The following is a 121,896-nucleotide window of genomic DNA, read 5'->3' as shown; positions in this document are numbered from 1 at the left end:
AGCACCCTCAGGTCACGAAATCGGTCGAAGTAGGTCATGTTGCATATCATTCGATTCGACAGGTCTTCCTAAGTCCATTGGTGGCTTTCCCGACTCGCTAGCTTAATTTGATCGGGAGTTATTGACGAAAAACTAATATGGCCCTAATGACGTCATAAATGGCGTCACGCAAGGTCAACATTGCCAAAAGACGCATTTAACCTTGCAAGGAGTGCAACAAATCACGATTCTGTGTGCCCGAGATAGTTGGAGATCGTTCCCGGCGCCAGAATAGCAGTTGTCATTTTTCCCCATTGACTTGATGGTGAGGTCACGAAAATGACCTGACCTCATATGACCTTTAGGAAAAATCCGAGATATACAAGCTGTGAGACTAGTACCTAATGTATATTAGATCCTGCAAGTTTCATTTCCCTGTGAAAGCTCCTCTGGCAGTGAGGGCGTTGCGAAGTTGCGACATCTGAAGACCGTGCAGAGGTCCACTTATGACGTCATAGGTCAGTGACCTGACCTGACTGGAAAATGCGGTTGGTGTCAAAAGATCGGGCTTGAATCAAAGATTAGGTATGCCAAGTTTCAGCGCTCTATCTCCAGGGTGTTTGGAGCTATCGCGAACAAACCCTATGGGGGGGGGGGCGGCACCCGCCCCCCTCCCTCCCTCGGCCGGCGAGTAAGAGAGGTAAACATGAACATACCACTGCATGCATTTCTTAGTCCTCTTTTGACAAATAATAGGTAGCCTTGTCAACAGTTGGGATTTCGGATTTTACTGTTTTCATTTCAGCCAGCCGTTTACATAGTTTTTCGTGTTCACCAGTGCCTACATTTCCGTGGGAGAAGGCTTCTCGAGACAGTTAGGTCGATGAGGATATAGAAAATGCTCGCCGTAGCATGCTGGTGGCCTGTGCAGCAAATGTCTCAGCTGTTTGATGTAACTGGGTTGGGTAGTTCTGGCACAGTTGCAAGATTTGGGATCGTAATTATCACTGCAACCCAGGCTGTAGAAATAAATCAAATGATAATTCTTGAGGAGCGGCTACGTTTTAACCATCTGTGTGATGTGGTGCTCTGCAATTTCCTTTCCTCTCCTCTACCCTCATCGACTCATTCCCTCCTCCTCACCCGGAAATTTCCCTGCGGCCACGATGTGATTTCTCGACGATGCGGCTGATGCTATCTTTCAATGTGAAAAGATGGCTCACTTCTCTCAGCAAACTCGGCAAATGCTGTAAACAGGGTGAATGCGAAGCACTTTTCTAAGCAAACTGCAGAAATGTTACAAACAGTGCTTCACAGAGACGGCCACTCATGTCAAATTGATAGCCGCCCAACAGTCATACACAACGCTTTTACGCTGCTCCGCTGTAGCTCAGTGAACTGAATACAAAGTACGAATATGCTGAAAAAATGCGTGCAGAAATATTCAGAGGCAATAGTTGTGAAAGAAAAGGGAATGGGAGGTAAGGATGAGCATATTAGTTCATCCTCACGGGTCACGGTGATGTTTTTCTTCCCCCCCCCCTCCCCGACGAATACTTGCGATAGCTCCCGAACACCCAAAGATAGGTATGATCGTGAAACTCATCACCTTTTAACCCTCGCCGGCACAGGCCATTTTAAGTCCTTCGACGGCACAAGGGGGGGGGGGTACGATCCCCCCTCGTGTTTGGCCCCTGATGGAGCTAGAGCTTCGAGGAAAAAACGAGCGTGTTGCCCGTCACGAGAGGAAGCCAATGATACCCAATTATAAGGTCCTAAGTCATCGGTTGACCTTCCAGATCAGGTCAATGACCCAAAAATTGGTAATATCGGGACCTGTTAGAAAGTCGTAAAGTGTGGCTTCTAACCCTATTCCGGGCGGGGGAGCCTTTAATGCCACCCTTCAGGTTTTTCTTGTGCCATTGCCAAACGCCGCAAGACTGAAAGCCAATACTCGGTGACTTTTCCTAAACATACATTGCGCACATTTTGACAAAAAAAAGTTGCCGGGTCAGGTCAGGTCAGGTCACCAGAGGTGGTTTAGTGACCCCACCTCAGAAACGTTTGCAATCACGCCAGAGGTAGAGTTTTTGATGGATCAATTTCTTCTCTTCAGGTTTTAGTTAGGGTACCAGTATGTACAATTTGTATATCTCAGAATTTTTATATCTGTGACCTGAGGTCAGGCCAGACTCGTGACCTTTACATTGCAAGCCTATGGTAAAATATTGAAACGCTTCCTGTTTCGTGTAAACGAGTCAAACCTACTCAATTCTTTCAGTATGATGGAAGATTATCTCATCTGTGATGATCCTGGTGCCGCTAATTGACAGGGGCACCGGGAAAGGTCATCTGAGGTCATGTGACGTCATAAATCGTTTTTATGTCAATAAATCACGACACGATGGTGCTAAAGACTTGTACGTGGTACCAAACTGCTCGCCTGGTCAAGGTGCGTCGTTTGTTATACAGCATGACCATACCCCACAATCTCATTGATGAATGACCTGACCTTGACCTGGGGTCAAATTTCCAAATGACCTATGAAGGTCATCGCATACTTATTTCGCATCGCCTTGACGAGAGCAACAAAAATGTATTAATTTTATGTCTCTATTTTTCTTAGTTTAAAAGAAATATAGGTAACTAATTCCAAAACATTTTATCGTTGATGACCTCTGGTGACCTCAATATTGACCTGACCTGAAAATGTTTTTTTGTAAAAGTTGTAGATCTTTAAACGACATATCATACGCCGTTTGCCGATTGTCGCTACGATATGTACTTTTGGAGATCTGAGGGGGTCCGAAAAGGCCCCCCCCCCCGCCCAGAGTCGAACCTTTCAGAGCCCACCCGGAATAGGGCTAAGGGGTTTTCCGGGGTGCTGATCACGAATATCGTGTTAGTTTTGATCACAGATGATGTCGTTAAGCGTTTAGACCAGGTCGGGTCAGGTCAGGTCAGGTCAGGTCAACCGGTAGGGGTCGTGACGGGTATTTGTAGTACCTGTCATCCGCCTCTGACAGCTTCCTAACATGTTACGAAGGCACCATAAAGTACTTCGTAAATGTTCAAATGGTTGCTAAATTCGAATTCAGCTCCAAAAACTAGCCTAGAAACATGTAAAACTCGAAAAAGTGAACCGAGGTCACCAAAGGTGAATGACCTGACCTGACCTTCAGGTGACCTTGACACCCACCCTAATGCATGGGAGCAACATCAAATCACATGTTTGAACGTTTGAAACCACGAAAAGCTTGCAAACGCGCGGCTAATGCGAGCCGACATACGCCGAATCGCGATTCCGGCCAACCATGGTCTCGGAAAAGAGGTCACAGGTCAAAGGTCATTTGGGTCAGGGTCATGAAATTTTCAGGGTAGGTGTAAAATTAATCAATGCGAGGGTACTGAAAGCTTCGTCGCGATCAGCCGCTTTTTACGTGAGTTATTCGCGAAAAACCTTAGGGGGGTTGCATCAACGCCCCCCCCCCCTGTGACGGCGAGGGAAAGCCATTTGCATAAATACTCTTGCATGAACTTGACGCCTGGGCAGCCTCAAATTGTTACATGAACCACAAATTGCGACCTAATAATTCTGAAAATACTTCACAACATTCTTGAATTTGGTAAATAAAATAAACAAAAGTGCAAAGTTTAAGGTCAGTTTTGAACGTGATCTTGTCATTGAGCACATTATCGGACTCCTCAGAACGTCTTCTTTGGTTTTCAATCAGTTTTACTCGATTTTGTGCATCCTGCCATTCTCTGGAACACATAGTTTGAGATTATTTCGTATGTCCCGGTTTTACCTTTGACCTTAACCTCTGACCTTGTAAATTAACCTGAGGTCAAAAACTGCAGATGTTGTAGAATTTTCTCTTTGAGACCTTTCTTTTGGTACCACTTTTATTTTCGTAAATTCTCTATTTGCGGAATGAGACGATGGCGAAAAACACCCCCGGCCCACGTACTGTGGTTGGGATTGCTTTCCCGGACGCAGCCGGGTTAATAAATGCGATGATACCCATCCCTTCACCCGTCATTGAACATAAGCATTAGTGGACGAGGAAGGACCGCCTACCGGGCAACGATACACTCGATATATTTTTTCGTTGTAGAGTTCGTTAAGCCCTGAGCTAAATGTTCGCCTGGCAACTTGATGGTGAACTGAAACAAATGATGAGCTCCTCCATTGAGCATCTCGGTGCGTAAAAAAATCCTGATTTTTACAAATCGCTGTTACTTTCTGGTTTCCCTAATCCTGAATGGAATCGAATTCGAAATTAAAACAGTTCTTAGCACATTTTAGCCATTCAGGCAGGTAGCAAGGACTTGTTCTTTCCACCTGGCAGATCTAAAAAGGCGGTCTTGGACGCTGCGGGATGCATACCCCAACAAGTATTCTCCAAATTCCAAAAACTCCTCGGATTTCGATTCTTTACGAATTTTAAACACTTTTGTGCAGTTTAAAACAGACGTCACCTGATAAAAGATGTTTTGTTTTCTTTTTCTAAGAAAAAACGTGAAATTTCGTCAATTTCGGGCGCCGCGGGGCGGGGTAGGTATTTCCCCTAAATGCCCCCCCCCCCCTCTGGATCCGCCAGTGGTTCTATCAGAATGATATTGACATGTTTTCTCGTCGCCGATACCATGTCGGATAGCACTACGAAGATGGGTAATGGGTACAGAGCTAGTTCGTTTAGGAAGCTCTGATCGATTAAGAGAGTTAAGTATGTATACTGGGTTTCCGTGACTTGGCTCCGAGCCAGCCAAGTGATATCACTATAGATCAGCTCTGTCCCTAGAGCCAATCTCGCCGCCAATCTCGTCCGTCCCCTTCCATTGACACGTTTCTGTTCGGACATCGTGCGATGGCTCATTATGTTGATGGGAACATTTTACAGATACCTATCATTTCAAAAATAATTTGCAAACTGTGCTGACATAATTATCGATTTAGTGTTGTTTCTTGGTGCAAATGATAAAGCGATTAGCAAACATAGGCAATACCTTGAACATATTTGTTTAATAAAAAAGCAAGAGACTTAGTTCGTGTGTCCGGATATACACATTGCGTATAGATAATCATTTTCTTAAGAAGGAGGCAGGACAATGGACATGGATTGTGGAGTCGTATTCTTTTCACTTTAGCCATGTCCTGCTTTTCTGTATCCACTTACAAAAAGAAAATGTTTTATTGGTGCTGGCTACCACATATAACTAAATTAGGATTTTTCCTTATCCTGCCTGCATCATTTTTCCTTATCCTGCCTACATCATTTTTTCTCCTCTGCTCTCTCTCTCTCCCTCTCTCTCTCTCTCTCTCCCCTCTCTCTATCTCTGTCTCTCCCTCTCTCTCTCTCTCTCTCTCTCTCTCTCTCTCTCTCTCTCCTCTGTACGTTATATGAGAGGGACACGCCTCTGGTTCCCACTCTCTCCCCCGTCGGCCGGCCGGCCGGTCGGCGGCGGGCCGGACCGGACCGGCGCGGCGGACGGGCCGCTAAATTTGGCCCCCGGACCGCCGAGACCGGGAACAATGAGCACCGCTGTGCCAAGCGCACCGCCTGACAATAGCTATAGTGGCCGCACCGCGCCGGTGTGGTGGAGGTGGCACACTCGGAGCCAAGGCCGGTCTGACCCCTCCGTCCACCTGTGTCCCCTCCCCTCCCCCTCTCCACAGTGCCCCGTCGAAGGTGGACGACTGTCAGTGCCGCCGCCGCCGCCGCCTGAACTGCTAGGCTGAACCGCAGCGCACTAAGCGTCCGCCTGGACTGGTATACTGTGCCGGAGCGCAGTAGGTTCTGCTCTGGCCGGCCGCCTGATGTGCCTGGGACAGTGGTTGGAAATTAAAATTAAACGATTAAATCAATACGAACAATAAGATAATAGGGCTTTACTCATACATAGATAGATCTGCTAAAAACACTCCACATTTTATCATTTCTTCCTCAGGTTGTTTCTGTTCCACACGCATTCATCCCCTTCATATAGACGCGTCATGATGCCACAATTATGGAACGTATATTCTAACTGAAAATCAAAATGTGGGTAATGGGTATGGACTAAACCTAGAAGTTTTTATAACGATTGTCACATACCTAATATTCCGTCCGTGGGCATTCCGTAAGTCTCCAATGACCGATGTCCTTCAATTTTCGGCCTCTGGCACAGTACCAAGAAAGTATACGGCACATGATATCTAAAAATGGTGAGCTATAGTTAGAGATGAAACAATGCATTTGGGCGTCGTATTGTATAAGAGCGGTGGCCATTCACTGTCAGTTGTGTCTTTCGCTAATTTCAGTTCAGTTCTTCGCTAAAACTTGTAGCTACATATAACTATCGTAGGTTTATTTCTATATTTAACTCTATAACGAAACGGATTATAATACTTTTAGTGCTTTGAAATAAAGTTTGCATTAAGCACCACTACAATACCGAATTGGATGTGGTATTGTGACAACCATTCTCCTAAAGGGCGCTTGGTGTCGAACATTACTGTCATCGGGTACATACACGAGCTGACGTTTCGTAAAGGCAGCATAAAGTTATCATGACATCTCTGACCTAGACCACTATAATCTTTCGATTTTGTTTATTTCTGAACGCTGCACTTTCAAGAACGCAGCTGTGAGGAGGTGCAATGTTACTCGGTCACCTTGACACACAATGCGTGGTTGTGTGCGTGTGTCAGCTCGCGCGGGCGCATTCCCAACCCAGAGGCCCTGTTTGTGCCGCTCTCGAAGCATCGGCGCGGCGGCATCGCGGGCGTAGCATGAATTCCCCGGGCGCGCTCTGTGCCAAGTGACAATGGCGGCGCGTTTGGCGCGGTCGCGGCGCGGCCGCCGGCCGCTGACAGTCACCGGCGTGACGAGGTTGCATACCGGGCCCGAATCTGATCCGGTAATGACGGGCCGATCATCGGCGCCGCCACCGCTCGCCGGAGGACAGCGAGGTCGGCCCCGCCCCGCGCCCATCGCTCAGCAGCAGCGGGCCGCCCGTGACGGAGCACTGCCACGCTGATGGGGAGGCGGATCTGCGCCGCTCCCACCCAGACCAGAGGGAGACGGACTCCAGCCGACCCATCAGGGGATGACCTGCAGCGAGCGTCAGTCGGTGAGCCAGCCCGGCCGGAGGGGCGGATGGCTGTCACTGTCAGGCCCGTCACAATGCCCGCCGCTGGGTCTGAGAGGGAGCGCTGTCACCGCGACCGGGGCAGTGCCAGCGGCCAGCCCGCCGAGCGGCCGTCGGTCGGCAACCAGCAGGCCGGGGGCGGCCGCCAAATGGCCGCTCCCCGGCCGACTCGGGGCGACACGAGGCCCATCTCCGGCGACAGGCGCGTCCCATCCGGCCGGCGCGCCGCCCACGTCGCAGTCGGGGTGCTCTACGGCCGCTGTCACCAGCGCGTCGGACGGCTGGCCGGTCGGCCGGCGCGCGCGGCGCCCGCCCCACCCCCGGGCGCCGGCCGCGGTCAGGTGAGCCGGCGGGGACGGTGGCCCTGGGTGCGGTCCCCCGGCTGGCACCGTCTCCTGGCCGGTCGGCGGCCGCCGCAGACGACTGGTCCCTGAGCGCGGGGACAGGCTGCCGAGTCCGGTGCCAGGTCACTGAGGCGTCATCTCGTGTGTCAGCTCACAGGGCGTCTCCGGACCGGTGACCTTGGCGGGCGCGCCTATAATGGTCACCTCGCAGAACTCGAGGGAGGCATTACGGAGGAGGGTGGCAGCATAAAACTCCGCTCAGATGTTTAAATTATGACACCGTCAAGGAAAATAGTTCAAAACGGTTTACTGTTTGCTGAATGCAAGGCATTTAAATCGTTTAATTGTTTTTGAATGACCTCCTTACAAAAGTATACTTTTCATTCATGTACTTTTTGTTTTAGATTAATTTTCGGCCACGGGCCATGATCACATCAAAGCGTTTCGAAACAAACACAAATTTGATTGTGTTGTAGAGTGATGCATTAAGTGCTACCTTAGGCTAAGCAAAAGCTAATTAATAACTCGCATGAAGTAAAAACCCGTCTTCGCTGCGTGCATCTAGAGATCAGAAATTTGGAAGCCCAGCATCCTCACCGCTTCACTAACTTCGTGGCACTATTTTTAGCCGAGGCGGTTTCCTTTGGTCGTTATCCATCCGAAGAAGTTGGTCATCAAACGAGAAGAGCCACTTCTCTCAAATGTCGAGCACCAGGTCCAGGTCAGTCTCCGACAACTTGCCTCCTCTCTTCTCTGGCGCGTCAGATCTACAAAGTCACCGGTGCCGCCACTTCAGAACTCTTCGAGGAATCGCTTTGGCTGGCGGGCCGACGCCGGTGCCGATTGAGGTAGGCAGGGGTGGCTTGATGTCAGAAAAGGAGCCACACCCCAGCACACCCCTTTAAAATGTATCTTTCTGAGAATCTTACTTTGGTATGACTGATGACACCACAGGTTATCCTTACTCCTTACTTATAATATCCTTACTCCTTAGCAAAATGATGCAGGGTCTTCTTAGGTAATTTGCACTTTACCGATATAACGCCTCATATGATTTGTCAGTAGCAGAACGGTTGTACATACCGGGTGGCCCAATAAAAACGTTCCGAACTTTAAAGCCGTACCATTTTATCGAAAATACATCACATTCCGATTTTCGAAATATTGCAGCCCGTTGCCAGTGCCCAGTACCACTATTATTCCTTAGTAGACAGTTGCATGATCAATCTATCATCCTGCATATGTTTGGCCCCCCTGCTTTCACTTGAGCACGTTTCCCTTCTGTAAGTCACTTGCCAGAATTCAGATCTCGTTTACTGATTTAGGTACCTCATTTTTGCATAGTCGAACTCGGATTTAAAAATCTAAATATTATCAGCATATGCAAAACTGATGATGGGTGGTTATTACAAACTGGTTATGACAACTCTGCATTACATTTTTGACATAAGGTGTCAAGAAAGCCCACCCATTTCGTCATGAAGAGTAGAGAGTCATTACTTAGCGCAGTAATAGTCAACATGCCTAATAATGTCTTAGTTCAATCATCAATAAAGAACTACCGGTGTTTGAAACATTTAGATAAGTATATAACTACAGTACCTAAAAAGCTTAACCATTATGAGGTATATGTAAATGTTGTACAGAACTAGCAATCGTCACAAGTCTTCTAAAAGCAGTACTTATATTTCATATATTTTCTTGGACGGTCATGCTCGCATGACCGTATAAAGGAACTTGAAATGTGTGAATAAAACTCTGAATTGTCGCAATGTAATGCTTAGAATACTTTACCAAGAGCCCCAGTTAATTTACAGCGGACGTTTGTCGCCATCATGCAGATCAAACGGTGCGGCGCGGGGAACTGCCGCCGGTATCCCTCTGGCGTGACGGGGCCTGGCAGCCGGCTGCGCTCCTGAACTCGCTCCTGAGCCCGCACTGCCGTGACGTTCGGCTCACTGAACGCGATCCGCCGGCCGCCGCGTGTCACATAGGCGGTGTATACTCGTATATACTCGTAATGCCGAACGTGCATCGTTGGCTCTAACCAGGCTCTAAACTGCATGGAGACTTCGGCACCCATCGGGGGGGGGGGAGTATCACAGGCCTTGGTTATCACTTTAATTGGGTCACGACGTGCCGCATGGTAATTGAGACTGCTGAAGACCATGCTCGAATTAACGAAGTACTGCAACACACATGGCTTATGACAGTACCCAGAGACATCAAATGCAATCAACCATATGCAGATAATCAGAAATGTTTGCGCGGATAACAAAATGAGCAATGAGCACACACACAATGCATTGGACTGGTTTATCAAATACATGGTAATTTCTCTCTTGTTCTTATAGATGTATAGGAATACTTTTTTGTTCACCCCACCAGCCATTGTCCTTCACGGCCGAAATAAGCCTAATCAAGCGTATTTGCTTATCTAGGGCCAGGCTTTCACACGGTGGATTCCTGCTGTGACACGGAGCAGGACAAACCGAGGGAGTGTGCGCGACGGAGCGGCTGGCGGCCACTCGCCGAGAGGAAAAAACGACAATAACCGACACGAACCACGGTCACCGAGACCTTGCTTTTGGTCATGCTACACAATTCATTGGTGCAGAACAAAGTTTATCTGGTAGGTCTTTTGAAGTGCAACGGTGAACAATGTCTCTATGAGTACCGTTTCCGCAGCATTAGTTGGAAGTCTCCACGGCCGTGTGACAAGTTTGTGTCGATTTTTCTACCCTCTGGCAGCGGCGCGGCCGAGGCGGGCGCGCGGCATGGCACACTGGCCTCGGCCGGCGGCCGGCCGTGCCAAGAGCGGACGGCCGTCGCCGCGCAGCTATTTCTGCCCGAGCCACAAGTGGGCCAGTGCGTCAGGCAATTGTCGCCGCCGCCCGCCGGCCGGTCGGTGTCATCTGCCCCTCGGCCGGACCGCGCCGCCGAGACGGAGCACTGCCGACACCGCCCCTCCCCCCCCCCCTGCGAGTGCCCCGGCGCCATGATCGGCACAAAAAGTCCACCGAATCTAATAGCAAGAAAAAGTTACCCTGTAATAATATATGTCCGTGGTCACCGCTCATCGTAACCAGAGCATCTGAGTTCCGACATCGGGTTATTCCTATTTTCATTTCGCATAGCAGCTGCTTTTACTTTTAGACAGGTTAGGTACCTACAAGGTACCTACACTTAGATGCTTGCGAGAAAAACATTTTGTTTATCACCATTATCATCATTTTCGGCATTGTCTGATCAAAACAAGGTGCACAAAGGCCGCAATGTTGCCTTTTTATCTCGAAGAACCATGAATAACTTTGGTACACCAACCTCGCCCAAACACATGCGTTTTTCGCGAAAAGCAGTAAGTATCGTTCACTAGACACTGCTTCCAGGTACATCATAATGTCATTAAACCGACAAACTACGCCATAGTTTTCTAAAAGGCTACACAGATTTCGAAAAAGAAAAGGTAAGGTAAAGCGATTATCTAACGCCTAATAGATGCTGTGCCGCATTACATTGAACGCAAAATAAGCAGGTATATCATAGTCTTACCGCTGGATGTTAGCGATATCTAGCGCCTGAAACAAGCTGTGCCGCAATACAAGTGGTGCAAGACCACGCAGTTTTTAGCCTTGCCGCTAGATGGCAGAGAATCTAGCGCCTGATGCATGCTGTGCCGCAATGCATCACAAAGCCGAGTAGTTCATAAGCTTGCCGCTAGATGGCAGACATCTAACGCCTGATGCATGCTGTGCCGCAATACACCACAGAACCAGGTAGCTCATAGCCTTGCCGCTAGATGGCAGAGACATCTAACACCCGATGCATACTGTGCCGCAATACATTTGGCGCATACAAGACTACCTTATTAATAGGTGCATAGACCATAGTTTGGCCTATTTAAAAGCGTACCTGATTCTCGGTACTAGCGAGCGCTTCATCATTGTTTGATACCGTACCATGATCAGAATGCTGAGTAGTTACGCACGATTTGCCGTTTTTTGTTCTTGACTCATTCAATTATTCAGTTTGAGGGCTTACTCGCCGATGTAGCTGCCAAGCCCATGAGCCACTATGTGAGACCTGTTCCACAGAGGTGACTGCTCTCACAATCTCTATGAAAGCGTACGAATCAGCACGGTTGGTCCGACCGACTATGGCACTGGATGACGAAAATGCTGCGGCTGAACAATGCACATGGTCATTATTCGAGCTCACCCAGCCGATTAGCTAGGTTAACGCTTCTGGAAACAGCAGAAAAGCACTCGATATTAAAGTGGGTGGGGAGATCCCAGACCAAATATGACTGAACGCAGTCATGTCAAACGAAGGATGGTGTTGATGTGTGCGACGATGATACTGCGTATATTCGCGTTATGAGTGTCATGCATCCACTTCAGATACTCTCATCAAAACAAACCCAAGGAAAGATTAGCAGATCCAACGCACATGTATTTAGTCTATTTAGTGGTCCCGAGTTTCCATGAAACGTCAGTGAATGCGACATACGAGACATGTTCGTTCAAATTCATGGAATGACATATCGGTCATGGAAACAGCTATATACACGATAATGAACGTTAAGTGGAGACAGAAGCGAAGCAAGAAAACAATCGCAATGAAACTATTCTAAATGGGTGAGGAAGAAAGATGAAGGAAGACATTGATTCACCATCACCTAACCGCAATTTTCATGCTGAAATATTAAAACAGTGAAATGTTCCAACAGTCATGACACGATTAAAATTATGCCGTCACGAAACGAGCATTATGTTGACTGCCGAGAATCTCACATAGCGATTAACACTTTTCGTGGGCACATGTTCGCTCAGTGTCGCGACACGTTACGATATTCATACAGATTACGCTCGACCGAGAGCGTCCTCTGTCACCCGGTTGAGCCGAAGCCCGGCCGTGGCTACAGCCTGGCTTCGAAAGTCAGCTGTTGCAATCAGATGAACTTTTGAGCCCAACTCCGGATGCCATCAGTTATCTCGATATGCTGCAGTCTAACTGGGCACAATATTAGATACCCCCAGGCACCAGTGACAAATGGCCAGCCGGCTGGTCAGGACAGACGGCGCGCAAAGACAGACGGGGTGACGGACGGTGACGCCGAGCTACTCCTTCCTTCCGTCCACCTCACAGAGCTTATCCTCGGCCAGTTTGAGTCGCTCCTCCATCAGCAGCACGGTCTGTGTGACCAGCTCCATTTGCTGCATCAGACCGGAGACCATGGACCTGATCTCTGCCATCTCACCACCACCACTGGCACCGCCAGCACCGGCGCCGGCGCTGGGGCGTCCGCCGCGCGCCGCCGGCGGGCCCGTCGTGTCGCTCTCCGACTCGGCAGGCAGCTCCTCGTCGCGTCGCTCATCGGCCAGCTGCGAGCAGTCGACGTCCGGCCGGCGACTCTCGGTGCCCGTCTCCAGCTTGGGGATCACGTTCCCGCTGCTGGAGGCCGTCATCTGACCGGAGGAGTGACCGGTCACAACTGGGCCGGCGTGACTGACGAGGGGTACTCAAAGCCGGCCATGACCGGGCCGGATATCAGGTCCCAAGTGACAGAACCACGATAATATTGTAATATTTTGAGGAAAAATTATACACGAAGGCTGATTGTAAACGAGGTTAAGCTATCACACTAAAACGTGACGCAAATAATTCATGTAAAAATCCCAAGTCCGTGCTCTTATCGCTCCCATTACAAATATGTAAAATTAATGTCTAGGGACACATCAGCCCCGTCCTCGGCCGGTGGCCCTCCGTTCCCTGTGACCTCACCTCTCGGTCGAAGTTGGTGCGCCACACAAACAGCTGCTCGTCTGTTCCTCCCGAGGCAAAGTGGTGTCCGTCTCGCGCGAACGCGGCGGCCGTCACCGGCCCGCGGTGGCCGTGTAGAGTGTAGTACGGCCGGCCCTCGAGCAGATCAAACACACGCAGAGTGCCGTCGTGCGAGGCAGACAGCAGGAAGTTTCCAGACGGGTGGAAGGAGACCTGCGAGAAGGTGGGACGCTCGGCTCAGTAGGGCTGGTACAGGTTCCAGCAGGGATAGTGCTGAGTTGATGAGAACAGAAAGGGAGAACGAGGAGGAAGAGTTCGGCTTGGGATGCAGCTCAGCGACAATTTGCAGCTTGCAATATATGTAGTAACTAGTAATACACTGTTAGGTGCGTACTTCTCTAATATTTTTTACGTAAAATAATGGTTGATAATCTAAAAATAACGTGTAATGCGATTAAAAGGAAAAGCTGCGTGCAATCGTCACTCCCAAAAGATGTACAATTTAGTAAATGAAAATATATTGCAGTAGAATCGATAAAATAAAGTATTGATCGGAATCCAACAAAATGAAAAAGGCAAGAAAAAGCAAGGCCGTATCTGGGCCGTATAACGCCTAACGCCTAAACTGCCTAACTGCGCCGGCCTCGAGAGTTAATTATCAGTGCACCTGTATGGAGAAACAGGTATCATGATACCTCATTTGCTTGTCTCTTTAACGGTTGGGGGACTGCACTGTGAGTGTATCATGAGGCAATCTACAAACTCGACAGATTTTAACCTGCCCGGGCAGCTCTGTGGGAGTGTCTGTCTTGTGGCCCGACCGGCGACCGGTCGCGGCGGTGAGAGACTGTTTCTAACAGACTTCGGCGCTCGCTCTCTGCTCCTGACAGAAATATGGCCTGCGGTCAGTGACAGCGATCGTTTTACAGCCAAGATGAAGTCTGTGTGAGGGTTGGAACAGGTCCGGCAAAAGTTTTCTGAGAAATAGGGCCGCTTTTATTACTTTTACCTGATCAAACGGATGTGTTCAATCGCCATAATACGAAAAATATATCGACTATGAGCTATTGGCCGTTTTGTTTGCACTCGTCAAGCTCGTTAAGCTTATGAAATCCGCCGTCGGATATTTTCGTCCTTAGCTGGTAACTCACGAATTTCATCTTTAGGGACTTCCTTATCGAACTTTGCGAATAGTGATCTAATGCTGAGTTAGAGTTTCTGCTGCTCATCTCTCTATCTCAATCTTCGAGATAATCGAAGTGGCCATTCCACATCACCATGCTAAAGTGATCAGTGATCAGTGATCCGCCCAATTTTGTTGTGTACACGGAATCCACAATCGGGTGCGAGGTAAGAGCCTGCGCAACAAGCTCTGCCTTGGATATAAGATTAGAACATAGCAAATTAAGAACAATCGAGCGTAATTTGAATGGAGCAAATTTAGAACATTTGAACGTAATTTAACAACAAAAATATAACCCCGTTCACCGTACGGGCTCCGACCTTACTCTTTTCCATCAGCACCGCTACCCTTCAGTCACATCCATCGTGATACTGGATCTGTTCGGTTGATTATTCGCTCGATCGATTACGACCACTAACCTTATTCACAGTTGCCGGTAGTGCTACAGCTGACTGCGATAGCCGACCTTATTCACGGGACGTGCCGAGTGCATGGCATAGTGCTGCAGCATTCTGCGATAACTAACCTTACTGACGGGCGCCGGTAGCGCAGACTGCGATAACTAACCTTATTGACTGGCGCCGAGTGCATGGCGTAGTGCTGCAGCAGGCTGCGCGAGCGCACGTCGTACACCTTGACGGCGTTGTCGGAGCCGGCGGCGGCCACGCACATGCCATCCGGGTGGAAGGCCACGTGGTGCGAAAAGCCCTTGGCCTCGTGGAACGTGTGCACGCAGCACTGAGTGCGCGTGTCCCAGACGCGCACGGTGCGGTCGTCAGAGGCGGAGGCCAGCAGCCGGCCGTCCGGCGAAAACCTGCCAGGGAGCGACAGCGGGGATTGTCAGAGGAGAGAATATCACGGTGGAATGACACGGGGAACGCTGAAGAAATATGACCGTAAACCAACCATTGACCTATAATAAGTACTATTATACTTATTATAGGTCAATGAAACCGACACAATCGTCGGAGGAATGAGAGCAAGGACTGAGGCTCTCAACCACTGTATTTAATGTTATGCCGCTGCTAAGTGTTACACAAATGTCGGATGTATAGTCGCTGATTAGGTCGCAAATGTTGTGAGACAAAACCGTTTCCTCACTCCTAAACAATTATTTCCTTGTATGCAGAGAAAACATTCTTCAAATACTTGCACGAAGACAGGCCGGAGAAACACTCACCGGACGCAGCGGACCCAGTTCTTGTGTTCGGTGAGCGAGAACTGAAACTTGTGCCGGTTCACCACCCACAGTTTGATGGCCTTGTCGTCGGAGCCGGTCACCAGCTGCTGGCCGTCCGGAGAGAAGTGCACGCTCCGCACGGTGCCCATGTGCGCCTTGAACGTCTCAGACTCACCCTGCCGGCGGCCGCGGATCGGTTGGCGGACGGTGGCATCATTTTATATCCAGATGCGAACGGGAAACGTGACTGACAGAGGCGGACGAGTACCGCGGTAAAGTAGCGAGTACGGACGGGCAGCAGGACACATTCAGAGACAGCTGGGCGTTACAGCGCAGGAATGCGCAGGAGCGGTAATCAAAACATTAGAAATGGTTATAATGTCAGGGCAGTGCACAGTGGCACATGTCCAGACGAATGCATGGGACCGGTAATTGGAACATGAGAGATGCCACAGTAGAGGGCAGCACATAGGCACCACATAGGCAGCAAAATTATCACAACAGGGAAGGGAGACGATCACGACCTGCGTGACACGTCCCAGCGAGCGGGTCCTCACTAGAGGTGGCAAAATGTGGACCCGAGGACCCGGTCCGAAGAACCAGTCTGGACCCATATGGGTCCAGACCGGTTCCTGGAAATTTTCTGACGGGCCCAACCGGGTCTTACCACAAACTATACATATTGCACACTACACATTATTGCAAAATATGAAGTGAATGTTTCTTTGCACACATTATCTCATGAGTATTCCCAGCGGGAAATGAGCTGTTTTGTTTTAACTGGTTCCAGAAATGTCCAGCCGGGTCTGGTTCGAGTCTGGTTCCCAAAATTTTCATCTTTTGCCACCTCTAGTCCTCACCTTAATGGCCGGCACCCACAGACGGATGGTGCGGTCTCGGGAACCGGAGGCGATCAGCTGTCCCGACGGCGAGAACTGCACGTCGAGCACCGGCTCCTTGTGACCCATCAGCCTGGTGGAAAGGTCGATGTTAGTGAAAACATAGGAGACATATCCAAGACAATGAAAGTCAGAAGAACATACAGGACTAGTTCAGGACTAGTCAATGTAAAATTGAATAGCATAGATCAGATAGGCTTTGGAATACAAAATAATTTTAATTGAAGTATAAAAATGAGGCAAGCATCAAATGAATGTTGAAGACCGTCAAAGCTCAGCTTCAAGCACAGTGCTGTCATCCTGACCTGAACGCCCTCTGCTGCTGCTCATAGTTCCATAGCATTATCGAGGCATCCAGGCTGGAGGAGACCACCTGACATGTGCTCGGATGGAAGTCCACCGCTGTCACTGTGTCTCTGTGGCCATGGAAGTTCCTCTCCAGGACTGGGTCCTCTTCCACACATGTATTACTCATTTTGGCAATCTGTAAGATAAACATGCAAATGAGTCCGTCATGACACACCAATATCCCCTTCACATTGGCATAACTCAGTTTGGCTTCAGGTTAGAAGAGCACCTGAACTGAAGGAACACCTAAAGGAAGCAGGGCTGCAGAGGGATGGATTTTATGGTGAGTCCGACGCCGACTCCGGCTTCAAAAATCGACTCCGAATCCGACTCCGGACGATTCTATTAAAATCCATATCATGATATTGGAGTTCATAGGTAATGACTCATGGAGATGTTTTATCTTAGCTGAAACGATCCCTCGTGCGTTCCAAGGCTTTGCGTTGCAAATATGCATTAAAAATAGAATGTAGAATTAAAAAGCAGGTTCTGGGTAAACCACCGTCTCCTGCTTCATTCGGCATTCGCTGAAAACGTTCGTCAGCAAAATGGCCCTTTTTCGACAAAATCTAATTTCGAGCGCACTTTCGTCAATCAAACAGGTGCAGTGCATGACGTTGAGCTATGCAGCGTTAACTCCGACTCCGGAGTCAGAGTCGGTGATATTTTGGCAACTCCGACTCCGACTCTGGGCAGAACTGTCGACTCCGACCGACTCCAACTCCGACTCCGACTCCGCAGCCCTGCTTTTTTCGACAAATTTAGTTTTGAGCGTGGTATCGTCAATCAAACAGATGCAGTGCATGACGCTGAGCCATGCAGCGTTAACTCCGACTCCGGAGTCGGAGTCGGTACGATTTTGGCGACTCCGATTCCGACTCCGGGCAGAACTGTCGACTCTGACCGACTCCAACTCCGACTCCGCAGCCCTGGAAGGAAGAACCTCACAGGCTGGAACCTCAGTCCAAGTCACTCCAGGTTCAGAGTCAGGTTCCTGATGTACAGCCCTCGTCTGTGTGATAGGTAGGTACGCCTTGGTAGGTACTATTTTTCGACAAAACTGGACCTGGTAGTACCTCAGCCCTTGAGACTAAATTGTTGGTCAGTGTCCAGTGATCACTCAGATGTCACAACACCAAGACATGCGACTTGCGAGGCCACAACCCTAAAATTAGGCTCATCATCATATACTCTTTCCACCCAATTAACCCGCGCCCCACTGGGGGGGGGGGCTATTTATAGCCCCCCCTCCCGTTTTTCTGCAATAACTTCCAAACCACTTGACGGATCGACGCCAAACTTTCAGTACCTTCGGCTGCATCAATTTGACACCTTGTGTCAAAATTTGAACTTCGTAGCTACCATAGGTCGGCCGGAAATGACGTCAGAGTGACGTCATGTTCGTCCGATTTCGACGCAAAACATTGAACCACGGCAATCGCTCCCAAGAGCTCAGTTTTTAAGCTAGATCCAATTTCTTTGCATGAAAGAACTCAGAATTGACCGCGCTATCAAACTGCTATCTCGGATTTTCAAAATTTTGAAAATTTCGAAAATTTTATATAATAATATTCAAAATTTGTATTTTTATATTTTTTTCAAAAAGTTTTTGACTTTTCGAAAAAACCAGAATATATGTGACAGAACGCATGATTATGACTAACTCTAGCAAGTTTTAGCTAAATATCTTCAAAAATGGCCAAGTTATACGCATTATTGCAAAAAATTCACAATTATTAATTTTTCAAATCAATTTTTCAGTACGTATTTGGCATCGTACACCAATATAAATGGCACCATCGTGTTCCTGAGCTCAAACTGCATCCAATAGACACCTTTTTTGTTGAAAAATTTCAACTTCAAAATTTGACCTTCTTTGACCTGAAAGTGACCTGACCTAAGCTAAATTCGACTCAAAATGACCTCGAATGACATAGACGACATCAAATTCGAAATCTATGGCCTAAATGGACCATAAAACATGTGTCACGTGACCGACGCATGATATAATATTTTCGTGACCTGTGATGACCTGACCCTGACCTGAAAATCAAAGTACAAGTTTGGTACCCTCAAGGTATCTAGAGCATCTGTTCACGAGTGTGGAAACCAAAAATGAGCCTGATCTGACTTGTAAGACGGCGGCCAGAGCCCAAAATGTGAACAAGCCAAAGTGCTAATAATTTTTACTTTGACCTGACCTGTGACGTCATCGGTGACCTCGAGGTCAATGAAATTAGGTTTCGCTCGACAGTTTTTCCGGGGCTATCAGACGCCGTTTGAATTTTGACGATCGGCCCAGTAGTTTCGGAGTTAGGAGGGGGGGCTATGAATAGCCCCCCCCCCCCCAGTAGGGCGTGTTATACACAGACCCCAGTGGGGCGCGGGTTAAGTGGCAATTCAAAAATTACTTGCACCTGAAACAAACTTTCTCAGTTTGCTGCCACACTGGAGGGCTATTCACGGGCCCTGTGTGCGGTACGATCGCACACAGGCTCTAAGCTCTGCCCACTGCACCCTACGTCATCCTTCCGTTACCGCATACAGCGTGAATTAAATTAAAATGAGTGAATTAAATGAGAATTAAATGAGTCGGTCGGAACCGGCCACAGGGGACCGTCCACCGCACACAGCTGTGATGTTATAACCGCCTACCCATCCCCTACCGGCCCTACCCCCACGCCGGCTGCGCAGACCGCACTCTGCAGTTTGCGGTGCCCGTGAAAAGCCTTGGGTGTATAATGATTTGTTTAATAATATGCCAGACCAAAGAGTGGAGCATCACAAGTCTGCTGGTTGAGTCCAGATCAACTGGTACCATAGCCCTGGAGTTATTCTTAATTTTGAAAAAATAGCCACCACACAGCAACACGAAGGCTGTATATTAATAATTGGTGAGAGCAGTCGTAGGAATGGCCGGGTGTTGTGGGTAGCCAAAACTCAATCCTCAAAAAATATCCTAAAAAGCATGTTAATAGAAAGGACCACAGCATTAATGATGAGTGTATCTGCAACGGTTCTTGAAAATGATGTGCTTTTCGTGCACCCGAATTTGAATGATAATAACAAAATAAGGCAGCAGAGATGCTTACTATTTTATGCTACCCAGCAGTAACAAAGAGATTCGTATTATGAGCCACTTTACCCTTTGAAATTAAAATAATCAACAAAAAAATCACCCACAGCGACAAGAAACTGCGCCAAAAAGCATCCGTGTTGTTTGTAATGAGCGGGCTTCAAGACCGATCAAGTGGCAAGTTCCAGTTGGATAATGATATGACGTCATTAATTTTTCAGAATTTCAACAAGAAATTACACAAAATAACATTCTTGTTTTATTTTTAAAATTCTTACTTAAAAAAGCAGTTTACTGTGAACTTTTGGAGTATTTTCTGAAGAGTATCAGTGAATTAAACGAGTAAAACAAATGAAAATGATAGGTTTATATGGCTTTTTGATGACGTCAAATGAAGGTTATCAGTTATATTCTATTATCGTTCGTTAAAGTTTAGCAGTGTTTGGTTTCAAAAGCATTAGCGGCATTAGCATATTTACGGAAATACCAGTGCATATGAGGAAATCTATGTTTCCATATTTCAAAATGTTGCTTATATTCTCATGAAGAAATCAAAACAAATCATCAATCGCCTTCATCACTGAATATTCATCTCCCTGTTCATAGATGCTTCCGTTCCCTTGTTCCCATCCTGACTGAATGCGGCTTCAATTAAAAACGCAAAAAACGTTCTCAGACAGTATTACCAAATCATCTCCCCATGCACATCACGTCTCACGACCTCACAAAACACAAAGCCAGCCATCCTCAGAAACAGAGTGTATTCCGCGTCCGTGAGGCGCGCCCTCCACCGAGGCCGGCACCCCATAACGAATTTCGTTACACTTGGTTCGTAGCCCCGCCACCGATTACGAGGCGGCGCCGAGCTGGGTGGCCATCTCCAGCTGGGCGGTGACCACGGACTGCATGCTCTCGCGGGTGGCGGCCACGTTGGTCTTCCAGGCGGTGAGCACGTCTCGCAGCTGCTGCCACTGGCGGCGGTCGAACGTGCGGTGCATCGTGGACGAGATGTGCACCTTGCGCGCCGCCTGGTCCATCCGGCCGCGCACCAGACGCGTCCGCAGCACTGAAACACGGCAGACCGGTGCACGACGTCAGTTGTGTAGGACCATGGGTGATGGTAACAATGACCTGACAACGACAGCGGTAACGGTGCCCTTCAACATGGATGAAATGCGAACGTTTATGACGTTTTAGCTGTCAGAAATTTCTCCACAACTTCGAGGCGACTAAAGTGTACTTGCCACACGGCTTTCCACAAGCTTTTCTAGATGTGGTTACTTTGGTAGTAGTTAGCAATTTAGCAATAAAATATAAAGATGGATCAGCTGATCAGTATAAGGTCATCGCAATAAGATAATTCACGGTACAATTTCACCGCACTATGCGGTAGTGAGTCGACTGCGTCGCGCGCCGTGTGACTGGCAACGGCTCTAGGCCACGAGCCGGACCCACCTTCGATGATGAACTCCTCGACGTCCTCCTCAGGAATCCAGAGCTCCTTCTGGATCATGGCGAACGACATGTCCGGGTGCGCCTGGGCCAGCTGCGTGAACGTCAGCTGCCGCATCTTGTTCTCGTTGGCCTGGTGGCTCAGTCCTGGACGGAACAGGGCGTAGCACCATGTCAAAAGCGAACGCACAAAGAAGAAAAAGTAGGAATAAATCATCAGGAATGAAACACTACTAATCAACCACAAATCAAATCCCCTATTCTGCGTTAAAAGTATCCCATAACCAAAAGCGCACTAGTTATATCCTACACAGTACTCATAAAAGTCGGGCAACAATTTCACACACCGGAAGAATGCATGACAGACCTCTAACAGCAATATACTGCGACCGCTTCCATTCGCTGGGTTCGACCCCACACTCACCCCAGGACTCCACCAGGTCCTTGTGCTTGGCGTAGAACGCCTGGTACTCGGCGAACCCCTGGCTGATGAAGATGTTTAGCAGCTCGTAGACGGGCGTGCCCTCCAGCGACCTGACCGGCGTCAGGCTGAGCAGGTGATCCAGCAGAAAGGTGTCCGGGTCGGCCAGGGCGGCCAGCACGCAGCGCTGCGCCTCCTCGCGCGCCTCGGACGCCGTCTCCTCCGAGTAGGTACGCAGGAGGTCGATCATCACCACAGCCGCAGCGTCACTGGGGACAGGGGAGGGTGCGGCGCGTTAGCGGCAGAGCAAGATTCCAGAGAGGGACACGGGCGTCAGCAATTAAGGCCAAGATAAAGATCAAGCTTAACATCTTTAACAAGATCATGAAGGTCGAGAGCATTGATATGGAGTGTATACATCAGGTCAGGAGGACCGAGGTAGAATACCAGGGGCCTGTTCAATAGAGGAAACACTGGTCAGCGGCAGGTCCCGAGGACGTATCACTAGTACCGGGTGTCACCAGGTCAAGGCAGAGCGTGGGATGTCAGTTGGCGATTTGCGGACAAAAGAACGAATCGCAAAAGTACGTAGAACGAAAATACGCATGCAAATGCCCGTATTGTCAAGTAAGCATGTAGGCGCAACCAGTAAAACGCCTTTTGGGCGACCAACGGAGCGAGCGAGAGGATGGGCCTTGCACGTGCGAAATTGCGAGGGGATACCTCCAACTAACTTGTGCACTGCACCCTACTAACCGGTCTTTAGCGATGTGCCAAATTTCAGCGCAATCGGCCTAGCCGTTCTCGAGATCTGGAAGCGGCACACTGCACGTGCGCACGTGCAAGCGGGGTCCAAACTGACTTTTGCACGGCACCCTACTAATTGGTCCCCAACCGTGTACCAAATTTGAGCGCAATCGGCCCAGCCGTTCTCGAGATCTGGGAGCGCCCCCTGCACGTGCGCACGTGCTGTAGCACCCCAACCTTAACACATGCAGATGAATTATCTGATGGAGACCTAACTGTGTACCGAGTTTCAATTCAATCGGCCCAACCGTTGTGCCGTTATTGAGGTTGCAATTTTGGGGGTTCTTAAAAAAATGTCCAACTTTACCACGCGCCACGTGCGGTGGTTGGCAAGAACGCATGGTGGCCATCACACCACAGAACTTTTACGTCCAAGTGACATTCAGTAAAGAAGACCGCTTGTCAATCGGATGTCCCGTTCCTAAGATATTAGCTTTTGAAGAGCGTCCCCACGGCCGGCCGGCCGGCCGGCCGGCCGCTCATACTCGGGATTTTCCCTTAATTCAGTATGAGACTCCGCTCGCTTCGCTCGCTCCGTAATAAAGCCGGTAAGGACAAAAGTATGTCTTGAGTACAAATGCATTGCGTTCTTTTGTCCTACGTTCTTTCCCTGACGTAGGTACACAATATGCCAAACGAACAGTTGTTAAACGTATTTTTGTCCGCAACCCGTCAGTGGTAGGCCAGAATGGGGACATCGGGCGTCAGCAGCATATCAAGAGAGCTGAGGATACGATGTCTCAGCAGTGGGTTGGGTAAACGGCCACAGCAGTAGGTTCTGTGCGCGACTTCTAACACGGCTGTACCCCTGGCCGGATATTCGCCAACCCTCACCGCCATTGCAGTGGAGCAGGCAGTGATCTGCCCGACCGTCTGTCTGTCAGACTGACGGTTCGGGACTTAACTGCTGAGCAGCAGCTCACCTGCTTGCTGTTGAGCAGGTCGCCTGTGTTTGTTGTTGGGCAGCTCGCCTGTGTTTGTTGTTGGGCAACTCGCCTGTGTTTGTTGTTGGGCAGCTCACCTGTGTTTGTTGTTGAGCAGCTCACGTGTTTGATGTTGAGCACTCAGCAATTCACCTGTGGTTATTGTTGAGCAGCTTGCCTGTGCCTGTTGTCGGGCTGCTCGTTGTTAATCAGCTCACCTATGTTTGTTGTTGAGCACTGAGCAGCTCACCTATGTTTGTTGTTGAACACCTCACCTGTGTTTGTTGTTGAGCAGCTCACGGAAGATGAGCCGCAGCAGCTTCTGTTTCTGGCTGGTGGTGAGACTGGAGCCCAGCGCCGCCTCCATGGCCGGGATCGTCGTGAACACGCTGTCCAGCTGTCGGGTAATCAACGTCACAGGTTCAGGACCGTCACAGACGCTCCATGGTCGGGTACAATTAACGCACAGCATCTCTTCGAGGGAGGGGCGCCACCTGTCTCAGTCGCGGCGCAGCGGAAAAGTTTGAGTCGCCAGGCTGATGCTTGACAAACGGTCAAATGTAGCGGGTGAGGGAGAGTTCAAGGAGAGGAAAGAAAGGCAGTCACAGTCCGGACGTAGCTTGCGATGGCGTTACTCCCGTGGTCAAGAGAAGCCGTCCGACGCGCCGAACGATCCATAATGGCGCGACTCGCCTAGATTTTGGGATAGCCCAAGAGCCCGTGAACGAATACGGACCCAATACCATTTGCACCCGTCAACGAAATGCATTAGTGACTGCACTTGCGCCCGTAAGGCGTGAACGAATACAAAATTCGAAAAGCTCCTTAGCCTTCTGGTCTTTTGTTTGAGCTTTTTTATACCCAAAGGTGAACGACGAATGGGGTGAGACAATATTCACAGATCAGCAGTTTAATATGAGATGCCTGGACTGGATGCTGAATTACCCCCTCCATCCCCCCTTCTGCCGACCTCATCGTCACACCCTTCCGCTGTAACGTTACGGCGGCATTGTGCTTTGTTGCCACTTCACTAGACGTGTTCCGCACACTGAGTTGACAGTGATTGGCGCTTTCTAAGGCAGCCACCGCCCCATGAGCAGCCGGCCGGCGAGCCCAAGCGGCGCCGGTATTCACGGGCGGTGGTGAATCGGGTCGAGAACAGTGACTCTGGCCAAGCTTACCTCTGAATTGGTCGTCCTAAAACATTTCACTGGGTTCATAAACTTATCCTACTGTGAGCATGAAATCAGTAAAGAAACAAAGACCCACCTGGTCAACTTTCCCAGCCAGGGAGACAAGGCTGTAGTAGACATCATACTTCACTGGTGATGATGTTTTGAGACTGTTGAACAACAGGTTAAGAACTTTGAGGCACACTTCCTGGAATGCTGTTGCTGTTGACATCTTCTCACAAAACTCTATGATGAGCTTGTTGTTGTCATTTACAGTTTCCTGAAACACAGGGGTAAATAATGATTAGTGAAGATCCCTGGTGAAAATAGAAAACATGAGTTAAAAATGCATCAAAGTTCCAGTATGCCCTCCTTTTGCTATTATTAGCACTAAAAGTTTTGTCATAGATCAATTTAGATAGAGCATTGGTTGATTTATGAACATACTTATTCCAACATGTGATAATGGAAGGCATATAACTAATTTGCATGAGCCTTCTCTTATAAAATATAGGTAATCATGACTGATACCAATGATGTAATGCAGTAGTGTGCCTAGTTTTTCAAAAAACTCACCAGAATAATCATAGAAACAATGCTATTCAGGACGGCCTCAACATCGGCTGCAGCAGAGGAGGCAAAGCACACATCGCAGGCCTTGATGATGAGTGACAGGTCCTGGTGCAGGTCACCCGATGATTCTGCGGCTATGTCTGCACCCTTCGACTTGAGGTACTGCTGCAGCTCCAATGCCTGAAATGGGATGGCGATGATGATGATTTGGTGCTATAGGGCACACCAGCAATGAGGCTATATTGTGCCAACATCTTAACTTTCTTTCTTGAGATGGGATGGGATGGGATGGGATGGGATGGGATGGGATGGGATGGGATGGGATGGGATGGAAAGGGATGGGATGGAAAGGGATGGGATGGAAAGGGATGGGATGAAAAGGGATGGGATGGAAAGGGATGGGATGGGATGGAAAGGGATGGGATCGATGGGATGTAGGATAGATGAAATGCCTTGAAATGGGATGGGTTGAAATATTTAATAAGGAACTAGTCTCTGTCTAAATGGGCAGAACAATATTGGAATTGGAACGGCATTGGACAGCTGCAAAAGGAAGCTAGGAACCAGGGCTGCGGAGTCGATGGATTTTCGGCGACTCCGACTCCGACTCCGACTCCGGCTTTCTAAAACCAGCTCCGACTCCGACTCCGACTCCGGGCAAAATTGTCGACTCCGATCGACTCCAACTCCCGACTCCGACTCCGCAGACCTAGCAGGGCTGCGGAGTCGACAGATTTTCGGTGACTCCGACTCCGACTCCGGCTCGGGTTTCTAAAATCGACTCCGACTCCGACTCCGACTCCGGTCACAGCTGTCGACTCCGACCGACTCCGACTCCGACTCCGACTCCGCAGCCCTGCTAGGAACTAAGTAGCAGGAGGGGTGTTCACGGGTACCGCACACTGCTGCGTGCGGTGTGTGCGGTGCGTCCAGCAGGCGTGGGGGTAGGGGATGGGTAGGCGGCTCTGACGGCATGGCTGCGTGTGGTGGACGGTCCGCTGTGGTCAGTCCCGACCGGCCACAGCGGTCCCTGTGTGCGGTGACGGAAGGCTGACGTAGGGACGCAGTGGGCGGAGCTTGGAGGCTGTGTGCGGTCCGACCGCACACAGGGCCCGTGAACAGCCCTAGGGAAAATGACTCAGTTTATTTTACTGTACAGTGTACAGTTGATATCATTGGACTCTGACAACTCATTTTTTTCTGTCCCAAATCTGAACTTAACAAGACAACAACATGATAACATGCTGTACATTGGGCTCCTCTTCAGACTTTCAAGGTGCCCCTCTCACAACTTAGGAAGCAGGCAACATAAATTAATTTTTAGAGCTACAGTAACTTTCCATTTATGACATCTACACGAGCATATGGTAGGTATACAAGCACCTTCTACTTTCAAGCAATTATACTTTGTCTCCAACAAAAATAGTTTGAATGCAAAATGTGTCATTATCAATCTAAGCCAAGGCAAACTTCACAAATCAGTGCATTGCTGTTGCATCAGGAAAACCACAATGATTTGATGTCTGTAATTGCAGCTTTAATTGTCCATACCCATTGCAAAGGCACTTTAGTTTAACAGCTAATTCAAATTACTCAACTCAGCCATGAATTTCAAGTTGTGTGCATTGCATTCACAATGACAGTAGTTAGACGAATACTGTATGCCATGGCTGTGTTCTGAGATGGACAACTGGCACGCCATATCAATTGCACGGTTCCTCCCGTCCATCCATCCTGATCCATCAAGCCTAGTTTTCCTTGCCGACCGATGGTTAGAAAGAATCCAGCAAGGTGAATTGACAAGGTGAGTTGACATAGGACAGTCAACATACAAACCCCGCTAATAACCATTACAATTATATTATCAAATTGAAATATTACCTGATCCGTGAGTTCAATCTTGATGAAGGCGAGAAGCTGGTTGGTTTCCACGTTTGTGGCCGCCATCATGCGCTTGACGTTTAAACAACGTAAGTCAAAGTGATACTGTATGGACTGTGAATCAACCGTACCAATAAATAAAACATTTAATAGAGGATAACACCTATAACTATCACACAAATCCACACACGAACAGCCGCCCCACGCGACGAAAGGCCGATTTTGTCAAGGTTACGAATATTTTAGACCATAAACATGGGGCCTCAGCCTTTCAAATTAAAAACTATGACGTCATTGATTGTACCAATCAGAAAGTAGCTGCGAAGCGAAACACCCGGTATCGTTGCATTTGCAAGTTACATGTTTTGCAACTCTAATTTTTACTCCATATACACTTCCGCATCTTTCCAAAGAATTGTATTTAGGGCCTTGCATAGAATGACATGCAATGGAACATCGACCCGGGAGCAGAATAGAAGCGAAGGGAGTCTTAGATCACAAAGGCATATTCCGTTGTTGTAGAGCAGTTTTTCAGCGAGGCATGGGCACCAAAAAGAGCTTCATTAATCAGAACGCAAGTGCGGCATTCATTGTACAAGATGTTGCAGCCCATAATCTTAGTTCTCTCGCAATTCCACTGGTACAAATGATGCCGTCCGTTTTCGTCAATGGGTCCATAATACAATAAAAAGCAAGGCCCTATTTACATAAAAAGCATCTTTTCTGACGATGGAAGGTGATGTACCTTTATTTATTTACACTAAAACAAATTAGGATACAACAGTTTTTACGAGAGGAAACGAAGAAGTTAAGCGATGGCAGCAAGATGAATGGAGAAATTCACGGGACAATCTACAACCTACCCTATAATCGCACCCACACAGACAAGAGTGAGGTCGAGCATATTGCCATCGACGCAGTCTGCGACAGTGACGTCGCAGACCTCAACAAACTAACTAGCTGAACGGAAGGATCGGCCTTGTCAGATAACATCGTCGTGGATGCGGCGTGATTTGTTGTCAAACGCCCGGCTTCTTCTTTCTGGGCAGCACCAGTAAACATGTACATATACGTGGCTAACTACACCTACCAGCGCGGGGTAGCTCTCATGCGAATGGTGTTCCCACTACACCTCGCCTGGCACCAGCGGGTGTCAGCGAGTATCTCGCGACAGCATTCTCCGCCACCACCGACATCGCCACTGTCTACAACATGTGACTCCTACCTATGTAACACAACACTGCACGGACCCTCCACGCCCGGCGGCGGGCCGACGTCGTCCGTGAGCTCTCACTAGTGAGCACGGGGCGCCTGTTAGCACCAGTTCGTTCAGTCCGCGCCTCCGCCGGTGAATGGGCGTCACAGAGCCTCAGTCACCCCACAGTTCTCCGTCCGCCCCCTAGGGCCGTCGCGGCGGCGTGTCCCAGTGCGCGCTGGAGGTACGCTTGAAGAAGCGCCTCCGGGCGAACGCGAAAATGTGCTCCAGCCGTACGTCTGGGAACATCTCGTGCGGCGGGAAGATGGTGTCCGTGTTGGGGCCGTCGTAGACCTGTCGGATCAGCGCCGCCTGCAGGCGCGCCTCTGCGGAAACACGGGCGGGTTACGGTGACTGGTCAGACGGGCGCCGAGGCAGGTCACTCAGACAGACATGTGCTTGGGTTTGTTTGCTGATTATCGAAATGTTAGGACGCGCCGACAGCTGTTCGCATGAACACCGCGCGTACAAGCAGAGATAAAGGAACGGATAAACGGATGGAAGGACGGATGGGTTGATGAAGAGCAGCACGGACTGACTATCTGAACGAGCCCAAACTGGCATTCTGTCGAACAGTCGAACAGAGGCCAGTTTTTCCAACATAAAAGCCGTCTGCCGGAATGTTTTGCCTTCAGACCGCTTCACATACGGAGCGCAAACGCGATGGGCACGTAAGCGGATAAGGCTTTACAGTTCACGCACCGTATGTGAAGCAGTCTTCAGGCAAAAAATTCCGGCAGGCGGCTATTTTTCTGTTGGTAAAACTGGCCTCAGGACTCGGAAAATACGGAATAAAGCGGGATGGTAGCACAGAAAAGCAGTTAAACTTCCTTTTAGACAAAACTGCAGTGTCGTTCACAGAAACCAGCGCAGCTATTGTGACTTGTGAGCATGACAGTAAATGCAGTCACAAAGTAGATCGACACCAAGATACGAAATAAGACGGCAAGATATCTCAGGTCTAAAGGAGCCAATTTATAACATTTCTTAGACTCCCAAGAACGTTTGCCGTCCTCCCAAGCACACACACACACAAATGACGCTCCACAGCTGCGTTCGTAACACAGTTTGCACACTGTACCGTACTGAACACTGGTCGACTGACGAATGCGTGATACTACTATAAAACAGAACTTGTACCGGTCATGCATGTTGTGTTACCGATTGCGTAATTAACTATATCCCCCCCCCCCGTGAACCACCCGGAGCGGCTAGCCGTTCCGATCGTCCCCACCGCACCACCCGGCAGCCCGCCCCGGTACTAACTTGTGGCCCAGGCGGGGATCTCCTTGCGCGGCGCCGACTCGTCGTCTGTGTCATCGTCCGACTTGAGGTCGTCGATGTTGTAGTTGTCCTTGTCGCGCAGCGGCTGGGGCGGCAGCTCGTCCCGGCCGGGGGTGATTTGGTACGAGGTGATGGGTGGCGGCGGCGCCGGCGCTGTGGTGTGCTCGTCCTCGTTCATGGTGAAGGTGGAGTTGAGCCCGGCCTTGACGGGAGGCGGCATCTTCTGCGGGAGATACACAGACCACATGCGGTGATGGACAGTAGTGTGAACGAGGATAAAGCTGATCTTGCACAGCACACAATATAGACACAAAACATCCAAGAATAAGTGTGTAGTAGTCAGCAGTCACACCATAACCTCAGCAATTGGATTTAGGTGGCTGGGACGTTGGATAGTTGGGAAGTTGGCTCACAGAGCTGTGAGCTGTTGCAAGGGATAGCAAGCAGACACTTCAACGTACTAACGAGCCCCACGCAGCCGCACCCGCGGCTTCCCTCACCTTGACTTCCGCTCGCTGCGCGGCCTCCTGTTCCGCCTTCAGCGCCGCCGCCTCGCGCTCGGCCTTCAGCGCCGCCTCGCGCTCCGCCAGGCGGGCGCTCTCGGCCTTTTCGCGCGCGATGCGCTCCTGCTCGCGCAGCGCGTGCTGCCGGCGCCGCTCCTCCTCCTCCTGCTGGAGCTGGCGGGCGCGGGCGGCGCGCGCCTGCTCGTCGGCGCGCCGCTTCTCCTCCACCTCGCGCTGGCGCTCGGCCAGCAGGCGCCGCTTGCGGAGCGCCTCCTCCTGGCGTTTGCGCTCGGTGTCGCGCTGCGCCGTCTCGGCACGCTCGTCCTGACGCTGCTGTTTCTGCTGCAGCGCGCGCCGCTGCTCCTCGGCCAGCTGGCGGCGCTGCTCAAAGGCGCGCTGCTGCCGCTCCTGGCGCTTCCTGCGGGCACACGGGGTGGGATCGTCAGAGGTAAGCTACAGCGGAACCAACACCAAGAGGCGGCAGAAAAAACGGCAAAACGACACTTTCCAAGCTGTCGGCAAAGAGACCAAGTCATGTATGAGGTCTAACAAGTTACAGCGACATGTAACAAGGAGCACTGATTACTGAAACAGTCCCAGAGAAATATCCGTCACGTCAATAATCATTTTCTTAATAATAATATTGCTAGCTGCTTTTACTTCGATTATGCGTGGTTATTTAGGATGAGAACCGAATAGCAAAAGTAATCTTCAGGTAGGAAAATACCATAAATTACAATAATTCAAACAGAATATGCAATAATGCAGCAACAACTTCAGAGTACTAATTACTGCTGCATCACGAAAAAAACTGCTCACAAACATTATTGCGAATGAGTTACGAGCTACTCCCGCTGGCTGGACCTGCGAGCGGCGGCCGGGTGGCGGTACTCACAGGCTGTTCTCCTCTGCGCGCATCCGGATGAGTTCATCCCGCTTGCGGCGGGCCTCCTCCTCGCGCTCTCGTTTCTTCTGGGCCTCCAGTCGGCGGCGCTGCTCGAGCTCCTCGGCAGTGGGACGCGCCGGCGCCCGCTGGATGAAGCTGCTGCTGCCATCCACCGGCATGGCAATGTTGGCGCCGCGAGTTCGGCCCGGCTGAGGGAACGAATAATACTATTGAATGAGTACCTGATTCATATTTAGACACTCAATACATGGGGACACTACAGTGACCAACAACTGAAAAGGTGGCCGGCATACGTCGGTCAACGTATGCAAAATTTAGCGTGCTTTCCTTTGGGAACGCTATTTCAGCATACGCTTATGACTTACACGACTTGACTACCCATATGTTCCGCTCTTGAATTACATCAAACGGCGTGCTCACGGCCCATAGTTGTCGCTCACCTGCGGAGTGAAGCGTGCCGCCTTGCCCCTGGCCGGCTTGCTGGCCGTGTTGGTGGAGCGATCGGCCCAGTCTCCCGGCGAGCCGCGGGAGGAGGTCTGGGACTCGTCGGCGCCCCGCGCCGGTCGCGCACTGCGCACGTCCGGCGCCGACGAGACGCGACGCAGCGGGCGACGCTCCTCGGCCGCGTCCGCTCCATCAGCCTCCGGCGCGGCGCGCGTCCGCGTCTGGCGACGAGTTTCGGCAGCCTCCACGGCCTCTGGCTGAGGCGCGGCTCGCGACCGCGTTTGACGGCGACTCTCAGCAGTTTCTGCTGCCTCTGGCTCCGGCTGTGGGGCGGCGCGCGTGCGAGTCTGGCGGCGACTCTCGGCGGTCTCCGCTGCCTCCGCTGCTTCCAACTGTGACGCGGCGCGCGTGCGAGTCTGGCGGCGACTCTCGGCGGTTTCTGCTGCCTCCGGCTCCGGCTGCGGGGCGGCGCGCGTCCAGGTTTGACGGCGACTCTCGGCGGTCTCCGGCTCCGGCTGTTGGGCGGCGCGGGTCCGCGTCTGGCGGCGATTCTCCGCCGGTGAAGTATGCTCGCTGGCCGGCGTGACGGCCCGAGAACGCGTCTGGCGCCGCTCGGCACCTGTCTGGTCTTGGTGGGACTCGGGCGCCGCCGTCAGCGGTTTGCTCTCCGGCGCGGCGGCACGAGAGCGCGTCTGGCGGCGGCTTTCGGTCGGCGACGGCGGGTCCAGATCCACCAGATTGACGGCGGCCTGGGTTCGAGTCAGACGGCGAACGGCGTTAACGTCCATCACCTCCGGTGCCGAAGAAACCCGGCGGCGGCCGTGCCTCTCCGGGTCGGCCTCCTGCTCCTCCTGCGATTCCTCCGTTCCCTCCTGTGAATCCTCCGTTCCCTCGTGCTCCCCAGTATCCTCTTCAGTCTCCTCCCGCTGGTCGACGTCCATCGGCACTTCTCCCGCCGAGTCGGCCGAGTCTGCGGTGCCGGCTGCGTCCGTGCTGTCGCCTGATGCCATCGGCGCACTGTCAGCACTGTCTGTCTGAGCCGCCGACTGCTCCGGCTCCGCAGCGGCCGGGGGCGCGGCGGATCGTGGCGGAGGCGGCGGCGGGGCCGGCGCGGCGGCAGCCACCTTGCTCCGTGTCTGGCGCCGACTCTCAGCCCGCACGGGGCTCGGCTCCTCGGCCGGCGCTGGAGCCACTGGGGACAGGGCCTTTGCGGCGGCAGCGTTCGGCGGGGTTCGGGGTGACGCCGCCGTCTGGGGCGGAGAGTCTGGCTTCTTTTTGGACGGCGGCGGCGCCTTCAGCTCTTCCTTCTGCGGCGGCGGAGGCGGGGCCGGCGCAGCGGCTGCCACCTTGCTGCGTGTCTGGCGGCGGCTCTGAGCCCGCACTGGGCTAGGCTCTTCCACCGGGGGCTCCGGAGCCTTTGGAGGAGTCTTCGAGGCGGCGGAGGCCTGGAGCGGGGTCTGGGGATCTGCCTTCTCCTCAGGTGGTGGCTGGGTCGGCTGAGGTGCTTTCTGTCGCGGCAGAGGAACGGGCGTCTTCGGCGTGCCCGGGGTGGCGGCGGGCGGCCGCGCACGGCCCGGCGTTCCACCTTCGTCGGCGGTACCCACGTAAGCCTCGTAGGCGCGAACCATGGTACGAACGGCTGGCTTCTCCTCCACCCTGTTCGACACAGAACGAGCAAAGACGTCACTTGAAGGCAAAACAGTTGTCTGATGATCCTTTAAAAGAAGCATAATATCTAAGGTGACTTCGTACAAAAGGTGTTTTAATTACTGTTCGTATCAAAATGAGATTGTAAATATCAGATTCAGTAGCAAACTGATGCTAGCGCAGCTCCAGCCTCCATGCAACCTACATAACTGGAATAGCTTGAACAGTAGCGCATTCTCACCTGATGTAGGGACTGACGGGCTCGGCGGTCCGCGTGCGGCTGCGCTTCTCTGCGGGCGGTGTGCGCGGCTCGGCGGGCGGTGAGCGTTTGCCGCGGCGCGGCGGCCGGCGCCGCTCCTGTTCCTGCTCCTGCTCCGAGTCGCTGCTGTCGATGGCCACGCGGTGGCCACGGCGCACCTTCTCCAGAAGCTCCTGTTCGGCGCGCAGGCACGAGCTGCGCGGCCGGCGCAGCTTCCCCTTCATCTGCTGCATCTGCTGCACTCGCTTCAGGTTGGAGACCTGCCCACACCGGCACGAACACATCGGTCAAAAAGCAACACTCGCAGCGTCCGCACAAAGTATCGAACAAACGAAATATCGAAAGATGAAACGAAAAACGAAACATAAATAGTCCCGATAACGTCCAGCCCAAACAATGATCAAAACATCAAAGCGCTTCGAGTTATGACTCCTGCCGACCGAGGTCCGCTCGCGTTGTCCGCCGGCGGTGATCGGCACGTACCTTGGAGGCGGCGCGGCAGCTCCTGGTGTTAGGGCACGTACCTTGGAGGCGGCGCGGCAGCTCCTGGTGTTAGGGCACGTACCTTGGAGGCGGCGCGGCAGCTCCTGGTGCTGGTGCACGTACCTTGGAGGCGGCGCGGCAGCTCCTGGTGTTAGGGCACGTACCTTGGAGGCGGCGCGGCAGCTCCTGGTGCTGGTGCACGTACCTTGGAGGCGGCGCGGCAGCTCCTGGTGTTAGGGCACGTACCTTGGAGGCGGCGCGGCAGCTCCTGGTGTTAGGGCACGTACCTTGGAGGCGGCGCGGCAGCTCCTGGTGCTGGTGCTGGTCTCCATGAGACTGGCATTCAGCGCCGCCAGCCGGCTCGCCTGGTCCGTCTCCTTGCGGCGGCGCTTCATGCTGGGCGTGCGCGGCAGCAGGTAGGGTCCGGCCGGCTCGGCGGCATCGCTCGTGTTCGCCGCGCTCGTCACCGTGTCATCTGGCTTCTGGGGTTTCTCATCACCTTCGGGGGCGCCCCACAGCTGCTTGCGGGTCTCCTCGACAATCTCCGAGAGCCATTGAAAGTGCTCCTGTGCCATGCAGGGGCCAGAGTTAGAAGGTAGTCTAGTTTATCTGCTAGGGGCAGCTGCAAAACTGCATCTGGGAGATACGAAAGGGTCAGGATGAGGCAGAATTGTCCAGCAGCTTATTCTGTGAATACTAGCTTTACCTGCATGAAAATTTTGACAGCACAAGGCCAGAGGCATTGTAAAGATGCAAACCATTTTTTTAACAAAACAGATTGCAACAGATGCGATTGCACAAATTTGGTTGCACATTTTTAAGCATGAGTGAAGCCTAACTTAAAATCTCAACTTATGGGGCTGCAGTTTTTTCGTATCAGCATAATTACGTTTAGGGACTAGCATTTTAATTAGTCTCATTGCTTTGTCTTGGTGGCTAGTGAGTATTACAGGCATTTAATGAGGGAACAAATAACATTAACAACTAAAGTGGGCTGAGCCTAGAGCAACCACTGGTCCTCTTTAAGACAAGACACTCTCCCAAGTCCCACTGAGCTACTTAGGTGATCCTGTGCCTGCGTCCAACATAGCCTGGCATTGTAAAACTGTTCCTTAACCCCCGCCCGTATTGGTGTTTTGCCAGCCGCGAACGTATAAGGGGGGGGGGGGGAGGTCTGTTGGAGCCCGCCTTGCCATTTGGCCCCTGATCAAGCTAGTGCTCCGCGGAAAAAAACGAGCGCTTTTCCCGTGACGAGAGGAAGCCGACAATATCCAATTTTAAGGTCCTAGGTCATTGGTTGACCTTCCAGTCAAGGTCAATGACCCAAAAGCCAGAAAAATCGGGACCTGTTATAACGTCGTTAGGTAAGTGTAGCTGCTGGTTTTTTTTTTTTTTTGCTGATCATGAATATCATGTTAGTTTTGATCACCGATGACGTCTTTATGCATTTAGGCCAGGTCGGGTCAGGTCAGGTCAACCAGTAGGGGCCCTGCCGGGTATTCGTAGTACGTGTCAACCGCCCCCGACAGCTTCGTAGCATGTTACGAAGGCACCAAAACTACTTCGTAAATGTTCAAATGGCTGCTAAGTTCGAATTTAGCTATAAAAACTAGCCTAGAATCATGTAAAACTCGAGAAAGTGAACCAAGGTCAGCAAAGGTGATTTACCTGACCTTCAGGTGACCTTGGCTGGCACCCACCTAATGCATGGGACCAACATCATATCACATGTCTGAACGCTTGAAACCACGAAAAGACTGCAAACGCGCGACTAATGCGAGTCGGCATCCGCCGAACCGTGATTCCAGCCAAACATGGTCTCGAGAAATAGCTCACAGGTCAAAGGTCTTTCTGGTCAGGGTCATGCAATTTTCAGGTTAGGTGTAAAATTGATTAGCGCGAGGGTACTGTTAGTTTCGTCGCGATCGGCCGCTTTTTACACGAGTTATTCGCGAAAAAACGAGGGGGTCCGTTCGACACCCCCTATACGGGCGATGGTTAAACCAAACTCTATAGTGTATAGTATGACAGTTTCAATGTTATTGTGTAACATGTTGGTGTTATCTTGGACGGTGCAGCACGCACCTAACCATGGTAACATGCAGAGCAAGAGTACTGGTGCAGTACTGCCAAAGATAATCAATCATCCTTAAATAGGTACTCTGGATGAACTGCCAGTGGGCAAACCCCTCTTATCTAAAGCAGTCTACTTTTAACTTATGAGTGGATTTCCAAATGGAACCCTTTATAGCTTCACATGGACTCAATGGAGCAGGCTGGTGTGGATTTTTACTCATTGCTGGTAAATGATACTGCTTGTCTCTCCTGTCCCGACATGCCTTGCATTCTTATACCCAGGGCTGCGGAGTCGGAGTCGGAGTCGGAGTCGGAGTCGGTCGGAGTCGATAGTTGTGACCGGAGTCGGAGTCGGAGTCGGAGTCGATTTTAGAAATCCGAGCCGGAGTCGGAGTCGGAGTCACCGAAAATCCGTCGACTCCGCAGCCCTGTCAGGTCTGCGGAGTCGGAGTCGGGAGTTGGAGTCGGTCGGAGTCGACAATTCTGGCCGGAGTCGGAGTCGGAGTCGGAGCTGGTTTTTGAAAGCCGGAGTCGGAGTCGGAGTCGGAGTCGCTGAAAATCCATCGACTCCGCAGCCCTGCTTATACCTAAGCATATTTACTGGGGGCACGCAAATTGTTATGTTCTTTTTGCACCTGTCATTCAGCCTAAACCGAAACAGCCAGTGTCCAGGTTTGCACTTACAGCAAAGTCGGTTTTGTGCAGCTTGTTGGCTGAGGACTGAACCTCCTCACACAGGCCGGTCAGCATTGCCTCCACATCACACACACCAGGGGCCATGGCTGCCCTAGAACAAAAACAGTGAGTCAGCACACATCATGCAGTATTTGCCAGGAACATACTGCCAAAAATGGGCTATCACATATAAATCAGGGCATATATGATGATTTCGCAGTACTAAGCTAGCATTCCCCTGTAGTTGTTTTGGAAATTGGTTAAGATGGCCAGTGACTGCATCCATGGATCGGTAACAGCCCACTGCTGAAGTAATGTGTGAGGCTTTACCAATCTCAGCAGATTGTTTTGACTGCCTTTGACTGATTATTTTTAAATACAGAGTGCTTCAGGGGTAGATAGCAAAAGATAAACTTGCGGCTGCAAGGATGATGATACGATACATGTGAGGTGAGCTACATTCCAAGTTTCATCGTAATTTGGCAAATCGTTTCTCAGATACAGAAACAAATCATAGCCATGACTGAAAACGCACATTAGGTACTTGTACAGTGTACAGTACCTACCTATACTGTGCCTCATGCATGAAGCCCAAGCTGTTACTAGCTACACAACATTGACATTGACAAGCATAATACACTGAACTGAGAAACATCAGTTGGGGAAACTACGAGAAGCCAAACAAAAATTGGATTAGCCAATCAACGGCTGGAGTGGGCGGGGCGATGACCATATAAGGTCATAAAATCAGACTTCATCTTTTCAATGCATTTTAGCATTCAAATGAAAAAAATAAGGCATAAGAATGTTTTTAACCGCACAAGGCCTACACTCACTCTGCACACAATTAACTGGCGGCTCTAAATCGCGCAGAGTTACAACACAAAATTTCGAGTCTATTCGCCGAATTTAGTCAAATCACGCTAATTCCTGGTGGAAAATGGAAGCCTTTTCTCTCCGATAAGTGGACGCGATAGGTACCACAAGTAGGTACCGGCTTGTTATACCGTTTTTCACCCTTAGTAGCGGGGGCTGCATTTATGCCCATATATGGTCATCAAAAGTCCATTTATTGACCAATCAATTTTTTATGTTCGCCTCGTAGTTTCCTCAACTGACATTGACAACTGCATAATACTTTGAACAGTGAACTGAGAAACATACTGAGCCTTAAAACTACGGACACTGTCAAAATTGCAGATTACAAGACAATTAGGTAATGTTGTGAATGTTTTTTCCTTGATCCAATTCAACAGCATTCAACACGGAATCGGCAGGGAAAACAAAATAGGAAAAGTTAAATATCACTTTTTCCCAAACGGGTGGCAGCATGTGAGAAGCCTGCTATAAGAATGCCTAAATACTCGCATACCTGTGCTTCAGAGATCAAGATAAAAATGTAACCAACACTTCAAGCAACTGATTATTTTGGAATCCTCAATTGTAAAAATAATCCCAGAGTACGGAAGAAAAAACACTTAACTTAAATCGCTCCAAACCCTCACACTTCTGTGAAAAATGTCATCGTCTACAACTATGGCGCAATTGCCGCCAAATTTCGAAAACTTTGCTGAAACCCTGGAACTATTTAATTTCATCATATGTTCATTGTCCTGACAACATTTTTTGTTCAAATCAATATTTTATTGCAGTAAATGCAACTTATCTCTCAAAAATTTCAAACAAATATAAAATATATTGCAAAACTTAACATTTTAGGGATATTGCGAAAAACAATGACGCATAGAGAACAAAATCTGAGAGGTGATTGGTGTAATGATGTGACGTAGTTGCTCACATCCATGGTGTCAGGGCTGTGTGGAGCGCCCTTGGGCCGCCCCGTGTTGTCGTGCTGCGCTGTGGTTGGCTGTCCCCGCCGCCCGGGTCACGTGACGTGGCGACCGGCCGGTCGGGCCGTGCGGCGGGGCCAGGAGTCAGTGATAATACAGACGCGCCAGCGAGCGGGTGTTTGCTGCTGCGTGCGTGGCCACGTGACATGGTGGCAGCGGTTCAGTGATCGCCATGCCTGAGGACGCGAAGAGTGCGATGCTTAGTGGCACTGCCACTGTTCCAGTGATCAGAGTGTCATTGTCGGATTTTCCGATCTACGACGGTAGCTCGGCACCCGACCGTTTCATCCAGCAGTGCGAGCGGCTGGCGGCCCTCGGGGGCATCGCTGATGGGCAGCTTCAGACCGTCATCGCGGCGCGATGTCGCGGTCTGGCCCTGGAGATCGTCGAAGCTGACGGCGAAGTGGTGGACGTCACAGGCCGACTGCGTGCCGCCTTTGGCGCCAGCACATCCGAGCTGGCTGTGTCGCGTCTTGGCTCAGCGGTCAAGGGCGACGCACCGGTCCTGGAGTACGCCACGCGTATCAAGGAGCTGGTGCGTGATGCGTGCCCCGAGTTTTATGACGCCTCGGGCAAGGTCAAGACCATCTGTGTGCCGGCCCACAAGGCCGCTCTCTACCGGCATCTTCTGATCGGGCTTTCGCCGCAGGAGAAACTTTTACTGTCCCGTCAGAACGTGTCCTCGTTCGACGCCGCCGTGGACGTGCTGCGTCGTGAGGAGACGCTGGCGGAGGCTTTCGGCGAGGAGGAGCGCCGCGCGAGCGCTTGGGTTCAGTGGGCGGATCGCGAAGTGATGAGGGTCGGGCGCGGGGACATGATGTCTCCGACTCCGAGCGGTGATCGGAATCAGGAAGATTCCTCGCGCCGTGAACGTGACCGTCCGTCCGTGGAGCGGGCGCGCCGGAGCCCGAGTCCGGCTCGCGGCTCCTGGGGGCGGTCCCGCGCCGCCGCCGCTGGCGGGCGCTCGGGCGGCTCGCCGTATGCGCCCTCTCGTGGCGGCGCTCGGGGCTCGCCTCGCCGTGATGACTCGCCGTGGCCGACTCGTCGTGGTGACCCGCGGCGCGTGCCTCGCCGTGGCGACTCACCGTGGGCTGCTCGCCGTGGCGACTCGCGACCGGCGCCTCGCCGGGATGACGCGTCGCCGGACAGTGAAGAGGGGTGGCGGCCGGGGCGCCCCGGCGGGAGACGCGGCTCGCCGGCGCCGCCGGACAGCACACGGAGGGAGGTGCGCTGCTGGTCGTGCCGTGGCTATGGGCATCTGAAGCGGCAGTGCCCAAACGGCTACTAGGGCAGCGTGGACGTCGGGTGATGACTCTTCCGACTACTCGGGTAAATGTGAACGGCTTCCTGGTAAGTGACGCACTTTTGGACAGTGGGAGCCAGTTGTCCTTGCTCGATAGTCGTGTCTTTAGTGTCATCGCCCCGAACGCTGAACTGACGGCACCTGCCCGGCTGTTATCGGCTACCGGTCATCACTTGAACGCGGTAGGGAAATGTGTTTTGTCAGTGCTAATCGCAGATGGTCGAACTAAGGACACGGAGTTCACAGTGGTACATAATTTGTCTCACGACATTGTGCTGGGGTGGGACTTTATGTCGGAGAATGGAGTTGTTTTGAATTGTTCGCCAGATGCGAGCCAGATTAAAGTCAGGACAAAGAAGCCCATTTCAGTTCCCGCGCGATCGGCAGTTTGTCTGAATGTGAAAGTTGATCGGCCCGTGTGTGTTGCGGGGGAATATTTGTTTGTCGGGCAAAGTTCGAATGATGTCGAAATATGTGACTCGTTACTTACGCCATTTTCCGAGACGGAGATACCACTTTATGTTCGCAATCGTTCCGACCGCGTTATCACGATTCACCGCCGCAGCGTCATTGGTTATTTGGAGAGCGTCGAGCCCGTGGAGGCCGAGCCTGTCGAGCGCGTCGGGGAGGCTCAGGTGAATGCTGTGTCGGCGGACGACAGTCGCTTTGTCGGGAAGTCCACGGCCGACATTCTCTCAGAGTTTGTTGTCGGAGAACCGCTCTCGGCTACTCAGCGTGATCGGCTGGCCGATCTCCTCAGGTCGTACCCCGAGATATTTTCGCGAAGCTACGCGGATATCGGGACATATAACGGCGGAGACGTTGATTTAGAGCTGTTGCCAGGAGTCCGCCCTCAGTTCGTTAGGCCATACCCTGTCCCGTGGGCCCGAGAGGACCAGCTCAAGGCCCAGCTGGACGAGCTGCAGTCTTGTGGTGTTATTGAGGAGGGAGAGCCGTCCGACTGGAACAGTCCCATTATTCTGGTGCCCAAGGGAAAGGACAAGCGTGAATTTAGAATAGTGCAGGATATGCGGTCCTTGAATAAATGTTTGATGCCCAAAACGTTTGTGTTCCCGAATATAGATGATTTTATTTTTTCATTGGGCGACTGGAAAATCGCGTCCTCGTTAGATATTAAGTCTGCGTTTTGGAATTTGTGTTTGACGGGAGAGTCCAGTAAAATATGCGCATTCTATGCTTTAGGCAAGACATATTATCCCCGTCGCATGCCAATGGGGTGCATGCAGAGTTCGTATTTTTTGCACCTAGTTATGCGCCGAGTACTGGGAGACTTGCCTGGCGTTCACATTTATTGTGATGATATTTTGTGCACTAGTTCCTCGATAGAAGATCATTTCCGTTTACTGCATAGCGTCTTCGATAGGCTTAGATCAGCCGGTCTCAAAATCGCTCCGGAGAAGTGCAAGCTTTTCCAAACGTCCCTGACATATTTGGGACACCTCATCACGCCGGACGGCATATCCATTGATCCCAGCCGTCTCAAGGTGATTGACGAGATGCCCCGTCCGTCTTCTATTAAGCAGGCCAAGCGTGTCCTCGGTTTCTTTGGTTGGTTTCGGAAGTTTTTCAAGTCTTTCTCGACTGTGGCAGAGCCTTTAGTTGTGTTGAGTAATGCCGATAAGTTCTATTGGAATAGTGAGCTGGAGCAGTGTTTCCTGCAGCTGAAATCTGAGCTCACTGCTCACGTAGTTCTCAGTTACCCGCGGAGGGATTGTCCGTTTATTCTGTATACGGATAGTTCATCGTCGGGATCGGGACAGGTTCTCTCCCAGATCTGGCCCGATGGCCAGGAGCGGATCGTTGCTTTCAGTGGCAACCGATACAGTCGCGCCCAGCGCAAATGGACTATTTTCGAATTAGAGCTTTTCAGTTTTATCCAAGGTCTCAAGAAATGGTTCAAGTATTTGGCTGATAATGAGTTCCGATGGATTTGCGATTGTAAGAGTGCTTTGCAAATTCTGAAAAATAAGGAGTGGATCAATCCCCGCTTGGTCCGCTGGCGAGCGTTCGTCAGCCAGTTTCGTTTTACAACGGAACACAGATGTGCCTCACAGATGCGTCATGTTGATGCACTCTCTCGCCTTCATGAGGACGCTCCGGCCTCTGAGGGTGACGCCGAGTCCGATGGCGTGGCGCCGGCGGCTCGGGCGCTGCGGCCGGGGCCGGTGTCGGGGCCGGAGCCGGTGCGTGTCTCGCGAGGCGGCCGCGGCGCCGCCCGTGGTGCGGCGGGGGGCCGGGCGCGCCGGGCGCTGGGTGACAATAGCCCCGACGCTGAGCCCCCGATTGCCTCTGAGGGTGACGCCGAGTCCGATGGCGTGGCGCCGGCGGCTCGGGCGCTGCGGCCGGAGCCGGTGTCGGGGCCGGAGCCGGTGCGTGTCTCGCGAGGCGGCCGCGGCGCCGCCCGTGGTGCGGCGGGGGGCCGGGCGCGCCGGGCGCTGGGTGACAATAGCCCCGACGCTGAGCCCCCGATTGTGCCCAGCGAGACGCGGAGGCAAACAAATGCGACGAGTGCTGAACTCGAAGGATCACCTTGTGCGTTGGATGGTGTGCTCAAGGAGCAGCCGGTGGAACCAGAAGTGGCTCGGGAGGTCTTAATGACTACTGCTGACTTTTTAGTCCAGCAGGCTCTCAAGCCGGAATCAGTAATCTGGTACCAGAAACACGACCGCAATTGTCGAGCTATCGCGCACCGACTGAAGCACAACAAGTGGCCCAGGTACGCGCCGCCCGTTCTGCGGCGGTTATCAGCGGACCAGTTCACTTTTCGTAACGGGATGTTATTCCGCGGTGATCAGATTGTCTGGCCTCTGTCCAAACGATTCGAGATGCTCTACAATCATCACGACGTATCGCAGCACGCCCATGGAGGCGCCGGGAAGCTGTACGAGCTACTTAGCCGGCACCTCTGGTATCCGGGCCTGCGGTCCGACTGTACCGACTACGTAAAGAGCTGCACGAGGTGTTGCCAACGGAAGGACACGAGAGCCCATCGCTCGCCTCTGCTGCCCCAGCGAGCTTCATACCCCAATGAAGTACTCGTGATCGATATACTTTCCATGCCGAGAGGGAATGTTCACGGATGCTGAATGATTTTAACGTGCGTTGATAAATTTGCCGGATATTTGACCTATTATCCACTGCGCTCCGGTGCCGCAGATAACGTTGTGGAGGCGTTGACACAGCATTTTTTGACTTTCGGTCCCCCTGAGCGCATTGAGAGTGACGCGGGTTCGAACTTGCTGAAACACTGTCATGTCAAGGTGTTGTGTGAACATTTCGGTGTGAATATTCGTGTGAGTGTGGGGTATCATCACGAGGCGGTGGGTGCGGTGGAGCGGCGTCATCTGGACATTAAACGCCGCTTGCGTGCTGTCTCTGAGTCGGGCGGCGCTGATTGGGAGACACGCTTGTCTGGAGTGGTCTATTCCTTGAACAATGAGATTTGTGACACTACTGGATACAGCCCGTTTTTTCTGTATTTCCTGCGCCATCCGAATAGTCCGCTGTCACAGCTAGCTAGCGCGCCCAAAAACAAGTATTCGCCAGATTTTGTGCACGAAAAACTGCGTCTGTTATCAGCGACCCTTCGGCAGGCTCAGGACCGTCGTGATGAGATGTCTGGTCGTTATAAGCAAGGCCCTATATACCAGGTAGGGTCGTCCGGCGATTCTACCTTTTCGTGACGTCAGCTCGTGACGTCATTTGGAGTCAAGTCTCGAAGCCCCGTTCAATCCCCATGTAAATGAGCGATTTTCGAAGCACTGTAGAATGAAGTCTGCACAAGATATATCAAACCTAAGTATCTTATCGGAAAGAGCAGACAATTTTCTGCAAGTTATCTATTACGTGTTTTTCGCTAAATCTTTTGCTTTTTTCACAAAAGCGTAAAATGTCCCCCCATGTCTCCGCAGGCTCCCTGCCGCCGGCCGCCGCGCGGTCGCGGTAGTGTAGTGGTTAGCGTGCCCGCGCAGTATTCCAAAGGTCCCGAGTTCGAATCTATGCGGTGCGGAACTTTAATTGCAATTCCAAGCTAAATATACGCACATCCATAATAAATTATTATTCGTATAGCTAAATTGTCACCAAGCTATCCATATAAATTGACTTCACCCAAAATATCGCAAGATTCTATTAAAATATAAATTCAAATATGGCGGCTTGGACTGCCGCGTGCGTTAGGCTCCGCCCATAGCTCCGCCCACATGCGTGACGTCATTCGTGTTAGTGGACACGCAGAGAGATAGGGGACGACATGGGCCTGGTTATAAGCGCCAATTTGACAAGCGGTATCATGTACGCCAGGGGGGCGACACGGCTATTCGCGCAATGTATTCATTTATGGGCCGCGCGGGGCCTCGCGATGACGCGGCTGGAGGCAACTGCTCAGCGCGCTAGGATACTTCTGGCGGGGCCGGGCGCTGAACGGTGTGCAATGAATGGGTTATGGTCGGGCAGACAGAGATGAGGCATTGAATTTGAATTGACATCAGCAATCGGGTGGGGAAGGAGAACGTTTCAAATCGAGCTTGGGATGGGGAAAGCCGAAAATATCACGATCGGCTCATAGCTCCGACAGGGCCGGGTGCTGTACCATGTGTAGTGTATTTAGGCGGGCAGACAGAGATGAGTTATTGGATTTAAATTCACCTTAGCATCGGTTTCTGGTGAGGTTTGAAGACGTCTTTAGTCAAGCTCGGAGTGGGGCAACGGCCACTGGCGGATCCAGGGGAAGGCATTTGGGGCAAATGTCTTCCCCAACAACCAGGGCAGCGCCCGAAATCGATTTTCGAGAATAAATGTAAACTTCACAACTTTTCTGAGGAAATGTTGGTTAATCACACCGCACAGCAGTGCGCAAGGAATCGAAATCCGAGTTTTTTAAATTAATTCCGAGAAACCTTTTTGGGGTAAGCGGGCCCCCGCAGTGTCCAATACCGCTTCCTGGATCCGCCAGTTGTGAATAAGTCACGGTCGATACCGAGCTTCGGCGGGACCCAGGGCTGTCTCATCCCTATCTCCGTAACGTGTCGTGTGCGACCAATGACGTCACGGCATTGCGGCGTTCTAATTGGGCGACAGCTCTGAATCGCCCGACTGGTGGTCCCCGCTCGACAAGCGCACGTGCGCCGACTAGACATTTGTAGTGGCATTGACGGCAGAAAAAGTGAGGTAATGCAGAGCTCTGAGTATACTTGAATAGAGTCTAAGCCGTTAGTAATACGTAAAAACGTCAGATAGGTTTCTTGTTCGTCTTGATTTGAGCTTTTATGTGATATAACTTTTACCTTAGTGTCGAGGTTGGCAGCTATGTGGGAGAGCCCTAAAGTTGGGTCATTTTCCATAGGATTGCATTGCAGCCGTCCGACCCTTCGTACCTGTGACGTCACGGAAATCGCTGCTTCGGCCTAATGAGCATACCTTCTATATAGGGCCTTGGGCGGGACCAGGCGCTGTACACGTTGTTCTTTGAATGAAGAGGTGGACAGACACCTAGCCCCACATCTTACTGCTATGCCCGTGCTTCTGTGGGTGAAGCACTAATGCATCACGGAATCCCAGAGGACCTGCGAGTCGACGAGGTGGCCGCTTTGGCCGCCGGGTACTGCAGCTCCCTGGAGTTGCCTGGGACCAATGGCAAAACAACAGCTCCGGCGGTGCCCCTATGGGCCGTAGTAATTAGTGAATTCCCGTAATGTAGAGATCATATCCTCAATGATCTCCATTACCATTTTATATTCCTAAACAATATGACAGACCAATTATGCTTGCCTACGTTCAGGCATTACCTCTGATGGTCATACGCCCAGTACAACATGTGTTGTCTGTCAAACAACAATCGAAGACGGGATCCCTTCTCATCATCTCTTAAGCCATCGGTTGTCAATTCACCCACCCCGTTTCCCTATAAAAATAAAATAGACGGTCAGATTTGGCCTGGGTCCTTACGACCCCTCTAAATTCGCCAAAGATGGGATCGGATCGCCGTTATTGCACCCTTCTTAGTGTCTTAAATACTATGACAGCTTCGACCACGGACGTCGGACGGGGTGATCGTTCCACGAATGTACGCACCATCCAGGCCTAGGATGCATCGAGGTTTAAAAGGATGCAGTCTGTAGATCAATCAACAAACAATGGTGGTATGCAACCACTTTAAAATATGTCCCTGGCTCCCGCAACGTTCCAACGCCCCTCCGTTATGCATTCGCCCTGTGTGTCCGCTGAGCCGGCTTGCCTCCAATGACGTCATCGGCCGGCCGGCGGCGTTCAAGGTCAAACGGCTGGTGTCCTTACCTGGAGTTCTATAGCCTTGATGTACGCGATGTTTGTTACCGGCAAGGCCCTATATACCAGGTAGGGTCGTCCGGCGATTCTACCTGATCGTGACGTCAGCTTGTGACGTCATCTGGGGGCAAGTCTTGAAGCCCCGTTTGGGTCCCATGTAAATGGGCGGTTTTTGAAGCGCTGTAGAACAAACTCTGTTGGAGCTAGTACAAAACTAAGTGCATCATCGGAAAGACGAGACATTTTTATTTGAATTATCTAAGAGCAGTTTTTCACTAAACCCATTAGTTTTTCCGAAAATGCGTAGAAAAGCCCCCATGCCTTCGCAGCCTCCCTTCCGCCGGCCGCTGCGCCGCCGCGGTAGTGTAGTGGTTAGGATGCTTGCACCGTGATCCAAAGGTCGTGCGCTCGAATCTAGGCGCGGGCCGGACTCAAATCGAAATTGGAAGCAGAGTATGTGTTTTTTCTTTAAAAATCACTTATATTACAGCTAACCGTTCATAAAACTATCGATAACAATTGACTGAAAGCCAAAATATAGATTACATTCTTATAAAACAAATTCAAATATGGCGGCCGTTGCGCTAGGCCCCGCCCCCGACTCCGCCCCTTCGTGTGACGTCATCTGTGCACTTGGACACACAGGGAGATAGGGGACGACATGGGCCTGGTTACCGGGAAGGAGACCGACTTTGGGTGAGAAATGTTACAAGGGCCTCCAAGATGGAGGACCCGTGGGTCGGACCGTTCATAGTGTCATCGATGGTCGGGCGCAGACATGTTGAATATATCACCGACAGGGGCGTCCGTCGAACACATGTCCAGAATACAAAGCCGTATGAGGTGCGCCGCCCGTAGTTCATGTTCGTTGCCGCGCTGCCGTATGTTTAGGTTTATGTTGAGTGTTTACTTGTTCGCTGCCTTGTTTATTGTGTGTATCCGTTGCACATTTTCGTGGAAGGGGGGTAATGTCAGGGCTGTGTGGAGCGCCCTTGGGCCGCCCCGTGTTGTCGTGCTGCGCTGTGGTTGGCTGTCCCCGCCGCCCGGGTCACGTGACGTGGCGACCGGCCGGTCGGGCCGTGCGGCGGGGCCAGGAGTCAGTGATAATACAGACGCGCCAGCGAGCGGGTGTTTGCTGCTGCGTGCGTGGCCACGTGACACATGGTTTCCTTGCACCATACATGCACACATCATTAACATGAGGCTTGCGCTCTGTAAATAATCTATGTGGAGTTGCGTATTTTTCCCTAACAAATTTCAAGCCGCAGCCGGGGAAATAATTTTTGAAACGCTACTCAACAAGAAAAAGGTGGAGGTAACCTCAGTGTTTATGCAACCAGTAGCGCTTACACAGGCATCGGGTCCTCAGCCCCGGCTTCGGACAACTACCCCGTCCCCGACTACCCCCGACTACCACACCGCCATGACCACACCAGCCAGCACACCACCTCCCACAAACCAACCCCGCGTTCGATGTCTCTCGTACGATGAAAGATTCTACGTCGTCTGGACAATCACGTTCCATAACCGCAGCCGAGCCCCCGCTGACCTTGAACGGCTTAGAATCTTCACCGTCCGTGAGACATCGAACGCTGGGCAAGATTCCACAAACCGCCCCCTGTTGTGACCTCAGGTCACCGGCTACAGGCTGAAACAACTGATCACGGTGTGGCAAGAATGCCAGCTCTCTCACAAAGCTTCACAGCGCTCCTGCCACCTTGACCTGCCATGCATCCTATCCACTAGGCCACCCGGTCTAGTCGACCGGGTGGCCACTAGACCCGATTAATGGCCACAAAATGCTGATTGTATTTATCAATCATAAAGTAAAACATTGTTGAGTGTCTGCCAAACCTTCATTTTGCAAAGTTTTGCTAAACAAAGCTGAATTTACCAGTAAAATATGTTGGCATTCCCCTTTTTGATTCCTTAGGTAGGTAGGTACTCAGTTGGTGTGATCATTAACAGGCATCTTTTTCCTTCAGATATTGGATCATGTTTGGGGGAGGTGGTGGCAACCCGCCACCCTACCCCTTTCCGAAGCCTCCCAGCTCAACTACAGGCAGTGAGCAGCCACCTGCATCAGCTACCACAGTGTTTGGCCAGGCCACAGGTGCTCCCGGAACTTTTGGCCAGCCCAGCACGCTATTTGGCCACACCCCTACCACCGCTGGCTGGGGTGCACCAGCTGGCTCCACCCCAGCACCAGGTGGTGCAGTGTTTGGGAACAACCAGAGCATTGGATCCAATCCATTTGGCCAGCAACCTACTCCCAGTGCAGGAGCACCTACAAGCATGCCAACATTTGGAAGTCAAAATCAGCCACCTTCAAGCTCATCTGTGTTTGGACAGTCAGAATCTTCTGGGGCAGCCTTTGGTCAGCCACCCAGTACTGCTGCCCCAGCATTCAGTCTATCAGCTGGCACTACTTTTGGTTCAGCTGCAGGCCCAGGTTCAGCTGGGTTCCAACCATCAACTGCACCAGTGTTTGGTGCCACTCTGGGGACAAGAAAGTCTTCAAGTGAAGCCAAGCCTTCTTCAGGAGCTGCACACTCAGTGGCAGCCTCCACATTTGCTGATCAGGCTGGTTCAACAATACGCAGCCTGTTTGGAGCTGGCGGCACTGACAGTGCCAGCTCAGCGGCCTCTGCAGGCACCTCTCTGTTTGGGAAGGGTGCTGGTGGTGCAGATCCTGCTGGTGGCTCGCTGTTTGGGAAGGCGCCTGATGGTGCTGCTACTGCAGATGGTCCCTCACTGTTTGGAAAGGCCCCTGGAGCTGCAGGCTCCGCCACTTCATCATCTGCTGCAGGTGCCTCACTCTTTGGTAAAACCACTGGTGGTACCGGTCTGTTCGGCAAACAAAAGGCAGCGTCAGACTCTGGCGTGGATGCCCCGCCTGCTGCACCATTGTTTGGAAAGACCTCGAGTGAAACAACGGGTCTATTCGGCAAACCAAAGCGGACGCCGTCAGCGGACACGGATGAAACGGACGCCGGCCCGCTGCCGTCCTCGCGGCCCACCGGAGCTGCACCTGGCCTGTTCGGAAAGACCGCCAGCGGCGTGGACTCGGCGGGCGCGGGAGCACCCGGCCTGTTCGGGAAGGCGGCGGAGGGCAGGTCGGCGGGCTCTGCTCCCGCTCTGTTCGGGAAGGAGGGCGGGTCGGAGCCGGCCGCTGCGCCCTCCTCCGGCCGGCTGCGCTCAGTGTTCACCCAGCCGGACGGCCCGGCGCCGACCAGTAAGCGCCGTCCGGCCACCAGCCTGACCGAGGCCAGCCGGCGCTCGCTGGCCCGCACCGGACTGTTCGGCAAACCGCCCGAGGCCCGCACTGTCGCCAAGTCGCCAGGTGAGGCAGATGGCGAGGTGTGCTAATCTCTACACCATTTATGTGTGTTGTGCTAAGATTGAGTGTTTTTTTTTTTTTTTTTTTTGCCAGGACAGGTCACGTATTTTGCCATCTCTTCCGAGATTGGTTGAACATATTGCTGGTTAATTATTTCACCACTTGACCGTTTAGATAGTTAACCGTTGCTTCATCAATCATTTTCCATGTCAATTGATATGCATAAAAAGTACCAGTGATTTTGCTTCCTGCTGCCTATCCTTTAGAGCCCAGCGGTAGCTTCGAATCGCACGGCGTGGATGTTCCGCGCGTTAAGGCTGAAACAGACTCTTTCCGCGTTCAGGAAATCGCATGCGAGAGCCTATTCAAATACATTATAATTCTTCTCGCATCAATCGCTTGCGGGAGGTGCGTGCGATTGATGCGAGCGCGCTTCCATGTATTTGAATAGGCTCTCGCATGCGATTTCCTGACTGCGGAAAGAGTCTGTTTCAGGCATTAATCCCCCTTCCGTCCGGCAGTGACCGGTCCGGCGGGCCCGCGCGTGCAGCGTCTCAGCTCTGCCGAGGAGCTGCAGCAGGTGACCTCACTGCTCTGCACTGACGTGCCCGAGGGGAACAACGACCGAACCATCCTCACCAGACACTTCTCAAAGTTCGGCCAGGTCGTCAAAGTCACTTGCAACAAGGCCAAGAACACGGCATCCATTCATTTCGCCGATCATGTGAGTCTGCCGTATAGAGACGATGAGTTACGAATAACGAGCTTAATATGGACGATCTGTATGCACGGACTATAAACTTCCGATTGTGGTGAAACTATTGACACTGTACGGTACGTAGTACTTAGTACGTACGCTGGCATTACTGACATGCATCCGTGACGTGTGACCTACTCTCTGACCTGCCATCACACCGCCACGGCCCACATTTACCGTGACCTCTGACTCGCTTCCTGACCGCCATCACACCCACAGGCGGCCGCCGACGCCGCCAAGAGGCGCGGCGCGCGGGTCCACCCGAAGCTGCCGCCGATGAGCCTCTATTTCCGGCGGCCGGTGAAGAGCGCGGCGGCCGAGCCGGCGCGCCGCCCGCTGCCGCCACTGGACGATGACGTCTCGGATGAGCTGCGCAACATGGCCGGCACTGGCGACACTCGGTAAGAGTCGCCGGGCGCCTGCTGAACCCACCCGCTGAAGTCGTTGAGGAAAGAGCTGGTGATAGTCTGAAACAATGTCGGGATTGAAGTGTCTGAGAGAGTTTAAGTGCCAGGCAGGCAAGGCACATGGCAATGTATTAGGCACATGGCTAGTGAGCTCAAATCGCTACCAGAAATACAAGACTGGGTGGCGTAACTGGGAAGAAGAATACTAATTTTACCAACACCACTCAGTCAAAGTGCAGTCGATTCGAACTACCAAGCCGTTGTTGTAGCTCGTTACTATTTTACCTCCCTCGTCATGCGGCACTCCCCCGCTAACGTTTGTTACTCTATGTGCCACCAGAGACCCGCCTCGTCGCGCCGAGCTGCCGCCGGAACCCAAACCTCGCCGTGCCGAGGCGCCGCCGGAGCCCAAGGCTCGCCGTGCCCCTGCAGCCGCCACGGCCACCGTTCCGGCGCCCTCTGCAGTCCCGGCGGCAGCGGCGGCGGCGCCCGCGGCGGCTGTGAACGTGTCCGAGCTGCGGGCGGTGCTACGACAGCCGGCAGCCTCGGCCAGCGACCGCTTCAGGGTGCTGGACGCCAGGGACAAACTGCAGCGGGCAGGTCAGTGGAGCGGTGAGGGAAAGGACAGGCGGGCAGAAAGCGAGGGTTGATCTGGGCGAGACATAAGAAGTGGAGGAGTGGAGGGCAGTCTGAGAGAGGATGAAGAAGGACAATGCAGTTTGGGGGGGGGAGAGTCCTGGAGGTACACGCTCACCAGTAGCACAGGATGAGTTAACCAGAAATTACTGCTCAGATCAGAGTAAGAGCGAGTAATTTCCGAATTCAACGATACATTGCTGTTTTACTCTTCCTCGAGTCTTGCGGTGGATGGCAATTGTCTCCCATTTCCGAAATGTGGAATATTTGGCCCCATTTGCCATTTGTCTCCAGCTGACCAGCCCGTATCTGTGTTGTCTGCCAGCGCTGCGTCGCGAGGGTCCGGCTCGCTCCGGCCCTCTGGTCGGTACCTGCCCCGACATGTGTCCTGAGAAGGAGCGATACATGCGAGAGGAGAAACATCAGATCAGCGGCCAGTACGAGCGGGACAGAGACAGGCAGGTTAGTCCAAAATCCGCACTGCTTAGTCATAGCGTCCAAACAAAGGTGGTTGTGTTTTGTGTCACAAAACTGTCTCACTCTTTATTTAAGGCCCAGATCTAAGCTGAACATAGATATCTTCCTCCGAAACTTTCAATATTGTTCTGTGAGGTAATATGAATTTTCAAGGCGTAACGATGTTGCTCTCATGCTATCTTTTACGTGCATTTGGCGAATTACATATGTGTTGTCGTTTGTCCCGCCCTGAGACCCACCTGACCATGTGGTGCTCTCGGTTACAGGGCGGTTTCGAGATGGACCACCGTCTGGCGGTGAAGCAGTACTCTCGCAGCTCTGCTGACCAGGAGGAGCCGCTGCCGCATGAGCTGCGCACACCGGCCGCCCTGCTGCGCACCATGGATTACCTGGTGACACACGTGACCGACGCCGAGACGCGCGACACCGGCGACTGGTGAGAGCGGGCGGAACGGGCAGGGCACTGGGCTGGTAATGTTGGTGTTTGTATAGAGGCATGAGTGGGTGGATCCATCTCTTATTTCCACTACCAATCTGGAACATCTAATTTATTCATTTTGGATGTCGGTGTCGGGCACGCTGTTTTATTTTAGATACGGATAGGCCTATTCGACTGTGTTCATTTCTCACCTATGCTATCTTATCTATCTTTTTATTGCCACTGCGAACTCATTGCGGTGTACTCATCGACAATCTCCCCTGTCTTTGAACAGGTTCCATTTCATCTGGGATCGGACTCGCGGCATCCGAAAGGACATCACCCAACAGCAGCTCACCGACCAGGTCTCGGTCGGACTGGTGGAAAAGTGCGCCCGCTTCCACGTGCACTGCGCCGCCGCGCTCTGCGAGCTCTCTCGTGATATGTTCGACCAGAAGATTAACAACGAGAATCTCACCAAGTGTCTGCAGGTGGGACGGTTAGCAGCCTGGTGGCCGGCTGGTGCGCTGGCCACTGTTAGATAAAGGTTATTTTGTTATCTGATGCTTCATATAATTTATTGACTCTTGAATCATGATTGTGTAGACTGTGGCTTCTCTAGTCTTTTATATTTAGTGTCCACAGGCTTCCATTTACAACGGTGCTGCTTGAGATGGAGGTTAATTGTTTTAGCGACTTTAAATGAGCAGCGGTGTCCATTGCTCTGTTGGTATGTTTCAGACTCTGAAGCACATGTACCACGACCTGTCCCTGAAAGGGGTCCGGTGTGAGCGAGAGGCCGAGTTTCGAGCCTACGACATCCTGCTCAACCTCAACCAGGGAGACACCCTCAGGTAGGACAGCAGCTTGTTTAGCCCTAACCAGGGTGACATGCTCAGGTGGGACATCAACCCGCTCGACGCTCGCCATCACAAGGAAGACATCATCAGCGATCAGGATTATCCTCTCGCTCAGTCATCAACGAGATAGAGATGGATCTAGGATATAGATGTAGACAGATTCATATATATTTTCTCAAGGAGGCATAGAGATCTTGACGTGACCATGCTACTTGACCTCTACACGTTGGATGTTATTATTTCAGTTCAGTGATTAGCACCTTTTTGCGATAACCGCGTTCTCTGCCCTACCGCTGACCCTGCAGGGAGGCGCAGACGTACAGTGACGAGGTCCGTGAGTCCCCGGAGGTGCAGGCGGCGCTCCGACTGTACGTGGCGCTCTCCTCAAACAACTACGTGCGCTTCTTCAAGCTGGTGCGCCGCGCCGGCTACCTGGCCTCGTGCCTGCTGCAGCGCTATTTCAACCAGGTCCGCACGCGCGCCCTGGACGTCATCACACGCACCTACTGCCCGGCCAAGGCGGTCGTCGAGGTAAGAGAATCGGGAGGGGCCGGAGTGGGGGACGCTTCAAGTCCGAGTAACGCACCCGTCCGGTGTTAGGGAGGCTGCCGGTGTGATGGGTGTCGGTTGGCAAAAATTGTTGATCTGTTAGGTGGTTGCTGGCTTTCCTGATGGCTGTGGATGAGGAGTCTGAGGGTCCCCATCTTGTGTTGTTCCTCCCGGTTTTCGATCTAATTCATTCATTATGACGAACTGCTCGTGTTCAGTTACTTACACTGTACAAGAAGTCTTATATGTCAGTGTTTACATTTGAGCCACCCCCTTATATGCTGGCCCTCACATGCAGTCGTCCTTCCGCTCTTCTGCCGGCAGTTTCCACTGACACAGCTGCAGGAAATGCTCGGTTTCGAGAGCGAGCAGGAGTGTGCCTCAGCGCTACGCCAGCACGGGATCGAGTCCGAGGAGGGCACCGCGTTCCTCGAGCGGGTGCAGTTCCAGGTGCCCGACACACCGCCCGAGCTGCGCAGGTGTCCGACGCTCATCGACGCCAAACGAGAGTTGAGCATCGGCCAGGCGATCCAGGGCGGCCCGCTGCCGGCCGATCCACTACCCTCCTACCGCCCGCACGACAGTTTCGACGCGCATGGCGTGCTGCGCCGCACGGCTTGGGACGCGCAGGACCAGGGCGGGGTCGAGCCGGCCGCGGAGGCCGCTCCGCCGCCGGCTGACGACGGCGAGCGGGCGGCCGAGGCGGCGGCTGGCCAGCAGCTGGTGACTGAGGTGGTGGTGGAGGAGACCCGCCGGCAGGCCGAGCAGCTGCTGGCGGCCGCAGTCGCGGCGCGCCAGATGTGCGCTCAGCTCTTCCAGGCGACCGTGGACGAGGTGGTCAAGGAGATGGTCAGGTGAGCGATAGGCGTGAGGAGAGCAAACAGGATGGAGACATACTGTGAATGTTTTCTGGTGATGTTCCCCGGTCGACATTTTCATGTGACATGTTTACGTGTTGGGTAATTGTCATTTTTTGTAGGCAGCTGTCCATAAGTTGCACCGCATATTTATCACGTATATTGTTCAGTTTCTTTTAGCTTCTGTCGTCTTTCCCCGTCTAGCATGCGCGATTGATCTGACAATGTTGTCCCTGTATAGGAGCGTGAGTCAGTTGGAGCTAGCGGAGGCGCGTCGACTCCAGGAGGAGCAGAAGCGGCTCCAGGAACAGAGGAGACGGGAGGCCGAGGAGCGGCGCGCCAGGGAGCTGCAGGAGCAGGAGCGAGCCAGGAGGGATCAGGAGATGAAGGTGAAGGACGAAAACAGTTGCCCTTGCCCTGTCGGACCAACAGGTTGTGGCAAGGACAACTGTGTGGGAGATATGTCGGAATTTGTAACCCGTGTCGGTTTATGTCCTGACAGGATCATGATCGCCTTGCTGTGGGACTGAATGAATCAAACAACCTTGCAGCCCTGAATGCTTGTAGGGGTTGGGCTGCAGCCATATATCTCCCACTGCCAATGCTGCTCATGCTGTCCTCCCGTCATTACGAGTCTGTGTCCTCGCATCCTCGCGACTCGACTACCCCGCCCCACATCCACACGGTTACTGACGGCCCACCCGATACTCCGCCGACAGGACCGGCTCAGCTCGGTGCTCACCGAGACGCTGATTGCCGAGGTGTGTCTGGACGAGACGGCCGATATTGCCGAACAGGAGATGCTGAACGTGCAGGCCAAACACAGGTGAGGCCGGCCTCTCAGTGTGTGGCATGGAAGCGGCGTACAGCTATGTCGGTGTGTTCGATGGAAGGGACATTTCTTGCTGCCCAACAATCCAAACCCATGATTTTCATTTTTCCTTACATGACGCTAGCATTACTGACTCGACTGGACCTACGTTGGCATGAAAAATAATACATTGTGGCCATAATCCTTGCAGTATCCAGATAAAATCGGACATTCATTAGGCATCGCAATTTATAGATCTACCAACCGAAGTCACCCATCGAGACTCACTGTTACTTCTCCTGCCTGACAGTGCGGTAGCCGTGATACACCTGCGACTATGGACGGAGGGAGCTGACCGGCTGGCACGCCGCACCGCGGAGGAGGTTCTGGCAGAGTGCCGCCGCCAGAGACAGGCACTCATCCAGACACTCACAGAGATCGGTGAGTGGGTGTTGCCTGGTACAGGTGCTAGACTCTTAGAGTGACTGAATCTGGTCAGACTGGACTGAAGGAAAACAGGTGATGGAGTCTGTCATGACTCCACAGATCACCGTCTGACCCAGCGCCGGATGGTGGCCCGCTGGCGGCGGAGTCAGATCACAGTGTGACCGTGTGTGACTTTATCTGACCTCCCCAGGTCACCGTCTGACCCTGTGCCGTATGCTGGACCGCTGGCTGTTAGATCAGGTCATATTGTGACCTTGTATGACCTCCCCAGGTCACCGCCTGACCCTGCGCCGTATGCTGGACCGCTGGCGGCGAGGTCAGGTCAGAGGTTGACTGTGTGTGACCTATGACCTCCCCAGGTCACCGCCTGACCCTGCGCCGTATGCTGGGTCGCTGGCGGCGGAGTCGGGTCAGAGTGTGACCTTATCTGACCTCATATGACCTCCCCAGGTCACTGTCTGACCCTGCGCCGTATGCTGGGCCGCTGGCGGCGCGCTGCGGAGGACGGCCGTCGTCTCCGGGCCGAGCAGCGTCTGTTCCCTGCTGGCCGGCCGCTGCACGACGCAGCGACCGCACTGCGCCTGCTGGGCGGACCGAGGGAGCCGCCGCACCCGCCTGCCGACCTCTGGGCAGGTTAGTTCACCACCAGTACTGACCCTACTCCCCGCCTCACACAGGTCCATCTCGAATTCAAATGTGGACAAAACCTCTAGCGCAAAAACTACGGAAGCTAGAGATGTGATAAAGGGCTCAAATGAAAGCAGATTAATCACGCTCTTAGAAAATGAGAAATATTTCTGCCATTTTAAACCACATTTTTTTGCGATACGCGAAATTTTGAAGAGGGATTATTTTAGGGCTCGTAAAAAAAACACTTTTGTCTGGGATCATCGGTTCCCTCCCTGCGTCTGGTTGCATTTGGTGAGAGTATGAAAAGTGCAAAATATGAAATCATTCCGACGCGTTTTACTATGTGCGCTTTTACTTTGAAAAAAAATTCAAAAATGCATTGGAGGTCAAAAATGAAAATGTAAAACTCGTTCCTAATTTGGGCCTGTAATACGTAAAATGATGAGAGGATTCCAAATCTGGTCGTAACATTCAAATCGGAGAACATTTGACCCCTGTTTTGGCAAAAAAAACTGTCGAAAATAGGCAAAATATCCAATTTGGGCAAATTTGGACAGTTTTTGGCCAAAACAGGAGTCAAATGTTCTCCGATTTGAATTTTGCGACCAGATTTGGAATCCTCTCATCATTTTACGTGTTATAGGCCTGAATTTATTTTTCACATGTTGATTCTTTTACCTCCAATGAATTTGTGAAAATTTTTCAAAGTAAAGGCGCACTCATTTGACCACCGGCCATCGCACTCTATCTCCGCCAGGCTCTCTCCAAGCTGCACGGCATGCACTGTGCTGTTCTTCATTTGCTTGGACAGCATCCCTCCTTCAATAACGGCATCAAAAAATACTTTTTTACTGATACGCAGCTCCATTGTCAAGATCTGCTAACAAAACGACAGGTGCATCTCCCTCCAGGCTCCAACACACCGCTATCTTCTCCGCTGCCACGACTCACGGTTGAAATGGAGCGAACAGCGAGTCACGGACCGAAACGGCCAAGGATTGTTTATTATTCACGCAGTTCCCGTGGCCTCCCCGCCCGCTGGCAACCAGCCAATATTGACCTCGGTCGACCCTGACCCAGCCTAGCAACAGCTGACGCTGACTCGCGGGTCAGCCGGCCGGCCGAATCCGCCCGACATCACATCACTTCTGCCCCCATAGCAAAAGTTTGACCACTGATGCCCAGCTTATTCTTTCGGGAACCGTTTGTGAACGTTCTCAGGCTCATTTTAAGCCATTCGAATTTGGGGGGGGGGCGATTGATGATTTTCTTGTAGGCCTTTGTCAAGTATGCGATGAGTGAAAATGCGGACTGTGATGCATGTGCCCGAACATTGCTAATTAGCATGGCATTGATGACGAGCTAAAACATTATTTTTGGTACCAAAATTTTCAGCACGAACCATGCAACACAGCGATGCCCATTTATTGCGGTTTCGATCAAATAATTACAATGTTACAGTCACTCAAAGTTGTGCGCGTTTCACATGTCTTTTGGGTCTACCATGCGCTTCCGAAGAAGTTCCAGGTTCACGACTGCGGTGAGTGGAGATCAGGTGGTTAAAAAATATGCCGAAGGTGATTTCAGATGCTTCAATCCGTTTTGTGTTAAAAACCACTCACTGAGGGAATTTACAAATGGTCATTATTCGAGGTTTTGGCCACATTTGAAATTGCGATGGATCTGTGTGCGCCTGCCTCTGGGCAGATAAATCATCGCCCCACCGACCCTGCTCCCCGCCCGCGGGCCTCTGGGTAGGTGAATTAGGGTACTTAGGAACCTACCGGGCTAACCTCTCCTATCGGCTCTTGCCGACCTCTGGGTAGGTAAATCATATTCACCCCACCGACCCCCGCTGCTCCCCTCCCGCCGACCTCTGGGCAGGTGAGTCTCTGCTGTCTCTAACCCTTCCATTCGCCCACCTCTGGGCAGGTAGATTATCACCCATGCCCCCTGCCCGCCGACCTTCGGGTAGGTCAGTACCCGTCAACATCCGACTTTTACGAGATGATTCATGGAATCGTTTTGAAATAATAGTTTTTCCTGTCGTATTTTTTCTGTCGATCACACGTCATTGTTTTTGGAAAATTGGGCTGGTATCCATATCCATGCATTCTATCGGTATCCGAGTTTGTCGTTGACCCACTCCACCGATTCTGTCTCCATCAGACGGCAGTCTGTGCAGTCTGCTGCTGCACGACCGGCTCTCCAGTCAGCCGGTGAGCGTGGCTGCTGTACTTTCCCGCTCTGGCCGTGCAGCCACCCCCCTCCGGCGGCCACCTGCTCTGGAAACTGGCCGTGCCCGCGCCGGCCGGCTGTCCGCTCACACAGTGGCTGCTAGGGAAACTGGATACTGATGGAGGACGAACGGTGGAGCTGCCTGATGGTGTGAGTAGGAGTGGTGGTGGGGACGGATGGTGCCGCTGCTGCTAGTCCGTGCAGCTGGTAGTGAACTAATTTTGTAGGCTGAAGCATATGTGGGCCGGCCATTTCGGCCGCCCTTGTCGGAGCCGGGGTCCGCGGATGGTGTTGGCGTCACAGTCGGTAGAGGAGAAGTGAGAGAGTGTATTTAGAGAACATAGGTTTTATGGTGGGTGTCGGGACGCAAGCACGTGACCGGACGGGCAGCCGGCCAGCGAGCCGGCGGTCCCGTGTCGCTATGCGCCCCAGACACCCAGACAGTGAAAAAAGGGAGACAAGACATTGGGGCCTCCATCGGGAGTGGGAGGCCATGATTTCCTTCTCCACATATCTTTCCTCCCCCAACAAGCCGACAAGAGGAGGCGACCAATAAGCAATCACGATCCTAACTGCATAGATCCACGTATGACACCGCGCATGGAACGCCAGGTACGACTGCTGCTGCAGGTACGGCTGCTGCTGCTACTGGTGCAACTGCTGTTGTCGCTGCTGCTGATGGTGTCCGAGTTGTTGGTCTCGTTCTTGTCGTCGTCGTCGTCGTCGTCGCCGCGTTGTTGATTCGTTGTCGATTCGTGGAACCAGACATCTCTGCGGATTTGATGCTGACGTCCGACTTGATCGTGAGGGGCAGCGGCCGTGGGTGCCGTGACGATGAGGCCTCGATCGTCCTTGAGCAACGGCTGCCGCCGCACAGCATCGATACCAGAGGGCTTCAGCATACCGGAAGAAGATGAACCGGTTGCGGAGTGCTGGTCTCCTTGATGTTGATCGACAACGTTGGTGACGACGATGGTGTGTAATCCATGTTGATGGCGGATGGCACTGGTGACGACCTTGACGAGACGATTTGACAGAGAGAGCAGCGAAGCACGAAGCGCAGACGGGGTAGCAGCGACGGCAGGCGGCCATGAGGGTCAGCCAGGCGTTGGCTTTGGACCTAGGCCACCTGCTGGTTGCAGTTGCAGCCGTTGCAGTCGGTGATGGCGTCCGCAGTTGCAGTGTGTGATTCGTGGACCAGATGCAGAGCGACTGAGACAGCCAGACGGGTCGGCGATGAGCGTCCAATCCCATCATGACTATCATCAGCCAGCTTTTGCAGACCGTGATGCGTATCGGCGTTTCTCCGTAGTCGATGCTCGGGGAGTCAGATAGTGGCCACTCCCAGATGGGTAACAGAAACTCAAGGGCTGTAATAGAAAAAGAACCGAATTAAAATGTGCCGAAATAATGCCCCAACATATACATCATACAAAACAGTCATTCATATTTGCAGCTGTACAGTGCAACATTTGTACAAAAGGCACGTAGCACTGGGCGACACAAGTGTCGTAATGCTTCCCCAGGCGTGCCACGGAACCCATGGACTTTCAAAGGCCAAAACATTCGGGTCCGTAGGACATTCAAATTTGTATCCGTGTCCAAGTATTCAAACATGCATCCACATACACTTTTTGTTAAAATGTTGTGCTATCGCTGTGCCGGTCAGTGATACATTTTCCCTGGTGTGTGATAACAATTGTGTATAAAACGGCAGTATGAACTTTGTGAAGGCTGAACATTCATTGGAAGACATCATGGTATAAATGACACGGAAGACATGTTTTGACACAGCGGATAGCAAAACATTGAATGATTTTAAAAACGGGCAGCACCGCCGGTCAGTCGATCGAGAGATCGTTTACGTCGCAAAGTGAGTAGTAAGGGAGAAAAAATGGGGCTAATGAGCCAATGACTATAGCAAAAGACCGGTTTTAATAGTACTGCCAAGTGACTTACTTTAACGAATAAATTGAAGAGGCCAATGTTTTTAGTGGGTTTAAGTGTTATTGGAATATCTAACTATTGTGTTAGAACTTACTTAGTTGTTCAATAAAAAATATATGGTTGAAAAAAATGAAGTCCTTTTAAAGAGTGGCGTCTTCTGAACGAGTGCATCTGTGTATTACGTCATACCCGTGAAATCGTTTGGGAAGGCATGCAAACAGCAATACTTCTAATGTAGTTATATCGCTGGTAAATTGTTGAATTGGCAAACTTTCTGTGGACAATTTTTTATTGCCACTTATTACTTTCGCTGGTGTAAATTGTTCAGAATGGCCAAAAGTTATTGGTCAATGTTATAGAAGTCGTTTTTTTTTTACCAGATGACCAAAATTAAAGCTAATCAGTAGTTAGTTCGATAAAGTATACTGTAAATTAATTGGGAATATCGAGAAGCATGCATGTCTTTTGGGTATTATTTGACGCTGCACTCGTTCCGCCACAAGAAGCACGAACCTGAAAAAGAAACAGGGCTAATGTGTCAGTATCAAGACATTTTTGACATTGCAACATATGTAAAGAAATGAAAGATGGCAACAGCAAGCGACAACATAGGTTTTGGCAATCATACAAATGAGAATCATTCACCTCTCATACTAGCATATATATCGTGGATGCTTTATTTACAATGAATTGAGCTCAATGAAATTGCAATTGCTCTCTTCCGTTTACATTGAGTAAACCTTTTGCTCAGCCTTTGGCTGGCGGTGTGCGCGAGGGACGTAATCATCAACCTTCGTTCGCATCACGTGAAATGGGATCTCTGTCACCATTTTTGGCCGTACGTCGGCTATTTACATGCGCGTGAGGGACCTCGTCAACCTCATTGTAACGCAGCATGTCTTCTGCAGGCAAATTATATATTTGAGCGCTAAATGGGCGCTATGTGAGCGCTATGTTCCTTCTTGACGGTCTGGGGGGCGTATGTTTTTGCGAGACCAGAGGTTATACCGCAGGTGATCAGCCTGACTAACCTCTCGGCCTGCTCGACAATTTCGCCAATCTTCTTCCAGCCGTGTAAGATCACTCTGGTCGATCCCATTCTCTTCAGAAGGAGTCACCAACGTCCCTGGCTTTGCCGGCAGTGTAACAGGTGAACGTGCACCGTTGTTGCTGCTCTGTGAGGCATTACCCACGGAACGAATGGCAGATTCGTTGCTGAGAGACTGTGAGTCGACGCAGGTGTCGATTTGATCGTCTTCTTGACGATTGATGTTAGGGTGCTCTTGTGTAATCGTGCGTTGCACTGGTGCACGTTTTAGAAAATTGTGAGCACTTTGGTGTACATAAAAACGACAGGAGTCTACATACCTTTTGACATCGGAGTATATGTTCCTCCAGTAAAATTGAACTCGAATTTTGGAAAGAATGTTTCTAAATAACTTTTGTCCTGACGAAAAAGTGTCATGGACTTTCTCAAGCATCAGTTTTTTCATTGAATTTGGAACTACAAGCTGTTTCATAAACTGACGAATCTTCGAATTTTGTTTGGCTACATGGTAAAGTAGGTAGGCCATCTGAACCTAAGAAAAAGTTGGAAAGAGATTCATTCAGCTTCAGATCAGGGCCTTTAGCTTTCGGTTTCACGAGGCGATCAATGATTGGCATCAAATCTGGGTCTTTTCTCTGTTCAGCTTTGATTTTCTCTTTTGTCCATCCTGCGGTTTCTGCACAGACATGGCCAAGAAAGTCTGCTTTGTTTTGTGTATCTAATTCGGCACTAGACGAATGATCAGTTGTAACATTCGAAATACCTGGTAGATACGTGACATCAAAATCATACTCTGATAGTTTTACTAACCATTTCTTTAAACGACCGCTAAGATGAGTTGACTTGAAGATATATTTTAATGGTGAATGATCTGTCATGACATGAGTGACATGACCTAAAAGATAAGATCGCAAATGATCAAAAGACCATGAAATTGCGAAGCATTTCTTTTCTGAAGTAGAATAATTTCTTTCAGCTTTGCTAAGCTGTCGACTAATAAAAGCGATTGGGTGAAATTCATCACCATATTTTTGTTCAAGTACGCCACTGATAGCGAAATCACTTGTATGTGTAAATAGGTAGAAATCTTTTTCGAAATTTGGAAATTTTAATAAAGCGCATTTTCGTAGTGACCTTTTTATCGATGAGAATGCTTTTTCGCACTCTTTTGACCAAATAAAATCAACATTTTTCTTTGTCAAATGAATTAACGGAGCAGTAAACTCAGCCAGTTTTGGAATGTGTCTGCGATAAAAGTTCGTAAACCGAAGAAAAATACGAACATCTTTCGCTGTTTCTGGTACAGGGAAATGTTGTACCGCTTGTAATTTGGATGCATCTGGACGAATTCCATGTTTGTCAAGTATGAAACCCAGATACTTTACCTGAGATTTCATGAATTCACACTTTTCGGGGTTGATCACAAGATGAATTTCTTCTAAACGAGAACATATATTGTCGAGTTTTTCTAAATGCTCGTCGTATGTTTTGCTAGCGATAAGAATATTGTCAACATATAAAAATGCATCTATGCCTTGTAGACTACTGAGTGCAATTTGCAACCCTCTGTTGAGAACGGAGGAACTTGAACGAAGACCCATTGGTTTATCGTTCATATGATATTTGTCGTCATCATTTGTAAAATCCGTAGAGTGATTTCAAGATTCATTCAAATAAATTTTGTGGAATGAACTAAGCAAATCCAAGGTAGAGAAAACTTCACAGTCAGAAAGTTGATCTTTGACCTGTTATGTAAATGAACGAGAAAACTTGTCATCCTTGATTTTGGAGTTGAGAAGTCGCAAATCTGAAACGAGGCGATATTGACCATTTGATTTCTTGATAAGAATGATTGGAGAGTTATATGGTGAAACTAATGGTTTGATAATTCTGGCTGTTACCATGCGTTTAATATTTTCCTTAGTTATCTCCCGATGAGCAAATGGGGGACTTGTTCGTTGATCAGCCGGAGTGTGGTCTGTGAATCCATTGTGATTTTTGTAAACATCTGTCTGTTGTATGTCAGAAATATCATTTCCAAAGACATGTCGATGTTTGTCTAAGAGTTCACGGAGTTTAAAACGAAAGTGTATTGGGATGTGTTTCAAATCAATGTCACTGACAGACCTGTGCCCTGACGTCCTCGGGATAGAGGTCGTCGGATTGTTTATCTCTGTTCTGCGTCCGGTGTCTGACGCAGCCAAGTCCGGCTCAGCGACCGTTTTTTTGTTGTGGCGAGACGCTGGCGGAATTGGGAACAGACGGCGCTGTTTGACAGGCACTGACTGACCCATGGTACTGAGCAAGGTCAGCGTCCTGTCTGATGGGATGGGGTCGGTCTGTGACCTGACTGAAGGGGTACTTTTTGGTCGGATGGGCTTGTGCGATCCTCTGATTTTTTTTTTTTTCAAAATGATAGGGTTACTTGAAGCATTAATCACGCGTACAAGCGTGCCTGAATTTTCTAAGAAATTGATAGAACGGGCAACCTGAATGTCTCGAATACTTTGATCACAATGCGTTTGAATTAGGTATGGAAATTCATTTGGTTGTAGGAAATGTGGTAATTTAACACGTACAAATTTTTCGCTGTAACCAGAAATTTCCACTGTTTGTTTCACGAACAATGGATATGACTTTTCGTCATCAATAGTTAATGGATGTTTTCTGCAGTTGTGAACATGTCTACCATTTTATCAGGATAAACGATTTGATCGACAGATTTTTCATTGTCCTTTGTTGATAAAAGAAAACGTACTCTTTTACGTCTTTTGGGACTCAGACGTTTTGAGCGTCTTTCGACTACACTGGAAGGAAGAATTGGTTTTAGAAAGTTCACCGTACGACTCGATGGATTGTAAATCAATTTGTGAGCAATGATAAAATCGATTCCGAGAATGATATCGCATTTGAATGGCAAACTTTTTGCTGTAATGAAAAATTTGTGTTGAACTGTTTGACCAAGAATGCTAATGTTAAGATTGACTTCACCTACAACGTCAATAGGATTTCCAGTAACATCAAGAATAGAGACACTGGGAGGTTCGTAAGCTACTTTTAAACCAGATTTTTGCAGACATTTTTCTGAAACTAAAGAGACACTACTTCCACTATCATAAAGAGCTGAACAAGTTTGACCCGAAATTTTGACGTCACGTAAAACCGGGGGATGTGCTGAACGGTCCCTGTCATCTGAAGCAACGCTCACGCACTCATCCCCTAGTGCAGTGAGCGGAACCCGTTTGGGCTCAGAGAACGACAGTTTCGACGCAGTGAAAAGTTTCGGTGAGAGCTAGAAAATTCATGGTGATAAGAATTTGAAAAATAATGACTTCTTTCTTGACAGCAATGATGCGAAGAGTGAAGTGATTTCGAGCGAACAGGTGGATAACGGTATTTTTGCTGACGAAATTGACGATCACGTCCTCGGCTCTGAGATTGTGATGGATTTTGATTTTGTTGAGCAACAAGCTCTTCCGCTACAGCTAATTCTAAATGAGCAATTCGCCTTAAAATATCGTTCATCTGGGTATTGTACTCAACACTAAAATTCCTGGTAGCATTTTCCATGGTTAGCCTACTAAATAATGGAAAAAAAAATAACACGTAAAAAACGAATGGAACTAAATATCAAATCTCAAATTTCAAACATCACAAATAGCAAATGAAATGAATTTAAAGAGAACTCACCTGAAGCCAAAAATCCTCCACCGACAACCAACCACCACCGCTGGCACCAATTGTGGGCCGGCCATTTCGGCCGCCCTTGTCGGAGCCGGGGTCCGCGGATGGTGTTGGCGTCACAGTCGGTAGAGGAGAAGTGAGAGAGTGTATTTAGAGAACATAGGTTTTATGGTGGGTGTCGGGACGCAAGCACGTGACCGGACGGGCAGCCGGCCAGCGAGCCGGCGGTCCCGTGTCGCTATGCGCCCCAGACACCCAGACAGTGAAAAAAGGGAGACAAGACATTGGGGCCTCCATCGGGAGTGGGAGGCCATGATTTCCTTCTCCACACATATTAATTTTAAGGATACGAACTGGGTAGCGTGAATTACCGTTGTGACATCACCACGGCTCGTCAGTTGGGTTTTATGAGCCTACTGAGTTTAGTTGTCTCTTGTGTTAATGATTCCTTGTCGCTTTTTCGCTCTTAAACGGTACGGTGCTTTGCTGCACAGCGCCCACACACCGGTCTAACCTCTCCTGCCCGGTCCGCACCCACAGGTCCTGCAGCGGGAGTCTGTGCCGCTCCCGGGCGGCGGCCGGCTCTCGATCTGTGTCCGGCAGCTGGAGGGACGGCCGGCAGAGGCGGTCGGCGCCGCCGGACTCCTGCTGGCCTACTCGGGGCCCGAGTCGGCCGGCCGGCTGCACCAGCTGCTGGCCCAGCTGCCGCGCGAGCCGCTGCTGCCGCTGGCCGTGCTGGTGGAGGCGGGAGGTCAGCGGGCGGCGCTGGCGCAGCTGCGGCTGCCCGAGCGGCTGGCGGCCGGCGCCGTCACCACCTATCGGCTCTTCGAGCTGCTGCCCGGCGACGGGGTGCAGAGCGGAGAAACGGTTAGTGGACGAGGCATGAGGGAGAGGGGCTCCACAGGGGCTGTATCAGCTGCCATGGGAAATTACGGAACTGGTGACTGAGTCTAGTTTTCCGGCGGGCCGTCGCACTAGCTATGGCTTACCGCTTGTGCCTTTTGTTTCGCTTGCTACTCGGTACTTGATAGTTGAAATGAGATAGTTTGTGACATGATCAGTCATATCTAATTTCACGGTGAAGTCGATCCTTTGTTTTGAGTGACGGTTTTGTTTCCAAAAGGTACCCGTCCGCCAACTCCGGTGCTACCATTCGTCCTGACCTGTATACCCTCCGTCCACCCCGTTCTGCTCACAGGTGGTATCGGCACTGGAGTGGCTGTTTGAACACCGCCCTACCCCGCCCCCGCTGCGGGCCGCCCGACTGCGCCACCTGGCTCAGGACTTCCTCGGTGTTCAGGTGACCCGGCGGCTCTACACCGATCTGCAGGCGCGGCGGAACAAGAAGCGCGTGGAACAGGTCGGTCATGGTCGGTGGGGGACACCGGTGCAGGGTGGCTGGGCGGTATGCATCCGTAGTTTCTCGCTACGTGACCGTGTAGCGTCTCAGGTGCCTCCTGAAATACACAAATCATAACATCGAATTCGGAGTGATATTAATAATTTGGATAAAAGTTTTTCTTACCTTACGTAATTTAGTACGCCACACTATGCAAGGCGGAAGGCGCGAGTGTTTGCAGGGACAGGTCTCGAGGCCTCGAATAAAATACAATCTGACACTTTAGAACCGTTGTATTCCACAGCCAGGTGGCTGCCGTAGCGCTCCATATCAAAGTTCTGCTTTCCCCCAGTTTCAGAGTCCGGTGGCCCCGTTCTCGCTGTATAACGCAGTCTCGATATCCTTCTGTTTCAGAGTCCCGTGGCGGCCGTCTCTCTGTATAACACGGCTGTTCGCTACCTCTCTGCGGTGCTCAGCAGCGGCTCGCTGCCGGACCTCTCCTGGCCTCCGGCCGAGCTGGTCGAGCTGACAGAGGGGGCCGTTACAGAGCGGCCCGAGTCGGCCCTGCCGCCACCCGGCTGGAACCGGCCTGAGCGGCTACTGCAGATACAGCAGGTGAGCAAGATGCTGGGCTGGATAGGTGAGGGACTGTCCGCAGGGCTGCTGGGCTGGAGCTAGGACGAGGGGCTTACTGGACTTTATAGGATTTCGGGCTGTCTGGGTTTTACTGGACTGGGTGGATGCCGGATGGGTATCAGAGGGCTCACCAGACCAGGTGGTAGACGATCAGGAGCAGCTACTGGATCGGGGAGTGTAACTTAGGTAAGTGACATGGGTGTACTGTGAGCGTAGCTTCCTGGATTGTACGGTATTACTGTTAAGCTGGAATTGGGACTTCTGTGTTTGGCTGGGTAGTAGCATTTCCATGAACTGGCGGTGAATGGATGACGGATAAACTTATGCTCTTCCTGGATGTGGTCAGATATAGCCGTCGTCACGGATTATTAACGTGCGAGTTCCGAGAATGAATGATTGACTGTATGACGTCGGCCAAGGGTTAGACTGAAGGAATATCGATTGTATGAATGCTGAATGGAGCGGGCGAATGAATGAACGAACACCGCGAGAATCCGTTGTCAAAATACCCCCGATGAATGGAGCGCCGAATAGAGTAGTGGGTGAATAAATGACCGGGGGCGAAGGTATATTTCATGCGCTGACGCGCGGATATCAACAGCTACAAGTTGTCACGAATTCATGATGAGTGTCGGCACTCGATGGAAAGGGAAGCAGTGATGCCGAGAATGAATGGATGTGTGGGAATAACGCGAAAAAACAGCCATCTACATACAAAAACTATCACTGCTTTGCTTTATTTATTTGTGTGCTATACTGTGACCTGCCATCTCACGTCTGAACCCTGGATTTTGTTGTCTTTGTCTCTGGCTTCCTTCCCTGAACAAGTACTGTCTATGTGCCCTTGCCTGTTCCCTGCCCCCTGGACGTCCCTCATGCCCTCTCGCTGTCCGCGCTGAACATCTACACCTGACCTGTGACCTGACCTGTGTCCCTCAGGAGGTCGGCGCTCTCTCGCTGCCCCCGCTGACCTGTGACCTGACCTGTGTCCCTCAGGAGGTCAGCGCTCTCTCACTACCCCCGCTGGACGTTGACGTCGACTGGAGCTGGACAGAGTGCTGCGCCAAGGTGCTGCAGTACGTCGGACGGTTATCGGATGGAGCCGGAGACGGCACGCCGGCTCTGTACAGGTCAGTTATTAAGGGGACATAGGGCACCATTCATGTGTTATGCACGGCAGCGTTTGGCTTTTGGCTTGCCCCATTAGATAGTTGCCCCCCCCCCCTCCTTCCGCAGTTTTTTCCGCCCGGTGATATCGTCATTCCTAGTAGCGTGTGTAATGTGTCCGTTATCTATGGGCTCTGACCCAATCCTCATTCACTCGCTCGTCCCTCTTACCTACCTCCCCTTTCCCCACCACCAGAGTCTGGAGCCTGCTGCTGGAGCGACTGCAGCTGCTGTATGATGTCTCTTATGTCTCCCCTTTCCCACCACCAGAGTCCGGAGTCTGCTGCGGGACCGCCTGCAGCTGCTGCGCCGTGCTGCCTGGCCTCTCGATGAGGACGTCGGTGACCAGCCTCTGTCGGCCAGCCTGCCGTGGACGGACATTGTGCAGGTACGAGTCGCGGGTCCGCTCACCTCCGCTAGCCGACATTGGCTGCAGCACGTTAACGCTTTGCTGAGAAATGCCAATCGCTCTGGTCCAGCGCTACAACTATTCCTCAAGCGTATTTACCCTAGCGTGGAGAATCTGATCGTTGTTCTGTTTCACCGTTTATTTGTAAAGACTCCTTACTGATGATATTGTGTACTGAACCCACCCTTTCTTTCCGCGATGTTCGCCCGCTGTGGCTTGACGTTAGCCCTGCGGTCTTTTTCAGTGCTGTATCGAGGTGCGCACGGACCAACTCAGCGGCTCAGAGGAGGTGTACTACCTGCCCGACGAGCTGGACAACTTCCGCGTGCCGGACTTGTGGACAGAGTACACCTCCGTCGGCCACACCGGAGGTATGTACCGCAGCTGTACCGCAGCTGTACCGCAGCTGTACCGCAGCTGTACCGGACGTGTGGACAGAGTACACCTCGGTCGGCCACACCGGAGGTATGTACCGCAGACCGCGGCGTCCACACACTCTTTGAGAGGCTCATGGCTGGGCTGGAAATTCTGTGGGTTCTGTGACAATCGAATAAGCTAAGCTACATAATAGCAATACTGACTGCTCTTTTTGAAGTGCTTTATTTGTTGAGTTTGTTCTTCAACATTGATTGGCGAAATGGCCATGCGTTCAGCCTCCCTGGCCAACAGTGCTGCTGGAAGTTAGCAAGACCATGCTTTCACGTCGTCCCCGCTGGCTGCAGGCTTCTCTCCTCTGGAGTTTCGATACGATTCATTTTCTCACTCCTTTCACCCGCAGAGTGTCTGACCCTGGACGAGTCGGTGACCATCGCCAAACGTTCCCTGGACACCTCTGTTGAGTGCAGCCCCGCTGTGAAGCGGCGACCCGAGAGACACAGCTTCGGTCGACCGACGCTAGATGTCAGCACTCACATCGACCGGGAACTGAACGTCTCCCTGGACTGGGAGCAGCGGCTGCGGGAGCTGGTGGACGAGGGTAGGTGGCGCCACCGTGCGCTCCAGGCGCGCTATTCCTGCTGGTCACCGGACTGGGGTATTGGGAGCCTGTATGATGTTTGTGTATAAAGCCGACTGACGGTATCGGTACTTATGAGGTAACATTTTGCGTGTAATTTCGTGTTAAAATTCGGACACAAACCTCGCAAGCCTCCGTTTACTGGTGTACGGCCCCTGTCGGCTGATATTCGAAGGTCTGTAGATGTGTGCAATGTGCATGCTTACATGAAAATATTCAACAGAGCCGGGCGGTCTGGTGCTGACGTCTCTCCCCGTTCACCCAGGTGACGCCAGCGGTGCGATGGCGCCGCTTCCCCCGCCTCCTCCAGTCCACCTCACTCCGCCGCGGACCGGTCGGCGCGCCAGCCTGGAGCGGCAGCTGTGCCAGCTGCGGGCGCAGCTGTCGGCTGACCGGCGGCACACCGAGCAGCTGGACCGGCTGCTGGCAGCTGCAGCTGGCGGGACGGAGCTGCCGCCGGCGCTCGTCGGATCGCCAGAGTAGCGGCGCTGGGCGTCCACAGCCGACCGACGACAACGCTTCTGATGTGTCTACCGGCTTTTGGTATCTACCCAACTACCCAAGACCTTACTTTGATTGCGGCCAAGTCGACACATCGGACTGCAGTGATACAGTGCCGAGCTAAAGCGTGTGAGCTAAAACGTGAGCCAAGTGTGACGGCTGTGGTGAGCTGTGGTAGATCTGGGATACCAGCGGTTTTCGGCATAGCACCGGTTCCGTGACGACCGTTGCGAGTGTCTGTGTCACAGTTTTGTGATGCAGCTGTGCCAGGATGCTGACACGGACGTGCACAGCGTTTGCGTGATACGCCGGTGACAGGGTGACGGATATACCGACTGAACAACACAGCGCGGCCTCTGGCAGCCCCGGAGAGCGCAATCTGCAGCCCCGGAGAGCACAATCTGCAGCCCCGGAGAGCGCAATCTGCAGTCCCGGAGAGCGCAATCTGCAGCCCCGGAGAGCGCAATCTGCAGCCCCGGAGCGCGCAATCTGCAGCCCCGGAGCGTAATCTGCAGCCCCGGAGCGCAATCTGCAGCCCCGGAGCGCAATCTGCAGCCCCGGAGCGCAATCTGCAGCCCCGGAGCGCAATCTGCAGCCCCGGAGCGCAATCTGCAGCCCCGGAGCGCAATCTGCAGCCCCGGAGCGCAATCTGCAGCCCCGGAGCGTAATCTGCAGCCCCGGAGCGCAATCTGCAGCCCCGGAGCGCAATCTGCAGCCCCGGAGCGCAATCTGCAGCCCCGGAGCGCAATCTGCAGCCCCGGAGCGCAATCTGCAGCCCCGGAGCGCAATCTGCAGCCCCGGAGCGCAATCTGCAGCCCCGGACCAGTGCGACCGCGTTTACATAGCATTTTTGACGAGGCTCTAGCTCGTTTATTTGGCGATAATTTCGATGCAGTGGTCTTCAAGTAGGGGAGAGTGGGGAAAGATGCCCAGGGTTTTGCTATGTCATATATTATTCGAAAATGACGATGGGAAAGCAAAAACTTGGAGTTTCAACGGAAGCCGACATCATTTTTCTCCAAAAATATCACACTTTCGTGCCTGAAATATTATAACTTTGTTTTCTATTAAGCATTTTCCTGAAGAAGTGAAAGGGGGCATCTTACCCCACAGGGTGGGAAAGACGCCCCCTGACGTTGGGAAAGATGCCCCCTGCACTATAAGTGACATAAATGGGCACGTGAATCGCCTGAACGAATCAGTAGTCCCTTCGAGCCTGCAGTAGACACCAAACGTCATCATAAGGGCCCTCAAAAGTAGTCGTGAGGGGCTTCAGAGGTCATCGTTAGGGCCATCATAGTCCAGCGCGGCCAAACGAGCCTCCGTGGTGGCGTTCGGAGACCACTATAGGGCTCTTATAGGTCTTCATGATGCTTGAGGGCCCTCGAGCCCATCGTAGGGACCTCCGATGCCAGCGCGGCCCGTGGGGCCAACGTGGGAGCCCTCAAAGGATGTCGTGAGGGGCCCTGGAGCCAATAATGGGGCCCACAGAGGCCGTCGTGAGGGCTCTCAGAGTCAGATGCCGCCCAAAAGTCGCTATGTGGGCCGAGATACCGGCATGGGGAGCACCCGACCGTACTGGACTCTCAATAGTCCCAGATCGGCTTTGTCTACATCACAAGTATGTAATAAATGATTTGACGGGCTGTTTGAAGGACAGCCTACGGATTTAGGGGGGGCGTCTTTCCCCATCAGGACAGGGGACATCTTACCCCAAGGTACCGAAGTAACATTAAATCAGTACAATTTGTTAGCCATAAAACTACACCCTGAAACAAAATGTTTGGGACACAGTACACGCATGCTAATGTATCACGACTATAACAAGGGACGAAAAAATTGTTTATCTTCTTTGATATTTACAATGTTCTGACACCAAAATATTTTTTGAAAGCAGCAAATAAAAAACATGCAATCATCAGCCAGCCGTTGCCCAACTGAGCTTCGCAATTTGTTGTGCAGTTAACAGGGCAGGCTTCCGCTTTACGCTAAGAACATTAATTTCCAGGTCCGATTGTTTGTTTCGCCGCTAAAGGGGGTGGGGCGTCTTTCCCACCCTGGGCATCTTACCCCACTCTCCCCTATTTAGAGGGGATCATTTTGTAAATTGTTAAGTACCATTGGCATCTTTTGCAATATCACGGACGGAGATATAAGCTTGCAACAAACCCTACATATGTAAACGCGTCTCATGTCGTGTGGGGTGGTCTGCCGGCGCGCGGATATGTATCTGCGGACCATTAGTGGCCCGTTGCTTAATGTGCTCACAACCCGAATAATTGGTGCGTTATTTTGGTAGACGAATGTCAACTATTCAGGATGGTTTAACCAAGTTTAGCATGCCTTTAATTTTGGAAAGACTTTTTCACACATGTTTGTACATCGCTCATGGGTTGGATGATAGCTGATTCATGGAACGAATTCTGAAAATGAAACTGCAACGCTGTGTATGCTTTCTGTAACGGAGTCTTTTCTCGAAATAAATTGTTTTGATACGAAAATACGTTTGGGCAATTGTTTAATCGATTGATGTTTCCAGGGATCATGGCCGGATGACTCCCTAGAATCCCGCCGTCGATATAGCTCCGTGTTAGTCCCGTTGAACTTTCACGACTCTCAGTCTCTGTCGTATTTTATCATGTTTGTAATGGTAGCGGATGGATACCACGCTGCTTACGATGGTTGATCGAGCGATACTCGCGTGTCTTTATGGAACGTCGTACAAACAGTCGCGTAACATACTGACAGTATACTGACAGTACTGACAGTAACATACTGACAGAATTCATCGACCGGGTCGGCTGGCACGGGGTAAAGGTAACAACGCAGTCACCTGTGATGGTTTGAAGACTCCTGCAGCTCGATGTCGACTAAGTGCTTTTTATCGTATATGTACTCAGTAACACAAGTGCGCTGAGTGGCCGGACCGGAGGTCTCTCGCACCAAGATACCTGGGTTGATAGAATAAGAATTAAAAACGATTTCATAACGAGCTAACCAACGGAGGATTCTTTTGCACCAGCTTATAATGTGAATTTACAAGTGCTTGACAGATGTGATAGGTAGATTACCTATCACGGTAGAGACTTGAGTTTTAGAGTGGGTATCCGGCGCAATAGAATCCAAGGATTGGTGCAAGAGGCCTCTGGTCGAAATCGACATACCTCGCTGTCTGGATCTTACACGGTAGCCTGTCTTCGGATTTAACCCGATAGTCAGTAGTCACTACGTCCGTACCGTATGACGCTGCCGCAAGCCCAACGTATTCATTCCTGAGCGCGCTACTGCCCTACTACCGATATAGACGGCACAATCCCCGACAGATTGGGGTGCGTGCGCGTCATTTGTGCAAAGCTGGACCCGCCGATACATGGGGACTCATAAGCCCGACTTTTATGCGCAATTTATTACGCATATGCCACGTCATTGCGCTAATACGTCAACGTTTACGTCCATGGATTTTTATTATCCCTTCAGCAGTAGCGGCGGAACACCTTCAATTAGGGGGGGGGGGGGCACTGCTGACTTTTGGTCCCATTATTTCCATGCAACGCCAACGCTCATAGGGCTAATCAGTTAAAATGGCAAAATCAAATGGGGATACGGTGCCCCGGTGCCCTCCCCATTCCGCTGCCTATGCCCTTCAGGTCACATCCTTTACATAAACGTTAGAGTGAATGTCAAGACCGATTTTTTCCCGCCTCCTTGTCCGTTTCGCGCTTACTATGTACACCGATAAAAGTGCAGAGACTGAGATTGACAGTGACAAGTACGATTGGAAACCACAAACCATTAGCTCGCTGACTCGGCGCTATGCCGGCTCCATTCTGTTTACCTGCGGGACTTATCAGGCCAGTGTGGAAGGGGGGGGGGGGGGCACAGTGTGTGTGCATGTGGAGGTCCGTTATCTGACCGTGGTGCTGCGGTCGCGAGGGGAGAGCGTTCATTGTGTCAGACGGCCAGTGTCGGTGTTGTGGTGCAGTTGTGTGGTAAAACGAGTCAGCGTCGACCCAACTACAGGTGAAGGGGCGGAAACGAACGGGAGAGTGGGGAAATGGGAGCCGGGAGGATGGGATGCCGATGGGGAAACGGGCGTATGGGATGTCGGTGGGGAAACGGGCGGATGGGATGTCAATGGGAACATTCGCAGAGGGACGGAGAACGAGAGAAGGAATGAAACGGGTAGAGGGATCGAAAACAGGGGATAGATGTGAAACGACATGCAGAAATGGAAGCGATAGGTATACGTTCACTTGACACAGCTATTGGTTACCGACACTGCTGTTGGCACATGACGTAAGTATTTATCTGACCGAACAGTTTGAGTTAGGATATCATATGCGCAATGATTAGGTATGTATGATAAATTGTACACGGTATAATCAGTCATCACAATCGAGCAATGAGTGCTCGACAATCGACATTTATTGTAAATGCTCGATACTCGATAGGCATGTTATATTTGTTATACAGAGCTCAGAAACTAGAAACATGTGCTATTATTGTGATATCGCAGGAATGTTCGCTGGATCAAGGTGAAGTTATGCTCCTTTTCCTTTTAGTGGCATAACCATTCATGATGCATGCAGTGCAGCATGATTGGCGTGTGATGGCACGTGTGCCTATGACAATAAAAAAGAATGCTATAGTTACCTACCTTCTCTTGCCTCTTCAGTAGCATCATGTGTCAGTCATGTTCGGCAGATGTATCGTACAGGGCAGTCCCAGCGGGCGTGAGGGTAAGCCTGTCCTAATTCTCCCGGGGGAACGGGCGACCGCTGGCAGTTCGCCACTGTTCCTCCGGGGTCTGAGCACCACTGGCAGTCTGCCACCGCCCCTCTGAGACCGAAGTGCCGCTGGCCGCCTGCCATAGGCTCTCTTCTGCTGCTCCCCGTCAGGGTACCGCTCTCGCCCTCCCGCCGGCCCGTGGTTCGGTCCGGCCCGTCGCACTCGGCACGGGTCGCCATTAGTCAATGTTTACCGCCCTGCAGACTGCCGGCTAGAACGGCTACTGACAGCAGGGGGCATGAACGGGCGCACATAGCGGGCGTGAACGGGCGCACATAGCGGGCGTGAACGGGCGCACATAGCGGGCGTGAACGGGCGCACACAGCGGGCGTGAACGGGCGCACACAGCGGGTGTGAACGGGCGCACATAGTGGGCATGAACGGGCGCACACAGCACAGCTTCCATTGGTATGACCGTGTGGGGAGCGGCCATTATACAAAACGCAACTGATGGTGGTAGGTTAACCAATCTAATCCTATCCCCTCTCATCATACGTATTATCGGAGCAACTTGACACGTTCATTCAGCTATTATACACCTCAGCACACTCACTTTACACAAGCCCAAAAGAGACTTCTGACGCTCTTGCACAACCTTCTAAATCTTCTGCTTATTGGGGGTGTCGAACCCAACCCAGGTCCAGTCAACAAAAAACTGAAAATTTCCCACGCCAATGTCAACAGCATCACTGCAAGCGACAGACTTGACGAGCTTTCTCACTTTGCCCGTATTAACGATGTTGACATCATTTGCCTGACAGAGACAAAACTCGACAATAACGTCCACCCGAGCCTGTACCACCTCCCTGGTTACTCTGAGCCACTAACTCGACACCGAACACGTCATGGTGGGGGCGTGGCACTGTACACCAGGTCAAACCTGGCAGTGCACAGACTGACCGACTTCGAGTCGAACGATATAGAGTGGATCTGGGCCAATGTAAAAATAGGCGAAATATCAATAATTGTGTGCTGCATTTACATTCCGCCCAACCCCTCGGCGCAGCAACAGTTTGACTTTTCAGACAGATTAAAGGAAAATGTGCTGAAGGCCCAGGCTTTCAGAGCGTCTTCTATAGTACTGTTGGGTGACTTAAATTGTGGTAACATTTTCCTCAGTAACAGTAGCGTAACGCACAGCGGGATCAACAGCTTCGATCGCCTGCTGTTCGACACATATGCCGAGCTTGACATGCATCAGCTTATTTGCGAGCCAACACGGAAATCTGTCAACTGTTTCAATTTAAGAGACCAAATTGCGGTGTCAGACGTTCAGAGTGTCATGCAGAGCGGCACTTTGTCACCTTTCTCTAACATTGACCACATGCCGGTTTACGTTACACTTGACATAGAAACCACAAAGGCTGACACGAGGACCACCCATGTGGTATGGGACTATGCTAATATAGATCATGCGCTACTCATTAATCTCCTCATTGGAGTCAGCTGGGATGTTATTTTAAATCAAGACTTGGACAGGGCAACAAATGATTTTACGGAAACAATACTAGCTGCAGCTTCTAAAGCGATTCAAAAGCGCCGAATTACTGTTAGGGATGCAGATAAATCCTGGATGACACCAACACTAAAACGTTTCATTCGGAAACGAGAAAGGTTATTTCGGATAGCCAAACGCACTGATTCGCCGAGTGATTGGGAGAGATGGCGACAGCAGAGGAATGCTACCTCAGATCTTAACAAACGGCTCAAAAAGTCGTATTTAATTCAACAGTCGCAAAGATTAATAGCCGAAAAACAAAATCCGCGCAGATATCACGCGATTCTGAAACAAATGATTGGAAAACGCAAAACATCTCAGATACCACCGCTCGTAAAACCCGATGGTGAGCTAGCTACAGGAGACAAAGAAAAGGCGGACGTACTAAATTCCCATTTTGCCAAGCAGTCAACTTCAGAAAGACCAGCGGAGCTCCCTCCTCCCCCTGAGTCAACTATTCCCGAATTGGGCGACATCTTGGTTACCGAGCAGGAAGTTCTGAACGCGCTTAATTCGTTAAATGTTAACAAATCTTGTGGACCCGATAATCTACCCAACAAGATAATTAAGTTAGTAGCTATTTTAATTAATGAACCTCTTGCCGCCCTTTTTAACAAGTCATTGTCGGAGGGAAGATTTCCTTCTAGCTGGAAGGAGGCCAGAGTTACAGCTATTTTTAAAAGAAAGGGTTCTGCATCTCACCCAACCAATTACAGGCCTATCAGTTTGTTGCCCTGTCTATCAAAAATTTTCGAGCGCCTTGTTTTTAAGCGTATTTACCAGCATCTTACCGACAACAGGCTTTTATCAGAAATTATTATTATTATTATTATTATTATTATTATATTAGAAATTATTATTATCAGGTGGCTGTGCACCAATCCCAGGACGTTCGTCATGCCTATATATGTTGCACATATGTGAAATACAGATGAGATGAGATGAGATGAGATGAGGTTGGAACGGGCGTACACAGCCGAACTGGTGAATGGTGATGCAATAGGGTATAGAACGGCCCCATGCAACACAATTTGGTGAATATGTGAAGAAGGCGGGCACACAAGTGCCGTGCTTCATTGAGTGCTTGTACGCTTTTATTTCTGTACCCATTTTGATTCAAGGTAGAAAAGGCCACGTGTTATTGTGGTGAGCCCCACGAACGTAATACCATACAATAATACAATGCAATGGCTGCAATACACAACCCAACTGGTGAATGGTGACGGTAAGGCAGTCCATGAGTCTCGCACAACACAACTGACGAGTGAGCGGCGAAGGTATGTGTTTCATTTATGAACATCCAGCAGTACACAGCATGACTGGAAGTTGGAACGTGCTATTTAATTCACTTTTCCTTCTCCCTGTCACGAGAGGCCGCGCTACCCGATAAAAGTGGTGATGGAAGTAATATAGGTGTATAATACGCCCCTTTCGTTCCTGCAAATAATGCAGCCGCCAGCACATTTTACGACACACATTGCCATCGTCATATATGCTCCATTGTCTCTTAGCCAACATACCTGGGTGAATATAGAATAACGATCTTTCGCCTGGCTACGGGCCATCGTTAGCCACACAATATATCGGGGTCGATGACGGCATTTGCCCCTTACGTAACGCCACAGATTGACAGGGGCTTGCTCGTTGATCTTTATGCGATTTTTAATGTCCAATGTTTAGGATGGTTTCAGTATGCTTTGTCACGATCACCTCCCGTTTACCATGCATCATGGTTAAATTGCGACAGACAGGAATACGAGGATACCGAATAGTCCACTTTAACTTTTCGTATACCTATACACTACACAGACAGCAGGTCTGAAGCGCTACTGAGATATCCAGACGGTTTGGAGCATGCAGGGTTAATGCTTCACCAATCACCATTGATATATTTGTTAACAATTAATAGCAGGCTCATTTCAATCATTTGGTAACCGTTTACACATGTAGTATCAAAACTCGACCAACGAGACAACTGCAAGTGTGCGGAAACACTCGAGGTGAAGGCCGAGTGAAAAGGCGTGCTGACAGCCTTGTTAAACAACATACTGACGGTAATATGTCATTATTCAACAGATATCGACCAGCCAGGACCCTTGGAACAAAAAAGTTTGACGTCATCGACAGCGTGGCTCGTCGGTTGTGACGGTGCACGCCGGTGTCAGTAGTGGTCCCGCTCCAAGCAGCGTGGGTGGTGGCCGGGATTCCACCGGAAGCGACAGTGGTGTCCCCACAACGGCAGCAGTGCAGCGGCCGACCCCCGCCAGCAGCAGTGACAAAGTGGCGGCCCAGCTTGTACCAGCGACAGTGCTAATTGTGTTCACTTTTCACACTGGTGGCGGAAGTGCTCATAGCAAAGTATAAATTATATACGCAGCGGTACCTAACAGGGTTTACTATAGCCAATCGTCTGTCTCATTACTTCACTGTCTTCTCACCAGCTCACGGCGGTCGTAAATATTCCATCCTCGGATCCGGCAGCGCTGGCGGTGGCGGTCGGAGGCAGTGCTGCCGGCTGAAGATGCTGGCCGGCTGCTGGTGCCGCCCGGCCCAGCAGCTACTGCTGCTGATGCTTCTGACCACAGCCGGCCTGCTGCTGATCGGGCTGACATCGCTCAGAGAGCCGGCGCTGGGCGTCCTCCCCCGCCCGGCTCTGCAGAGTACCGTACCGCGTACCGCGGCACCGCTCCCCGCCGGTCCGGTACCGCGCCCGGGCCGGCTCCGGCGCTGTCCCACACCCAGCAGGCTGCTCTCCATCAACTCGGCCGGCCGGCTCGGCAACATCATGTCCGAGTACGCCACGCTGCTGGCGGCGGCCAGCGAGCTGCGCCGGCCCGCCTGGCTCCATCCGGACATGGCGCGCACCCTGGCCGTCTACTTCGGGCGGCTGTGGGTGCCGGTACTGCCCATCAGCTGCCGCGTCAACTGGACCGTCATATCCACTGAGGAGCTGATGGCCAAACGGCCCGACTCCGACACCAACCACATGATCGGCGGCTTCCCACACGCCGTGCCCCTGTTCCATCCACTGCGCGCGCGGCTGCTGCGGGACTTCACCTTCCGGAAGGAGCTGCGTCAGCGCGCCGACCTGCGACTCGCCGAGCTGGCGTACCAGGCGGCCGTCACGGCGCCCACCTTTATCGGCGTGCACGTGCGGCGCACAGACTACAGCACATGGCTGGCGCGGAGCGTACGTGGCCGCGTGGCCGGCGTGAGCTACCTGCGCCGAGCCGTGGCGCTGATGAAAAGTCGACACCGAAACGCGCTGTTCGTAGTCGTCTCAGACGACCCGGACTGGTGCAGGAAAAACCTCCGCGGACTTCAGCGCGTTGTGGTCGCCGGGGACGGGGTACAGACGCGGCCCGGGGCCGATCTGGCGCTGCTGGCCGCCTGTAACCACACAGTAGTCACTCACGGCACGTTCGGCTTCTGGGCGGCCTACCTGGCGGGCGGGGAGGTGGTGGCGCCCACCGGGTACGGCCGGAGACCCACCGGCCTGGAGCAGGACGTGCGCCGCGCCCGGCTCGGCTGGACATGGCTGCCGGCCAAAGGACAGTGATGGCGCCGGACAGTGACGGGCATTGACAATACCGGACAATGGGGAAGTCGGACAATGATGGTATTTGACAGTGACGGTGTCCGACAATGGTGGATCTGGCATGACGGATAGCAGTTGTGAAAATGAGATGTCGAACGCATTGGAATGAAACGCAAAATGTCGGGTGTCTGCAGTTAAACGTTTGAACTATAATCTATGGTAGTGAAAGTGGTGTTTACCGCAGTGTTGACAAATTTAGTGATATCAGCCGTGTGACGTCCAGCGTAAATATGATGCTTGGTTGTGACGTCGAGCGGGTGACGTCTCTGACGTCTCTGACGCGGGGTAACCTCAAAGGGACAGTATCATCGAAAAAAAAATCCATGTATGGAGCTGATTTTTTTTTTACTAGCATTTCTTATTTTTCTGAATCAGAAAAACATAGTTTGAGGACCGAACTCGGTGAAAAATATTGCAACCACATTTCATTTTCATGATTCATTTTCATGAGCGAACCACCACTATACAAGCATGGCCGCCAGTTTGGAAGCATGCAAAATTACTACAGAACTGGCGCAGATAATACATTATTGACTCTACGCTTACGCGGTCGTTCTTCTGATTGAGTTGTCCTTAGGGAGAGGTAGCCTTAGGTATTGCCTATAAAAATATAACGTGACAATTGGAGGGAGTGACAATTGGACGTGACAATTGACAATGGGAGAAAATATCACGTGACAATCACGTGATAAACGTCATACATTGGAGGGAGATTGTGATTCAAGCTGGAGGAATTCCTTTGTTGAGCCGCTAGAATCCGAAGGAAACAGCGGAAATTGCCTACGACTATTTAATGAATTTAACGGTGATGAATAAGTGCGAAAAACGTTTTGGCTTTATAAAATTTGATGAAATGACCAGGGTAAAAGTTTTATTACTGGCGGTCAATTCAAAACGGCGCAAACATTTAAACAGTGAAGATAGTGAAGCACGATTCAAAGTGTGGTACACCTTTCGTACTTTGAGCGGCGATAGCGGGATAACAGTGTGGAGCTTCGAGGATCGGTCTTCAGTTCCCGGACCAGAAAGGTGGGGCCTATGCAATGTCAAATTTCATCAAAATGGTGATACTGTCCCTTCAAGCGGCTGTGGAACAACAGCGCGGCGGTGGCCGCTCGGCCCAGCGGTCTTTACAACTCCGCTGCACCTCAGACGGCAGGCCCCCGATGAAGTCCTTCCTTTGCAAGGGCTTTGATAGGATCTTCCGCAGGGACCACTTATTATGAGCGGGCCTGCCAATTGCTGGTTGGCGATCCCCCAATTCATGGGAGCGACGCTTAATTAATCAAGACACTGACAATACATAGGTATGTGCGGCGGAAGCAATTGTAAAAATATGGGACAAGCCAACTGTGGAAATGTACATAACGACGAATTCCGTTAAATCGTTAATCGTTAACTCGTTTCACTGTAACAAAAATCATAAGTAGTCCGACGTTTGCCGTATTCTCTTTAGGTATCAAAGGCAAATGTTAGAATAGAAATGAGCAATCGTCCTTGAAAAGAGAAAATGTAAAACAATTACAGACTCCGCATTTAATTTGCAATATCGACTCGAAGATTTCACAAAGCTTATTTCTTCATAAGGAGCGTTTGAAAGTTTTTTGCCAACCTTTGACCTCATTGGCGCTGCCTTAGTATTGTACATGTTAAATGCAATGTTGTGGGAGGGACGACATGCCTTGAATGCTAGGAATGACTTTTCAAGAGTTAATTTGAATGCTGTGTTGAACTGTTGACCATGTGAGTAGATACTGGATGTGCTGTTGTTCTCAATCGGTGCTGACAAGTCAAGCGGCCGTCAACAACCTTGATGCGTATGGAGTACAAAAGGAATCATGTTGTCTTGATTAGTGCCGGCCACATGACCATGACGTGCCATGCCACGACCAATCCATTAGTCATTGCCGCAATAGACATGCATTCTTCATCCAGCTTTTATATCTTTTATGAGTCGGGGAATGGCAAAGGCGTATGTAATACAACTAGTTGTTATCCGTTGTTTAGTGGACTATGGACAGGTTGACCTTTATAGAGAAAACTACTCTCCACCGACATAATTAAATAGGTACACCATGAAGTGCATGCTGGAAAACCCGGAGCCACACGAACAGCAACACGATTGATCGTTCATAAGTAATGCTTTAACCCTCGCCCTGGCAGGGCATTTTTCATAACACGGCCTGGCAGGGGGGGGGGGGTCGATGCGACCCCCCCCCCTCGCGATTGGCTCCTATGGCACCTAGAAACACCAAATTTAGTAGGTAGGTGGGCCCTCTGGAGTTCTCGCCCCTGTGCAAATTTGGTTGCTCTAGGTCAATATTTAGGGGGGTTTTGGGGGGTATAAATGTAAAAATTTCGCTAAAAACAGGTCAAAAGTTTTTCGCTTATAACTTTTGATCTAATTAAGATAGAGCAAAAAGAAAAGCACCAGTGAACTCAGCACGTCAAGGCGCGTCGAATGATATACTTTTTAGCTTGCTTAAGTTTACTTAAAGTTTTTCTTAAATTTTAAGTAAACTTAAATTAATAAATTAAGTTAAAGTTAACCAAATTGCATCATATTGCATATCATTCGATTCGGCTGATCACCAGGAACACAATGGTACCATTTTTAAGCTCTAGCGTCATTATGTGCCAAGTTATTGGCAAAAACGTCATTTGACCTCAGTTGACCTCATTTGACCTGACCCACGGATAAGTACACCAAACAAAGAAGCACCAAGTGACCTGCTGTTAAGTACTGTGGTTTCAAAGCACAAAAGTGATAGAACGAAGCAGATATCTCCAGTATTTTCCGAATTTAGTATTTTCCCATAGGCTTAACATAACGACGTAATGACCTCTAACTGACCTCAGGTCAGTGACCTCAAAAAACCCGAACTACATGTTATACAACTCGGTGAACTTAGCACATCCTGAAAGTTTGAAGGAAATCAGTGCAAAACTGTGAGTTGGACAGGTGCAAAAAGAAAATTGGAAATTGACCATGACCTTCTACCGGTTTTTCTGACCTGGTGACCTGACCCAAGGTCACCCGGACCTGAAATTTTCAGGTCATATGTAAAAACGTTGCCCCATAAGCTGTGCCAAATTTTGCGGCGCTGCGCGCCGCCGTTTTTACGCTATCTTCGAAAAACCTTAGGGGGGGTCGCATCGACCCCCCCTTGCCAGGGCGAGGGTTAAAAAACGACGCATATATAACCTTATTTGACATCTATTGCTAGCTCGCTAATATGGCAGATATGACAGCATTCCTTTGCCCGAACCCTAGTCAAGAAACGCTGACCATGTTGAAAGTCACTTGCGGCTGGTAACATAGATATGAAGATTGAAGATACACGGCAGATGATTGTGTTTTCGCGATAAAATTCAATGAAACAATAAGTAGCATTTATTACTACTGCCGCTCTCAATTAAGCACAAAACGCAAGGACTGCTGATAATGGGTGAGCTTCTGTACATTAAGCAACTCATTAAGCACATAAACAATACACATACGCAGCAGTGTCATATATGTCTTCTGTAAGAGGGAGCGGGAACGACCGCATGTATTCACTGGCGGATCCAGGGGGGGGCCACCGGGGCCATGGCCCCCCCCAAAAGCCTGAAAGGGGGGGCCAACATATCTTTTGGCCCCCCCCAAAACGCTTGGAGAAAAATTAATGTGAGAAGGTTGCGTAGTAGATACCTACTAGAATCAGCAGCGTGATTCAATAGCGTAGAGAAAGTCAGGGGCGCGGGAACTACTTTCAGACTGGGGGAGCACACCATAATAGAGATCAACCTAGGGTCCCCCCAAATCTAGTTTTCTCACCGGTTTTAGGCCACTTATTTTTCATCCCTTGGCTTTTTCAACAAAAAAAGAAACAGTTGCAAAAAAGGACGGTATTCCGTCTGAAAGTTGTGGGGGCACCGCCCCCACTGGCGGATCCAGGGGGGGCCACCGGGGCCATGGCCCCCCAAAAGCCTGAAAGAGGGGGCCAACATATCTTTTGGCCCCCTAAAACGCTTGAAGAAAAATTAATGTGAGAAGGTTGCGTAGTAGATACTATAATCAGCAGCGTGATTCAATAGCGTAGAGAAAGTCAGGGGCGCGGGAACTACTTTCAGACTGAGGGAGCACACCATAATAGAGAGCAACCTAGGGTCCCCCCAAATCTAGTTTTCTCACCGGTTTTAGGCCACTTATTTTTCATCCCTTGGCTTTTTCAACAACAAAAAAAGAAAACAATTGCAAAAAAGGACGGTATTCCGTTTGAAAATTGTGGGGGCACCGCCCCCACTGGCGGATTCAAGGGGACCACCGGGGCCATGGGCCCAAAAAGCCTGAAAGAGGGGGCCAACAATCTTTTGGCCCCCCAAAACGCTCGAAGAAAAATTAATGTGAGAAGGATGTGTAGTAGATACTTACTAGAATCAGCAGCGTGATTCAATAGCGTAGAGAAACCCAGGGGCGCGGGAACTACTTTTAGACGGGGGGGGGGGGAGGTCACACCATGATAGAGATCAACCTAGAGTCCCCCCAAATATAGTTTTCTCACCGGTTTTAGGCCACTTATTTTTCATCTCTTGGCTTTTTCAACAAAAAAAGAAAACATTTGCAAAAAAGGCGGTATTACGTCTGAAAGTTGTGGGGGCACCGCCCCCACGGCCCCAGAGGTAGGGGGGGGGGGCAAGCTGCCCCCTCCCCCCGGTTCCCGCGCCTATGGAGAAACTACCGGGTTTACTAGCTTCCTTCATAAAGTGCCGTCATGTCTTATCGTCACCCGAGAAGGTCTTATTGCATAAATATCGATTGAGCTGTCAAGTTAACAAACTTGCTGTGGCAGCCTGACCTGACATGACCCGGCAACTTTTCATTCACGGAATATGCGCAATAATTTTTTAGGAAAACTCACTGAGTTTTCGTTGAAAAAAAAAACTTGTTTTGTTTCGTAATTGTACAAGAAGCATATGAGGGACCTTTTTGTCCCTTCCTGCGAAACGGTAAAAGACTTATTTCGGTCACAGCTCAGGCCAATCTCTAAGGGTCAGTCGGGTCACTTATTTCTTAAAAGGGTCCTTACGGCATCCAAGGACCAATTCCGGCTTTTGAGTGCGCCACATCAGCATTTGATGCTACGACAGATGTCGAAATCTGAATATATGTTACAGGCCGTATGAAAATTCGGTCCGTTTGCAAACGGCCTGGCCCAGTCAGGCCATATGAAACTACCTAAAAACACCGGCCGTTTGCAAACTATGACCTGAAATATCAGACCGTTTGAAAACGACCTAGTTAGTTTCGGCCTAGCGGATCCAGGGGGGCCACGGGGTCATGCCCCCAAGCCTGAAAGGGGAACAACATATATTTTTTGTCCCCAAAAACACTTAAGAAAAATGAATGTGAGAAGGGCGTAGTAGGTAGAGAGAAAATACCGTATCATTAAAAATCTGTGAGCTTGATAAAAGTGTTGGTCTTGTCTTCACCCAAGAAGTTCTTATTGCACACTTTAACCATGGATGAAAGAACCTTCATCCCCTGGTTCTCCTTCATCCATGCTTTAACTCTCGATCGACGTGTGAAGTTATCGTGTAAGGTATCATGAAGCCGATCGCGACGAAACTTTAGTACCCTCATGGTGACAAAGTCTGAAAATTTCATGACCCTGACCCAAGTGAACTTTGACATGTGGCCTATTTCTCGAGACTTTCTCGAGACTATGGCCATGTTGGAGGCCATGTTTGGCCGGAATAGCGATTCAGCGTATGTCGGCTCACATTATCCGCGCTTTCATAGTCTTTTCGTGGTTTAAAACGCTCAAACATGTGATATGATGTTGCTCCCACGCATTAGGGCGGATGCCAATGTCACCTTACGGTCAAGTCAGGTCATTGACCTTTGATGACCTCGGTGCACTTTTCCGAGTTTAACATGTTTCTAGGATAGATTCGTTTAGCTGATTTTGAATTTAGCATTTTGCAGCCATTTGAACATTTACGAAGTAGTTTTGATGCCTTCGTATCATGTTACGTAGCTGCCAGTGGTAGTGGACACCTGCTATACGGACGCCCATAAGTACGCCTACTGGTTGATCTGACCTGACCTGCCCCGACATGGTCTAAACGCATGAAGACATTATCTATGATCCAAACTAACATGAAATTTGTGATCAGCACAAAAAAAAACGTATTACAGCCTTACTTTAGGAGGTTCTGACAGGTCCTGATTTTTCCGTCTTTTGGGTCTGTGACCTGACCTGGGCGGTGTTTCACGGCACGCTGCCAGCCGCTGCCAGCGCTGATGGCACTTTTGGTTTCAATGGAGACATCAACAAGCCTATACCCACAACACTACCGAAGGCTGACCTTAGCTCGCGGAATGCGCTGTCAGCGGCTGTCAGCACGACCGTGAAACACCGCCCTGGAAGGTCAACCAATGACCAAGGACCTTAAAATCGGGTATCATCGGCTTCGTCTCGTCACTCACGGGCAACACGCCTGTTTTTTTTTTCCGCGAGCTCTAGCTTAATCAGGGGCCGAACGGCAGGGGGTCCAACCGACACCTCCCAGCCCGCGAAGGCTGCGCCACGCACCGACCCGGAGCGGGCTAATTGGTCGACAAAAGCAATTTGAAGTGTTTTCAAAGTAATATTTAGGCTCGGGTTGGGTGGGCTACCATTTCTATATTTTTTTTTTATTTTTAGTTTTAAAAAAATATCGTTTCAGGGCTGTGACGAAAAAATAAGTGGCCTAAATCCGATGAGAAAACAGGATTTGGGGGTACCCTAGGTTTGGTTACTTGCAGGAGTTGGCCCCCCCCCAAAACGCAAGTCTGGATCCGCCAGTGCATGTATTTATAACTTTGTGGAGTTTTTAAAACTATAGTCGCGACTCGCGAGTCACCTGCGATCCTATCATCGGATTTATAAAAGATATGTTTATAATTTGTTTAGGTAGGTACCTACCAGTGAGCTGGGCTTACTTTAATTTCGAGACCTTTTATTATAGGGGAGAGTGGGGTAAGATGCCCAGGGTGGGAAAGACGCCCCACCCCCTCTAGCGGGGAAACAAAGAATCGAACCTGGAAATTAATGTTCTTAGCGTAAAGCGGAAGCCTGCCTTGTTAACTGCACAAAAAAATTGCGAAGCTCAGCTGGGCAACGGCTGGCTGGTGATTGCATATTTTTATTTGCTGCTTTCAAAAAATATTTTGGCGTCAAAACAATTGCGCTGATTTAATGTTACTTCGGTACCTTGGGGTAAGATGCCCCCTGTCCTGATGGGGAAAGACGCCCCTCTAAATCCGTAGGCTGCCCTTCAAGCAGCCCGTCAAATCATTTATTACATACTTGTGATGAGAGACAAAAGCCGATCTGGGACTATTGAGAGTCCAGTACGGTCGGGTGCTCCCCATGCCGGTCTCTCAGCCCACAGAGCGACTTTTTGGGCGGCATCTGAATCTGAGAGCCCTCACGACGGCCTCTGTGGGCCCCATTATTGGTTTCAGGGCCCCTCACGACATCCTTTGAGGGCTCCCACGTTGGCTCCACGGGCCGCGCTGGCATCTGAGGTCCCCACGATGGGCTCGAGGGCCCTCAAGCATCATGAAGACCTATAAGGGCCCCACAGTGGTCTCCGAACGCCACCACGGAGGCTTGTTTGGCCGCGCTGAACTATGATGGCCCTAATGATGACCTCTGAAGCCCCTTACGACTACTTTTGAGGGCCCTTACGATGACGTTTAGTGTCTATTGCAGGCTCGAAGGGACCACTGATTCGTTCAGGCGATTCACGTGCCCATTTATGCCACTTATAGTTCAGGGGGGCATCTTATCCAACGCCAGGGGGCGTCTTTTCCACCCTGTGGGGTAAGATGCCCCATTTCACTTCTTCAGGAAAATGCTTAATAGCAAAAAAAGTTATTATATTTCAGGCACGAAAGTGTGATATTTTTGGAGAAAAATGATGTCTGCTTCCGTTGAAACTCCAAGTTTTGGCTGTCCGATCGTCATTTTCGAATAATATATGACATAGTCAAACCCTTGGCATCTTTCCCCACTCTCCCCTATGTTAATAATTTACTGTATGCTTGGCATCGAATTAAATTCCTTTATTACTTACAATTATGTTGACCAAATTTGTATGATTATAAGCAGGGCTGCGGAGTCGATGGATTTTAGGGTGACTCCGACTCCGACTCCGACTCCGGCTTCAAAAATCGACTCCGACTCCGATTCCAACTCCGACTCCGACTCCGGACGGTTCTATTAAAATCCATGTCATGATAATTGATATTGAAGTTCATAACGGATATGTTTTTATCTTCCTGTAACGATCCTTTGTGCGTTCCAAGGCTTTTAGATGGAAAAATGCAATACAAATAACAAGCAGATTCTGGGAAATTCACAGTCTTGCTTCTTTCGCTGAAAACGTTCGTTCAAAACAGCAACATGGCCTTTTTTCGACAAAATCTAAATTCGAGAGCAGCATCGGCAATCTAACAGGTGAAGTGCATGCCGTTGAGCCATGCAGCGTTAACTCCGACTCCGACTCCAGGCAGAACTGTCGACTCCGACCGATTCCAGCTTCGACTCCGACTCCGACTCCGCAGCCCTGATTATAAGTAACCTATACCTAACGAGCTGGGAACTTATCTATCAAGCTTCCTAGTCCATGTAACGTTGATTTTGGGTCAAACAAGCTAATCTGAGGCCAAATGCAACATTAACCTATAACTTGTGGGCTCTGGCTGGTATAAAATGGATGTCCACTTAAATGAGATTAGATAACGAATTCAACGCATGAATTGGTTCTATCAATGCGATAAGAAATCAAGTGACCTGCAGTATGACCATCTTTAACCGTTAGATCAGATTCTTACCTGGGTCTAACCCTAGATCTTTCAGTTCCGCTATCATCTTTGCAGTTTGATAGTACATCACTATGTTTCGGATTTACGATATATTCTTACACAGCCGGGTCAACCTAGTAACTTTCAAACCAAGCTGTGACCGGCGCGGGGTTGAGGAACGCGTTTGATGGCGCCAGTCCCAGATATGGCACAGTTCAGCGTAAATGAAACGCCAGCAAAACAGGGTACTTGACACAGATATGCCACCTCTCCTCAGGTAGTGAACGACGCCGGCCAACCGGATCTATGTCACCGGGCAGGGGACGCTCGGGGGTCGGGGGGGGGAGCAGCTGCGCACCATCGTGCGAGCGTTATGTGACCCTCGTCAGCAGTTTGGCAAGCACACATCTCAGGCGACCCTCTACAACAGTCTATTGAGCGCCGACAAACGGGCCCCTGCCGGCTCCGGGTCCACCGGGGGGTCGTGCCAAATATGGAAATTCCACGGCACCGAGAGCACAACCCGGTCAAAACACGGATGTGTGTGAGTGTTATGGGGTGAGAAGGGGGACAGGAGGACGGTGATAGACTGAGCGCGGGAACGTATATCCGGGTCCGGCCGCGGAGGGAGCGTTTTTTTTTTGTGGCACTTCAATATATCACATATCTATCGCTGGTAATGATAAACAAGTCAGATAATCTGGAGAGAGCAGATGATTAGGTTTGAAATCGCGTATAACTGAACACTCATAAAGTATGCGTAAAGGTTTAGGTGTTTAGTGAGCATCTAGTGGATATGGCAATAAATGTGTCCTCATTTTAAATATCTTTTAGTGGAGACAAGGACATATATTACATAAGTATGTATCAGTATTGTTGCAATGGTGTAGCTGGTTCTTTCGACAAGGATATAAATTACAAATCACTAGATGGCATGTTTTGCGCTATAACTTAATGTTTTGATTAAATTGGTTTTACGGATGCATTATGCTGGGTTAAAAATCGTTTTACTTGTATTATTTGGGTCCTTACCCATACCCTACCCTGCCCATACCCTACCTGCCCATACCCTATCCTGCCCATACCCAACTTCTATTCTATCCTACCCATCACCTAACCATACTCTGCCCTGCCCATACCCTGCCCTGCCCATACTCTAACACTGCCATTATCCTACCCTGCCCATACCCTACCCGGCCCATACCCAACTTCTACCCTATCCTACCAGTCACCTAACCATACCCTACCCTGCCCATACCTACTCTGCCCATACACTACTTAGTACTCATACCCTAGATGGCCAGCTTTCGGTATATTGATCTGAGAGTAAGAATGCTTTGTTGCTGGGTCGATGCCTAACGGTACGCCAGCTCGTTAAAATGTAACATTCGCAGCCCTCTCGGCGGTTGCCGGCTGGCCGAATGCTACCTGGGGACGAATTCGGGCGAAAAACTTTGTCGCTGACCGGCCGCGAACCATCCGCCTTCGGATTAGGGGACTGACATCTTCTCCACCCGGCCGCACCGTCAGCGGACGAAAGGGGAGTATTAGACAAATATAAAGCACACGGTAATATTACTGCGCCGGTGCCGCGTTCAAGGCCGGCCGCCGCCGCTCAACCGGTAAAAAATGCGTCGAAAACGGTATAATCATTGCTCTGTTTCTTAGAGCCCTTGATGACTTTTTGAAAATATTTTGGGTGGATATTGATCAGAAAAGAGTGTTCTCTCACTCTATGGTAAATTTATAGCCATAAGTCTTCGTTATCAAGGCATTATGACGGTGCAAAGACGACCATGCCTTTTACGCGTAAAACTTGCAATTTGTAAGCGTTTAATTATAAAGATTTGCAAGTGAATGGTCAAAAACATATGTATTCTGAAAAGGTCAGATCCTCTTTTAGTCTGTGAAATGCATCTCGTGTCATTCGAGTGCATGGTTTTCAAATGCCAACATTTTTCCTGAAATGTGTAAAAAATGCCCGTTTTCTCGAGATTAGAGGCTATTTCTTTGCACGTGGTACATACCTAAGAAAAAAACTTGTTGCATACGATGGGCCCATCTCTTCTGTATCCATCAGTGAAAACCGCATGTCGCTGCGACTTACGGTTACCGAGATATAAGCTCGGGAAAGGAGCGCTGCAGGCCCGATTTTCGCCCGTTGGCGGTTTTCGCCGGCCACGTGTTAAGCCTACGGGAGCACCCTTTTGCACGTGCCGACGGCGCACCCCTGGCCCGATCACGCCCAAATTTTAATACAAAGGCCGCCCACGCCCACAGATTCGGCATGCCAAATTTCACGCCGATACGCGGCGCCTTTCAGGCGCAATAAGACACATAAGACATGACACACGGATGGATGGAGATTGGACGGACGACTTATAAATCATAATATAGATTTATTCCCGTCAAACGAATGTAGAGAAGTGGCATAACTTCTAAGTTGCCCACGTCGACAAAAAAGTCCGATCACCGTTCTGCTCAATGTCAACAGTCTGATCAAGTATCATGCAGGCATAATCAAGCAGTGTGTGTTGAAACGCATGTCCTTGCTAATGACCAGCCGCAGGAGCATATTCAGCAACGTAGCTAAGACCAGACAGCAACATGACCTTAGACGCGGCAGACTAATTAGCACACAATATTGAGATGTCAATGATAAATCGGACACCAGCTTTTTGCATACTTACCGAAGCTTAACGCATACCAACTCGGCATTTGACATTTAAAATATGCTTTTTTAGGTGTTTTGTTGGTTTTATGAGGCCTCTGTAATGTAAAACACGCTAGAAAGTTCGCAAGAATTCCGAAGTCCAGCAGTCTGAATATTGCAATCAATGTTCCGAGTTGGCTCGGTCTTTGTTTTTCATTTGGTTATTTTTTTAAATGACGCTTGGTTATCTCTTCTTTGGCATCGGTTTCCAGTAACCTGTGATTGACATCATCTTTTGTATGTCCTCCCTGCCATGCAAACCGAGTCCAGCATCTGCTAACGCAGTGTAGGTCTACATGGTCTACATCTACATGCTCAAAAATGTATATCTTTGATTCCGTGCCAAATTCTGAAGCGCATTGCTTTGTCCTTGTTGACCACTGCACGCTTATATTGCCCGTCATCGACAAAACGTAGGAGAGGATGGAGTAATTTGAACGGCAATATAATTTGGCCGCCCCCAACTGTGCGATATCTAACAAAGTGAATGAAATGATTATAGCCTTTATTCATGTGTCATTGGTGGAACTGTTCCGTGGAAAATTTTCAAAACTCTCCCCTCGTAATTTTCTTCAAAATCAATAAAACGTGATTTTCATTACAAAATAGTAACTTTAACTTCCATTTAAATACTATATAGCATGAAGTATTTGGGCTGTAAACGAATTCCGACATTGTGGCGCCATTCTTGGGGGTGTTTCGCGTATCCAAGAGCAATTTCAAATTACCGTAAAACCGTAACGACTTTATAGATAAATTGCTCAGGATGGCAATGCGAGGTAATTTGGCCGGCGCTAGCGGAGCAGCTTTCCCGGTGCTCTCAGGATCGCTATGCTGGGACAGCCGAGTTGCTAAGCTCGCATGGTGCCGAGCTGGTTGGGTTCACAGCGACCGGCGGTGGCATTGCGACACAGTCTGCCTCCTTGGGGCTGGTCAAGACACCACAACGCAATATACGAATAAGAAGCCAAGGATTTGCTCAAATCAAACTGATAGTCGCATCTGAAGTTCGCAAAAAGCATCGAACACGTGTTTACGGACATGCAGGAAAGGTTACAAGATGTGAGGGTTTGATACTGAGTTGAATTATTTCATTGATTGCAAAGAAATTTGAATTGAAATTAGTCGATTATTCCTCAACTAAAATATATACTAACATCTTTTTGCCAAACAATGCATCCTCACTAATTAAAAGTTACATTGTGAAAATATTTCTATGACAAAATAATACGAATGTCTTTCATTGAGCAGTGTGTGCAAAGGAAGCGCATTAGCAGCTGCGCAAGAAAATGTTAAAATCACTGACAAGACCTGAGTCAAAGCCATTCCAATATAAGTCCGACACCGAGTCGACCTAAAAGAAGCGTATGGACTCACGTACTTGCTGACGCTGAAGCTGACTCGCCTGTAGCATAAAGCCCAAGCCTCAGATTTACCCCGATCAAATTGCCCCACCCCACCGGCCAAATAACTCTGCTAGCGGGGAAATTTGGCCGCTTTGCAGACCTTTGTAAAACATTAAAATTTAACCCGCGCACCGACGGGGGGGGGCGGATATTCGCCCCCCTGAGGTTTTTCGCGAATAGCGGGAAAACCGCGGCGCGTAGCGCCGCGAAATTTGGTACGACTATTCCCTCATCAATTTTACACATGGTGTGCAAGTTTGAACCTCCTACCTTTCAAGGTCAGGTCACCAGGTCACTTTGAATGACCCAACCTCAAGTCACTTTTTTGCAACTTTGTCACCGTGCCAGAGCTACAGTAGATGTCGGAGGCCTTTGACAGTCGCAGGATGTTATTAAGTCATTAGTAGCTACAATTTGTTTATCTCGGAATTTTGATATCGGTGACCTAAGGTCAGGTCAATTTCGCGACCTCCCCATTATAAGTCAATGGGGGAAAAATCAACTCCCTGTTTTTACCACTAAAACGGGTCGGAATGGCCCCATATACCATACATGACTTCATATACGATCAACCTTCACTACCTTGAGGTCTGTTTTGCTGTTGGGCAGCTGTGAGGTCATGTGACGTCATCAAAGGTCACCAAAGGTTTTTGGCCAATAACTCCGTACAGGAACAAGATACAGACGCGTGGATGGTCTCATTGTGTTCAGCTCGTCAAGACGCATCGAATGATATACATGATGACCTCGAGGTCACGTGACCTGAGGTCAACCTTTGACCTTGACCTTTCGAGGTCAACATATATATCATTCGATGCGGATTGACGAGAGGATTACGATGATGCCCTTAGTTTGTTCCTATCTTGACTAATTCGAAAGTTATTCGAGAAAAACTCTCTCCATATCCAGCGCCGCCATTTTGACTTTTTCGACCCCTGTGACGTCATCTTTGACCTGACCTGAAAATGACCTAAGTAAAAATTGTAGATCTTGACCGTGCGTATCCGAGGCCGTTTACCGCTTGTCGCTATCTTGCTTCGTTCTCGAGATCTCAGGGGGGGGCGGTCATCCGCCCCCCCCCCCCCCCCGTCGGTGCGAAGTTGGCGCAGACCCCCGTCGGTGCGCGGGTTAAGTATAAGTAGTTACTCAAATTTTAAGTATAAGTATAAGTAGTTAACAAGTATAAGTAGTTACTCTATCATTTTCCGTTTATTGTACGGCAAAGTAAAATGAATGTGACACCTGCCAGCGTTGTGAGAGTGCAGAAATATGTCGCCAATTTTGAGATACAACGCTTTCTAAAAAAGCGGCCAAGTTGCCCCATCCTCCCCTATGTACTGCGCTTGTCAGGCTACCTTCATAGGTATTGGTAATTACATTGCACTAAACGTTTTAAACTCCGGTGTAAAGAATACAGCTGAAGCTTTCCGGAACAGTTGGAAACGGTTCCAAAGCTAATAAAATTTCGACAGCAAAAGTAAATAGTTAGCAATAGACGATCGATAAGGACGAGACAAATAATAGGAGCCAATATTTGAGCCGCAGCTGGTACTAAACTGCTGATATTGCTCAATCCAATCACATACTCTCCTTGTAAAGAGATGCTTTAAGTGTGCCACCTTTTTTTATACACAATAACAAGGCCACCTTTTATACACAATAACAAGCTTCCATGTAAACACGAAAACATGTAGCTAAGCAACATTAAATTTCCCTACGTTTAATACCCAATATCTTGCGTTGGCTATGGGTCTTGTGAGCATTTGACACCTTGATTTCGGTATTTTTTGCTAATCTTACCTCCCACCTATCATGGAACATGCTATTCGACGATGTACAGATGTCAGGGTCAAGGTCAAGGTCAACCTAGGTCATCTAAAAACATTGCATTTTAGGGTAGCTAAACTTACTTTTCGTGAAGTTTTTTTACTGCATTTTTGGTAAAAGCTTCTGAGTTCATGATCCCATGTAGGTGATAGGGACACACAAACCAATTCCAGTGCACGCATCAGTATACACACAGACACACACAGACATACAAACATATATCATTGACCTTGACCTAACTTGACCTGAAATGACCACAGCCAGTAAAAACCTAGTCGGATAGTGTGACAAAGTGCTGTTTTAGCTGGCTTGGCGCCACAAACGACAGCGCCATCGGTATCTGACGGACACAGCACGTGATATTCCAACGGTGGTCCCAAACAGCAACATTTTTTAGTTTGAACTGACCTGGAAGGTCAATGAATGAACTAATGAGGTAAAATTGGGTACCATTGGATTCGTTTCTTCCCAAAGAACCTGTTGGTCTTTGCCGTGAAGGCGCGGGAGGGGTGGCAACCCCCGCCGTGCGTTCTAGGATGGGAAACCGAAAATGGTATGTGCGGGCGAGGGTTAAACGAATATTATTAGCAGATTCAAAATGATGCGACGGGAACTGACGAAACCACGGCGCTGAAAGTATACGGAATCCGTCTAAAAGGCTCAGAGTCAAAGAGCTGAAAAGGCGGTCAATGAGTAATCAAAGGGGTCGGAAAGGTACAGATGGGCGGGGGCGCCTCAGGGGAAGGGAGGCGGTGCCAAAGCGGTCCACCAGTGCGCGACAAACAGAATCCCGAGGTACTGCTGAGGGGCTGCCTGCCTCTAGTGCTGCACAGGGGGATCGGACGTCTGTTTGAACCTGCTGTCTGCTTCAGAAATCACCAGCGAACGTTACAGCGTTCTCGAAACCAGGTGGGTGATGCTTTGGTGCGTGCATGCGCAAAACACACTTTGTTGTGAACGAGTAACATATGGAGTTCGATAAATTATAGGGACAGTAAAAGTGGCGACTCAAAACATGAGGCACAGTTATATTGGACTCGATAAAAAGGTAATGCAGCTTGTCATTTATACAAGTGAAGCAGTAATTGAACAAAATAAGTATAGATAAATTTTACAAATATAATCACCGGTGCAAAAACAAATGAGTTTGACGTGGACAAATCAGTCATAAAGGCAGAAGACTTTCCAACAAACTTAATTATTTTCCTTTCAATAATAAGCATTTGAAAGCAGCGAGGATATAAGCAATGATACTTGCTCATCGCTCAGGCTAGTCATGGTTGTCCATTCCTAGCAGTCAGCAGTCACTGCAACCATGCCTGGCGGATCCAGAAAGGCGGTCTTGGAAGCTACGGGGGGATACCCTCACAAAGCTTTCTCCAAATTCCAAAAACTCATGGGATTTCGATTCCTTGCGCGCTGCTGTGCAGTTTAAAACAAACGTTTTCTAAAAAGAGTTGTTCAGTTTTCGTTTTATTCTAAAAAAAAACATAAATTTCCGTCCATTTCGGGTGCTGCAGGGAGGTCACGCCCCCCCCCCCCTGGATCCACCAGTGACTACAGCTGCATGTTGTTTCGGCACAATGTTCCCTCTGCAATGTTTCCAGCGCCATTCTTATCCAAACGTAGTTTAGGCTGTGCCGGGAGTCTTGCATGCATTGCGGCACAGTATCACAGCTTCACTGTCTGAAAATGTATTCAGGCGTCCTGAATGATCCGACATAAATTGCATGCTGTTCTTGAAGCGATAGATTGGGGAGATTTTGGTGTAATAGCGCGAGCCACGACATCGTAACATGCATTGCTCTTTTCCTGGTGTGCTCTGTTTTTGGTCACTGAGTAATGTTGGCCATGTTGAGTTGTAATGTGATAATCATTTCATAAATATGCAAGATATTGCAACACAAATTGCCCGACGTTTCGTTTATTATAACTTTTTCAAGGGTAATGTTTTCATTACCCTTGAAAAGGTTATGATAAACAAAACGTCGGGTAATTTGTGTTGCAATATCTTGCATATTTAAGAAAATGTTAGTCATTTAACGTGACTAGCCTCCCGTTTTCTTTTCCCCAGTCATGTTCGGTCCGGCTCTGCTGCTAGTGGCGACTCTCAGCACTCTGGGTACCATCACCACCGCTAACCCCATTGCGGCCATTCAACACGAGACGTTCCTCAGCCAGCCATTGAACAGACATATCGACGGAGGCCACGCACCGCCCCGCTCCGGCCCCAGACTGCCGGCGCTGACTCGTCCCGCTCATCAGTTGGGTAGGGACGCTCAGAAACCACACCACTCAAAGCCAGTCAAAGAGGAAACGAGTTCGCTCACATTTGAAAATAGACAGATTCTAGAAGCGCGAATCAGAAAGATTCTAGCTCGAATCTGCCGGATGAAAATCCTGGGAACATCCGTGGCCAAGCTCAGCTCGGCGTGGCCGGAACTGTCTCTATGCCGCGGGCTTCACCTAAACAACAGGAGGAGGCGCCGTGAGCTGCCGTTCAGTCCCTTCAGCACCACCGTCAGCGCGTGGAACGACTTTGAGACCGACTATTACCCGGTGTACGACTGGCTGCCGAAGCTGCTGATCCCCGTGCTGCTGCTGCTGCCGCTGCTGGGCCTGCTGGTCAAGGCGGCTATAACGCTGGGCAGCCTGGTGGCGTCTGAAAAGGAGCTGCGCTCGCTCAGTTCGCTGGACTCGCTCAGCTCCCTGGCAGAGGATGTGTGGAGAGCCATCGACAAGCAGCGCGCTTCTTTTGAGGACTAGAGCGCGCAGGTGGACGGCTGACTGATAAGAAAAGAAGCAGTGCCGTGTGCAAGATGAAAACGATCACGAGTGCTGAGAACTGTTCTATGCTGCACAAAAATGTATAATAATAATAAAAATGTCATCTGTTTCACACCATCATTGGTGCATACAGGAAGACCCAGTGACTGCTAACACAATCATTACACACATACAAACATACACACACATCAAGATATTCATATTCAGAACGTTAAAATCAGTGCATGCACGCACATCGATCAAGAGGAAGCTCGTCTTAGCCTCATACATTGTCTGTAATGTCACTTCTCACATGAGCATGATATGTCTGATTTTGATTGACCATTCTTTTCATGTACGTTGTATGAATCGTCGCTGTATGTATGACCATTCTAAGTACGCTGAATAAATATGTATACGACTATTTCGTAATGATGCACCACTCATGCAAAGACTTAAGTTTGAACCGACCTCATCTCGTATTGTGCATGTGCTGTTAACCCGTGCCCCGTTGGGGTCTGCCGAGCAACGCGCCCTGCTGGGGGGGGGGGGGGATTTGCCCCTCCCCTAAGATCTCGAGAACCACGCAACATAACGACAAGCGGCAAACGGTGTTGGATAGCCCCAACAGGAAACTATTTTGTGACCCAATTTCATTGACCTAGGTCAAACCGATGACGTCACAGGTCAGGTCAAATGTCGAATTTTCACCGTTTACAGGCATTTCAAGAAATGCGTTGTAAAATCGAGTAAAATGCATTTCATTGAAAACCATCGATGGGGAAATGTTCGTCAAACACATATTTTGCTATTTGAGGTCACTGATACCAGGTCAGGTCACAGAGGTCAGGTCACTGAGGGTCACAATATGAAAATATCATGTGATACGTGTTTTATGGTCCATTCAGTGGCGTAGACAGGGGGGGCCATGGGGGCCATGGCCCCCCCTTTCCGCCCAGCCGCCCAGATGGCGCCCCAATTAGCGCCGACGGCTGATGCCGTTTTACAGAGGGAACATGAATTAAAAAGTGATGTGCAGGCAGGGATCGAACTCAATATCTCTTTGGGGGTACCTGAACACCACAATGTTCTCCAAGGCACCCCCAAATAGGACCTGAGCCCCCCAATGTTTAAGGGCGCCCCTCCGGAAACCAGAATATTCCGAACCCCCAGGGTCGATGGCGCCCCTGAAAGCCGCTGGCACCCACCTGAACGGAACAGTCGCCCCATTAAAGGTTGATTGCGCCCCTCTGAAAGTTCACAGCTGCCCCATTCGGCCCCATCCAAGATCGATGGCGCCCCCTGAAACCACTGGCGCCCCTCTAAAGCACCCGCATTCTTCTCAAGATCACAGTCGCCCTATCCGAGATCAATAGCGCCCTCAAGAGAGCCACTCCCCTTGAGACTGAAGTCGTCCCGCTTGAGACTAAAGTCGTCCCATTCAAGCCCAATGACGTCCCTCCAGAGCGTCCGGTGCGCTTCTGAAGATCACAGTCGTCCTCACCCGAGGTCGCTGGCGCCCCTCAAAAGTCACTGGCGCCCACCTAAACGGAGATCACAGCTGCCCCATCTTAAGATCGATGGCAACCCTCTGAAACCAATGGCGCCCTTCTAGAGTACCCGGCGCCCCTCTGAAAATCATATTCGCCCCATCCGAGACAACGCCCCTTGAGACTACAGTCCCCCATCCAAGCTCAAGGCGCCCCTCTAGAGCGTCCGGCGTCCTGCTGAAGGCAACAGCGGCCCCATCCATGCCCAATGGCGCCCCTCAACGCCCTTCTAAAGATCACAGTCGTCATCAATCCAAGGTCGCTGGCGCCCCTCAAGAGCCACTGGCGCCCACCTGAACCGGGACTTCAGTCTCCCCATCCTAAATCAATGGCGCCTCTCTGAAACCACTGGTGCCCCTATGAAAAAACAGTCGAATCATCCGAGATCAATGGCGCTCCTTCAGAGCGTCCGACGCCCTACTGAAGGCAGCAGTGACCCCATCTATTACCGGGGTTACATGAGCAAGTAAATGCGTATCAGGAACGGATTTTCCTATTCGCTCACCATTGTAGTCCGTTTGTAATGCGTATTAACTCTGCTCATGTAACCCCGAGCTATGTAAGCATTACACCCCTCTAGATCACCCGGTGCCCTTCTGAAGATCACATTCTCCCTATCCGAGTTCGTTGGCGCCCTCCAGTAGTCACTGACGCCCATCTGAATGGAGACTTCAGTCGCCCCGCCCCATTCAATATCGATAGCGCCCCCCCCCCCCCGAAACCACTGACGCTAGGTAGGTAATTATTTGACAATGGGGCTGTCTCATCGACACCAAGGACCCTTTTCAAGATGCAGCAGCCAGGCGGCGCCGAGCTGGGCTAGGATGTGCCAAGCGTTTCTTATAAGGCAGCTTCGTTAGTGCCACCCCTCGTTGCGATACCGCCCCTCAATGCGACGCCGCCCCTTCACCGTACAATACCACCCCTCAATGCAAGTGGTGCCCCCCAGCGCATTGCCGCCTATTATTGCGATGCCGCCCCCGCCTAGCAGTGCGGTGCCGCCCCAGCGTACGCTACACCGACGGAACGATCACTTTTGAAACTTTCAGAGATTGATAAGACTAACAACATGTATAAAATGTTTTTCTCGGACTTTTGATATCCATGACCTAAGGTCAGGTCAATTTTGCGACTTCTATTGGAGAAAATTGAAATGCGCCTCTTTTGGACGAATGTGGTTCAAAACCCTCTCAAACATCGGTTCATAGGTAAACATAACACACTGAATCGACAAAATGCACCTGTGACCCTTCTGTGTGCCCCTGAGGTCATCTCAGGTCATGAACGGTCACCAGCATTTCTTTCGCTATACCTTTTGATAGAGACGTGCTAAAGCGGTGAAAACACGTCAGATGTGTTCAGCTCGACGGTACGGATCGAGTGATATGCAGCATGACCCTTTCCGTCAAGGTCATGACCTTGACCTGAGGTCAACTTTTCAAAATGACCTTTCAAGGTCAACATTCGACGCGTTTCGACGAGAGGAGCACGATGCTGGCAAAATAAATGTCGTCACTGTCTTGAGTCAAAAGTTATTGCAGAAAACGATTTTAATAAAAACTGCTATTTTTGGAGTTGCTGCCCTCTGGAGGCTAGTGGCAGTCAGTCACTGGAGGCAGTCATGCATGTCCACAAGTAGGGGCTGCACGCACTAGACATCGAATTGTAAAGGTGCTGTGTGGAGAAAAAATCCAGAACGTATGTCAGTGTTCGGTCGCCTCTGACTGCAGTCGCTGCTGGTATGACAATGAGTTGAGATCTCATGGTGGATCTCATGGTCTTAAATGTTCAAGTCTTTCCTTGATTCCAATGTAGGCAATAAGTCGCAGCGTGAATCCTACATGCGTGCGCTCTGAGATTCTAAACACGGCAACCCCGGTCGACCACCGGCTGCAGCCCACAGGTCACTTCGGATCTGTGAGTGAGCCCGTATATTTTTCTCTTTTTTTGCAAAGAATAAAGATTGTGCCTATCGATCAACGTATAGTTATTTTATCGTTTCGAATTGGCATGGATGCGTTTGAGAATAAAATGTCCGTAGCCTGAGCTCGTTTCCTATATCATGCTAAAAATTCATCTAGATCAAGTTTTTTTATAAAAAAAACACCAGGCTGCAAATTGCATTAATTGGATTTTATGAAAATCAGCGAAAGCTGGTTCTTATGTACGAGTATTTTGCAACACCTAGTAAATCATGCATGAACATGACGTTACATTTTAGACTGACGCCCCTGTCACTAGCTGACAATGGCGCCCCTGCTAAGGGAAAAAGTCGCCCCCTCGAGCACCATGGCCCCCCCTTTCGCTAATCTCTGGCTACGCCACTGGGTCCATTTTATATGCCAAATGCGATTATGTGGGTCAGGCAACCTTTGGGTCAGTTTAGATTATGTTCTGGTGAAGGTCAGGTCAAGGTCAGGTCAAGGTCAGGTCAAATTAGATCAAATTTCAAAGTTGATATTTTTTGACAAAATGGGTATCGATTCGATGCAGCTCTTCACGTGGAGTTCAATGGTGGTCTTCTTTCGCGCTACGTGGTCTAGAATTGCTAAAAATTGAGTTCAAAAATTTGACGTCATCAATTTTTAACAGTTTTTTTTCGCTATAACTTTGCCAAAAAGGAGGCATCTATCTAAAATTTGGTATGTATTTATTGTATATAAAACAGCGTGCAGGGCCTATCGCATATATTCCAGTATTTTCGAAATTCGGATTTTTTGGGGGGCATTTTTTGCGTTTTTCTAAAAAGAAATAGTTTTTTATTTTTGAGAGTCAAAACCCCAATATTTTGAAAAAACCGAGATAGCAGTTTTGTAGCGCCGTTTTTTTTGTCTACATGACCATATAAAGAACTTTGAAATTGCTTGGTAACTGTAGCTTTTGTGAGCGTTTCAAGAATTCACGTTTTTTTGCTCATTTTTGCTCGAACATGACCTCAGTTTGACCCCAATAACTCCTGACCTAAGGTGACCTAAGACTCGAAATTTTGTGTGAAGGTGTCAAATTGATGCCCGGGAAGGTACTGAAAATTTGGCGGCGCTGCGCGCCGCCGTTTTTTGCTATTCAGGAAAAAACACAGGGGGTGGGTAAATTGGCCCCCCAGCGGGGCGAGGGTTAAAAGATAGGCGTGCGATTCACAAAAATAGGCACATCATTCCTAACAATCAACCGCGAGCGGAAGTTATTTGGAAATCTTGACCCTCACCGGCACGGGGGTTGATGCAACCCCCCTAAGGTTTTTCGAAAATAACTCACGGAAAAAGCGGCCAATCGCGACGAAACTTTTATTACCTTTGCGTTGATCAATTTTACATCTACCCTGTAAATTTCATGACCCTGACCCAAATGACCTTTGCCCTGTGACCTACTTTTCCAGACCATGTTTGGCCAGAATCGCGATTCGGCGTATATGTCGGCTCGCATTAGCCGCGCGTTTGCAGTTTTTTTTCGTGGTTTCAAGCGTTCAAACATGTGATTTGATGCTGCTCCCATGCATTAGGGTGGATGTCAAGGTCACCTGAAAGTCAGGTCAGGTCACTGACCTTTGATGACCTCGGTCCACTTTTTCGAGTTTACATGTTTCTGGGTTAGTTTTTGCGGCTGAATTCGAATTCAGCAGCCATTTGAACATTTACAAAGTAGTTTTGGTACCTTCGTAACATGCTACGAAGCTGTCAGAGGCGGTTGACACGTACTACGAATACCTACCCGGCAGAAATGCAGTGACTACTGGTTGACCTGACCTGACCTGACCCGACCTGGCCTAAATGCATATAGGCATCATCTGTGATAAAAACTAACATGATATTCGTGATCAGCACCCCGAAAAAACCCACAGCAGTCACACTTTACGACGTTCTAACAGGTCACGATTTTCTCGACTTTTGGTTCATTGTGACCTGGAAGGTCAACCTATGACCTAGGACCTCACAATTGGGTTTCATAGGCTTCCTCTCGTCACGGGCAACACGCTCGTTTTTTTCCGCGAAGCTCTAGCTCGATTAGGGACCAAACGTGAGGGGAGGAAGTCGTACTCCCCCCCCCCCCCCTTGCAGACTTGTAAACGACTCAAATTTTTTTTTGAGTCGATTCTTTGTTTGAGTCTGGAAATTTGAATCGATTCATCAAACGACTCATGATGTTAAATTTAATTGATTCGAATCAACTCATGACTCATCAAGTTCCTCGATAAAATGATTCGAATCAACTCATGACTCGAGCAACTAGCCAACGGAATGATTCGAATCAACTCATGACTCACACATTTTGATGAATCGATTCAAATCAACTAATGACTCACACGACATTTTTATTGAACTTATTTCATTCAACCCATGACTCACTATAGGCATTTGTTGATTATTTGACTCAAAGCTATGATAAAATGAATATGCCGTGTTGCCGACAAACTGCACTAGGTAGTTGGTGTTGCGGCTCATTTCGGCTCTGATCGTAGCTGCCGGGCCGGGCCAACTCGTGATCCCGGCCGGCGCCGCTCCACGCCGCCGCCGCCCCCCCATCCCCCTGCCACGCCGCCGGCAGATGGGTCGTCCGCGAGAGACTTTATGGCAGTGATCGGGTGACGGGACGCCCCTCTCTCCCTGCGACTGTGTCCTACAGCTGCAGTTGTATGAAAGGATGCGCTGTTACCGGAGGGACTGACCCGGGGGGAGGGGGTGGGCTGGCCTGGCGTCGCACGTGGAACTGTGTCCCCGGCGGACCGGAGCCGTTAGGCCGACATGTGCCGACCGCGTGGTAGGGTTACCAGGACGCTGTGTAGTGTGTAGCTTCTTTGTTATTTTATCACTTCCGTCGCCATCTGTGTCCTCCCGACCCAGTACATAAACGGGGCGGGAGCAACCCTCGCTCTCACTTCTTTACTTTTCGGCGCCGAGAGAGCACTGCCTCGCTCTCTCTGGCCAACTCTTCTTGTCAGTGATACTCTGTGTTGTCATCGCCTATTCGCCATCTGCAATACTCACCAGTTCGGAAGAATCTTGTGTTTGTGAATGGTGAAGAGTGGAGTGCAGCGGCGGATAAGAGCACGGGGAGAGTGGCACACAGTCAGTTCGCACAGTCTTCTATTTCACGGTGACCGGGTCTACTTATCATTCCTATCTGATTCCTTATTTTCCTAATACCTCTTGCTCTCTGTAAAGAGGGTTCCTTTGTCTCTCTGTAAAGAGGGCTCTATATTTAGGTCTTAACATGCTCTCTGTAAAGAGGGTTCCTTTGTCTCTCTGAAAAGAGGGCTCTGCATACCCTTTTAGGTCTTAACATGCTCTCTGTAAAGAGGGTTCCTTTGTCTCTCTGAAAAGAGGGCTCTGCATACCCTTTTAGGTCTTAACATGCTCTCTGTAAAGAGGGTTCCTTTGTCGCTCTGAAAAGAGTGCTCTTAAACCTTGATCCAAAATTATATCCATTCATATAGCATCCACTTCTTATATTATAAATTCCCAATTTCGCCTCATTACCATATCAACCTATATCCTGTCAGGCCCCGGTCGCCACACCAAATGATGCAAGACGTCAACACACACACAGTTATACAGTCCACTGAGTCAAGTTGAAGAACGTCTGCAACATTTTCTGGTCCTCCGGGCCGGATGATCCCGGCCAGAGGTGAGAAGTCAGAGGAAGAGGCCCAGAGGCACAGCCCGCAGTAGCAACCCTCGCCAGTGTTCGTCAAGTGGTATCAACTCGCCCCCTGCAGGATCTAAGTGAAGGCAAATGGAAGATTCAAAGGAGGGAGACGACAGAGAGATGATGCTACGGAGCGGCGACGGCACTGGAGCAGAGAATGGACGTGCTGCTGGAGAGTTGGGAGCCCTGACGCCTCAAGACTCAACAGAGGAAAGCAACGGGAAGGCGATGCCGCAGAACAGGGTCGATGGCGGAGTGAAGGAAGGAACAGCCACCGGTGAGCTGAAGACCCTGAAGCTGCAGCGTGGCCGCAAGGCCGCCCTACTCACCCGTGCCTGTAACATGGCTGAGGTACAAATCGATCGCTGTGCAAGTGAAGAAGAACTTAGGAAGCGGCTTGAGTCCCTGAACACGGCGCTGGACAGCGTCCTGAAGATTAATGATGATTATGTGGAGAAGGTGCAGGAAGTTGAAGAGATAGAGGAGGCGGAAGAGTATGTCACCCGGTTGACGGCACGGCACGCCTCAGCAATCAAGGCTATCAAAGAGGCCATCAAGTTGAAGTCCTCAGGCTGCTCAGCGTCCGTGACAGAGGGGAAGCCGATGTCGCTCGCTTCACGGCGAGACGGAAGTAAGGTCTGTGGGTCCCGGGCTTCAAAATGCTCAAAGGCCTCAACAGTGGCAAGGGAGGCTGAAATAACTGCAGAGATGAAGGCCCTCGAGCTGAAGCATCTCAGGGCAAGAAAGGAACGAGAAAGGCAGAAGAGAGAGCAAGAGGACATGCTGAAGCGGCAGAAGAGGGAGCAAGAAGACATGTTGAAGAAGCAAGAGGACATGCTGGAGGAGAAGGCTATGGAGGAAGAGGTTGAACGAGCGCTTGTGAAGGCACGTCTCTGCAAGGCAGCTGAGAGCGACCTTGAGTGGGAGAGACGGCACGATTTCGATGGCGAGAACGTCGCTCTGGTCCCCAGGGAGTGCAATGTGGCGGAGGGTCCAGTAACGGCCGACCTGCCTCAGCGTAGACCACCGCCACAAGAACAGCGCCGAACACTGCAACCTGAGCAGCAGACAGCCGCAAACAACGCCGAGCTGCCGAGCAGCAAGAACGAACAGCATCCCGCTAACTGGGTGACAGATGTTCGCTCTGAGCAACAGCCTTTGTTTCATCAACAATCGGCGTTTGTGAAGAGCATCCCACGTCTTACCCTGCCGACGTTCCGAGGAAGCGCTCAAGAGTGGCCACGCTGGATTGGGCTGTTTAAAGCTTTGGTGCACAATCAGCCGTCGTTGTCAGACTCCGAGCGTATGGCACACCTTCAGAACGCGGTAAAAGGACCAGCTGCACAAGCAATCAACGGCATGCTCTTCGACGGGGAACTCTACCATGAGGCTCTCAAGACCTTGCAGGAACGCTTCGGCAGAGACGAAGACATCATACAGGCCCACCTGCGGAAGGTCTTCACCTGCACCCCGCCATCTCTCATGGATCTCCCAGCCATGGAGCAATTCTACTCAGTCGTCCACAACACGGTGACAGTTCTTCGTAATCTGGGCTACTCAAGCGACCTAGCGAGCAGCGAAAACCTGAGAAGAGTGGTGGAGAAGCTACCAGTCGAGCTTGGTCGAGAATGGGGCCGAGAAGTGCATAGGCTCCGACCAGTGCGACCCACCCTGGAGGCGTTTAGCTCATGGTTGAAGGTAGAAGTCGATGTCCTAAGCCACTCTGGTAGCCAGTTTGTGAAAAACGACAGGACAGAAGCAGCCAAGTCCAGGGACGGTGGGATGGCAAGAAAGTCAGCATTCGCGACAGGCGTCACTTCTTCGGCAGATTCAGAATCCCGACGGGCATGTGTGGTATGTGAGGACACGCACAAGCTCCCAGACTGCCCGACGTTCAAGGCCAAAACTACCGAGGCGAGAATGAATATCGTGAGCGCTGAGACACTGTGCTTCTCGTGTCTCGGCAAAGGGCACTGGAGCCGAAGGTGCAGGGTGGCCAGAAGGTGCGGTATCGAAGGCTGCAAGTTCAAGCATCATCCCCTGCTTCATGGCAACGAAGGACAAGCGGTACCCGACAAACCTCGCAAGGAAGAAGGCAGTAACAGCGCGCCGTTCGTTGCGGCTTCACTGAACGAGGAGACGGACACCCTGCTTCAGGTAGTTCGGGTCCAAGTCCATGGCACCAGAGGCTCGAAAGAGGTTCTTGCGCTGCTCGATACCGGGGCGCAAACATCCCTCTGCCGTGAAGACGTTCTGCGCGACCTTGGGATCACCGGACACCGTCGCCAACTCCGAATTCAGAATGTGGAAGGAAGTGGCGTCCAGAAGCCCTCGCAGCGCGTCTCACTGACCATAAGCGCACTGGACCCTGATGGAAGGAAGAGCGAAATCCAAATCCCGGAAGTGTGGTCCGTTCCAACTCTCAACGCGACTGCCCCTGTGGTAAAAGGAAGCCAGCTCAAGGGATGTGAACACCTTCACGGACTCGAGTTCCCACAGTACGACGGTAGGCAAGTGGAACTGCTTATCGGAGCGAACGTCTTAGAAGCGGTCCTGCAAAGAGAGACGCGTGTCGGACGCCCGAATCAACCAGTAGCGGTGAAGACCGACCTCGGATGGGCACTGACAGGATCGGTCTCGGCCACCGTTCCCAGTAGCTTGCGCCAAGTCATGTCCACGAAGCTGCTGCTGACGGAACAGAAGGACGAGCGGTCTGCTGCTGTCAGTGAAGGGTGGTCTACCGAGCCTTTCGGGACTGTGCGCTGCCAGACTAAACCCAGGTCAAAGGAGGGAGAAAGAGTGGTCAAACCGTTGGAAGAGAGCACAATCAGAAGTCAAGGACGATATAAAACCGGTTTGCTGGGGGCTCGATCGTCACCAGGCATCGCCAACTACGTCCTCAAAGAAACGCCCCAAGAGCACTGGAATGAAGGATGGACAGCGCCTCCGAGAGAACCCGAGCAGATCCAGCAAAGCTTCTGCATGGATGACTTCTTGATGTATGACACGGATGTGGATACCGCCAAGCATCTGAAGCAAGGAGCCATCCGAGCCCTCTCTGATGGGGGGTTCAAGCTGACTAAATGGAGGAGCAGCCGGCACGAAGTTCTGGAAGGCACTTCGACCAGCGATCTGGCCTCCGCCTGGGTGCGCCGACGGCTGCAGCGGAGGAAACCTCAGGAGTCGTCTGGAAAGAGAACCTTCAGCGGCACCAGGCGGCACGTCCTAGAAAAGATGAACCCGGCCGATGACTGCTCGAGGGGACTGGCTGCCTCCAAACTCACGTCCGAGAGCCGGTGGCTGAGCGGCCCAGCGTTCCTGAGCGACGACGAAGAGAACTGGCCGGCGCAAGCGCCACCGCCACCGCGGACGGACGACATGAAGGAGGTGAGGCCATACATCCTGGCTAGCGTAGTGAAGGGCGCCGACCAGCCGGAACGTCTTCAAGGAGCCGCTGTCGCCGTACAGCAGCGACGGCGGTGGTGTGATGAGATGCAGTTAGTGGATGTGCCGGAACGTTTGTCGTCTCCTTAGTGTGTGTTTAGAATGCATATCTAAACACAGGGGGGAGTGATGTTGCCGACAAACTGCACTAGGTAGTTGGTGTTGCGGCTCATTTCGGCTCTGATCGTAGCTGCCGGGCCGGGCCAACTCGTGATCCCGGCCGGCGCCGCTCCACGCCGCCGCCGCCCCCCCATCCCCCTGCCACGCCGCCGGCAGATGGGTCGTCCGCGAGAGACTTTATGGCAGTGATCGGGTGACGGGACGCCCCTCTCTCCCTGCGACTGTGTCCTACAGCTGCAGTTGTATGAAAGGATGCGCTGTTACCGGAGGGACTGACCCGGGGGGAGGGGGTGGGCTGGCCTGGCGTCGCACGTGGAACTGTGTCCCCGGCGGACCGGAGCCGTTAGGCCGACATGTGCCGACCGCGTGGTAGGGTTACCAGGACGCTGTGTAGTGTGTAGCTTCTTTGTTATTTTATCACTTCCGTCGCCATCTGTGTCCTCCCGACCCAGTACATAAACGGGGCGGGAGCAACCCTCGCTCTCACTTCTTTACTTTTCGGCGCCGAGAGAGCACTGCCTCGCTCTCTCTGGCCAACTCTTCTTGTCAGTGATACTCTGTGTTGTCATCGCCTATTCGCCATCTGCAATACTCACCAGTTCGGAAGAATCTTGTGTTTGTGAATGGTGAAGAGTGGAGTGCAGCGGCGGATAAGAGCACGGGGAGAGTGGCACACAGTCAGTTCGCACAGTCTTCTATTTCACGGTGACCGGGTCTACTTATCATTCCTATCTGATTCCTTATTTTCCTAATACCTCTTGCTCTCTGTAAAGAGGGTTCCTTTGTCTCTCTGTAAAGAGGGCTCTATATTTAGGTCTTAACATGCTCTCTGTAAAGAGGGTTCCTTTGTCTCTCTGAAAAGAGGGCTCTGCATACCCTTTTAGGTCTTAACATGCTCTCTGTAAAGAGGGTTCCTTTGTCTCTCTGAAAAGAGGGCTCTGCATACCCTTTTAGGTCTTAACATGCTCTCTGTAAAGAGGGTTCCTTTGTCGCTCTGAAAAGAGTGCTCTTAAACCTTGATCCAAAATTATATCCATTCATATAGCATCCACTTCTTATATTATAAATTCCCAATTTCGCCTCATTACCATATCAACCTATATCCTGTCAGGCCCCGGTCGCCACACCAAATGATGCAAGACGTCAACACACACACAGTTATACAGTCCACTGAGTCAAGTTGAAGAACGTCTGCAACATGCCGCATACCACAATTGTATTAAGCAGCATAGTAGCCTTGACCAAAGATTCAAGCAGCTACCTAGTAGGACTAGGTACATAGGTACCTACCTTACACCTACCTATCTTCAACACTCATATCAACAGTGCAATGTCAGATAAATTTGTAAGTAACTCTGAGAGACAATTATAATATAAGTAAGGACTAAGGGGTAGCATAGTAACCTATCTCTTATTATTACCTAGAAAGTCTTATTTGAAAATTCAAAAGCACAAGTTCCAAGAGGCATTCATGTTTTCTTTTAATCAAACCTTTTCTACATGATAATGAGACAAATGTTACTACTTCTTATGCGTGGTTCACACTGGATCCGTAATGACGCCGTAACCGTTACGGCCGTAATGAGCAAGACATTTCTCAAGATTCCCCAAGCATTGCGACTTTCCTAGACGAAGTTGAAATTTGGCAACCAGCCGCCGTAAACTGGCATCGTCCACCGTACTCGTTACGGAACGTAACAGAAGTTGGGAAAATTGAACTTTTCGGCCCGACCGGCCGCCGTAATGACTTTTGTTGACATGTATCTCCAAAACGGTTTGACTGTTTGATGAGCGGTCTTCTTTGGAGAGGGGATGTATCTTTTCTTCATGGAACTGTGCTATCCATAAAAGTCATGAGTGCCTGTTACAGCGCGTGCCACGTGCGGCGTGAGAGGTTCCAGAAGAGCTCGTCATTTCATAACTCGGGAACGGCTGAAGCGATACAGCTCAAAATTTGTTTGTTGTTTTGGCTGGGTGCACACTACACATCCGGTGACCTTTGAACGGTTTTGAATTTCTTCAGCGCGTGCGCACGTGCACACCCCTTTTTTTAATATCTCGGGATCTGCTGGGCCGATAGCGCTCATATTTTGTATGCTAGAGGACACCATGTAAATATGAATATTGCACAGGTTGGCAAAGACCTGTGCATGCACGTGCGCACGTGCGTACCCCTTTTTAGTATGTGGGGATCGGATGGTCCGATAGCGCTCATATTAAGTATGGTGAAAAACACTATGTCTTTAAGCATATTGCACGGGCTGGCAAAGACATTGATTTGCACGTGCGCACGTGCGTACCCCTTTTTCATATCTGTGGATCGGCTGGGCCGATAGCGCTCATATTTTGTATGCTGAATAACACCATGCTTATAAGCAGATTGCACGGGTTGGCAAAGACATTGATTTGCACGTGCGCACGTGCGTACCCCTTCTCCATATCTCGGGATCCGCTGGGCCGATAACGCTCATATTAAGCATGCCGAATGACACCATGCTGACCTGCAGCTTGTTCTGGTCAGCGAGGGTATAAGCTAGCACGTGCGCACGTGCGCACCCTTTTTCCATAACCGCAGATCGGCTGGGCCGATAGAGCTTATATTAAGTATGCTGAATAACACCATGCATATTAGAAGACTCCACAGGTCAGCGAGCGTATTGGTCTGCACACGTGCGCGTGCTTACCCTTTTTAATGGCATGTTCCGATTGCTTGGGATTGCATCTTTGGTAGGTTAAGCCAAGGTATCGCCGAGCGATTGTGAAGCTTCTAAATGTTGACGAGGGCAGCGGTCTGCTCGTGCGCACGTGCAGACCCTTTGGCCTTTTACCTTAGCTCGAATCAACCTGCCAATAATTATTATTTCTTGTGAGCATGCCCTCAGCGTGTAACGTTCACGGCTTACTTTGTATCTTGTTTGTGGAGTTCTGAGTTCTGAGTTTCATGGAGTTCTGAGTTAACATCACCGGCCATATTGCCTCTGCTACTTGCTAAATTTGATGCTTGGACTTGTAGATATTGGCAGACGTTTGAATCCACATTGACTCTTGGCAAGCCAATCGAGCAAATGGTATACAATCCAGATTCTGGCGTCCGTTGGTATTCCCATCACCCACGAATAGCAAAGAATGTAAGAAATAAACTTCAGCGTTGACGGGCATAGGCATGCCCTCTTGTAATGCAAGAAATAATGCAAGAGTCTCCGACCAGTGTTCTGCCCATCGGCGTTTAATGCGTGGTTCACACCGGATCCGTAATGACCGTTACGTGCCGTAATGAATACGTCGGCAATTAAATAATATCTTGAAAGTGGAGGGCACAATGCAACGCGCATGCGTAGTTCGATTTTTTGGCGACGTAACGCCGTATTCGTTACGGATTCGGTGTGCACCGGGAATTGCCATGTTGAGCGCCGTCCTTCGAATCAAGTGCGCCAAAACTATTTTGCTTATAAACAATCGAAAAATGGGCTAAAGCTAAGAGCTGTTTCTTAATATCGGTGCGTCAGAATTTTAATTGGTTTTGCTCTCTTCTTTTTAAATTTATTCCTATCACTTTTGCATAGTGGTTTATAATTGTATGGAGGCATATCACTGTTAATTAACTACAATGTGGGCATGATACTATACAGAGAATTTTTATCCTTTTTTGGCATAAACAAGAAAACATGCCTATGCTGGTCAACGCTGAAGTTCATTTTCTACACTCGTGAATCGCTGCTATCCATGGGCAAGATCAACGTACCTACGCATCGTACAGTTTGCTCAATTGGCTTGCGAAGAGGCGGTGCAGTGTCCGTCCAAGCATCAAGTCTAGCAGGGGCAATATGGGCAGCGAAGTTGACTCAGAACTGCATAAAAGACGTGGCACGAGAATCTATGGATTGGAATTTATTTTGTGGACTTTGAACTAGACCTGTAACATACCTACATGATTAGGGCTAGGCTAGGCCTACGAAGGAAATGTTATCTTTAAATAAACGAGTGAAATGTAATTACGGAACATGAATTTTATGTACATACGTCACTCAAGAGATACAAAGTAGGTTGTGACATTATGAAGGCATACCTACATGAAATAATGCCTAAAAATCAGTCGGCGAGTTGATACGATTTTTTCAAGTAGAAAGGTCCGCACTTGACACGAGCAGACCGCTACCCGCTACCCAGACCAGCCCAATCACTCGCAAGTCGCAACATGTGAGAAGGGGTGGGCACGTGCGCATGTGCCGACCAATACTCTCGCTGACCTTTGCAATCTGCATACTTTATATGCGTGGTGTCATTCAGCATACCAAAGTCCAAATGTGAGCGCTATCGGCCCGGCCGATCCCGAGATATGAAAAAGGGGTGCGCACGTGCGCACGTGCCGATCAATACCTTTGCCGACTTGTGAATTCTACATATAAGCATGTTATCATTCAGCATACTTGATATAAGCACTTTCGGCCCAGCCGATCCCAGATATGAAAAAGGGGTGCGCACGTGCGCAGGTGCAGATCAATGCTTTTGCTGACCTGTGCAATCTGCAAATAAACTTGGTTTCATTCAGCATGCTTAATATGAGCGCTATCGGCCCAGCCGATCCCAAGATGCCAAAAAGGGGTACGCACGCGCGCACGTGCAGACCAATGCCTTTGCCGATCTGTTCAATCTTCATATGTACATGGTGTCATTCAGCACACCAAATATGAACGCGATCGGCCCAGCCGATCCCCAGATATGAAAAAGGGGCACGCACGTGCGCACGTGCAGATCAATGTTTTTGTCAACCTGTGCAATTTGCATATAAACATGATGTCATTCAGCATACCAAATATGGGCGCGATTGGCACAGCCAATCCCGAGATGTGAAAAAGGGGTGCGCACGTGCGCACGCGCTGAGGCAATTCGAAATCGTCCTAAGGTCACGGGATGTGTAGTGTGCACCCAGCCAAAACAACAAACAAATATTGAACCGTTTCCACCCAGCCGTTCCCGAGTTATGGTATGACGAGCTCTTTTGGAACCTCTCTCGTCGCACGTGACACGTGCTGTAACAGGCACTCATGAGTGATATCAATAGCACAGTTCAGGGTACAAAGGATGCAGCCCTTCCCCAAAGAAGACCGCTCATCAAACAGTCAAACCGTTTTGGAGATACATGTCGATAAAAGTCATTACGGCGGCCGGTCGAGCCGAAAAGTTCAATTTTCCCAACTTCTGTTACGTTCCGTAACGAGTACGGTGGACGCTGCCAGTTTACGGCGACTGGTTGCCACATTTCAACTTCGTCTACAAAAGTCACAATGCTTGGGGAATCTTGGGAAATCTCTAGCTCATTACGTCCGTAACGGTTACGGCGTCATTACGGATCCGGTGTGAACCACGCATAACAATGATATGACTCGATACAACTGCAGACCGCTATGTCAGAGCAAAATTAACAAATTAAAAGGAAGAGAGTAAAACAAGTCTACATTCTGGCGCTCCAGTATTAAAAACAGCTCTTGGCTTTAGTCCATTTTCCGCTTGCCTATAAACAAAATAGAGTTTTGGCGCATTTGCTTCGAACGGTGACGCTCAGCGATGGCAATTCCCGGTGCACACCGAATCCGTAACCATTACGGCGTTACGGCGTCAAAAAATCGAACTACGCATGCGCGTTGCATTGTGCCCTCCACTTTCGAGATATTTTTTAATCGCCACCGTATTCATTACGGAACGTAACGGTCATTACGGATCCGGTGTGAACCACGCATTACTTATCAGATAAAATTATTCAAACAGTACAACCTCAAAAATAGGATTAATCCCACCTGTGAAACATTCAGCATCAACAGGGCTCCATGGGCCACGAGGAGTCCATGACCTTGCATGAGTGGCTCAGGCGCGTAATTCTTTTTTCCAACCAAAGGAAGGCGCTATACGGAGAATAACCCATTGCGTCATTGAAAAATGACTTACACCTCGATCCGGTCAGCTGGCTGCGTGGCGTAGTGGTTAGCGCACTCGCCTGGTGAATTGATAACTAGGGTTCGAATCCCGCTGCCGGCCGAAATTTTTGGCGCGTTGTAGGTTAGGTTAGGTTGTAGGTTTGTAGGTTGTAGGTTAGGTCAGGTTAGGTTAGGTTATGTTAGTTTTTGTTTGGTTTGGTTACAAAGAAGCATCTTCGGGTACAGCGCCTTCCTTTGGTTGGAAAAAAGAAACACGCGGCTCAGGCCTCAGAATCAGATATGATCTTGAGCAATTTTAGATTAAAAATGACGTCATTGAATATTAATCGATATCAGGAGCACCGGAGCACTGACCAAGTGGCTCTTTTGGTAAAAATAAATTGTCATTAATTCGGGCAACGTCATCCGGCCAATTTGTCACGAGATTCAGACGTGATAGTTATCAACTGCGCCATTAATGTAGTTTTCTTAAAACTACTATGACTTCAACATTCTATTCTCGAATTCATGACGTCACTCATAGTACATATTTTAGGCCAATGGAGATCGCTGATAAAATATTTCAAAGCCGCTCCTTTACATTATTCTGAAGATTCTATGATGTCATAAAACAAGTTTCTTTTTAAACTTCTATATTTCATGGGAAAATCTGCATTTTGTGGTTTATTGGCAGTTGAGCATCGCAATTTTGTGGTTTACAGGTGAGTTTATTTATATTATAGCATAGCCTATAGGTAGTTTATAGGCTATAGGTAGTTTGGGCGTATTTGACTCAATAGACGCCCAAACTCTTATGCTGTTGATTGATTATTGGGACCAAATTGGGACTGGGAGAAGGGGAGGCAGCCGCAGGTGTCAATTCTGACTTCTGACATGTAAAATGTAGGTACCTAGGTAGCAGTGGCGTAGACAGGGGGGGCCATGGGGGCCATGGCCCCCCTTTCCGCCCAGCCGCCCAGATGGCGCCCCAATTAGCGCCGAATAGGCTGATGCCGTTTTACAGAGGGAACATGAATTAAAAAGTGATGTGCAGACAGGGATCGAACTAAATATCTCTTTGGGGGTGCTTGGACACCCCAATGTTCTCCAGCGCACCCCGAAATAGGACCTGAGCCCCCCAATGTTTAAGGGCGCCCCTCCGGAAACCAGAAATTCCGAACCCCCAGGGTCGATGGCGCCCCTGTAGAGTCGCTGGCACCCACCTGAACGGAACAGTCGCCCCAGTAAAGGTTGATGGCGCCCCTCTAGAGTACCCGGCGCCCATCTGAGACTCACATTCGCCCCATCCAAGACAACGCCCCTTGACACTACAGTCGCCCCACACAAGCTCAAGGCGCCCATCCCGAGTGTCCGGCGCCCTGATGAAGGCAGCAGTGGCCCCATCCATGCCCAATGGCGCCTTCAACGCCCTTCTAAACATCACAGTCGCACCATCAATCCGAGGTCGCTGGCGCCCCTCAAGAGCCACTGGCGCCCACTTGAACCGGGACTTCAGTCGGCCCATCCTAGATCAATGGCGCCCCTCTGAAACCACTGGTGCCCCTCTGAAAATCCCTGTCGAACCATCCGAGATCAATGGCGCCCCTCCAGAGCGTCCGACGCCCTACTGAAGGCAGCAGAGACCCCATCCAAGCATTGCACCCATCTAGAGCACCCGGTGCTCTTCTGAAGATCACATTCGCCCTATCCGAGGTCGTTGGCGCCCTCCAGTAGTCACGGACGCCCATCTGAATGGAGACTTCAGTCACCCCGCCCCATTCTACATAGATCGATAGCGCCCCCCCCCCCCCCCGAAACCACTGACGCTAGGTAATAATTTGACAATGGGGCTTTCTCATCGACACCAAGAGCCCTTTTCAGTGCAGCAGCCAGGGGTCGCCGAGCTGGGCTAGGATGTGCCAAGCGTTTCTTATAAGGCAGCCTCGTTTGTGCCACCCCTCGTTGCGATACCGCCCCTCAATGGGACGACGCCACCCCTTCACCGTACAATGCTACCCCTCAATGCAAGTGGTGCCCCTCAGCGCAGTGCCGACCATTATTGCGATACCACCCCCGCCTAGCAGTGCGGTGCCGCCCCCAGCGTACGCGTTTTTTTAATTGAACCTGCTGAGGCTGTTTGAACACCCACTTCTAACTCAGTTTGTGGGCCACGTGGAGACACGCAATAGGCGGCGTTCGAAAGAGCGTCAAAAACTATTATAAACCTACTTAGATCATTTTTTAGGTTAGGTCGAACTGGTCGAAGGTCAGGTCCCCAGAGACAACCGAAAATCAAACTTCGCCGATCTGACATTTTTTTCGACAAAACGGCGCAAAAGTCAGGATTCAGAAAGAGATTGAGCTACAGCGCCGCAGCAAAGCGCATTCGATAGCTCTTTTTATGCTGTTTCTGATTAATTAACTCAGATTTGACCTAAGATAAACGTTTTACCCTCAAAAGATACGTTTTCGCGGAGGACATTTATCTGTAATACCTTTTGGCTCAGACCTGCACGAGATTAGTTTAATCCGCGCCCTGCAGGGGGTCCTGGAATTCCACGCCCTGATGGGGGGAGGGGGTTGAGCACCCAACCCTCTCTAACTCGGCTCCTGGGCCACGTAGCGATACGGGAAAGGCGGCGTTCGAAAGAGTGTGGAAAATAAGGAAGAAATTACTACGGTCACTTTTTGGTCAGATCAAAGGTCAGGTCACCATAGATCATTGAAGGCCAAAATTCGCCGATTTGTAAGTCAGATGTCGACAATTTTCCACAAATTGACGCACAGCTCGGAAGCTAATAAAGGTGCAGCGCCGCGGAAAAGCGCATTTTATAGCCCTATTAACGCTCTTTCTGAGCAATTCTCTCGGATTTAACCTACCGTCAACGGTTTTGCCTGCAGGCCAGGGGACTAAAAGTACCAAAATAGCCGATTTTTTTCGGAAGCATGTAAGTGAAAAATCCACCTCTTTCACTGTCTCGGCAACTCATTTGGCAGATTAAAACTTTTATTCCAAGTTGCCAAAACGGTAGTTTCTTCACTCAGCTGAGACGGAATACCTCACTTGTTTGCAAATATTTTCTTTTCTTTTCTTTGAAAAGGTCAAGGTTTATTACAGGTTGCCAAAACGGTAGTTTCTTCACTCAGCTGAGACGGAATGCCTCACTTTTTTGCAAATATTTTCGTTTTTTCCGTTGAAAAGGCCAAGGTCTGAAAAATAAGTGGCCTAAAACCGGTGAAAACTAGATTTGGGGGTACTCTAGGTTGATCTCTATTATGGTTCAGCCCCCCACCCCCCACCCCCACCCCCACCCAGTCTGGAAGAAATTCTCGCGCCACTGGACACGCAACGGCGCCTCAAGTTTAACATTCCCCATGACGCATTTATTTTGACCCGTAGTAAATTTTAACCCAGCTACCCTGTTGATAAGTCAAAAGGTCACAAGGTCAAATAAAGTGACTAAATAGTCGCGTTCACATAGCATTTTTGACGAGGCTCTAGCTCATTTATTTTGCGATAATTTCGATGCAGTGATCTTTGGATATTTAGAGGGGGATAGTTTTGTAAATTGTAAAGCAACACTTGCATCTTTTGCAAGGAAACGGGTGGAGATATAAGTTTGCAACAATCCCTATGTAAACGGGGCTATTGTCTAATCCCTGTTGAAACTTAATATTTGCCGGGCCGTAGGGGAATGTGGCTGGCTGTGGGCGGCGAGCAGAGCTGCGGCGCAGCCTACCTGCCGGGCGCTCGACCTCGGCGCTCATTGGTGACCTCACATATCACGTGACATCTACTGGCTGTGGGGTCAGGATCACGGCGGCCGGTCACTTCGGAACGAGGGTCGGTCGGCGCTGGGTCGCTGCTCGTGCGTTGTTAGTCGTTTTCCACCCGGCTTTGACTCTCCAAGGGCACATGGGCAGGCCCAGGAGAACCACGATTTACGTTAACATTCACGTGACACTAATTTCTGTTTTCACGAGCTCGTCGCGTCTTTAGCTTGTCTGCAGATTCGACGGATTGCGCTTACTTAGAATCCGACTCCGGTTTAGAAAGTTGTCTCAGATTCCGCCTCTATTAGGTCGCTGTCCACGATTCCATGCTCTGGTGAGAGCTGTCTGCTCGCCGGTTCCAATTTAGCAAGAACCGACTAACAACTGCGATTCCAACTTCGTCGATAACCGTCTGTCTGTTCTAATTCGGGTTATGGGTAGCTTTGAAACTTTTTGAAGATTATGTTGCTACATTGATATACTTGCTGACCGAGTATATGACCGATAGGCAAAAGTGACCATACATCACCGAGGCAGTCCTCTGGCCGTCGTTGAGGTGGTGGAACACAACGGGTAAAACATGTAAATGCCATCACGGTCTCAGAATATGCCGCTGAATTCCGAGCCAGGGTGCGAGGATCGGCCGAGATCCCGCTCTGTTCTGGGCGGTGGTGGCGCTACTGGCGAGGACCTGACTATAGTTAAACCAAGAGCCAGACCATCTTCAGCATCCTCCGAGCCGCGCTGAAATCTGCTCGCCGCTCGGTCGTCTGACCGTTCAGACCGGAGTGGTGCTATTTCAGGCTCTTTTCGCCTGTTTGGGTGTTCAACACACTGAACCGACTCTTTACATTTATTCCTTTCTCTTTCTTGGCAGCACGCGGTATTAGCTCAGCGCAATTGGCGAGTTGCCGTTTAGCTGTTGTCTAAGTCGGGTGGGACGATAGTCCTCTCACTGAATATCTGCTCTTGCTTTTCAATGGCAGACCGCACCGCTCTAGTCAGTTTATCTACCGGGTTGGCTGTCCGGTACGAGGATTCAGTGCTCCAGAGACCATGCATGGGAAACAGGTTCCACAGGGCTACCACGAACAGCAGAGGCACTAGTGGGAAGAAAAAACAATATGGCCATATTGTTTGGTGTCCAGCTCCCAGAGAGCCGCACACGGTGAACTTCCACCACATTATCTAAAAATAGTTCAACACTAGGGTGACCCGCGTGCTCCGCAACGCGAAAAGGGATATTTTCGATCGGCGGGTGTTCGGTTGTTCTTGTGTCGGTTGGGTTATCTATCCATTTCGGTCGATTGCTTTTTGACGGCTAAACGTTTTGGTTTGTGGAAAAAATATCCACCGCATCGAGGTGCCCGTGTCTGAAAAGCATGCTTTCCACTTCAGAATCTGTCAAATGTGCTTTATAATTTAGGCGCGTAGTTTTATGACAAATTAAAGGCGTAGATAATTTTCACTAAAAATCGTTTTGCAGAGGTTTGAAACATTAATATTTTTAAGAATACTGTTGGTTGTCATGCAAACGTGATGATTGGATCTTGGAGAGAATTGAATGCTCTTTCCAATGATAGCATTTTCAATTGTCAAACGTATCAGGTTAAGCAGCAAAATCCGTGTAATTATTTAGTGGCACATTTTGGACAAATACCATTTAATTGAGCGATTTTTTCCACATTGTTTTTGATCAATTAGCTTTTCACAATTTTTCCATGAGAGACGGTAGATTTTTATTGCTAATAGGCGCTGTTTCAACTCATTCCGTCTGACGATCACCTGAAATTAATATAAATTCCAAAATCCGTCCAAAACGTCCATTTTTCAAAAGAAAGTGTCCTCCCCGGTGCACGTGGCGCGTGCCAACCCCTGCACCGCACACCATTCGATAGCCCGTTCGATTCTCTACACGATGCTGTTTTCCCCGTACCGGTCGGGCCCACGGTTACCGAGATATTGCACCGGGACCGGACCCGTGTCGGGCAAATTTGGCTGTTTTCGCCCGTTTTTGCCAGCCGATTAATACATGTAAAGTCTATGACGCGAATTTGCACTTTTGGGGCACGCGCCACGCGCTCGCTATCGATCCGATCGAGCTGAGACCCATCAAAGGCACGTTGTCCATCCTTGTTCTATGAGTTGCGCAAACTTCAGCGCGGTAGGTGCAACGGTGTGACCTGTAACCCGCGCTACGTAGCACCATGTCGCGACCTTCGTAATAGACAGAAACTACGTCACCACAAATAGTAATATAGACAAGCGGCTGCGCCACTTGCTTTGCTGCGTGGTGAGCAAATGCGAAAGCAAATTGAAAAAAACGCCCGTCCGCCGACGAACGCAAACATCGCACAAACAAAAATAAAAAACGACCGCCTCCAACCGCGAACAACACCGCAAACGCCGCAAAAAATGAAAACCGCCCGCATCCCGCGCCCGCCCGCCGCCAACCGCAAACGCCGCAAAAAAATTAAAACCGCCCGCATCGCGCGCCCGCCCGCCACCAAACGCAAACGCCGCAATAAATGAAAACCGCCCGCATCGCGCGCCCGCCCGCCACCAAACGCAAACGCCGCAAAAATGAAAACCGCCCGCATCCCGCGCCCGCCCGCCGCCAACCGCAAACGCCGCAAAAAAAATTAAAACCGCCCGCATCGCGCGCCCGCCCGCCACCAAACGCAAACGCCGCAACAAATGAAAACCGCCCGCATCGCGCGCCCGCCCGCCACCAAACGCAAACGCCGCAAAAATGAAAACCGCCCGCATCCCGCGCCCGCCCGCCGCCAACCGCAAACGCCGCAAAAAAACGCCCGCATCGCGCGCCCGCCCGCCACCAAACGCAAACGCCGCAACAAATGAAAACCGCCCGCATCGCGCGCCCGCCCGCCGCCAACCGCAAATGCTGTAAAACTGAAAACCGCCCGCATCGCGCGACCGCCCTCCGCCAACCGCAAACGCCGCAAAAAACGCCCGTACCTCTACCCCTACCAACACCACTGGGTCACGTCAGGTCACGGACTAAGTTAATATAATAATAAGTACTAAAAATAAGACTTGAAGTGTTCCCAGCCCTGCTCCTATTCGTGCCATTCCATTACGCTCAATCGTATTTGTCGGAAATGGCGCTTTGTGGCGTATGTAGCGCATTGTGACAAACGCGGCGCATTTTCACCCGGCGATTTACCATGCATCTTGGCACCAAATTGCACCCATATCGGACTACATTTGACAAAACTGTGCGATTTGCGGCAAAAATGACGCCCTGAGATAATTGTGGCGCGTTCCGGCAAACGCGGTGCATTTGCAAACCCGTATCACAAACTGTTCCCATTGAATGAAAATCAGCACATTCTCTCGCCACTTTTCATTCAAATTAAAAACTTGCCCATCCGCCAATGCGAGGCACTCGCCGCCGATCGGCATGCATTTAGTCCACAAAGTTTGTCGACCCCGGCTCTCAATGAAGATCTACGAACCGATCAAAATTTCATTGGCGTTCTTCCAGCGCGCCCCACGCACGAACCGTGCACCCCAGCGAGTCGGAACCTAGAAAAGGCGCTGACCCGTTCTGTCACCTATAAGGTGTGCAAATTTCAACCCCCTACGATATACCGTCTGCCCTGTAGGCCGGCTAAATTGAACCCACTACACGGCGTGGCGGACAAACAAACAGACAGATGGATCCTGTTCAAATAGT

At 50.4% G+C, this 121,896-nt stretch overlaps 7 protein-coding genes and 2 long non-coding RNA genes across 12 annotated transcripts; 5 read left to right on the top strand and 4 right to left on the bottom strand.

Moving 5' to 3' along the window:
• Positions 1-11,896: 11,896 nt before the first annotated feature.
• LOC122378642 (POC1 centriolar protein homolog A-like) lies at positions 11,897-20,078 on the bottom strand. Of its 3 annotated transcripts, none has more exons than XM_043359900.1 (7): positions 19,944-20,078; positions 16,809-16,987; positions 16,465-16,576; positions 15,605-15,780; positions 14,992-15,238; positions 13,242-13,454; positions 11,897-12,925 (listed from the first exon to the last, which is right to left on the bottom strand). In XM_043359900.1, exons 2-7 carry the CDS (start codon positions 16,976-16,978, stop codon positions 12,578-12,580), a joined length of 1,266 nt encoding a protein of 421 aa, XP_043215835.1. In that variant the 5' UTR covers positions 16,979-16,987; positions 19,944-20,078; the 3' UTR covers positions 11,897-12,577. The 3 variants fall into 3 exon arrangements, with proteins under 3 accessions (XP_043215835.1, XP_043215833.1, XP_043215832.1); XM_043359898.1 differs by having other exon boundaries at positions 20,035-20,072; XM_043359897.1 differs by having other exon boundaries at positions 19,997-20,061.
• A 595-nt stretch (positions 20,079-20,673) lies between these two features.
• LOC122378637 (eukaryotic translation initiation factor 3 subunit M-like) lies at positions 20,674-27,377 on the bottom strand. Its single transcript, XM_043359890.1, has 7 exons — positions 27,157-27,377; positions 25,279-25,455; positions 24,800-24,982; positions 23,806-23,927; positions 21,804-22,069; positions 21,383-21,526; positions 20,674-20,993 (listed from the first exon to the last, which is right to left on the bottom strand). The coding sequence occupies exons 1-7, from the start codon at positions 27,223-27,225 to the stop codon at positions 20,776-20,778; spliced, it is 1,179 nt and encodes a 392-aa protein (XP_043215825.1). The 5' UTR covers positions 27,226-27,377; the 3' UTR covers positions 20,674-20,775.
• A 498-nt stretch (positions 27,378-27,875) lies between these two features.
• On the bottom strand, positions 27,876-38,216 carry LOC122378641 (serine/arginine repetitive matrix protein 1-like). Of its 2 annotated transcripts, none has more exons than XM_043359895.1 (9): positions 38,062-38,216; positions 36,699-36,801; positions 34,226-34,504; positions 33,438-33,715; positions 31,546-33,205; positions 31,094-31,293; positions 30,196-30,616; positions 29,678-29,918; positions 27,876-28,737 (listed from the first exon to the last, which is right to left on the bottom strand). In XM_043359895.1, exons 2-9 carry the CDS (start codon positions 36,792-36,794, stop codon positions 28,556-28,558), a joined length of 3,357 nt encoding a protein of 1,118 aa, XP_043215830.1. In that variant the 5' UTR covers positions 36,795-36,801; positions 38,062-38,216; the 3' UTR covers positions 27,876-28,555. The 2 variants fall into 2 exon arrangements, with proteins under 2 accessions (XP_043215830.1, XP_043215831.1); XM_043359896.1 differs by having other exon boundaries at positions 29,678-29,915.
• Positions 38,217-47,361: 9,145 nt separating this feature from the next.
• Positions 47,362-55,959, top strand: LOC122378635 (germinal-center associated nuclear protein-like). The gene is made up of 16 exons (XM_043359888.1): positions 47,362-47,463; positions 48,134-49,491; positions 50,010-50,212; positions 50,465-50,646; positions 50,993-51,252; positions 51,614-51,750; positions 52,032-52,201; positions 52,479-52,674; positions 52,925-53,037; positions 53,349-53,574; positions 53,917-54,281; positions 54,312-54,446; positions 54,691-54,838; positions 55,169-55,275; positions 55,571-55,701; positions 55,898-55,959. Exons 2-16 carry the CDS (start codon positions 48,144-48,146, stop codon positions 55,957-55,959), a joined length of 3,783 nt encoding a protein of 1,260 aa, XP_043215823.1. The 5' UTR covers positions 47,362-47,463; positions 48,134-48,143.
• Positions 55,960-56,162: 203 nt separating this feature from the next.
• LOC122378624 lies at positions 56,163-66,094 on the top strand. Its single transcript, XR_006256051.1, has 3 exons — positions 56,163-56,340; positions 58,507-58,725; positions 65,795-66,094. It is a non-coding gene; the product is annotated as an uncharacterized LOC122378624 (long non-coding RNA).
• On the bottom strand, positions 58,885-65,579 carry LOC122378623. Its single transcript, XR_006256050.1, has 2 exons — positions 65,261-65,579; positions 58,885-61,035 (listed from the first exon to the last, which is right to left on the bottom strand). It is a non-coding gene; the product is annotated as an uncharacterized LOC122378623 (long non-coding RNA).
• A 42-nt stretch (positions 66,095-66,136) lies between the features above and the next one.
• On the top strand, positions 66,137-71,282 carry LOC122378634 (germinal-center associated nuclear protein-like). Its single transcript, XM_043359887.1, has 8 exons — positions 66,137-66,163; positions 66,453-66,614; positions 67,008-67,208; positions 68,226-68,359; positions 68,667-68,784; positions 69,050-69,176; positions 69,584-69,781; positions 70,086-71,282. Exons 1-8 carry the CDS (start codon positions 66,137-66,139, stop codon positions 70,301-70,303), a joined length of 1,185 nt encoding a protein of 394 aa, XP_043215822.1. The 3' UTR covers positions 70,304-71,282.
• A 7,846-nt stretch (positions 71,283-79,128) lies between these two features.
• Positions 79,129-80,166, top strand: LOC122378633 (galactoside alpha-(1,2)-fucosyltransferase 2-like). Its single transcript, XM_043359886.1, has one exon. The coding sequence runs from the start codon at positions 79,129-79,131 to the stop codon at positions 80,164-80,166; it is 1,038 nt and encodes a 345-aa protein (XP_043215821.1).
• A 15,604-nt stretch (positions 80,167-95,770) lies between these two features.
• Positions 95,771-98,169, top strand: LOC122378638. Its single transcript, XM_043359892.1, has 2 exons — positions 95,771-95,896; positions 97,062-98,169. Exon 2 carries the CDS (start codon positions 97,064-97,066, stop codon positions 97,751-97,753), a length of 690 nt encoding a protein of 229 aa, XP_043215827.1. The 5' UTR covers positions 95,771-95,896; positions 97,062-97,063; the 3' UTR covers positions 97,754-98,169.
• Positions 98,170-121,896: the final 23,727 nt, after the last annotated feature.

This window comes from Amphibalanus amphitrite, unplaced genomic scaffold (assembly GCF_019059575.1).
Source record: "Amphibalanus amphitrite isolate SeventyFive unplaced genomic scaffold, NRLGWU_Aamphi_draft 000062F_arrow, whole genome shotgun sequence".
In the NCBI taxonomy this organism is placed as follows: domain Eukaryota; kingdom Metazoa; phylum Arthropoda; class Thecostraca; order Balanomorpha; family Balanidae; genus Amphibalanus; species Amphibalanus amphitrite.
The sequence above is the reverse complement of the archived record's forward strand: the minus strand, read 5'-3'. Positions and strand labels throughout refer to the sequence as shown.

Coding starts and splice junctions, on each gene's coding strand:
- LOC122378633 (XM_043359886.1), top strand. CDS start 79,129: ATGCTGGCCGGCTGCTGGTGCCGCCCGGCCCAGCAGCTACTGCTGCTG.
- LOC122378634 (XM_043359887.1), top strand. CDS start 66,137: ATGAGGGAGAGGGGCTCCACAGGGGCT. Junction 68,785..69,049: donor CGTGGACGGACATTGTGCAG/GTACGAGTCGCG, acceptor GGTCTTTTTCAG/TGCTGTATCGAGGTGCGCAC. Junction 69,177..69,583: donor CTCCGTCGGCCACACCGGAG/GTATGTACCGCA, acceptor TTTCACCCGCAG/AGTGTCTGACCCTGGACGAG.
- LOC122378637 (XM_043359890.1), bottom strand. CDS start 27,225: ATGATGGCGGCCACAAACGTGGAAACCAACCAGCTTCTCGCCTTCATC. Junction 24,983..25,278: donor TTGTTTCTATGATTATTCTG/GTGAGTTTTTTG, acceptor CCTGTGTTTCAG/GAAACTGTAAATGACAACAA. Junction 23,928..24,799: donor TGGCTGGGAAAGTTGACCAG/GTGGGTCTTTGT, acceptor ATTACCCGACAG/CTGGACAGCGTGTTCACGAC.
- LOC122378635 (XM_043359888.1), top strand. CDS start 48,144: ATGTTTGGGGGAGGTGGTGGCAACCCGCCACCCTACCCCTTTCCGAAG. Junction 53,038..53,348: donor AACCAGGGAGACACCCTCAG/GTAGGACAGCAG, acceptor CTGACCCTGCAG/GGAGGCGCAGACGTACAGTG. Junction 54,282..54,311: donor CCGCCGGCTGACGACGGCGA/GCGGGCGGCCGA, acceptor GGCTGGCCAGCA/GCTGGTGACTGAGGTGGTGG.
- LOC122378642 (XM_043359900.1), bottom strand. CDS start 16,978: ATGAGTAATACATGTGTGGAAGAGGACCCAGTCCTGGAGAGGAACTTC. Junction 16,577..16,808: donor CAGCAGCAGAGGGCGTTCAG/GTCAGGATGACA, acceptor CCTTTCCACCAG/GCTGATGGGTCACAAGGAGC. Junction 12,926..13,241: donor GCACCAACTTCGACCGAGAG/GTGAGGTCACAG, acceptor TCCTCCGGTCAG/ATGACGGCCTCCAGCAGCGG.
- LOC122378641 (XM_043359895.1), bottom strand. CDS start 36,794: ATGGCCCCTGGTGTGTGTGATGTGGAGGCAATGCTGACCGGCCTGTGT. Junction 34,505..36,698: donor TGCACAAAACCGACTTTGCT/GTAAGTGCAAAC, acceptor TGCATGGCACAG/GAGCACTTTCAATGGCTCTC. Junction 28,738..29,677: donor GATCCCCGCCTGGGCCACAA/GTTAGTACCGGG, acceptor GTGTTTCCGCAG/AGGCGCGCCTGCAGGCGGCG.
- LOC122378638 (XM_043359892.1), top strand. CDS start 97,064: ATGTTCGGTCCGGCTCTGCTGCTAGTGGCGACTCTCAGCACTCTGGGT.